Source organism: Papio anubis, chromosome 8 (genome assembly GCF_008728515.1).
Source record: "Papio anubis isolate 15944 chromosome 8, Panubis1.0, whole genome shotgun sequence".
Classification (NCBI taxonomy): domain Eukaryota; kingdom Metazoa; phylum Chordata; class Mammalia; order Primates; family Cercopithecidae; genus Papio; species Papio anubis.
The window spans coordinates 26511243-26629108 of NC_044983.1; the positions used below are offsets into that span (position 1 = coordinate 26511243).

Genomic DNA, 117866 nt, shown 5'->3' on the forward strand with positions numbered 1-117866 from the left:
CCTCTGCCCAGCAATCCCAAACCTTTCAGTTCACATGGAATGGAGCAGGTTCCAGGACCCGGCCAAGCAATTGCATGTGAACACATAGATGCCCTCATGCCTTCTCCTAGGGAGGTATGGGTCACTCGTATCCTTGTGGCATTGCATTGATAGCATTTGTTGGTTTTGCTTAAAGAGGTAGGAGGTTTTTAAAAATAAAGCATGATTTGGCAGAAAAGCACAAGACACTTGGGTTGTAGTTATTTGAGCATTTGTGGGCGAAGTGACCCTGTGTCCAGTGTGCCTGGTTCGTGCCTGTCACCCCAGGGTCATTATTAGTAGCGCTGCCTTTCACCCTCAAATGCCTCGAATACCTCACATGTGGTCACCCAGTGCAATAGCCATAGTACCTCAGAGCAAGTCTCTCTGGCTGTGTGTCTTCCTCTCCAGTCTTGGATATTTTGAGAGAGGGAGGAAGACGGTGTCCTGGGTGGTGAGTGGAAAGAATGCCCTTCCAGCACAGACTTGGGTTTGAATGACCTCTGGACCAGACACTGGCTCAGAGACTTTGGATGAGTTTCCCAGCCTCTTACTGCCTCATCTGAAAAGTGGAAGTAATTAAACACACCTAGCCTTTCATGCATGGTTGTTGAGAACACCGAGTCCAATACCGGATATGAAGTTTCTCTGGAAATTCTGAAGCCCTATTCAGATGTAAGTCTGGACGAAATGCCTAACAAAAAGTATTTGCTAAATGATTGAATGATTGACTCATTGAATGGGTGGAATGGGGGGAATGTTAGGTATAATTATTATCAATGTGTGACAATGATAAAATGACAACCAGGTTTGTTTGTTTTTTTTTCAAGTTGATGGGTCACCCCTCAAGAGGTGAAGTCTATTCCCCTAGTCTTGAATATAGGCTGGACTTAGGGACACATTTCTACAGAAGACAACAGAAAACAGCACAAGTGACACTGTGTGTGTTCCAAGGCTAGACTATGAAAGGTACTTTAGCCTGGCTCTCTCTTGGGACGCTGGCTCTTCAATCCTTGCTGCATGTTGTGAAGAAACCCAGGCAACAGTGGAGAGGCTGAGCATATGCGTTCTAGTCCTCAGTCCCAGTGGAGGTCCTAGCAAACAGACAGCATCAACAGACAGCCTTTGCGATGACTGCAGCTCCCATCAATGTCTTATTGCAACCTCACAAGAGATCCCCAGTGAGAACCACCTCCTGAGCCCAGTCAACAATAAACGATTGTTTTGTGTTTAAAAAAAAAAAAAAAAAAAAGTCAATGGGAATGTGTTCTGAAAGCAAGATGCATCCCTTGGAGCAAACTGCCTCCCAAGGATACAAGAAGGGCCACGCTAGGTATGACTCCCTGCCTCTGCAGCTGGAAATGTACAGCCCTGACAGCAGCCTCTGGGGTGCACCACCCAAAGCACTCCATTTTCTCTAATAGCCAATTATAACTCTCATCTCCGCAAGTATCTTAATCTTTGAAATTACTTTTGCAGGCACTACCACCTCTTGGGATAATGGTTCCATAAGCTTCTTCCCTATGAAACTCCTCCAGCATTTGAAAAATAAATACATGTACACTTTATCCACTGCTCTTACCATTTTAGAGATTATGATCACGTTCAGTCTTTATCTTCCCCTTCCCAGAATGAGTCGTCTGGTGTTTTCGTCACAACCCCTAATGGCATGCCAGTGTGGCACCTAAAACATTCAAGACCTGGGGAGTCAGTGTCAACTTCCAATGAAACAGAGTTGAACTAAATAGCTTATTTGTTAACAGGTGTATAGTTTTAATAGGCTTTGAAAACAGCATGTGGGTTTTAATTTGTGTTAATGAATGCAGTCCCTACTGAAGTACTTGAAAATAAATGCACAATGATCTGAATTCAATGTCAAGATTCTTGCCCTTTCTGCCCCCTAGCGCTGCTGGGCCTGCAGGTCTCTGTTGAGTCACGGATGTGGGTCTCTATTCCGCAGGATAGGGTTTGTTAAAGTTATTAAGAATAAGGCCTACTTTAAGAGGTAGCAAGTGAAATTTAGAAGATGCCGAGAGGGTAAAACTGATTACTATGCTCAGAAATGTTTGGTGATACAGGATAAAAATAAATATAACACACCCAAATACAGGATGATCGTTCATGTAACAAGCAGAGATATCATTTATCAGATTGCTTATGCCCGTATAGAGGGGGATATGATAATCTGTGTGGCATACGCACACGAGCTGCCAAATATGATGTGAAGGTTGGCCTAACAAATTACGCTGCAGTGTATTGTACTGGCCTGCTGCTGGCCCGCAGGCTTCTCAATAGGTTTGGCATGGACAAGATCTATGAAGGCCAAGTGGAGGTGACTGGTGATAAATGCAATGTGGAAAGCACTGATGGTCAGCCAAGTGCCTTTACCTGCTATTTGGATGCAGGCCTTGCCAGAACTATTACTGGCAATAAAGTTTTTGGCACCCTGAAGGGAGCTGTGGATGGAAACTTGTCTATCTCTCACCGTACCAAACGATTCCCTGGTTATGTTTCTGAAAGCAAGGAATTTAAACACCGGAAGCACATCCTGGGCCAAAATGTTGCAGATTACATGCGCTACTTAATGGAACAAGATGAAGATGCTTACAAGAAACAGTTCTCTCAACACATAAAGAACAGTGTAACTCCAGACATGATGGAAGAGATGTATAAGAAAGCTCACACTGCTATACGAGAGAATCCAGTCTATGAAAAGAAGCCCAAGAAAGAAGTTAAAAAGAAGAGGTGGAACCGTCCCAAAATGTCGCTTGCTCAGAAGAAAGATCAGGTAGCTCAAAAGAAGGTAAGCTTCCTCAGAGCTTAGGAGCAGGCTGCTGAGAGCTAAACCAAACAATTTTCTATGAGGATTTTTCAGATAAAGACAATAAACTTACGGACAGCAACTAAAAAAGATTCTTATGTATGGTTTTTATTACATGTTAAAAGCTATAATTTTTCCTTGGGAATAAAGCTCCACAATCCTAGTTAAAAAAAAAAAAAAAAAAAAGCCAAGAAAATGTTTGCATGCCTCATGCCACCCTGCTCAAAACCCTCCAGACTCACTGCTTCTTGCCGCAGAATAGCATCCACGCGGCTCAAATTGATGAGCAGCCATCATTGGTCCTCCAACCTGATGCCTCTCTCCCCAGCAAAGCATCAGCAATGGTGGATCTGATTTACTCACTGACTCCCACACCTGTATTGCCTCCCTCTGTTGTGCTTGTCTGCCAATCCTTCCTCCCATAGCGGGAGTGCCTATCTATCTTCACCCAACGTTCCCAATTCCCCGTTGTGTTTCTTTTTTTAAGCTCTAACGCTTTATAAAGATTGCTTTATGCCTTTTCTTCTTAGAGGTCTTGCAAAGAACGAAGAGGGAATTTACATATTTTTAATTAAATAAAACGTATTTTATTTTGCGATTACCATATGGGTCCACTGGGATCCTTTTTATCTAACGGCAATGTGTATAAGAGACATTACAGGATCTAGGTGACCTTATTTTTCTTATATCTTGAGATACTTTACTATTTTATTATCCTGGGAATTATTGTTATTCAATTATTATTATCCTGACAATTCCATCATTCTTCCATCTAAAAATTATTTTCACCATTTTTGCCATCGTTGGGAACAACTGATAAGTAACCCAACTGTTAAGTAACAATTGCTCCCAACCATGCCAAAAATGATGAAAATAATTTTTCTTTTTTTTTTTTTTTTTTTTTTTTTTTTTTTTTTTTTTTGAGACGGAGTCTTGCTCTGTTATCCAGGCTGGAGTGCATCGGCATGATTTCAGCTCACTGCAACCTCCGCCTCCCGGGTTCAAGGAATTTTTCCTGCCTGAGTTTCCCAGGTAGCTGGGACTACAGGCATGTGCCACCATGCCCTTCTAATTTTTTGTATTTTCTGTATTTTTTTTTTTTTTTTTTTTTTACTAGAGAAGGGGTTTCACCATATTAGCCAAGATGGTCTCGATCTCCCGACCTTGTGATCCACCCACCTTGGCCTCCCAAAGTGCTGGGATTACAGGCGTGAGCCACCACGCTCGGCCTGAAAAAAATTTTTAAATGGAAGAATGATGGAATTGCCTAGAAGGATGGTGTAATACTGAAGCAAATCATCATCCTTCCTTTTTTTAAAAAAAAATTAAATTGTTTTTTAAACTTTTTGTGAGTATCTACTAAGTGTATATATTTAGGCGGCACATGAGATGTTTTGATACAAGCATGCAATGCAAAATAAGCACGTCATGAAGAATGGGGCATCCAACCACTCAAGCATTTATCCTTTGAGTTACAAATAATCCAATGACATTCTTTATTTTAAAATATACAATGAAGTTATTATTGACTATAGTCACCCTACTATGCTATCAAATAATAGGCCTTATTCATTCTTTCTAACTTTTTTGTGCCGATGAACCATCCCCACCTCCCTCCCAATTACCCTTCCCAGCCTCTGGTAAACATCTTTCTGCTCTCTATGTCCATGAGTTCAATTGATTTGATTTTTAGGTCCTAGAGAGAAGTAAGAACATTCGATGTCTTTCTGTGCCTGGCTTATTTCACTTAACATAATGATCTCCAGTTCCATCCATGTTGTTGCAAATGACTGGCTCTCATGCTTTTGGTGGCTGAATAGTACTCCATTGTGCACGCATATCACATTTTCTTTATGCATTCATCAGTCGATGGACACAGGTTGCTTCCAAATCTTAGCTATCTTAAATGGTACTGCAACAGACATGGAGTGAGGACACGTCTTTGATATACTGAGTTCCTGTATTTTGGGTTTATACCCAGCAGTGGGATTGCTGGATCATCTGGTAACTCAATTTTTAGTTTTTTTGAGGAATCTCCCAACTGTTCCTTTCATTTTCTTATTACCCAAAGAATGACACACCGTCTCTCAGGAAGGTACAAAGGAAGACAGGAGACACCATCTTTGTAGGCTGCTTTTTGCCTTCATTGAACACACTTGACAAATCAGAATTTTTCATTTTCCACCCATAAAGGTAAAGAAAATAAGATGGACAGAAAAAGGCATTCCATATTATTAGATGAACCAGAAAATGAAGCGAAAAGAGACAGAGAGTGGCACTGTCGACATGAATAATGATGGTAAAATATATCCTTAAAGTGAAATCTCAGGCTCTCAGGCCTCAGATGACACCATCCTAAGTGAGTGTCCTCAAACGTAAGAATCAATGCGTGAACCACGTCTTAAGAATCAATGCGTGAACCACAAAAAGGAAATGTAACATTTTTGCCCTGCTAATCAACAGAAAGGACTTCATCATGCAATAATTTGTGACAAGAACCTGGAACATCTGCTTCTGTTAAAAGGACATGTGGCCCAGGCGCAGTGGCTCATGCCTATTATCCCAGCACTTTGAGAGGCCAAAGCGGGTGGATCACCTGATGGCAGGAGTTCAAGACCAGCCTGACCAACATGGTGAAACTATCTCTACTAAAAATTAAAAAAAAAAAAAATTAGCTGGACATTGTGGCACACATCTGTAATCCCAGCTACCTGGGAGGCTGAGGCAGGAGAATCACTTGAACCCAGGAGGCAGAGGCTGCAGTGAGCTGAGATTGCACCATTGCACTCCAGCCTGGGCAACAAGAGCGAAACTCCGTCTCAAAAAACAAAGGACACGTTACTGCAGTGTTTCATTTTTAATTATGTTTGGGCTCAAAATTTATTTGATGCAAAGAGGTCTGTTATGTTTGCATTCTCATTAAAATTTTTAGTAAAGTTGTTTTTTACTGTACATTTATTCTCACTTCTGTAAAGTATTCACAGGATGACTTACGATATGAAAGTAAATTAATAATCCATTGGACGTGGATGGTAAACCGTGATGACCATTTGTCCTGGCGTCCTGAGAACTGAGGTCCAGGCAGGGTCCTGTCTACCTTCTAAAACTTTCTCTTGCTGTTCCAGTCCACCCAGAACATGCTCTTCCCTGAATTATTATTCCAAGAACTTCCACCAAAACAGTTTGGATGTTAATAGAGGTTAGTACTTGCTTGGTTTCTTACCTAACCCGAATCATAAAGCTCTTTGAGGCAAAGACATTCATCCAACAAACATTCAAGTGCTGACAGGGACTGTGGCTGGCCATGGGAACACAATAGTAGGCAAATTAGACCTCATCCCTGCCCTCATGGCATTTACCCAGGACCTCGGCTGTGCCAGTGCCAGAACTAGATCAAAGGAGAGTGCAGTGGAAAGGCTCAGAGCTTTAGTGTAGACAGACCTGGGTTTGAATTCCGCCATCACCACTTCCCATCTGGGGGACCTTGGGAAAACGTCTTCACCTCTCTGAACTATGTTCTCTTTTATCTGAGAAGTCAAGATCCTATTTCCTTTCTTGAAAAGATGAGTATTAATTTGCTAGGATTGCCATCTCAGAATGCTACAGACTGGGTGTCTTAAACAACTGATATTTATTTTCTCACCATTCAGGAGGCAGGAGGTCCAACATCAAGGTGGCACCAGGTTTGGTTGTTCCCACGGTCTCTCTCTTGGACTTGCAGACAACCACCTTCTTGCTGTGTCCTCATGGCCTGCCCTCTGTGTGTGTGTCTCTTTCTCTTCATGTTTTATGCCACCAGTCATCATGGACTAGGGTGCACCTACATGACTGTTTGGTTTTTTTTTTACCTTAATTGCCTCTTCAAAGGCCCTAACTCCAAACACAGTCACACTAGGGGTTAGGGCTTCAGCATGTGAATTTAAGGTAGACACAATTCAGTCCATAACAGAGTGTTATCAAGATTAAAACATATACTTTGTTGTTGTTGTTTTTTTTTTAAGAGACAGTCTCACTCTGTTGCCTGGACTGGAGTACAATAGTGCAATCATATCTCACTGCAGCCTCAACCTCCTGGGCTCAAGCAATCCTCCCACCCCAGCCTCCCAAGTAGCTTAGAGACTACAGGCACACATCACCACACTTGACTACTTTTCTCATTTTTTGTAGAGACAGGGGTCTCACTTTGTTGCCCAGGCTGGTTTCAAACTCCTGGCCTCAAGTGATTCTCCCACCTCAACTTCCCAAAGTGCTGGGATTATAGGCATGAGCCACAGCATACTGCCAGAGCATATGCCTTATGTATATATCTGGTATTCCTCAGATGCGCAATATAAAAGTTATCTAATTGTCAGTTAAGGTATCTTGACACCCAAGTCAATATCCTTTTGGCAGAACTCTTTAAACAAGTTGATATGGTTTGGCTGTGTCCCCACCCAAATCTCATCTTGAATTGTAGCTCCCATAATTCCCACGTGTTGTGGGAGAGAACCAGTGGGAGGTAATTGAATCATAAGGGCGGGTCTTTCTCATGTTGTTCTCATGATAGTGAGTAACTCTGAGGGTTTTATAAAGGGGAGTTCCCCTGCACACACTCTCTTACCTGCGCCATGTAAGACGAGACTTTGCTCCTCATTCACCTTCAGCCGTGGTTGTGAGGCCTCCCTGGCCATGTGGAACTGTGAGTTCATTAAACCTCTTTCCGTTATAAATTAGTCAGTGGGTAATTTATAAATTACACAGTCAGTGCTTAATAAATGATGTATCCTTGGACATGCCTAGTACAGTGGTGAGCATGTAGTAAGTAATCAGGGCACATTCGGTGATTGACTCTATCAGGGAACTGGGTTGTTTTTACACACAGGCTGTAAGGAATAGGAGAGAAAGTACCACATCTGAGGTCTGAAGAACTGAATTCAAGTGTAGATTCTGCTCCTTCGCAGCACATGAGCTTGAGATGTTACTTCATCTAAAACCCATTTCCTCACTTGTCAGATGAGAATAATAGCACCTCTTCTGCACAGTTGCTTTGAAGCCTAAGTGAGATCATGTCTGTGAAATCATCTCTCCTGGCACATAGTAGGAGATCAGTACATATTAGCTGAGTTTATCAGGGTTTATCTGACTGTGCATCTCTTGGGAGGTAAATAACACTGTCATGCCCCCACCAGCATTTTCATACAGGTAAAACTGGGTTCAAATGAACACAGAGATAAGTGTGACATGGAAACATGCAACGGATATGTCCCAGGAAGATAGTATAGGAAAGGATTAGAATAGGCACGCTGGTCCCAATCTTGAAGTCCTGGGGTGTTCAGCCTTCCAGATTTTTCCACCACCCAAGGGACTCCCCTTCCACCTGCCCTCTGCCCCCACTCCCCCCTCCACACACAAAAACATCGGTAGGAATATCTGTTTTATGGGGCCCTTTCCTTACCCCACCCTCCTCTTTCGCCAGTGGGATAAAGGGTGAGGGGTAAGAGATTCTCCTCTGGCCATTCAGATTCTCTCTTTTGGGTTGATTTGAGATTTGGGGCAAAGAAAGTGCAAGGTAATTCCAGAACACACTGAGCCAGACAACAGTGTTCAAAAACTAATGGGGTCAGGCCGGAGCACAGAAGCCATGGGCCAAATTTGGGGCAATTTGAACATCAGAAAAGAATCACAGTAAGTGTTTGTGGTACCTTGATTATTTTTTTTTAAGATCTATACATCCACAGTGCTCCTAAAGAGAAAGAATGAGAGAAGCAAAATGGGGAAAAGCTCTTCTTTATAAGAAAACCATGAATAAATGAGGACGGAGCCATAGAAAATTATCATTGTACAATCCCCAACATAATCACTGATTCCAGCAAGAATCATCAAAAAATATATTGGATAAAGAGTTATAGAGAAACAGAATAATCACACAGTCTCAAGGTTATCACCTCACAGATTCCTTGTTGACTAGAAAGGCAAAATTATCATTACAATGGAAGACTGTTCAGTTACTATATCGACTAATTAATCAAATTTAGTTTCCTCCTAATGAATCTAATCATGAAGAAACACCAGACAAATCCAGAATGGGGACATTCCAAAAGACAACTGGCCAGAACACTCCAAAAAATCAATGTCAAGAAACAGAAGAAGTGCTACTGCGCTCCAGCCTGGGCACCACAGCAAGCGAGACTCTGCCTCTAAATTAAAAAAAATAAAAAGACCAAAAAATGTAATATATAAGCTTAACTGGATTCTTTTCCTTTTTCTTTTTTTTTTCCTTTCTTTCTTGAGACAGAGTCTCACTCTATCATCCAGGCTGGAATGCAGTGGCGCAATCTCAGCTCACTGCAACCTCCGCCTTCCGGGTTCAAGCCATTCTCCTGCCTCAGCCTCAGACTCCCTAGTAGCTGGGACTACAGAATCTCTTGAACCCAGGAGGCGGAGGTTGCAGTGAGTTGAGATTGTTTTCATTTTTATAGTTTTTTGTATAGTCTGAAATTGTTTTTACACTGAGCATGTATTGCTCGTATAATCAGAAAAATAAAAATAAAAACTCTCTTTTGTGGGGAAAATACCATTTCCTATTCTGTAAGTAAACTTTCCAGCTCAGGACATTATTGGGACAATTGTTTTTTGGTAGAATGTTTATTCATTCAGCAAATAGTTCAGTATAAAATATTGTATTGCTTGCAAAGACTCTAGATATGTAAGGTCCCGCATCTAACCTTAAAATTTTTCTCCCTACTTTACCATATATATAAGAACATAAAATAAAATCTTGACCAGGCACAGTGGCTCACACCTGTAATCCCAGCACTTTGGGAGGCCAAGGCAGGTGGATCACCTGAGGTCAGGAGTTTGAGACCAGCCTGACCAACATAGTGAAATCGCATCTCTACTAAATACAAAAAAGTAGTCAGGCATAGTGGAGCATGCCTGTAATCCCAGCTACTTGGGAGGCTGAGGCAGGAGAATCACTTGAACCCAGGAGGTGGAGGTTGCAGTGAGCTAAGATTATGCCATTGTACTCCAGCCTGGGCAACAAGAGTGAAACTCTGAGAAGAAAGAAAGAGAGAAAGAGAGAAAGAGGAAGGAAGGAAGGAAGGAAGGAAGGAAGGAAGGAAGGAAGGAAGGAAGGAAGGAAGGAAGGAAGGAAGGAAGGAAGGAAGGGAAGGAAGGAAGGAAAGGAGGGAGGAGGAGGGAGGGAGGGAGGGAGGGAGGGAGGAAGGGAGTGATGGAGTAGGATGAAAAGGAGGAAAAATCACTACATCAATGCTTGCTTTCTTGTCTCCCACCAATCCACGTCTGTATTTATTTTACGCAGTATGATCATCTGACCTTCATTTTACTACCCTCTTCTGAGTCTGTTGTTCATTAAGACCTTCCAGAACCTATTCACATTTGGGACATGCACTGCTTTGTATAGGTACCAAATGCAGTTTTTAAGCTTCGAGGGCTCCGGTGCGTTTCGGCTGGGATTCGGTCTCATTCTTGTTTGTGCCCAGCCCCTAGCATGGTGCCTGGCACTAACAGGCCCTCCATGCATGTGTGTCAAATGAATGAACACCAATATGTACAGTTAGCTTAGGGGGAGGGGTGGCTTGGTCTTGTTTAGAGTATGCACATGCACAGAGCTATGGAATGCAAATAAGAACATTTCCACCCAAACCCTGAGCCCTGACTCAGGGCCCTCTGATGCCTTTTGTCTCCAAGCAGCAGGGAATTCAAGCAGAAAATTCACCATTAATGGTTCAATAAAACATTCAGGTCCTGGATGTGGCCCCAGGGGAAGCCTGCAGCAGCATGGAATACAGATGTGTTTCCCCAGGAGGGTGCCCCATGCTCATTTAGCCTTATCTGTCAGGAGGATGGGAGCCTGGACTCCTGGAGCCAGGCCTGGGTACCTCTTCAACACTGGGGCACAAGCCACAGGGAAAAGCGCAGCAAAGTTTCAGCAGGTGCCCGTCAGTCACTCTGAAAAAGTTCCTCTCCTGGGGATTTGCAGCACTCAGTTTGTTACACAAGACACCAGAGGTTAATCACATACCTTATCCTCGGTGAAACAATTATATTATCTTAACTGACCATGTGGCTTCACGTTTTTTTAGGCGTTGTGTTTATGTGTTTCAGCGAGATACATTTCGCAAATAATTCTAACAGCGCCAGCTCACGTGGATGTTTGGTAAACGCTGTTTGATTGTAATGATGGCAGACAGAGCTGGAACTACCAGCTGTGTATACGTGTGTGCACGTGTGGGTGTGTGTGTTTCTGTGTCTTTATGTAGCCAGCAGAAGCCTAGGCAGGGTGGGGAAAGCCATAGGGGAGGGAGAAGGTTACAACAAGGTGTTCTGGCAATGTCTTTTAATTAATATCGAAAACCTGAACTTAGAAATCTTAGAGACCTATTATTCTATTTTGCAAAGGACTAAAACTATTTTCTTTCTCAAAAAAAAAAAAAAAAAATCTATCTCGTATCTTCCTTTTCCAGAACCACAAAATAGCTTTGGGAAGATAGTCATCTTGCGTGAACAAAAACACAATTTTGTGAAATGGCATTTCACCAGTTTTACACCAACACTCTTTGATGAGGAGCAGGGGAGAAGCAGAAAGAAGGGACTCTCTTCCATTTAAGCACGGGTTCGGACCATGGCAGGCTGTCACACCTCTGATGGTGGTAGTGAAGGAAAGATTTGAGATTTGAGATTTCCTTTTCTAGAAACAGGAAACATCTAGGGATTAGGAGATTTTCATGTGACACTATTTGCTGAAAAAATAAAAAGCTTTCAGTGTAGTTGTTGGACCATTTGTATGTCTATTTCTAGCTGGCTTTTGAGGCTGCAGTCATCCATACAGAACCAGCCACATAAAGACAGATGAACGCCTACAGAGGCCCTCCCACTCTCCCAATCAGTAAGTATTTAGTGTCGGCCCTTGATGACCACTCCTAAAATACTGCCATAACATCACTCCCCATGCACAGAAACATTCAATGTCTTCCCAGTGCCCTACTAATCCCCACTGGGTAAAGTGTAAGCTATTGAGGCCACTTTTCAAGGCCTTTTACAGTCTCACCCTACATACATTTCCAGCGTCTGCTGCTGCTCCCTTCTACAAAGCCTCCTCTAGGCCAGCTCACCTGGCCTGCTGGCTCTCATCCTTTCCCCATCTCTGCCTGTTCAATCTCGCCCGTCCTTCAAGACCCTACTCAAATCTCCCTGTTGGCCAAACCTTTTCCACCATCCCAGCTGGAGGAGATGCATTTCCCTTAAGTAGCCAGGTGTCTTTTGCTAACACTAGAAATGCCATCTGTACCTTTTTTAGTTCTTGCAGCTCACCCTCCAAGCCAGACTGTGAGCTCTTTGAGTGCAGAAATTTTTATTATATGGTATTGAATCCCCTGCCCATTAATACATGCCTTCTGCATATCAACAAGCATTGGGTGCCCAATGCATGCATGTGAAATTGATTGACTTCAATGTGCCTGGCACTGTGCTCAGTTGCATAGAAATAAGAAAGAATATAAGTTGCTTCCCTCCGGCAGTTTCCAGTTTTTCAAGAGAAGCAAAATATAGTACCAGCAGAGAACAGTACGAGGTGCATTCTGCAATGCAAACTGCAAATCTGGAAATAACAATTGTCCAGACATATCATCCAGAAAAATTATGTAAGCTTATAAAAGGAAAAGGCCACCATTTAATTAGGCATAAGAGTTGGTTGTACTTGAGATGGCCTTGAGCAATAATCATTATATTTTGTATTTGTCTGCTATTTTATAGTTTTGAAAACTCCTTCATTTACATTAACTGAATAAATTATCACACCACTATTGTTAGGTATTATTATGCCTATTATTTTTCTGTTTTCATAGAGCCAGGGTCTCACTATGTTGCCCAGGCTGGTTTCAAACTCCTGGCCTCAAGCGATCCTCCCACTTTGGCCTCCCAAAGTGCTGGGATTACAGGCGTGAGCCACTGCACCTGGTCCCTATGCCCATTTTAAAGAATAAGAATTCAAGGCTGTGGTTGTGCTGTGGCTCATGCCTGTAATCTCAACATTTTGGGAGGCCTAGGCAGAAGGATTGCTGAGGCCAGGAGTCTGAGACCAGCCTGGTCAACATAGTGAGACCCCATCTCTACAAAAAGGCCCTGGTAGCAGGAGTGGTTTGGCTCAAGTCATACAGCAATGTGGGGGCTAAGCCAGGACTCAACCACTGGCATTTGGAGTTCAGGTTCACTACCTTTTACTACTATCATTCTTTGCCTTTAAACCAGAATTCTGGAACAAGGTATTGAAACAAAATGAAAATACCATTTTAAAAATATTAAGCAGGCTGCTGTGTATAGGATAGATTGAAGAAAGAGAGTGGGGAGAGAGAATGCGCACCCTAGGAACTCTGACAAATGGCGATAGAGATGAATTGATTACATTTGGTAACACCTGAATACAAAGATGAGGGAAGGAGTGAGAAGAAAGATGGCTGAGGTTATAAAACAGAGTGGCTAGGGGACTGTCATCACTGACACTGAAAATGCGGATGGGGGTTTTAGCTAGCAAGGATATCACAACATCCTTGTGAGCATCAAGGTGACATCTGAGTGAGAACATCTCAAAGGTGCTGGAATTATGGTACCCAAATCTAAGGGGAGATCTGGGCTGCAGGGAGCCCCAAGAGGCTCCCACAAAGAGTGGAGTTGTGAGAGCAAATGAGCTAACCTACGAAACCTGTGACTAATTTAACAGGTGACAAGCTGAAGAGGGGGTTGGCTCTCCAACATGGAACATACACCTATTTCTGAAAAATTATTAAACAAAAGGGTATCAGACCCCCTCCACGGCACTCAAATCAACTGCACTATCCTACAAAGCTTTTCGGGGACTGTGATCAGGCTTCTGAAGTGCCTGGATGCCGGGACACCTGGACACCTGGACGCCTGGATGCCTTCTTATTCTGAGCATGGCATTTTTTAGGTTTCTATGATCTTAACATTCAAGTTTCAGGACAGAGCTTCTAGCCGTATTGATGGGGCTCTGAAGATGTAGCCATGGGACCTGCATGGGATGTTCCCAGGACATTGTGACATGGCAATGATGGGCACATTGTCAGCTTAGTGTCCAGGGATTCCAGCTCCTGGGTTCAGGGCTGAGGGTGGAAAGGATGCCCTGTGCACATTATTCACTCATGTCCTGCGGTGACCTTTAGTTCCCTTTCTGGGATTGTATCTCCATTATGTGATGAGCAGAGTTTCATTATCCCCCTGTTATGGGCTGAACTGTACACCCCTCCCCCAGATTCCTATGCTGAAATCTTCATCCCAGCCCCTTAGAGGGTGACTGCATTTGGAGGTAGGGCCTTTAAAGAGGTGATTTAGGGTAAAGGAAGCCATTAGGGTGGGCCCTAATCCAATAGGCCTGGTGTTCCTAAAAGAAGAGGAGATGAAGACACAGATACACACAGAGGGGCGGGCACGTGAGGACACAGGGAGAAGACGTCCATCTCCAAGCCAAGAAGCGAGGCCGCAGAAGAAATTAACCTTGCCGACACCTTGATTTCAGATTCCCAGCCTCCAGAAATGTGAGAAAATTCCCTTCTGTTGTTGAAGCCCCCCAATCTGTGGCACTGGGTTATGACAGCCCAAGCAGACTAATACACCCGCTAATCCTTCTACTTGCCTGTACTAAAGCCCAGTGGCCACTTCCCTGCCCACACAGAACGTGCAATTTGTCCTCAGTATCTTAACACATCATTCAAAAAATAAGATAAACATCACTTGAACATCACTCTCCTCTCTTGAACTTCTCTTTTACTTCCAGTCTGATCCACAATTAGCACCTTATCATGTACCCCCTAATTCTTGAATAGTCTGAGTCACTATAGCAAATGCTGTTGTGCTGGTCACCATTCATCGATCTAACTTGTCCCCTGGGCCGGCTTCTTGAGGGTGAAGATATCTTTCGTTCTCACATCACCTAGCCCAGCACAAGGCTGGATACTCTGGTAGTAAAACCTGTACTTGCAAAGGCAATCATTGGCTATTTGCATTGAAACTGTATTCACCCAACTCTTCCTTTAAACCTAGCTCTTACTGATTACTAAAATGCAACTTGCCCTCAGTAGTTCAAAAGTCCATCCGTATTTTGATGCAAAGTTGTGAAGAAATGTGTGTGTCCCTCTATTTTTAACATTCATTGTGTTCTGACTTAAAAGTGTTTTAAAATGTGAAGAGAGTTTGCCCTCATTGAGTAAGAAGCAGCTTTTCCAGTGGGACCCTGCTAACGTGGTTACTAAGGAGACCAATTGGAGGTAGGCGCCATAATTAATCAGTAAATTCCAAGCAGTCAAATACCTGGCCGGGAGAGGCTCTTTACTCTGAGAGGGGAAAATTGGCAGGTGGGTGGAGGTGTGTTGAGCTCAACATTGGGCCCAGCTGCGGCTGCCTCCTTCCCCTGTACTTCCTCTACTGAGATATTCTGATGAGAATTTTAAGAGTTTTCTCGGGAGGCCGAGACGGGCAGATCACGAGGTCAGGAGATCGAGACCATCCTGGCTAACACGGTGAAACCCCGTCTCTACTAAAAAATACAAAAAAAAAAAAAAAAAACTAGCCGGGTGAGGTGGTGGGTGCCTGTAGTCCCAGCTACTCGGGAGGCTGAGGCAGGAGAATGGCGTAAACCCGGGAAGCGGAGCTTGCAGTGAGCTGAAATCCGGCTACTGCACTCCAGCCCGAGCGAGACTCCGTCTCAAAAAAAAAAAAAAAAAAAAGGGTTTTCTCAATCTGCCTCAAAACTTACCTGTCAGTACAGAGTGGATTCTAATATTTGTAGCCTCCCTGGTTGGGCCTCTATTGCAAAGATGCCAAGCTGGTGTGGGCAGGAGTGAACTTCCACCACCTCATAAGCAGAAGAAATAAGAATTTTATTTTATTTTATTTTAATGAGACAGGGTCTTACTCTGTTACCCAGGCTGGAGTGCAGTGGCTCAATCATGCCTCACTGCAGCCTCAACTTCCCAGGCTCAAGTGATCCTCCCTTCTCAGCCTCCCAAGTAGCTGAAACTACAGGTGCTTACCACCACACCTGGCTAGTTTTTCATATTTTATAGAGACAGGGTCTTGCCGTGTTACCCAGACTGGTCTTGAACTCCATTCTCCCACCTTGCCCTCCTAAAGTGCTGGGATTACAGGCATGAACCACCATGCCCAGCCAAGAATTTTATTAATTCCAAGTTCTTGCACGCACACACACACACACATACACACAAAGCAGTAGAAATAAGAACATGTGACCTTTCCTTTCCAACTATTTTAATAAATGTATCCTGCCAATCAGAAAAGCAGGGGGCAGCTGGAGAAGCCCATGGCTCTCAAGGTGCCATGTCTCAGTGGCTCTGTGGCAAGGGGGAGGCCCTGAAGCCATCACAAATGCCACACAGTCTGAACCCTTTCTAGTCTACTTGTGCTTTTCTGAGGGGCAAGGTTCTTCTACTCCCCCACCCAACACTGGTTTTAAACTCCCTCCTGGGTTCATCCTGCCCTTCTCCATCGATCACAGGAGACAGCCTGCCACCACATGCAGCTTCATTCAATCCACCAAGAATATCCAGGTCATTGGGTTCAACTCTTCTATCTGGTAAATGAGGAAAGAAAAGTCCAGAGAAGCTAAGTGACTTTTCACTCTTGCTCTTTCTCTTCCTCAACTGCAAGGGAAGAAAAGCATTTAGCTGCCTGAACATCCTGGGAATGACAAGGTGCTCAAAGGCAGGTGTGTTGTTAAAGGTAATTTTCCACTGGATGTAATAGAAAACCCAACTAAATGGTTTAAATCTTAGGAAGTTAACGTTTCCAATGCCTCCAATGAATGGCTTCTGCATAGCCACCCTCTATTATCCTGGGACTTCGTAGTCTCCACCCAGCCTGGCTCTGGACAGCCTTGCAACTGGCCTTAGCCAACAAATGTAGCAAAAGCAATGGACTGCCAACTCCAAGCTTAGGTCTCAAGAGGTTCCATGTGCTTGTGATTGTTCCCTTGCTTGATTGTATTTGCTTGTGCTTTCACCTCAGGTTTGCCATGAGGCCATGCCAGGCTAATATGCTGAAGGGATGTGAGAGACCCATGAAGGATAAGACACGTGCAAGAGAACCAAGGTCCCCAGCTGACACCCAGCCAACCTTCTGAGTCCAACTGCAGGTGCAGAAGGGAGTCAGGCTGAGACCAGAAGAACTGCCCTGCTGAGCCTAGCTAAAATTCCCAATCTGTAGAATCATGAGTCAAATATGTGGTCTGTTGTTTTAAGCCTCTGGCCTTGATGTGGCTTGTTATGCAGCAACAGGTAACTGAATCCTGACTGACATTTGAAATAAAGGTTTGGGTTTTTAAAAAAAAAAAAAAAAAAAAAAAAAGGTTAAAGTTTGGAAGTCCAACATTGATATGGCCACTCCATTAGTCATGAGGGACCCAAAATCCTTCCATCTTTATGTTCCATCATATTTACTCATTGCTTCCATCCTCAAAGTTGTCTCATCTCGTAATCCAAGATAGCTGCTAGAGCTCCAGCCATCACATTTGTGTCCCAGGCAGGATGGAGGGAGGGCAAAGAAGAGAGAGAGGCCTTTAGCGAGTTGACCCCCTTTAAAAGAGCTTTCCTGGAAGCCCCACCCAAGGACCTGCAGCTTAATGCTCATTGGCAACCCTTGACCAATGGGAAATGTAGTCTTTTAGCTCAGTGCATTGATGCCTAGATTAAAATCAAGGGTACCGTTTAGTAAGGAAGAACAGGGGAATGGGGATTGAGTAGGCAGCCACCAGTATCTGCCGCATCATGTATGAAATCAGGATCCAGGTCTGAGACCCTGAAGTACATCAGGATGCAAAAGTGACCCCATGTCATTCAGTGAACATGCTAGTTTCCCAAAGGGTCCATAATGTTAGCTGTGACCTGCAGTGTAAGGTTTGGGCAACAGAGATCTAAGTGAAGAACTGTGAGTATGCTGGTCTCCTGAGCCCTTTTGCTGTGAACACAGATGGAAGGGACATTTTATTCTCAGAACCTGTTGCTCTTAACCTGAGCAGATGTTTGCTGTCTTTCTACCTATTTTCTTTTTATTGAGATGTAATTCCCAGAACATAAAATGCACCATTTTAAAGCATATAATTTGGTGGGTTTTAGTATTCTTGCTATGTTGTGCAACCATCACCACAATCTAATTCCAGAACATTACCATTACCCCAAAAAGAAACCCTATACCCTTCACAGTCAGGGCAGATGCTTCCCTCAATCCTTCTCCACCCAGTCGTGGGTAGACAAGAGAGCTGGACTCACCATATGAGAGTGCTTGAGCTCCTTGGACGACACAGGTTCAAATCCTGGGATTCTAGAATATTTTAGACCCTCTTCGGAAAACTAAGGACAGGGTCATGGTGCAATTCACCTAAGGTAAGGAAAGGTGGGGTCCCCAAGGATGCTAAACCCTTGAGCCTGTGCCTTCAGCCTGTGAGCTCCCTTCCTGCAGCCCACAACCTCCAGCGGCTGCAGAAGACAAGGAGGCTCTGCAGTAAGGGACAGGGAAGCTTCCAGAGCTTCTGAGCCTCCAGGGCACTCGGTAGTGGCACCCTAAGGTGCAGAAGCTTTAAAAGCTCTCTGTTGTGACACCAGACACTGATATGGGATTTCTAGATCCAGGTGGTACTAATTAGTGTGAAAAGGGGGCTGAGAGGAGAGGGAGGATGCAGCACATTCATTAAGGGCCTCGTGTGTTGCAGATTCAAACGGAATCTCCTTTTTCTACTCACAACCATCCTGGGCAGTGTTAGACTCGTTTTCCAGAAGGAGGACTTGAGGTTCACAAAGAGATGTGCCTTGCTCTGACTGTACAGCCGAATTTCAGACACTTCCATCTGAGCCTTGAGTCTCAGCACTCTCCATCGCACCATGCTGTGGGCACCTGTGGAAATGCCTCCTGACCTGGCCCAGGGCAGGTAGAGCCACCCCTTGAGTGGCCTAGTTAGGGGCAGTGACATTAGGTGGGGGCTTGGCTTAGCTCAGCCCTGGGCTCCTCCGTGCCGGTGGGAGCCTAGCGTGAGCTCCCCTGCCTTCTGCCTGCCTCCTATTCTTCACTCCTCAGGCAAAAAGGTTGCTCAAGGAGAGTCCAGGATTTGGGGTCTGCCTCGTCACTGTCACCAGGAGGCTTTTTTTCTGACTTGCCAGAGCTCCCCGTCAGTCCTCGCAGAGCCTCTGGAAGCACAGGGAAGGCAGCTGTGGGATCCTGGCTGAACAGAGTCCAGGTGAAGCAGGCTTGAGAATGGATTGATGGGGAGGTGGGGATGTCACAGGTCTGATGGCAGAGCCGGGGAAACGGAGCAGCCAGAAGGCTTGCAGGTTCTGCTCTTTGGTTGCTGAAGGGGGTCAGTGTGTGTATGTGTCATGGAGGTGGGCAGGGAAGGGGAGGGCTGTGCGTGGGGGAGAGGATATATATGCTGGTGTGGCTGAGACAGCGGAACCGAGCCTCACATCCATCGGAGGGAGCCGGGGACTGACAGCTCTCAGGTAGGCAACTGCACGGGGCCCCCAGCCCGACCGCGACTAACTGGACTAACTGCGTGGAGCTCCGGGAGGGCAGGGCCACCAGGGTCTGGCTCCTCGGCCTCTCTCCTTTGTCCAGTGTGGATGCTGCTGGCCTCTTGCGAGATGGTTTCTTCATTCATCTCCTTTGCAGCGCTTGGATGGTGGGGAACGGGGGAGGGCTAAGGCTCTTTCTTAACCGCAGACAGATGCAGAAACAGAAAGAGGGGAACTTGGAAATGAGGAAAAGTTTTGCTTCCCCAGCTGTGGCCCCTACGTGGTTGTTGCTCTGTGTCGAAAGGAGGCTGCTGGAGGAGTGAGGTCAGGGGAGGGGCAGGCACTTGGGAGGGGGTTTGCCTTCCAGGGGGCGGCCCCCAGGAAGCCCCTGGCCCCCTCATGAGGGTTTTCTCTCCGTGGCTTCCTTTCCTCTCCAATGCGGTGTGCAGGCTGCTTCTCCGCCTATCACTGAACTTCATGCCATCCAGATGGGAGTTTTTAATCCGCAGGGAGCCCTTCTCCCTTCTGCCCCCAACAGAAATTGCTACAAATAATGTGGAAGCGCCAGACCTGGGGAGTGTGCTTCACCTGTGTACACACACTGCTGAGCGCCACGGCGTGTGAATTCCAGAGGGCATTTCTACAGGCGTGACCTTGGTCTCCTAGAACCTGATTCATTTAGAGGGCTCTTCTCTTGCTTGGCATCTCTCTCCCCCTGCCCATCTCCCCCACCTAAAGGTCTTTGCCCAGGTCATGCAGAATACTCCGTTCATAGTCACCGCATCCCAACTCTCGAGGCTCTCTCGGCCACCTTCTTTCTTCCTCCTCTCTTTGTGCATCTCTCTCCCTCGGTCTTGCTTCCCCAGGCTTCACTACCCAGCCCCTCCTCCCCCAATCTCGCTCTGAACATGGGCAAGTTCTGGGGGAATTTCAAGTAAGGCAGGATGATTCGGGAAATGGACTATTTAAAGCAAACTGCTTTGGACTTGAATACCCTGATCCTGCGCTTAAACATCTGTGTTTAGCTTCCTCAAGCAGCCCATAATTGCCCCAATTATAACCAATAACATTGTTCGGCAGACTAACAAAAGATGAGCTTTGCACGGCATTCGCCAGCAAGCCCAAACCAGAGTTTTCAACATAGATGGGAAAAGTAACTGCCTGGCTTCTTATCAAAACCTCCCAAAGCAAATACTGCTCTTTTTCGCTGCTTGTGGGTGGCTACTGCCTGCACCCTCTTTTTTTCTCATTTGTAAAGTGTGGCAGAGAAATATTCTACAAGCTTCCACTGAGGCTCTGTTACCTTTAACAAAAAGGATTCGTGCTCCTTTGGGCTTGCTGAGTCTTCTGCAGAGGAGGGTCCCTGGAAAACCCATCCCCAACCATCCTCACCTCAGTAAAAGCAGCAGCTTTTATATCTCCATGTGCCACCCAGTGCTGCCTGTCAAGGGTGCTGTGGTGCAGCCTCGGGTTGTTGTGAGGGCGCGGTTTTGTTGCTCACAGGGCGGCAGCCCCTGCTTTATCAGCTGAAGGCTGAGAGTACTTAGGGATTTGTAAAATGCAGGCGAGTTTGCATTGTCAATGAAGGGAGTGATTGCAGGATTAGGCTCAAACCTGTGCTCCCTGGCGCCTATGACAGGAGCTGTCACAAAGCTGTTCTGTATTCACTCAATCAGGTAGTTATCGTCTACACTCCACCAGGCAGGGAGGCTTGCAGGGGCTCTACTAGATTCAGCGGAGGTGATAATAACAGCACTTTACATTTGTACAACGATTTAGGCGCTTTCACACCTATTATCCCAGCAACAGCCCTGTGAGGTGGTGCCATTATCTCGGTGTTGCAGTTGGGGAAACTGAACCTGAGAGATTAAATGATTTATTCAGTACGTGGCAGGGTCAGGACTGAGCCAAGCCACTCTGGCTCCAGTTCATCTCCCCATTATGGTCAGGGGTGCTTGTGAACTCATAGTGGGGTCGGGGGTAGAGGAGAGATATGACACAAATATGAGAAACAATTAGAGGACCATGCAAAGCTGGGTGTAATTCAGTCCTAAATCGCATAATCCAGAGAGCAAGTGCTAGAAGAATTTGGGAGAAGGAGCACTTCCGCCCGGGATTCCTGGGATTCTACCAAGTGGGAAGGCAGGTGGAATCTGGATGGGTCAAGGGCTTTGAAGAGGGAGGCAGCAGCCAGGTCAAACACACAAAAGGAGGGCAACGGAATTAACATTTCTTGAAACCCACTCTGCACCAGGCAGTGAGCTAAGCTTGTCTGCATGCTTATTTTGTGCTAATACGCACACGCACATATGCACACGGGTAGGAATGGGAAGTTTCAGGGGAGCGTTCTTTACTTGCACTGACACGGTTCAGCGATCCCTCATTTCCCCATCCAGCTCCACAGCTCCCAAAGCCCACGAAGGAAGCTTTGAAATCTCTTGCGTTCCGGGTCTGGGTGGAGCTACTCCTCAGATGTCTTAGGAAGGGATGGACCCTTCTCAGAAAACAGGAGCCGTCCTGACAATGAATGACTGGTAGTGGCTTGAATTGCTGGGCAGTCATGAAGCAAACTGAATTTTCTAAACACCTTTATTTAAATCCCACAATCGAACATAAAGCTTTCCATCTAATCACAAACTAGTCGTGAGATTTGGAGCACATCAATTTCAGGGACAAGCCAGTTTTCTGGGCATCTCCCTGGATAGGCTACAATTAGTTTCAGTCTCAATTTTCCATGATCCTGTGGGTATTTATTTATTTATTTATTTTCCAAAATACTGGCAGCTGCTTCAACATTGCAGAAGCACAAAATCATCAGCCTGCGGGCCCAGCCTCGCAGGTGGAGTAGATCGCATGCCTCACCGTGCACCCAGCTCTGCCATCCCACAATGGCTCAGATCCAACCTCCCCTCTTTCCACATTGGCCTGCAATCTTCCCCCCACCCTCCTTCTCCATTCATTCTTTCATTCATTTGGCCAAGGAACGTGTGTGGAGTTCCTGATAGGAGCCGCACAGAGCAAGTGCCAGGAGCACAGGGCGGCCAGAGCTCTGGCTTCCTCCAAACTCACAATGGGCTTCAGGAAATTGAGACTTTTGTTTTTATCTTACCTTTCTTAATTTGCATTTTAGTGGATTTTATAAAGTATGTAACTTATAAATAAATTAGGAATGTGTACTCAAAATCGACTGCTAGGGGTACAAATTTAAAGAAGTTTGACTGGGCGCGGAGGCTCACACCTGTAATCCCAGCACTTTGGGAGGCCAAGGCGGGCAGATCACCAGGTCAGGAGATCGAGACCATCCTGGCTAACATGGTGAAACCCCGTCTCTACTAAAAATACAAAAAAATTAGCCGGGCGTGGTGATGGGTGCCTGTAGTCCCAGCTACTCGGGAGGCCGAGGCAGGAGAATGACGTGAACCCAGGAGGCGGAGGTTGCAGTGAGCCGAGATTGCACCACTGCACTCCAGCCTGGGCAACAGAGTGAGACTCCATCTCAAAAAAAAAAAAGAAGTTTGAAGATTGTTGTCCTAGATTCATTGCTGTTTATCTGTGTTTTCCAATATTCCAATATTTTAGAAAAGAACATTGAATGATTTTATTACATAAAAGTAAATAAAAGCTTTTCTTTCTTTCTTTCTTTTTGAGTTGCAGGGCTTGCTGTGTTGCCCAGGCTGGTCTTTTGTTGTTGTTGTTGTTACTGTTGTTTACAGACAGGGTCTCACTCTGTCACCTAGGCTGGAGTACAGTGGCACAATCACAGCTCACTTCAGACTCAACCTCCTGGGCTCAAGCTATCCTCCTGCCTTAGCCTCCTGAATAGCTAAGACTACAGATTTGCACCACCACACGTAGCTAATTTTTTTCTTTTTTTTTTCTTTTTCTTTTTTTTGTAGAGATAGGGGTCTCACTATGTTCCCCAAGCTGGTCTCAAACTCCTGGACTCAAGCATTCTAAGTTGCTGGGATTGCAGATGTATCCTAATACACCCAGCTAAAAGTGAATAAAAGCTTTCCAAAATCTATTTAAATTATGTTGCCAGTATATGTGGGAGTGTGGCCCAGAACCAGGAGGATGGGAGTTGAGGGCTACCTTCCCACCTGCAGCAGCCCTGAACGTGTGTCTTTTGCCCCCTCCACACCCTTTCTATGGCTTTCCTCCCGTGCTGCCCGGAAGCTACTTCCCCATGAAGCCTTCATCTCCTTTTCCTCTTCCCTTCTTCCCTCCCTTCTCACTTCCTGGAAAGTACAAATATCTGGCCATTCATAAAATCAAAGAATATTAACCATCTCATCTAACTGCCTCTTCTTATAGAGGGAAAAGCTGAGGCCCAGAGAGAGAAAAGATCTTGCTTAAAATCCCACAGGTAACGACAGAGCCGGACTAGAAGCCAGGACTCTTGTTTCTGAGCACAGCTCTCGCTCATTCATTTCTCCCCAGCCTAGGGAATGCTTGACCTGTGCTGGGCTGGGCAATTGTTCTTTCCTCCACCTCCTCTATGTCGTCCCCCTCTTTCCAGGTGGAAATTTAGATCAGAGGAGAGACACTTGAAGTGTAATGGTATCAGCCAGAAGAGGAAAAGAAACCAAAGCAGCCTCTCTCCATAATAGCTGGTAAATAAGCACAAGCTCCGTTGTAGGAGTCTTGTCTGCAATGGGTCTAAGAAATGGGGCATGGGGAAGACCAACCTATCTTCCAATGGACATGCAGCTGGTGTGCAATGAAGGATCCCGCTGTGAACTGGGGAGAAGCAACAATAAAGAGGTTGTCATCAGCCCGGGCACAGTGGCTCATGCCTGTAATCCCAGCACCTTAGGAGGCTGAGGTGGGAGGATAATTTGAGGTCAGGAGTTCGAGACCAGTCCGACCAACATGGTGAAACCCTGTCTCTACTAAAAATACAAAAAAATTAGCCAGGCATGGTGGCGGGCACCTGTAATCCCAGCTACTCAGGAGGCTGAGGCAGGAGAATCGTTTGAACCCGGGAGGCAGAGGTTGCAGTGAGCCGAGATAGCACCACTAAACTCCAGCCTGGGCAACAGAGCAAGACTCTATCTCAAAAAAAAAAAAAAAAAGGGTTGTCATCAGAGAGGGAGTGCAGAGTTCAGAACAAGAGGAAGTGCCTGAATGAGTTCTCCTACACAAAGACAGCTGCAGGGATCACTGACGGGCAGGATCAGACATGAGTCCCAGCTCTGCCACTTCAAGTTATGTCGACTCCTTAAGCCTCAATCTGCTCAACTATAAAACGGGGATGATAACAATTAGCGCAGAGCCTGGCTCACAGTGCTCTAAAGTCATAGTAATATGATTGCTATGAAATGCAAATAGATTCCACCACAATGAGATTCCGTCAGAATTTGGCAACCTTCCAAAAGCAGAAACAGTGTGTAAAGTTTATGGTTTCCCAGAGCACACGATTTGGAGTCAACACACCTGAGTTTAAGTCCTGTCTGCTACTTATAAACTGGATGATCCTAGTCAAATTGCTTAACCTCTAAGAGTTTATGTTCATCTTAAAAAGGTGGGTTGATATTAACCCTAGATTATAGGGTTGTATAATATATGAATACAAAATTTTTTGGTAACCTGTCAAGAATGTTCTCTACATGTGGTTGATGAAAAGTGATGAAAAGGATGGAGGTGTATCTGCCTCTAGCAAGACCAGTCCCCTCTTCTCTTCTCTGCTGGCAGCATCAAAATTACAGGCCTTCACATAGGTCATAAGACAAAACTTAATTAGGGTTGAGCTTCGGCTAAAGCTGCATATGTGATTCTCCAAACAGATAAGCAACTAATTATATTGCCCTTGGAAGCAAGATTACAAGCAAATCGATTAAGGCCAAACCATAGCAGTATTTTATCTTTATAAACAGCAAGGCACAATTAAATTTATGAGGTGTCATTGCCAAAAGAAAAGGCAATTCAATATTTCTTTATTCAATATGAGATGCCCAGAATATAGTATTGCCACATAGAAGTATTAGCTGAGCTTGGCTCACCAAGTGAAATACAACCATATAAAATTCAACCTACACAGGTAACTTTTTATTTACTGATGTCTGCTATGGTTGTATAAAAATAGCAACAACCTGTCACTATTCCCATTTCACAGTTGAGAAGACTGAGGCTGACAGAAGTGAAATAATTTGCACACAGTCCCATTGTTACAAAGTATAAAACTGCAGCATCAATGTAACAACAAACCTGTTATTATCCCCACTTTGCAGCTGAAAAGACTGAGGATCTCAGGACTTGTCCGCAGTCACACAGGTCCACAGTGTAAGGTTTAAACACAAATACAACTCGTGATTTAACTAAGTACTCATCTCCATTTAAATACAGAGCATCATCCAGCATATAGATATAGTCAAGACTTCTTACAAATGAAAAACATCTGCTGAGTTTTCAAAGTCCAAAATCTGATTTAACCTAGAACACAGTTGTAGTAGGTGTTGGGAGGTGTATGAGAAAATACAGAATGCTGTCTCTTTTATAATGATATTTACATAATTTTGAGTTTTCACTGACATTCGTCTCATTTTAAAGCTTGCAAGCCACCTGCGGGGTGGAGGGAACTATGTGGTCATCTCCATTTTGCAGATTCTGTGAATTGCAGGGAGCAATGGATAGCGTTGAGTGTGGATGACTCCTCGAATAATCAGTGGAGTCAATTGTTAAAACTGAGGGGAGACAGAGAAGGGCCGGGAGGTTGGAGTCCAGAAGGTACATGTGCCTCTGACCCACAGGGAGGGCTTGGCTAGAGCCAAGGACACTCAACAACGTCTCCCCAAATGCCAAGGTGTAGGGCCCCACATTTCACCTGCAAATGGAGCATGCACTATGTGTGCCAGAAGCTCATCTACCTTTTACACCTCACCTCTAAATCCCATTTACCCAGAATTTGAGATGGCAAACATCAGTCAAACCAGCCAACATTTCCTGAATGTGCAAATTGCCCCGGTTAATGAAGTTCACAAAAAACCTCAGCCAGAGAGCATTTCGCTAACATCTGTCACAGCTTGTCAGCTCAGCCGATGCACACATTCTGTATTACAACCTCATATTAGGAAGGAAAGGAAACGGCTCCTTTTCTCCTCCCTTCCATTTCTTCTGCGACGTATAGCCACTGCCACCATGTGGTTGCAGAGGGCACAACCACGCTGTTTGGAACACTACAAAAATATCTAGAAAGACGGAAATTTCGTAGAATGAGAAACGTAAGGCTAGGCATGGTGGCGCATTTCTGTAATCCCAGCACTTTGGGAGGCTGAAGTGGGTGGATCACCTGAGGTCAGGAGTTCGAGACCAGCTTGGCCAACATGGTGAACCCCACCTCTACTAATGTTACACAAATTAGCTGGGCGTGGTGATGCACTCCTGTAGTCCCAGCTACTCAGGAGGCTGAGGCAAGACAATTGCTTGAACCTGGGAGGTGGAGGTTGCAGTGAGCCAAGGTTGTGCCACTGCACTCCAGCCTGGGCAACTGAGTGAAACACCGTCTCCAAAAAAAACAAAAAAAGAGTGTTAGAGTGAATGCTGCATGCCGGGTTCTTTCCTTCTCGTATATATGCTTATTGCCTGTCAGTGCTATTTTAGTTGCTTACAAACATTAACCCACTAATCATCCTCCGAGACAGGTACTAATTTCATCCCATTTGTGCAGATGAGGAAATGAGAGGTCAAATACAGCTAGCAAGCCGCAGAGCTGCGGTGGGAAGCAGGCAGTCTGTAGTCATCAGCAGATGAGAAGGCACACATCACCGCCACTCTGCAGCGTGCGTCTGTTGTGCCGGTGTTGACGGATGGAGCCCCTGAGGCTCGCTGGCCTCCCACTATGATGTGCTCTTCCAGATGCCAGGGCAGCAGAGGAGACTGATCTAACTCAGACCATGGGGTGGACATGGCTTCCCAGAAGGGATGAAGCTAGAGGTGTGTGTGAAGGATGAGTTGGAGAAGGATATTCTGGGCAGAGGGAAGAGCAAGTGCCAAGATAAAAAGACATTAAGAAGCCAGGCACGGTGGCTCATGTCTGCAACCCCAGCACTTTGGGAGGCCAAGGCAGGCAGATCACTTGAGGTGAGGAGTTCAAGACCAGACTGGCCAACATGGTGAAGCCCCGTCTCTACTAAAAACACAAAAATTAGCCGGATGTGGTGGTGGGCACCTGTAATCCTGCTACTCAGGAGACTGAGGCACAAGAATCACTTGAACTTAGGAGGCAGAGGTTGCAGTTAGCCGAGATAGCACCAGTGCACTCCAGCCTGGGTGACAGAGTAAGACTCTGTCTCAAAAAAAAAACATGAAGAGCCTGATACAGTTCGGAGCTATACATGATTGGCTGAGACTAGAGGCTATGTGAGGTTAGGTGCTAGGAGATGAGGCAAGAATCAGTCGGTGCTAAGTCCTTGGAGCTCCTCCTGACAGCAATGAGGTTATAAAATTAGTTTAAATAAATGGTGACATCATCAGATTGAAGATGGCTTGGGGGGAAGCCAGAACATTAGGTGGACTAATTAGGAGGCTATTACAATAACCCAGGCAATAAATCTCAACTAAAGCCCTGGTCCTTGGGATAAAGAAGAAAAATTCATCTCAAATGCATTTGCAATACAGTCATTTATATAGGCACTGTGTTCATTATTTGTTTCAAAACCCATCTCAAATGTGAATTAATTGGTCAGGTGCAGTGACTTATGCCTGTAATCCCAACACTTTGGGAGGCTAAGGTGGGAGGAACACTTGAGGCCAGGAGTTCAAGACTAGCCTGGACAACATGGCGAGACCTCATTTCTGCTAAAAATTTAAAAACTAACCAGGCATCCTGGGCTCAAACAATCCTCCCAACTACTTGGGAGGCTGAGGTGGGAGGATCACTTGAGTCCAGGAGTTCAAGGTTGCAGTGAGCCGTGATTGCACCACTGCACACCAGCCTGGACAACAGAGCGAGACCATCTCAAACAAACAAACATTCAACTCACTGATTTAACACTTATTGAGCATCCCATACTTACCATCATCCTCTGGGTATGAAATGCTTTGATGATGCACAAGAAGAAGAACTGGGGTGGGCTCAGTTGCAGGTCCCTCCTTTGTTCACATCCTTTTCATACCAGCACTTCCCAAACTTTGGCACAGATATAAGTCACCTGGGAATCTTGCTAAAAATGCAGATCCTTCCAAAAAATTAGTGGGACCTGGTAGTGCATGCCTGTAATCCTAGCACTTTGGGAGGCCGAGGCGGGCAGATCACGAGGTCAGGAGTTCGAGACCAGCCTGGCCAACATGGTGAAACCCCATCTCTACTAAAAATACAAAAATTAGTCAGGCATTGTGGCATGTGCCTGTAATCCCAGCTACTCAGGAGGCTGTGGCACGAGAACCTCTTGAACTGGGGAGGTGGTGGTTGCAGTGAACTGAGATTGTGTAGCCTGGGTGACAGAGCAAGACTGTCTCAAAACAAAAACAAAAAGACACGCAGATCCTGATTCAGTGGTTCTCGGGTGAGGCCCAAGAATCTGCATTTCTAACAAGATTCCAGCTGGTCTGCAGGGTGCATTGGAGTAGCAAGACCTTCTACAGTTCCTCAATATCAACTGAAGAAAGAGCAATAAAGGCAGTCATTTTTGGCTTTCTGCACTGAACTCTTCATTAAGGGAACTGCATACAGTGAAATGCACAGAATATAAATCTGCAACTCAATGGGTTTTGGCAAATGGATACACTCCTGCGACTTCAATCAAGAACATTTACATTTCTAGAAAGTTCTTTGTTCCCTTTCCATTTAATCCTACACCTAAAGATGATTCTACAGGGACCCAAAATGATACAGTCCAGGAAAGCATCTTTCAGATTCAGAAGGCTTGATCAAAAGATAAGTTTCAAGGAGAAACAGTGAAAACTGCACACCTTTCAGGCAATCCTACATAAGATTGCAAACCACTGATCCAATCGACCAATCCTTGGAGCTACTATCTTAGAATAGTTTCTTTGTTCAATTTTAAATAGCGAGTTCCACATGCCAGGACCTGTGCTTGGCCTGGAATGCCAAGGTGAATAACATGGCCCTGTGCTCAGAAAGCCAACTGTCTTAGTCTGTCCAGGTGACTGTAACAAAAGAGCGTAGATTAGGTGGCTTATAAACAACAGAAATTACTGTTTTTTGTTTTTTTTTTTTTTTGAGATGGAGTCTTGCTCTGTCACCCAGGCTGGAGTGCAGTGGCGTGATCTTGGCCCACTGCAACCTCCGCCTCCTGGGTTCAAGCAATTTCTGGCTAATTTTTGTATTTTTAGTAGAGATGGGGTTTCTCCATGTTGGCCAGACTGGTATCAAACTTCTGACCTCTAGTGATCCACCTGCCTCGGCCTCCCAGAGTGCTGGGATTACAGGCATGAGCCACTGTGCCCTGCCAATAACAGAAACTTCTTTTTCACAGTACTGGAGGCTGGGAAGTTTGAGATCAAGATGTCTGCAGATTCACTGTCTGGTGAGGGTCTATTTCCTGGTTCTTAGTTGTTGCCTTCTTGCTGTGTCCTCAAGTGGTGGACGGGACTAGCTAGCTCGCTGGGGCCTCTTTTACAAGGGCACTAATCCCATTCATATGGGCTCTAGTCTTATGATCTCATCACCTCCCAAAAGTTCCATCTCTCTCTCTCTCTCTCTCTTTTTTTTTTTTTTGAGACAGAGTCTCACTCTGTCAACCAGGTGGGCATGCAATGGCACGATCTCGGCTCACTGCAACCTCCACCTCCCGGGTTCAAGCAATCCTCTCAATCCTCTCACCTCAGCCTCCCAAGTAGCTAGGATTACAGGTGTGTACCACCACACCTGGATATGTATGTATATATGTTTATATTTTTAGTAAAGACAGGGTTTTGCCATGATGTTGGCCAGGCTGGCCTTGAACTTCTGACCTCTAGTGATCCACCTGCCCTGGCCTCCCAAAGTTCTGGGATTACAAGCGTGAGCCACTGTGGCTGGCCCAAAGATCCCATCTCTTAATACTATCACCTTGGAGGTTAGGATTTCAACATAGCAATTTTAGGGAGACAGAGATAGACCACAGCACTAGCTCACATCTAGCAGGGATAAGAGGCAAGTACCTGGAAGAGAGATTTCAGGGTATGGGGGTTGGGGGCATTCCTGGCTGCAGCAGGGAAGGTCAGGAGGATGAAAGGAAGCACTTGAGTCATTAATAAATCTCGTATTTTACTCATCTTACTTTTGCACAGCACTTTGCAAAACTCCCCTTACAGATCTCACTTCATCTTCACAATAGGCCTGTGATAAGGCAGGTGCCACTGTGCCCCTTTTATGGGCTATGAAAACTGAGGCTCGAAGAGGTTGATTTAATGTCACATGCTGGTAAGCTGCAAAGCGATGCCTTCAGCTTCCAAGAAAGCTATCTCTGCCACCACACAGCTGCTCCCAAAAGTGCCTGTGTGGTGTCAAGGCCAGGCAGGTGGCAGGAATCACAGGGGTATCCTGACACCCAGGACCAACTCAAGAACCCAGACACTAGCAAGCCTGTGCGTGAACACTGAGTCTAGGTGATCGGGCCGGGTTGCCTATGGCCTTGACAATTTACACCCCTGGAAAGTGAATCTCAGGCCCCTAGTGCCGTCCTGCCAGAGACAGCAGAGGAGTGTCTTTCCTGCATCCTCTGGGTTAGGGTCTCCTAAGCAGCCCCCCGAGAATGGCTGTACTCACTGCCATGCTTCCTGTATGTTCCAGCACCTGCTTCCTGCTCCTGCACCATGAAAGTCCTGGTTTGTGACCTGCTGCTGCTCAGCCTCTTCTCCAGTGTGTTCAGCAGTTGTCAGAGGGACTGTCTCACATGCCAGGAGAAGCTCCGCCCAGCCCTGGACAGCTTCAACCTGGAGGTAGGTCCCCAAGGCAAGGCAGAGAGGCTGTCCTCCTCCCTGACTACCTCCTCCCTCCCTACTCCGGAGCAGACTCTGAGTGAGAAGCCAAGGCCTCTCCCGCAGCTCACAGGACTTGCCCAGCATCACATGGCCCATAGGAAACAGATGCAGACAGGAGCTGCTCTTCCAACCCAGAACCTTGCGATCTTTCCACCATACCACCTGCAGGAAGAGCCCTGCCTGTGATGCCAGGTCGTTCCCAGGATTAAAATAACGTTACTTATTTCAGAGAGTGTGGCAAATTCAGAAAAGTATAAAAAAAGAGAAATTTAAATCACCCTTAATTACACCAGTCAGAGAAAGTCAGAGAAAGAGAAATTACACCTGTCTTTACTTTTTTCCACTTATTATATTATACCAGAATAAATTTCCCATGTTATTATTTCTTTCCATGAATATAGTCTACAGTTGGCCCTCGGTATCTACAGGTTTCACATTCAAGGATTCAACTAACCATGGATAGAAAATATTCAGAAAAAAAAATAACAATAATATATCAATAAAAATAATACAAATAAAGTAATACAGCATAACAACTATTTACACAGCATTTACATTATATTAAGTAATATAAGTAATCCAGAGATGATTTAAAGTATACAAGAGGATGTGCATAGCCATTTTATTTATTTTTTACTTTTATTTTGGTTTTTTGAGACAGAGTCTCACTCTGTCACCCAGGCTGGAGTGCAGTGGCACCATCTCAGCTCACTGCAAGCTCCACCTCCCAGGTTCAAGCAATTCTTCTGCCTCAGCCTCCTAAGTAGCTGGGATTATAGGCACCCACCACCATGCCCCACTATTTTTTGTATTTTAAGTAGAGATGGGTTTCACCATGTTGGCCAGGCTGGTCTTGAACTCCTGACCTCAAGTGATCCACCTACCTTGTCCTCCCAAAGTGCTGGGATTACAGGCATGAGCCACCGTGCCCGGCCGCATAGCTATTTTATATAAGGGACTTGAGTATCTATAGATTTAGTATCCTGAAACCAATCCCCTGTGGATACAGAAGGACCGTGTAATTTGTCTAACGATTGAACATATATGTGCCTTTTATTTTTGATATTGCAGATAATTCAACAGTGAACCCCTTAGTACCAAAATGCTCTCTTATATTTTAAATTTCCAACTTCAGGTGCAAATCCAGTATTAAATTTTTCTTCATTAAATAAACTGCTTTGTCAACTATCTACATTTCAGTCCACATAGTTACTCCTCTCCTATTAAATCCAGTATAGCTCAATTATTTTTTACTTTATAGTCAAATAACTTCTTTCAAAAGATGCCATCTTTTAAACCCCTTAACCTTTCAAAATAACCAGAAGCACCACAGTTCCTTAAGGCAAACGTACAAATGTAGAACCGAGTATTTGCAGGGGGGCTAACACAACCTGGTGTCTCCCACCTCCAGATAACAGAGGAGGAGATAAAAATCCAGCAGACCCAAAGCACTAAGCTCTTGGGCTCAGTGGTTTTCAAGCCCATTTTCCAACCAGTCATAACTACCCAGGGCATCTCCAGTTAACCAATTCACTTACTATATTATACCAAGATCAATTTCCCATGTTATTAATATTATTACTTTCCATGAATATAGTCTACAGTTGGCCCTCGGTTACGTGGTTACAGTAAATGTCTCCTCTTATTCATCCACCATGTTTCTCTCTGAGCTCCTATCCTGCTGACGATTCCCTCTTTCAGGAACCCCAGCCCTCTCTCCGTCCATGTGCCTCATTCTCTTCCCCACTCTGGCTACTGTGTTGGTTCCTTGTCCTCTCCCCATCCCCTACACATAAAGGATGACCAAGATTCTCTGCTTTCCACCTCCCTCTGAGAACTCACCCATACATCCCAGGCCTTCTGCTCCTCCTAGGCTGCAGAAAACTAGAGGCACGCTCCTGACCTCCTCTCTCCTGGGCTCCAGACCCGATCACTTTCCATAGTTCCCAGAAATCCTGCCTTCTCTTCCTGCCCTGCCATCGTGCCTGCGTCGGCCTCCTCCCCCATCCATAAATCCCACTCGCACTTCAAATCCCAGATTAAGTGTCCCCTGGTAAGAGAACACTGCACTGATTCTCCGCCCACCCCAGTGGAGTGGGCCCTCCTTCCTCGTGTTCTGATTGTTAGTCGTATCTGCAGGACTCTCTCTCCCCATATGGAGTGAGCTTTCTTTACTGATGGAGCTGGGTATCCCAGCATGCAGCACAGTGTGTGGCACAGAGCATAGCTCAATAAACACATCCCATCCCGCGGAAACTGGAAGATTCGAAGACCATTAGTCTTCTAATAGGCACATCTGCTGCAGTCTCTGTAAAGATTTTACGTTTGCATCTTTCAGAGAGTCAAAAATTTGGAGCATGTCTGCATCTCTCCATAGCATCTTAAATATCTGGGGTCTAGACAACATTCTCAGCTTTACTTCTTTGAAACAAGTCAGAAAATGGACCGTAAAAGCCTCACAATGGAGGACTAACACCTTCACAGTGCTTGCTAACCCCCCGGAGGATGCGGCTGCCTGCTTGTTTTTGTTTCTAGCTTGTATTCACTTTTAACCTACGTTTAAGTTTAACAAAATGCCTAGAAAGTAGACACTCAAATCCCATTTCCAAATCTGGCAGGCCTTGGCTATGTCCCTCCTGTGAATGACAGGGGGACTCATATTTCAGCAAGGGTCCCTTCCCCAGTCCCTCCACCAAGCTCTTCCCAGGGTCCTCTGGATCCTCGGCTTCATCAAGAAACTTTTTATTTCTGCTCCTAGTAGACTATTGAAGTATGGCTGCTTGTTGTTAAACTATAATTTTGGTTGCTAAATGACTCACACCCAAACCCACTGCAACGTCCTGGCCTTTAACCTAATTGTGAATGGTACTTACTTCATCAGCTCAAGGAGAAAAAACTGGATTCACTGAGTTGTTTTAGAGACAAAAACTAAGGCAACCAGTCCCCAAGAAAGAGTGTGGGGAAATTTATTTTAAACTCCCTAAAATGTGGCCTGGTGCAGTGGCTCACACCTGTAATCCCAGCATTTTGGGAGGCTGAGGCAGGTGGATCACTTGAGGCCAGGAGTTCGAGACCAGTCTGGCCAAAAAGGCGAAAAGCTGTCTCTACTAAAAATACAAAAATTGGCTGGGCATGGTGGTGCATGCCTGTAATACCAGCTACTCAGGAGGCTGAGGCAGAAGAATCACTTAAACCCGAGAGGCAGAGGTTGCAGTGAGCTGAGATCATGCTACTGCACTCCAGCCTGGGGGACAAAGTGAGATTCTGTCTCAATCAATCAATAAAATTCCCTAAAATCTATTTCTAAACAAACTACCTTTTGGTAGTTCTTTCTATCTTCATGAAATGAAAATTCTAATGAGGTGACTTGCAGTAGGAGTTCCTTATATGTTTGTCTTCTGTGCTGTTCATCTTCTGTATTTGTCCTCAGATATTCTAGCAGGACCTCAGAAAGCAAATAGCTCCCAAATGTCTCTTGGTCAGAAGTGGTGTGACTCTTTAGTGGCAGAAACTTGACCACCTTTGTGAGCTGCTCCTTTTATCCCCAATGGGTTCATGTGCCTGTTTCCCACTTTGTACCCTAATCTTTGAGCCCAGACACCCAAATGGCCATTTGCTCACTTTCCCCATAAGCCCAGCTTTATGGATCAATTTGGCAGCCATATGAGACTCCAGATGCCCATATGCATTCTGGCTTAATATAGTAATGCCATCAGCGTGGGCTGCCAACACGTGTCCAGCTCACTTAATAAGCCATTAACCCATCTCTGGAAAAAGGCTGGTGAGTTTCCCACACCAGAGGGTCGGGAATTAAGTTCCTATGCCCATCTGGTGCTACAAATGCTGTTGTGAATTTGCCTTCCTCCTATTTGCCCAAAACCCTCTCCTAAATCAAGAGTTGAGATGATTTTGTTAGCATCTAATTTATCTAATAGTGCATCAAGTCTGGGTTTGGACTGTGGCATCTGGTTTGATCACAGAATTTCATTTTCCCTGACTGACACAAAATCTAATTACCATCTGGGCTTAGAAACCCAGGGGCTCACAGAAGATCTAAGTACCTCCAGGTTTAACAACTCTTCCACCTGTTTCTGTAAACTGACAGAGCAGAACAATTCAACAAGCAGTTTGGGGCTCCTATTCTGCAAGGATTGGACCAAGCATGCTCAAAGGTCAGATCCAGCTCCCCCACTCTACCCTTCGATGGCTTTCCCAGTGCTAGCCACACTTCTCTGCATCCCTGTTGACTTTGCAGAGCAGAGTTTCTCAAACTTGCCACTATGGGCACTTTTGCTGGGGAATTATTTGTTGTGGGGGGTGTCCTGGGCACTTTAGGATGTTTACTGGCATCCCTGGCCTCTAGGTGCCAGTAACACACAGACACACACACACACACACACATACACCCCAGTTCTGACAACCAACAATGTCTCCAGAGATTGTCAAATGGCCCCTTGGCAGGCAAAATCACTCCCAGTTGAGATCCACTCCTGTAGAGTACTAACTCAACAGGATTCTGATCTGAAAGAATATACTACACATTGATTCTAGCTGCTTTTCTTCCAAGTATTTCAGGAGCAGGCTAAGTACAGACCCAAGTGACTCTTTCTCTGTAGGAGGCTTTTTTTTTTTTTTTTTTTTTTTTGAGACGGAGTCTCGCTCTGTCGCCCGGGCTAGAGTGCAGTGGCCGGATCTCAGCTCACTGCAAGCTCCGCCTCCTGGGTTTACGCCCTTCTCCTGCCTCAGCCTCCCGAGTAGCTGGGACTACAGGCGCCCGCCACCTTGCCTGGCTAGTTTTTTGTATTTTTTAGTAGAGACGGGGTTTCACGGTGTTCGCCAGGATGGTCTCGATCTCCTGACCTCGTGATCCGCCTGTCTCGGCCTCCCAAAGTGCTGGGATTACAGGCTTGAGCCACCCTCTGTAGGAGTCTTTAACCACCATGTTCTGTAATGGTTTCTTCCTCCTCAGAGCAAGTTTCAAAGCAGGATTTCTCCAGATATCATCCAGCCTCAGAATCACCTGGGCTGTTGCTAAAAATACAAGTTTATGGGCCCCAGCTCAGCCTCCCAAAGTGCTGGGATTATAGGTGTGAGCCACTGCACCAGGCCAAATTTTAGGGAGTTTAAAATAAATTTCCCCACACTCTCTCTTGGGGACTGGTTGCCTTATTTTTTGTCTCTAAATCTCTTAATGCAATTTAAGACAAGGTCACCCTTCTGACCTTGACTTAGTGGGTCAGAATATCCAATGCTGTATGTTAAAAATTTGCATTCTAACAAACTCCAGTAGCATTTTTTTTTCTTTGAGACAGAGTCCCGCTCTGTCACCAAGGCTGGAGTGCAGTAGAGCAATCTCAGCTCATTGTGGCCTTGACCTCCCAGGCCCAAGCAATCCTCCCACCTCGGCCTCCCAAGTAGCTGGAACTGCAGGCATGCACCACACCCCACTAACATTTTTATTTTTGTAGAGATGAGGTCTCCCTATGTTGCCCAGGCTGCTCTCAAACTCCTGGGCTCAAAGGAGCTTCCCTCCTTGGCCTCCTAAAGTACTGGGATTATAGGTGGGAGCCACCATGCCCAGCACAGTAACAATTCTTATAGAATACTCCAGAAGTTTGCAATTCCATTGTTCTTAAGGCAGCCCTCCCTATCTATGGAAGGGAGGGCTGCCTTAATTTTTTATAATCAGTTACATTGCAGGTGTGAAAAAGTAGTTCCCTGCATCTCCCTACTGAGGTCATTCTGTCAGCAACTAAGTTCCATGTGTTAAGTATCTCTGAGTAAAAGCTAAATGAAAAAGGCATGCTCAGAAAAACCATGGCTTGAGCATCACTAGGGGCCAATGTCACCTCCTGTGACTAATAGGTGGACTTGGACAGGTTGCTTCTTGGAAACCCTACCAGGGAAGGAAAGGAACACTCCCATCAGACCCATTCCCTGTCTGTCCCCTCCAGTCCATTGGAATACAGGCAATACTTCCATCCAAACCTCAGCTCTTGGCCTCATAAAATCCTTTTTCTTGCATTGATTGCCACAATTCATATTGCAAGCACACAGAGGTAGCTGAGTAGATGTCTCAGACTGGGCTGCAAGGCATCTTTGAGTTCTTGTTCAGGTTATACTGTTACCTAACCGTGTTGTTTTGGACACATTACTGAACCGCATCATAAAATGCAAAGATCGAATTATATTCATGATTTGCAAACCCAGGCAAATATTGGAATTACTTGACCTTTGTAAAATTAAGTTTTTAATTCCTTTGTAAAGATAAGTTTTAATCCCTGGTTCTGTTCTTCAGAGATTGAGTTGAGTCTTGAAGTTCTGTTTTTTTGTTTTCTCAGTCAGAGTTTCACTTTTATTGCCCAGGCTGGAGTGCAGTGGCACAATCTCGGCTCACCACAACTTCCGCCTCCCAGGTTGAAGCGATTCTCCTGCCTCAGCCTCCCGAGTAGCCGGGATTACAGGCATGCGCCACCATGCCTGGCTAATTTTTTGTATTTTTAGTACAGATGGGGTCTCTCCATGTTGGTCTGGCTGGTCTCAAACTCCCAACCTCAGATGATTCGCCCGCCTCAGCCTCCCAAAGTGCTGGGATTACAGGCATGAGCCATCACGCCCAGCCAAAATTCTGTTTTTAAAAGCTCTGCAGATGATTGGGACTCACATCCAGGTGTGGGACCCTTTAGACCAGGTGTGGGCTCTGTCTCCAAAAGAAAAAAAAAAAGAAAAAGAATAAAAGAATCCTGGAGTCCTGGACTAATGGGACAGATGAGGAATCAGATAAGCAAAGGATGGCAGCAGGGTGACAGGTGCTGCTGTACCAGTGTGCATGCTAAGCACTAGGGGCATTCCAGTCCTGGTTGCAACTAGCTGCGACCCCTGTTCTTCCAGGGACTCTTTCTCACCTCTTTTCATTCCCTTCTTTTATACTCTTACCTAAATATAAAGTGACTTCTTGATTAATTCAGCTCAGTTCAACAAACCTCTACTGAAACCCTAGTCTTTACTGAAAGGAGAAGATTCCTCCAAGGGATTCAAACATGAGTAAGATGTGGTCCCTAACTTGTCATATTCTGCCTTAGAAGGTATTGCAATTTAATGACATAAAGCGTTAAAATTTCCACAAGAGGAATACAAAGTTCTGTGGGAAGACAGAGGCAGGAGAGAGCGATTCTTGCCAGAGAACTAGAAGGTATCAGAGAGGGGCAGCACTGGAGCTTGTCTGGGTCCCAAAGAATGGATGGAAGGATTCAACGAGGTCATTGCATTCGAGGGACAGAGAGAAAGGCATGCGGCTGTGAGGAGCTTTGAGGTGTTTAAGGCACTAGGAACAGCCTTATAGGCCTCAAGGGGCATGTGATGAAGACTCGGAAATAAGACCCAGATGGTGGGCTGGACCAGGTGGTAGAGGGATTTGAATGCTCTGCTCAAGAGTTTGGAGCTGTTTTATGGACACAATAAACAATTAGACAGCTGTGGGCAAGGTAATGACATGATTAGTTACTCTTCAGGAAGGCTATCCTGCCAGAGGTACCACATTGATGACGGTGGCAAAGACCAGAGATGCGGAGATCAGTTAGGGACCCACTTCACCTAACAGGCACTTAGGCGGTGGTAGAGGGAGTGGGAGGAGGGGCAGAACTGTAGACTGGCAGGATGGGGGCGGTGAGAGGGGAGGAAAAGATATGCCCAGAGTTTGAAATCTGAGTCAGCTGGGAAGTGAGGTGCCACTCAGAGACAGGGACTGAGAGGCCAAGCAGAAGGACAACTGCATCAGATAAGAATGAAATTCACCCGCTAGTAACAAACACCTAAAGTGACAGTGGCTGAAATCAATAGATTCAGTTCCTCACCAGGAGTGAGGAGGGGACAGCCCAGGGCTGCAGTGGCAGCTCCAGTCTCCTCTCTTTTCTCTGCCAGTCGGCAGCTTCTAGCCCATGACTCCCATCCTCTGAGTCACTGCATGGTTTCTAGATGGCAAACACAATGTCAGCCCAAATGTCCACATTCCAAGCAGAAAGTTGGAGGAAGAGGAAAACGGGATGTTCTTCCCACTTAAGTCAGCCTCCTACTTTCTTGAAAACCCCACCTGATGCCTGATCACTTCCTTTTTTTTTTTTTTTTTCTTTTTCTTTTATTTCTTTATTTTATTTTATTTTTTGGCAGAGTCTCACGCTGTCACCCAGGCTGAAGTGCAGTGACGTGATAGCTCACCGCGACCTCCGCCTCCCAGGTTCAAGCAACTCTTTTGCTTCAGCCTCCCCAGTAGCTGGGATTATAGGCACCCACCACCACACCCATCTAATTTTTGTATTTTTTAGCAGAGATTGGTTTTTGCTATGCTGACCAGGCTGGTCTCAAACTCCTGGCCTCAAGTGATCCGCCCGCTTCAGCCTCCCAAAGTGCTGGGATTACACTTCCTTTTTTTTTTCTTTTTTTTTTTTTTTTTTTTTTTTGAGATGGAGTCTCGCTCTGTCACCCACAGTGGAGTGCAGTGGCACAATCTCCACTCACTGCAAGCTCCGCCTCCCGGGTTCACGCCACTCTCCTGCCTCAGCATCCCGAGTAGCTGGGACTACAGGTGCGTGCCACCACACCTGGCTAATTTTTTTGTTTGTTTGTTTTGTATTTTTAGTAGAGACAGGGTTTCACCATGTTAGCCAGGATGGTCTTGATCTCCTGACCTCGTGATCCACCCACCTCAGCCTCCCAAAATGCTGGGATTACAGGCGTGTGCCACTGCGCCCGGCCTACACTTCCATTTTTATGTCGTCAGCTACTTATCACTCCAAGGAAGCTTGGGAAACATATATGTTGCCTTTAGGAATAAAACAGTGTTCTGTGCATAAGGAGAAGGGGAGATGAATACAGGCCAGACAGTTGCAGCCTCTGCCCCAGAAGGTGCCCTGGAAGCCAGGCAGGAGCTCCATGCTATGATGAGAGGCTCTGCCTACTGACTCACAGCAGCAAGGTCAGGGGTTTCCAGTAGGCTAAGGCCAGAAACCTAGACTGAAATTAGGGGTGAAGCCAAAACAGTAAATAGGAAGAAAAGCCGGGGGCAGAGGCTTCCAGGAGACCCAATCAGAACCAAGAACGTGGGAGGCAGGGGGAGGGGGGGGGAGACGGGGGGCCCAAGGTCAGAACCAGCCAAGAGGGGACCAGTCCAGCTGGTGGCTAGAAGTCAGGGTTGGCAGGAGAGGCAGAGCAGAGTGTTCCCAGGGATGGGGCAGGTCTGCTGGGCTCACATCTGATGATGGCATCTCTCCTCCAACCTGGAACTGGATCACAGGTTCGGCCTCGCACGTACAGTCTGCCTACACTTCACAGGGTCTTGACCCCCATTTGCTATAAATGATACACAGATAGTGACGACTGCTGTACGAGGGATGAAAAATTAACAACATCCGGGTAGATCTTTACACAATGACCTTAAAATAAACCTGCAGATTTGACTACATACTTTCACATCCCCAATTTCTTTAACCCATCTGACCTTCCACAAGCCTGAGGACAGAACAAAATAAAAGTCTTTATGGGTGACAGTCATGAGTTGTGCTTGGCTCCAAAAACTCGACTAAAGATGTAACAGGGTGTGGTGTTGGGCGCATTCATCCTGTCGTAACTTCCTATGTTAACATGCTGTGACACCAGAGGTAAGTTACGCTCACCTCTCTGAGCCCTGATTTCTTTGTAAAATGATGGAGCTGGGTCAGATGATTCTCTGTTTGTTTCCAATTCTGAAATTCTACGAACCTAAAAACCTGTGTAAAACTGCTGCACGTTACTTGATAAACTAGATGCTTCAGAAGCACTTGCACTGGTGCAGTGGGCCGGATCTCCTCCCTCGCCCTGGATTAACAGAGGTTCTTGTTCCTTCTCCCCTCCTCCCACCCGTATATTTGCAGGTGTGCATCCTCGAGTGTGAAGAGAAGGTCTTCCCCAGCCCCCTCTGGACTCCATGCACCAAGGTCATGGCTAGGAGCTCTTGGCAGCTCAGCCCTGCCGCCCCAGAGCATGTGGCGGCTGCTCTCTACCAGCCGAGAGCTTCAGAGATGCAGCATCTGCGGCGAATGCCCCGAGTCCGGAGCCTGTTCCAGGAGCAGGAGGAGCCTGAGCCTGGCATGGAGGAGGCTGGTGAGATGGAGCAGAAGCAGCTGCAGAAGAGATTTGGGGGCTTCACTGGGGCCCGGAAGTCGGCCCGGAAGTTGGCCAATCAGAAGCGGTTCAGTGAGTTTATGAGGCAGTACTTGGTCCTGAGCATGCAGTCCAGCCAGCGCCGGCGCACCCTGCACCAGAATGGTAATGTGTAGCCTGGAAGGGGCGTTCTTCCCAGCTGTACCGGCCACTGCAACCCATGAGTGAGTTGGGCACCAATAAGCTGGGGGCAAGGAGAGACCTCACACACCAACTGTCTTAGCCTTGCTTCCAGGCCTAGAAGCACATTCATCCCCAAACACACACACACACACACACACACACACACACACACACCCCTCAAGGAGTCCAGCCCACCCTTTCTCTAGGCAGCAAATATTTTCCTATGATTGCACCTTGAAGCTGACCACTTCTGGCTAGAGACTGGTTACCATGGGGATAATAGTAGTATGTTAAGATAACTAATTCCTCTATCACTCCCCAGGAGCTTAGTTACTATGGGGACAGTTAAGTGGACCAATATGCCCATCCGGTTGCCATAGCAACCAGTCAGCTCACCTTTCCTCGAGATTGTGTCTCTAAACACTGAGAGCAGGACCTACTCTTAGCCATTAGCAGAGTCCGATTACCACAGCTATGATGGTGTTATTTCATCTTCAAAGACAGCTTACCTATCCCCTCTCCTTTCCCCAGGTCTCAGGGTGCCTGGCTCCGTGGAAACATTAAAGTTTCCCATTTTACCTGGCCAAAGAGGTCTTGTTAAGATCAGGAGTTGTGGTTTCTGCTCTTCCTCCTTCCACAAGCCATTTGTCCATCCTGCTACCTTGCCAGAGAGGGACTGATTCCTTGTGGTCAATGGTATCATTACTGAGCAAGACGTGGAGAATTTGGCCCAATGGACCTAGTAGCTACTAGAATATGGACTAAAGGGGTTCATCTTCTTTCCTCCATTTCGATTCTTTCCAGCGTGCCATTTTTGTTTTGTTTTGTTTTGTTTTTTTGCTTGCTTTTATTCCTCTCTTCTTTCTTCCTTGTTCTTTCTTCTGCTCTGTTCCTACCCCCACAGGCAACTTCTACGAATTCACATGTCTAATAATATACATCAAAGACTCTAACTGATTACCTGGTCATTCAAAACCCAACTTTCCTTAGGCCATCAACCAATACATCACTTTGAGTGGCATTGGCAACCTAGCACAGTAGAATTTGCTGAAAATTTAGGAAAATCCCAACCATCAAGGCTATGTGCCTTAATTAGTATATGGGAATATGATCATCTGCAGAGTCTCATACGTCTCCTTAAATAGCTAAGAAACTTGCCTGTATTCATCCATTTTGCATTGCTATGAAGGAATACCTGAGGCTGGGTACTTTATAAACAAAGTTTATTTGGCTCACATTCTGCAGTCTATACAAGAAGCACAGCACCCGCATCTGCTTCCGGTGAGGCCCTCGGGGAGCTTTTACTCATGGCAGAAGGCAAGGGGAGATGGCGTGCCACATGGCAAGAGGGGGCAAGAGAGAGAAAAGAGGGGGTCCCAGCCTCTTTAACAACCAGATCTCCCACGAACTCATTACCACGGGGTGGGCACCAAGGCATTCCTGAAGGATCCACCCCCATGACCCAAACACCGCCCACTAGGCCCACCTCCAACATTGGGGATCACATCTCAACATGAAATTGGAAGAGGACAAACTTCCAAACTTTATCATTGCCCTAACACAACCAGTCAGTTCCTCACAATCACCCCAAAACATTACCCAAGTGGGGCTTTTCCCTGAGTCCGAGCATAAGAGAAAAAATATCTGCATGTGCTGTTTTATGTTGCGTCCCATACCGTCAGAGGTAGCGGTGTCACTAATAACCTTCCTTGATGATATATTAGTGCATATGCTAATGTTTGGTGCCCACACTTTAGCATGGAGACGGCCCCTTTGCAGGTAGGCCGGCATGTTCACCACAGGCCTGCTACCAAATATGGACACATGTATTAAGTTGTGAAGAGAAAGCTGATGTGTTTATTTTAGCAGGATGACTCATCTCCAAAGGCCCCAAATTAACCTGCACTGCTTCTGAAGTCATACTCTCGGATCCTTCACAAGCCTCCTATTTCTTTCTAACACATATCTGCACAGCACCTAACAGCAAATCATTCAGAAGTAGCATGGGTTGAATTCTTTCAAATCTTAAAGGCATTCTTCTTTAAAGTGGCTCTTCAGGGACACTGAAGCTCATGTCTAATTCTGAACGATGGCAATGTTCTTTACCTAAACACAGTTGAAAATCAGGCCCATTAACAGGAATCCATTTATTTTTTAAAAAATGATTCGAGCCCGTATCCGGGCAATTGGTTTTTCTAATCTTCTGTTATGCTTCCAACTGAGAGGCACTGAAACAAAGCCGGTAAGGAACTTCAGTCTGTGGCTCTGCTCAGATGTCAAGTTCTGGATGGAAACCGGAAACATTAACCAGCACATTTGGGTATTATTGATGACTCTCCTTTCTCCTTCTGCAACCATCTCTCCGTTTCTTTTCCCCCAACATGCACAGTTGGTGAGTTCCAATATGGATATTTATGAGTCTATAACAGCTGACTTCAACCTTATTTTCATCCACATACACACACCCCAACCTGCCCTACACGATGGAGGTGTCTCCATCTTGGGGGACTCGTTACCAATGCTGTCCTTGACTTCTAAGATATCTAATACTAATCGACATGGAGAAGGCTGGGAAGAAGTGGGGCCACCTTACACTGGAATGGGATAAAGAACCCTATTCAGGGCCGGGCGTGGTAGCTCTTGCCTGTAATCCCAACACTTTAGGAGGCCGAGGCTGGTGGATCACCTGAGGTCAGAAGTTTGAGACCAGCCTGGCCAACATGCTGAAACCCCGTCTCTACTAAAAATACAAAACTTAGCCGGGCGTCATGGTGGACGCCTGTAGTCCCAGCTACTTGGGAGACTGAGGCAGGAGAATCGCTTGAACCCAGGAGGCGGAGGTTGCAGTGAGCCGAGATAGTGTACGTTACACTCCAGCCTGGACAAGAGCGAAACTCCATCTCAAAAAAACAAACAAACAACAACAACAAAAAACCCTATTCAGAAAGTGTAATGATGTCCTAGGAAGGAAAGCTATCGGGGTACAGGCCCACCTCTAGACAGAACTTGTCACAGCTGGTCTTGGGGGTCTGCCTGCCTTTCCTCTGACCCTATACTGCCTTCCTCTTTTCTGCTACCCTCAGGCTTTGACCCTTCTAGGCAATGGAAACTGAGCACATTCATTCATGGTCAGGTATCAGTGCCTTCCGGCTCAAAGAGCACTTGCAAACAAAAGAACTGTAAAACAAGGGCACTATTTCACATGGGCTCCAAATACCAGGGAGAACTGTTCCCCAGGAGGCGGCTTGCCGCTGTGCCTATCAAGTCACAGCCCACAGACCTCCCCTTTAGTCTATTAGTCCGGCCAGTAGACCCGGGTCTCAGGGAGCAGATATGTGGAGGAGCTGAGGACCCCTCGGGCTACGTTAGGAAGGATTTCTTTGGGTTGATAGCTTTTCCTTGCCTCCCTTTCACTGCTTCCGTCTCTAGGGGGAATAGAAAAGGGTGAGAAAAACCATCAGGTTTGCCATTTTTTAATCATTTCTGTCTCCCCAGGCGTCCAGGTGATCCCCCAAACAGCATGTGTCCAGCCCCAGACCTGCCGCCTGGGAATCAGGATTCCTTCTTCCCCAAGGCACTGAGCGTCTGTCTGCAGATCTTGCAGGCTTCGTGGCCTCCAGAACCTCCCCAATTGTTCCTCCCCAGCCCCCGGCATGTTTCACCACAACCCTGTTGCTACATCAGAGTGTATTTTTGTAATTCCTCTAGCTACCATTTCAATGGCCCCATCTCTCCTGCTCACCTGCCTCTTCCCCCTTCTAGGGGCAGGTGAAAGGAACAGGAAATTGAACCTGGGGTTTTGACTCCACTGCCATAACTTGTTTGTAAAAGAGCTGTTCTTTCCGACTGATTGTTTTAAACAACGATTTCTCCATTAAACTTCTACTGAGCAAATGGTTAATAAATTGGTTTGCCGTTTTTAAGTGAAGTGACAGAAGCAGACTCTGCACACAAACCAGCGCTGCGGCTCCCAGGAGGCAGAGGTAAAAAGTGCATGGCTCTGCTGTGTAGAAAGGAGGATGGGCAGGCTGGGCACAGTGGCTCACGCCTGTAATCCCAGCACTTTCGGAGGCTGAGGTGGGTGGATCATGAGGTCAGGAGTTCAAGACCAGCCTGGCCAACATGGCGAAATTAGCCAAGCATGGTGGCACTTGTCTGTAATCCCAGCTACTCAGGAGGCTGAGGCAGGAGAATCGCTTGAACCCGGGAGGCAGAGGTTGCAGCGAGCCAAGATCGCGTCATTGCACTCCAGCCTGGGAGACAGAGCGAGACTCCTGTCTCAAAAAAAAAAAAAAAAAAAAAGGGCAAGGTGCACCCCGATGGCACAGTGCCCAGATCCAAGTGCAGCCGGTGGGCGAATTAATGCACATGGCTGTGTGAATGGACGGGCCAGAGAGAGGGCAGGGCCCTCCAAACCCCTGTGGGCATCAGCACTGCAGAGGCAGGCTGCTGGCGCCACCCCGTTTCAGATGGTAGAAATCTGCCTTTTTACCAAGCTCCAGGTGGTACAGATCCTGCTAGTTTGGGTCCAGTGGACTGGGACACACAACAAGGAGGAGGGCAGAGAAAAACCTGCTGATGCCACTTTTATCTCCAGCTTCACACGTTAGGGTATGTCACTGTCAGAGTCCAGCCGAGAAACACAAGGCAACCCAAACCGAGTCTGTCAGGGAGAGTTAACCGTCTATATGAGTGGGCAGGTATAGAAGATCAGCAAGGGATGGAAAGGCACTCTGTTGGGAGCCGGAGAGCCCTGGTAGGGGTAAGGGAGTTCCTGGACCCACAAGGACTCTAGCTCTCCATTGCTTTCAGCAGAGAAATACAGCCATTTACTCATACACTGTGGGAGCCAGGATTCAATACCCCCACTTCTCTCTGCTCCTCGCTTTCAAACTCCAGCCTGGTGTCTGCCAGCCAAATCCAACCAGAAGCCGGAAAATTGGGGGGTCGACCCACTGATGCAGCTGCAAAGGTAGGGGTCGGGGGGCAAGCTACAGATGGAAAAGGCAGGTAGCTAACTTGGTGGGGGACTTGACAAAAGCAGTAGAACAGGTAATTCTATTCAAGGTGTTCTTAGAGGGATGAGCTGGAACAAGGACACAGAGAAAGGGAGAAGGAAGTCCCTGACTGCACTTCCAAGATATAAAAAACGGCAAAAAGGGGGTAAAAAGAAACTGCTTTGTGGGCTGCTGGGCGTGGCTGACTCAGGCCATCATGAAGTGCCGGAGTGGGATACCCCCACTGGCCATCAATGTGAAGGAAGGGTCCCTGCAACCCGCCCCAAGAGACACTTCACAATCCCCAAAGCTCCTCACTGCCTCTTTGCCTTCCCTATTCCCCAGAGCCTCTTCCTATAGCTCCTGCTTCTCCCCACCAGAAGGGTGACTCAGTGCAGAAAGGATCCTGCTGGGTCTCCCACCTGCCCCCCCACCACCTTGAACTCTTATTTTAAATATACCTTGAATGTTTAAACACATTTCCACAACTTCTTCAAGCAAGCCTGGTTTATTTGACTTGGTCTTGGAATCTATCATTGCTTTACCAAGTGGTTCTTAAAGTTCAGCAAACCTGAAATTGCGCAAACCAGCCCCTGGATGGAATGACACCTTCTGCTTCCAACAGCCTTCCCACCTAGGCCAGCTCTGCCAGCCACTTGGGCCATCGCAGCACCTGCAACTGATGTCCGTACAGAGCAGACCATGTTCAGAAGCCATTCGAGAGGTAGCGTGTGATGTATTTTCTCCCATGTCACTTGCTTGCTCCTCAAAAGACTCAGGAATGCAGTCAAGAAAAGCAGCAGAAAATACTGCCTGGAGTGCCATTATTTCCCAGTTTATAACCTTGGGCAAGTTCCTGAACCTCTGCCTCACTCTTCTCATCTGCAAAATGGGAACAGTAACAGCACTCTCTCATAGGGTTATTTATAATAGGGAACCCATGTACACACTTGGCCTAGTCACTGGGAAGTGTTACCGACTGTTAGTATAAGCGAATCAACGTCATGCTTTGCTACAGTGTGATATGCTACCATTTGTGTAACACCAAGGACAAGGACAGTGATAATCTTATTTGTTGCAGGGGAAGGGGCAATGGACAGGCACACATTAAATCAGACAAGGTACCATTTTATTCCTTATAAAATATATTTCATATTGTTGCTGTAAAAACATTACATTTCACATTTTTTTAAAAATTTTTTAACAGTAAAAATAATACTTGGAAGACAGCTGAGGGAAAAGGCGCCAATAAGACAAATTCACAGATGGGATTTATCTCCTTTTTTTTTTTTTTTTTTTTTTTTTGCCCCTGGTAAAAGTCAGAACCTGGGATGACCAGAAAGTAACAGGACAGATTTCTCCCAGCAAATCAGAGTTTCCACATCCAAATGAATATTGTTCTCCAAGGAGTCAAGCTATAGACTCACAACAACGTGGCCGCGGCTCAAAACACTCTCTGAAATCACACAATTGCTTTCTGAGCCAATTTAAAAGTCACACGATTGAATCCAAGCTATTTTACTTTAAATGGTCCTTTTGCTTTGTACCTGAGACCTCGCTTGGCCACAGATGCCATTCGCTGGCCTCCCTGGGCACTAAATGAGTGTCGAGCATCCTTAAGGTTGCTTAACACACAGCCCCAGACTCTGAAGGTGATTCCAAGAAATATTCTGAAAAAAGTCACATCGCTGGAATAAACAGTTTCCCAAGATAACTGCTTTGGAAATCAGTCCGTTTCTAAAAGCCCACCTGCGGCACCTTCCTTCCATCAGAGTCTGCAGCCCGGGTGGGCTGGGAAGGAGGGAGATAGAAAGATGCAGAAAGTAGGTGTGATCACTGGGTCAGTTCCCAAGCCACCCTCACCCTCCAAGAAGACATGAATGGAGCAACCGCGAGAACAGAGCACGTGTAAAGAACCAACACGACAGCCACAGGATGGCAGCGTGGGTGAAAGGGAGGCAAGGAGGCCGCCAGCGCCAAGGAGGAGAGGGGGCACGAGCACAGGCAGGGAAGCGGCACCAAAACCAAATAACAAGAACAAAGCAAAACCACCGTGGTTTCCAAACTGCTCCTCCCTTTATTCCTCCTTGCTTTCCTGCCCTGTATACCAATGGCATAAGAAGCCTGCCACACAAAGAGAAAAATCCGTATATCCAGTTATATCTACACGGTCCAAACTGGGGGCGGAGGGAATTCAAACAGCTTTCTCAAGACGAGACGGCAGTGAAAACTCTGACAGAGAGGGGAAGGGAAGGCCCTCCTGTGCCCACGCGTAAGAACACGCCCTCCCCTCCCCATGAGGATCTGAAGCTGGGGATCGTCATGGGAAGCAAGGGGGTCAGGAAACACCATCGGCAGCTGCCAGCTTTTAATTCTCAAGGAGGTCGAAGGGACAGGAAGGAGAGCCCTGCGCCAACTCAGGCTAGCCTGGCTTTGAGCTTTACCAAGAGACAGAATTCCATATACATTTTTTTTACGCAGTTATAAAAATATACCCCATCACCAAAGACACCTGTGCATAAGTGTCCGTCCCTTCTGTCACCAACCTAGGGCACTATACCCTTCCCAAAATCATGCCCCTACTGCCAGATCTACAGATTTTATAACACTCAAAGTGTCCTGCATTAAAAAGCACATGTCTATTTCCTGCGTGAAGGGGCCAAGGGAGCCCTGGTTGCCCAGGTATCTTCACCCAGGACTGGGAGGACAGCCTCGATGATGACCAAGGGGTGGGTGCTGACACTCCATCCCAGGACAGGTGGCTGGGTAGGATTCCCTGAGCCCCTGACGGCTGGGACATAGAGCCAGGACTTGTACCCAAGGCAGCTGGGCAGCGGGCGGTCACATTCCAGCAGGCCCTGAGGAATCCCCACGTAAGTCATGCTGGGACGAAAGCGAGACGCCGAAACAGAAACATGAGCTGCCGTCCGGGCGTGGCTCACTCTGTCATCGCGCACGGCTGGTTGGCATGGCGCTAAACTCCCTAGACCTCCCTCCTTCTCCACAAGAACAGCTCTGCTTATCGACCTGCACGCAGCCCAGGCTCTCCTAGATCCGCAGAGGCTCCAGAAACACCAAGGGCCGAAACACCAGCAGCCACTAACCCAAACCCACGTCTTCCTTCTGTCATTTCCTCATCCTGATGCTCACGGGTGCAAGGACTCTCCTTGGCCTTCCTCATCCTGCTTTCAGGCAGCAAACAGAAATGGGGAAATCCCTGGTGGCGCCAGGAGACAGAAAGGAACCTCCAAGAACCTCCCTGGGTCTCTCCCGGCCACCCAAATAAAAGGAAACTTCAATCAGCAAAGGCTTCTGAATACATCATAAAAGAAAACAAAACATTTCTGAGGCGTCCGTTCCATAACTGGCAGGAGGAGGCGTCAGGAGGGCGCTTTCTCAGGTCAGAGCCGAGCTTCCAGACGCTCAAACCCTCCAGGAGTTCCTCCAGGAAAGAGAATGGTCAAGGTAGTGTTTAACTGCCACATTCCAAAAAGTGAATTCTGATCAGCCTTTTGGCTCAGCTTTTTGGCAAGTCTTTTAAAAAACCTCTTTCTCTGGGCTTTAAGAAGCCATTTAATATTCGTTGGGGTGCAACCCAATGTCTGAGGGAACCCAGATTTACGTTGTTGTCACCAAGAAAGGGCTTTCCTTTGACTTCCATGCCGGGTGCTCAGACAGGGAACAGGAGGTACCCTCCGAGAAGGGCAAACCCCTCTTCCCCTAGCCGGGCAGTGCTGTGCTCTGAGTCACCCATCAGCCAGAAACTCTTTTTTTTTTTTTTTTTTTTTTTTTAAGAAAAGTAAATTCATCTTGCTTACAGTCCTTTCTGGAAGAGTTGAGAAAGCAAAGAAGTCACCGACTCAGCAGGAAGCAGAACGAGCTGTTCCTTCTTTTGATACACACAAGCTAATCCCCTAAAGAGCGGGGATGTGGGAAACGGAAGGTAATTAATTCTTTGGTCACTGGTTCACTGCTGAATACCCTTGGTCAGTTCTGGCCCTCTCCTATTTTAGGGGGAAAAATATTTTTGTTTCTTTTTTTAAAAAATAAAATGTTCCCACAATGGGAGAAAACTGCTTTAAGTGTTACACCTTAGCCAACAGAGCCCGAGCTCCATGTTTCCGCTCTTTCTCTTTCGGTTTCTGCTGAGAACTGGTGACACGTCGGCCTCTTTTCAGTGGCTGCTGGCAGGGCCAGGAGCAGAGTAGAACCTGCAGCAAGGCTCAGTCCAGGAAGCGCTGGCAGGCCTTCTTCCACCGGCAGGCTGTGCACCACTGGTCCCGGTGCTCGATGCCATACACCTTACGGCACTTCTTAGCCTCCCCTCGGGCTTTCCTGCAGAAAGAGAGGAATGCAAATCGAGTCCCACACAGGTGGTGGGCCCGGGAGAGCGGCCAAGTGGGACTAGGAGAACAAGCAGAGGCCGAAGGGGCAGCTCCCAGCAAAAGCCAGCAGGACCAGGGGCCATAGGCTCTGAGGACCAAACAGTCAACCCATCTGGTGTGTCCACCACCTGAGCTCCTCTCAGGGGACTAACCCTGGTGACTTCATCTGGGCGGGGTCGGCGTCCACACCACCGGAGACAGGGCACAGAAACCAGAAGGCAGGGGATGACAGCGGACATCTCACCTGGCACCACTCTGGGCCCGGGGTGGAGAAGTGACGATCAGGTGAGATTTCATCACAGGTGCTGGCTGCTGGGGCTCGCTGAAGCTTAGCGACCGGCTCCGGACCTGGGCGTGGGGAGAGGGGCCATGAGCAGAGGGACAGTCAGTAAAGGTGAGGGAGCCATCCTGAAAGACAGGCAGCCACCCATCCCCAGCTCCTTCTGGTGCAGGCGGCCTTGCGCCTTCTCAGGGAGAACACTCTAGCCAAGGGGAGCTCTTGGCAGGAGAGTGAGGAAGGAGCAGGCCTTCATGCCATACTCAGGACCCAGCCGAGGACAAGGACAGGGGGCCACTGGACCTGGCCCCCTCTGAGGCTCTCCCTGCAGGGGACTTGGACAGAGCCGCCATGCCTGGAAGCCTCGCGCTGCCTCAGTGGCATCACTGGCAATCTGATTTACAATGTGACACCGCCCTGCAGGAGATAACTCAAGACCAGCGCCTGCTAGGTAGAGTTCCAAATGACTTCCCGCTGACTTGAGTTTGGGGTCCACCTATGGCCCTTGTCGCCAGTGGCCTTGAGACTTCTGACCCAGCCCACACAGCCTCCACATTCTCCCCCTTCCTCTCCTCTCAGCATTAAAATCCTAAAAACACCCACGGGCACTAGGGGCTGATGGAGCACTGACCCCAGCCTCGCCTGGCGATTTTCTTGGCAAGAAACCTGCTTGCTCTGGACATCCTCTACAAGCGCCCCCTTCCACCTCCGCGAGGGGCTGTGGCCAGATGGGGAGTGCCAGGGAGGGGCGGCACAAGGAGACCTTCAACACGTTTAGGGGATGGAGGCAAGATGGCCACATCGACCTGTGGCCAGGTGCCCTGTGCCCAAGGGATGGCCTCCAGCCCTGGGATGTGTGGGAGAGCCCTCGGCCATAACAGGCCCCGGCCGTGCTACCAGCACACTCACCGGAGAGAGGGAGCAGGCAGTGGAGGGGGCGGCAGCCCAGCTGACACTGGTGTAGATGTGTGGTGAGACAGGGATCTGGAAGGACGGCAGAGCCTGCGGAAGATGAGGGTGTCAGCCTGGATTCTAGCTCAGGAAGTGTTCAGAGTCTGCCCACAATCCCCACAGCCTCAGGACGGCAGCAGAAGGTGCATCTCTGCATAAGTGCCATGACCAGCAAGAGCTGGGACACACCCGGCTTTCCCGAGGACAACACTGGAGTATCATCCAGTGGTTTGAAGTAGTCTCCTTATTGCGAGGCTCCGATCTCATCTTGGAACCCTACCCTCAGAGCTGGTCTACGTGCCAGCCTCATGACTTTATCACTGCAGAAGATTTAACTTCTCAACTGGATCACCTACCAAGAACATGCCACAGCAGGTGCCAAAAGAGGCCCCAAGCCTTCTGCGTCTTGGGGGCATGGCTGGGATAAGATATGGGATCCCCCAGCAACTGCTTGAGAGTGGCAGTGTGCTCACGGGTATCCAGGTTCAGGGCTATTTGTGAAAACACAAGTCACATGTCCGGGCCCCGTAGGTCAGCCAGCGCTGCAAGCGGGTCAAGCACGAAATCACTAAGCGGCCACTCATTCTAACAAAGAGGAGGGCTGGCTCGTTTTGTAAAGGCTTTCTCACTGAAAGCGATACCTTTTAATAACTAATTTGCAAATTGGCCCAGGGACTGGTAAAATCAGCACAAAAGAATTTTAAGAAATATCAGCACACAGCAAGCTGCGTGTTCCCTGAGTACCTACTACACACTGGGAAGACTGTCCTAAATGCCACCCTCTGTGGTAAGTTTCTCATCCACACGGGCATAATAGGTTGGTCCCTCTGGTACCTGCAACATCTTCTCATGCCTCTAGTAATCAGTACTTTCACTGGTTATTATAATTAACCATAGTTACATCTTCATTTCTCTCGATCTGAACCATGCCCTCCACAAGGGCAGGGACTAAGTCCTCTTCTACCCGAAAATCTTACTTAGCCCAATTCTTGGCCCATAGTTAAGTATTCGAAACATGCATGCGGGACTGTTTCTCCATGGAACACAATTCTAGGACCTAGACATCACTGTAGGAAGCCCAACGACACGACTCCATCCTCTCTTAGAAGCAGAGGTGTGACAATGTCCCCGCCCAAATCCATCGCCCAGTTACTTAGGGATTCAGCTAGATTTCTAGTAACCACTCATGACAGCTGCCGATGTAGATAACTCCAGGAATTCCCACATTTACTGAGCAGTGAATTCGGTTTCGTTTCTTTGTAGAAGATATTAGCAATTTGGCCAAAGGGCTTAGCCTTCCATCAGGGTGGTGGGTAGCCTGTGATCAAGCGGGCCCGCGATGAGTCAGCAAGAGCCTGAGCCTCCAGCGTGCCCCGCCCCATACCTGGTAGGCATGATCAGCCTGAATGTGCCAGAAGGACCCAGGAGCTGACTTGCTGAGAGCCCCTGAGGGCAGGGAGGACTCCTGGCCAGGATGTTCTGGGCCGGAGGACTGAGCTTTGTGCAGAGGTGGTGGAAGAGCGGACAGAGGCATGCCGGTCATGCTGGGGGTGGGAGTTGGCTCGGTGGTGGGAGTCCCAGGGACCAGGGTGCCCACAGCAGCAGCAGCAGCGGTGGCAGATTCCTCCTTCATCTGCATCTCTGTGTAGTAGAAATCCTCCTCCCGCTTGAACTGATCAGAGTCCACCGTGTCCCTGTGTGAGAGGGAGATGCGGCATAATCAGGGGTGCGCTGCCCCCTTCAAACCTAGCGGGGACCGCGGTGGGGAGGAAAGTGATTGCTTGAGGCCACCCAGCAAGTCAGGGACGGAGCCCAAGAGAACACCCAGGAGCCTCGCTCCTGACAGGTGTCACCAGGATTATGTGCTGCACATCGATGGGAATTACTTTTCCTGGCACCTAAGGCTCATCCTCTCTCGGAACATGTACCAGCCTCTCCTCTGACAGGAAGCATCCCACGCTGAGCACGACCGAGAGCCCTCTCTGGCCCCACCTGCCTGCAGTCACGCTTTCTCCCCAGGGCTGTGAGTCAGCTCCTACCACTAGCAGCCTGCAAAGTCGCTGTGCGCAGAACACGACCCAGGCACCAGGGTGGGGCTAGCAGAGGCCCACTCCCAAGGAGGAGTCGGTGGTGCAGTGCTCGGCCACTAAACATCTTGGAAACGGGGTCTCACCAGCAACTGAACCAAACGACCCCATTTCTACCCAGAACTAAAACATCTTGCTTCCTGCAGTGAGGCAAGAAGACACATCCCCAAGATGGACAGAACTCCCTTCCCGTCAACAGCAACAATGTTCACCAGGATGTCTTTCTCAGGCGGCCAGGAAGAGACGCCAGGGGGGTTTCCAGCAAGCCACGTTCCTGAAAGCACTGTGGGCTGCGGGTCACAGGGACCTGGCAGGGTGGAGGGACACCTGCATGCGACCCTAGGCTAGAGGCCCTGGGCTCGCACCTACCCCAGGTGGAGGGCTTTGATGTGTCGTTTGATGCCCACAATGGAGCGCAGCACTTTGCCACAGTTTGGCCACAGGCACTTGTACATCACCTTCACAGAGTTCTAGAGGAAAGGAAGATGGGGTGAGTGGATATGTCTTTCTCCTTATCCCTCGCTCATCCTTACCCAGTGGGGACTCAAAGTGGCTGCTGTCCCCGGCCTGACCCAACAAAAACCTCCAGGAAAGGGGTTCTCTGGGACCAGAGAAACTTACAACCAGGGGCTAGAAAGCCCCAACCTAAGAGATGGTCCTAGTGGCCAAGAGCGGTGCTCGGTGCTATGGCTAAGACCCCACTGGAGGCCTCTCCCACGCAGACCTCTGCAGGAGCACAGGAAAGAAGGCAGGGATTGGGGTGGAGACTAAAAGGGAAGAGGCTTTAAATAGGAGGAGTAGAATCCTGGGAATATCACCAGGTAACAGAAGCAGCAATAGAAAACCGAAATGGGAGTGAACCCAAGACTATGTAAGGCCTGCAGGGTCCCCTCCCTCCATGGCTGGCTGTCCCCACAGAGACATCATCCACTCAAGCCTGGGCTCCCACTCACACCATAATCACATACCTTTCTTTTTCGTGGAGCTGGTTCATCCAACAGGAAAGGGTCAGGATCGGTCTCAAAGCCATGATCAGTTTGGGGAGAACCAAAAGCATCCCCCAAATACTTGGGGCTGGCCTGGGGGTGGGGGGGCGAGGGGGTGGAGACACCACTGCTCCCACTCCAGTGACCGCTGGTAGTGCTGCTGCCGCTGTCCGAGACGTCACCGCTCTCCTTCCACGGGTCACAGGCCGCACGGGAAGCTGGCCAGACGAAGAGAAGATGAGAGGACGCTCACAGGCTTGTCCCTGGGCGAACTCTCCCTTCTGAGCTTCGGTAAACACGGAGAGGGGTTCATTCACGGCAGCAATTTCTCTTGGTAGAACTGCTCTGCCCTCGCAGACATTTCCTACCATAGCCACCTGGTCACCACTGACCAACAGATACACACTGCAAGTTCACTTTGTATAGGATTCATACATAGAGAACCTAATTGAAATTTATTTCTCTTTTTAAACAAAAAATTTTTTATATATGGGGTCTTGCTATGTTGCCCAGGCCAGTCTCAAACTCCTGTCCTCAAGCGATCCTCTGGCCTCAGCCTCCCAAAGTGCTGCCTGTTTCTCACTTTATACATTAAATAAAGGGGGGATGGGGATGGAGAGGGGCAAAGCCTCTGCAGCCTCCAGGCCTGGTTGAGAACAGGCACACCCAGTGTTGGGTACCACCCGGAGCATCTTCCTACAGCTGAGGCCAGCTTAAAGGTCTTCTTGATCAGCTTTCCTGAAAAATGCTTTTCAATCATCTAAACCCAGACCAGTCCATAGAAACCTAGGCGTGGAACAAACCACTCAGCCTCTGCAAGTCTCGGGAGGGTGCGCAACATCTCCCAGTGGCAGCTTCAGCCCAGGTGGAACCTGCTTTAATCAGGAAGTAACATGTCTGGAGGAGGAAAGACAAGCTCTGCGAGCAATTCTGATCATTGCAAGGTGGCAGGGGGCTTTTGTGCCTGACATGGCCCTGAAGCAGCTGCCGGGCTCCTGAATGCCTCTGAGCAGGAGGATGAGCATCAGCAGACATGGGGAATCTTCCGTCTTTAAACAGCACATCTGCAGGCTGCGGAGGCCCAACCCGCACTCTCTCACTTCTTGGCCAAAAATCCAGGTCAATTTATAATATAGGAGAATCTGAAATTCTGGTATGTGGAAATACCAAGAGAGAGGGAAAAAAGCTACCTGTCCTCAAAAGCCCCAACTCTCAACAGGGGCGTTCCACAGAGCCCCCTAACTCTGCATTCCAAGGTCTACTAGCACATCCCTTGCAGCCAGGATAAAATCCTGCTGTCTTTCTCTCCTCCTGCTCATAGTCCAGACTCCTTCAATGCTAATCAGGGATCTACCTGGCACAGGCTCCCATCTTCCCTTGTTTCCAGTCCAGACTCTCCTTACATCTCACATCCTAGAAGCAGCCTACCCAAAAAGAACGAGATGGAGGAAGAACTCTTCCCTCCCCAGATACGGCTGTCATGTCTCACAGCTATCACTGTCCCTTCCATGAACCAAGAGATTACTACATCTACATGTGTGCTTTAAAAAGGGTACATATTCAGGGCAGTACACAAGAATCATTAAACAGGCCAACAGGTGAAAGACCCACACATGTCCACTGATAGGAAAACAATCAGGGAGAGAAGGGCAGAGAGCAGAACACTACATGGCTACGTCTAGGATGCTCAGTACTCGGGGACAAAGGGCAGGTCAAGCGGCAGGCACACCCTACAAATGCGGCAGTCCTTCCCTCCAGGAACCACTCACAATGGCTCAAACGCATGAAATCTGTATGGCAGATTTTGACTGGCACACAAAGGAAGCAAAACATAAAGCAAAAAGTTATCTGTAAGTTATAAGTTAATGTATAAGTTATAAGTGACTCCATCTTTGATCATAAGTTTTTCTAGGACACAGGCAATAAATACTCATTTTATAGCATGAAAATAAAGTACTGCTCTACAAATGCATGGCACTGAGACCTTACCAGTGAACTTTTAAGAAATATTTATAATCCTGTTTTCTACACACAGACATACAAACACACATGCCATCCTAACCACACAGAAACCAAAGGGACTAGGTGGCGTTTGTGCAAATAGTATCCATGACTCTCTTAGTCAAGGTTTTGATTGTCATTGCATAGACCACACTTTGCAGAACACTTCAAGATAATTAGGCCAAGGAAGCCTTATATTTCCACTGACTTCAGCTATAAGATAAAAAATATACTGTCATCAAAAAAATCTTTAATAGACAATAAATTTGTGTTTTTTGTTTTTTGTTTTTTACAAAGGGACTTAAAATTATCAAGATGATGGCCTATCAGTGAGATGCTTCTACGCTGATGTGCACTTGTGTATGCATGTATTATACATACCCTCCTGATGGGAACTGGAGTCAATAATTTTCTTTTCTTTCCCTTTAGGACACTTTCCTGATCTTTCCACTGTTGACCCAACCATCCAGATCTCCTAAACTCTCCTGAGAACTTAGAAATTAACTCCTTTCCTCTTCCCTATTTGGCTGTGCTAATAGAGCAGGCATGCAATACTAGGCTTCACAGCTAGGTGTCCTCATAGTACAGTGACTTCCTTTGGCAGCCAACTTTGAGTCACAAAAGTAAGTTTTCTCTCTCCCTTATGTTTAATTTCTATTTAGGGAGATTCCTTATGAGGGATACTTATGAAGGCCACTTTCCTCCTGCTATGTACTCAGAGCTAACTCCATATTTTCCTGTAAGCTTATAAGTAGCTTGCAATTCAGTTAGGCGTCCACCAATGAACAAGTTCTTCCCTGGGAGTAAGGGAGGCCAGCCCTGCCATGAATTTCCCAAAAAACTTCAGGTTCACTACCAGTCTTGCCAAACTACTGACAAATACCCAGCAACCCTTTTTTCCCTCATATTATTGATAAAGTATTTTGGGGTTGCAACTACATAAATTTTGTTTTAATAAATTTGCCTTGAAGTCGAACCTCTGGTTTTTATTAAGCAATTAGACTTACTTTAGAATTTAGCTCATTTATTCCGGGTCCTTGTCCTGTAGGCTCACACTAATTTATGAGGCTGAATTAGGCATGTGGAACGAGGGCATGAATTTTCTCAGGCCACTAGGAGACCATTTAGCATATTTCTTACTTTGCGAACTAAATATTCCTCTATTGGCCTCATTCAGGCCCCACCGAAGTGCTGGGCTCAGCCACTCCCATGGAAGAATTTACTCCGCGGGCCACTGCGGCTCAGTCCCATGTTCAACCATCTTCACAATGCACCAGGAAACTCCTCCCCAGGTGAGGAAACTGAGGGAAAATAACGGATGCGTCTAACTCCACGGCATGCAGCCGGTCGGAGGTGCCACTGGGAGGAGTCCCTGGAAATTCTGTTGCCAGGCCGGTGACATAGGCAACTAGCTGCTCTACACAGAGGATGTCTGTCGTGGGCCTCTGTCATGCCCAGAACTCAGCTGGGCCCCGCTTGCTCACCAGAGAAGTTGGCCTCGGTCCCGGGAGGACTCTGCACAACAGGGCTGCAGGACAGGGACGTCAGCACCATGGCCGCCATCATCTCATCCATTTCCACTGCGTCCGACTTCCTGGATTCACATGCATGAGTGGAAAAGGTTACTTCCCAGCACGGCAGGCCCATGGTCCTTGCAAAACGAGACACTGCTTCTGGCTGGTTTCACATGATCGTCTTACACTTCTGGACTGACCCCTCCAAGTCCCCCCAACTCCAATCAGCCAGTGTGTGCTCAGATCATATAAACTAAGTGAAACAGGAAGGTCTCCCCTTCTCCCTGGGAAGTACCCATTCTGAGTGATGCTTATAATATTAGGCAGCCCCGGTGTGAGCCACTGGGTCTTATCCCACTGTGACGCCCTGAGACAGCCCTATTCTCCCGTGACTTTGCTGCCAAACTCTGCAGCTTAAAAAGGAGAATTGTATTTAGGGGAAAGAGGATAGACTCAAAATGAAATGAACACGGGGACAAAAGACACCCACTGGAATTCAAAAGCACAACAATTACCTCCTTTCCTTGTCCCACATTTAAATTGAACAGGGAACAATTATATACTAACCACCTTCTCCCACCCCTCCCCCAAGAAAAATGGTAAGGCATTCTGACAGCTTCTGAATGTCAACAGAACCTACTACCCAAGCCAACGTGCAAATAAACCAGAAGCACTAAAATAAATCTTCCAACACAAATGTCCATGCTTTCTACAGCCGAGTTCTATAAAATGTTACACATAATTTTTTAAAAATCCATGTATCACTACACTATTTGGAAGTAAAATTCGAGCTGTCTAGGAGTTAATGCTAAAGTATTAGGAAAAGTTAGTCTGAAATAAACTTCTAAGTGGTCTGTTTCAAAGGGCTGTCTTAATTTATTCCTTACAATTCAGGTCCACTAAAATATGACTTGGGTTTGAAGCAGCAAAACCAAGACTATTCATACATCAAACATTAAAGACTATCAATACATTAAACAAATTAGCATCTCTGTTTTTGTATGATCTTTGAATTTTCATTTCCATATAACAGAAAAATAAATTCTTTGCCTGCATTTCGCTGAATACACCATCGCAAATATCGCTGCTCTGATCTGGTTTCAAAATACTGGGTCTACTGTGTTTTGTAGCATTCATAGACAAACACAGAGAGGTGAGATAGGGTGTGACTGCTTGCACATCTTATATGTAAGACAATTTCAGTTGGCAGATTTTCTTTTTAAATCTTAAAAGATCAATGTACATAGAGCATATAACATAGAAACTAGGATATATATTCTTAGAAAAAAGTCATATCACAAAATTCTAAAGCAAAATACATTCTTCATTCAACACCAATGGTTCTGAATATCTAAGCTAGGGGTAAGCATGCTGTGCGTTGTGGACCAAACGTAGTCTGCTGCTTGTTTCTGTAGGGTTTCGAGCCAAGAATGGTTTTACATTTTTAAATGGTTTGGTTTTGTGAGTTTTTTTTTTTTCTTTTTTCTTTTTTTTGAGATGGAGTCTTACTCTGTCACCCAGGTTGGCTTCAAGCAATTCTCGTACCTCGGCCTCTGAAGTAGCTGGGATTACAGGCATGCGCCACCATGCCCAGCTAATTTTTGTCTTTTCAGTAGAGACGGGGTTTCATCATGTTGGCCAGGCTGGTCTCAAACTCCTGACCTCACGTGATCCACCCACCTTGGGGGCTGGGATTACAGGCGTGAGCCACCACATCCAGCCTGTTTGTTTTTTGTTTTGGTTTGGTTTGGTTTTTGTTTTTAGAGCAGAGTCTTGCTCTGTCTCCCAGGCTGGAGTGCAGTGGTGCCATCATTGCTCACTGTAGCCTCAACCACCTGGGCTCTAGCAATCCTCCTGCCTCAGCCCTCTAAGGAGCTGGGACTACAGGCAAAAGCCACCAGGCCTGACTAATTTTTTAATTTTTTTTGTAGAGTCAAAGTCTTGCTATTTTGCCCAGGCTGGTCTCAAACTCCCAGCCTCAAGCAATCTTACCAAAATGGTGGAGTTACAGGTGTGAACCACTGTGCCTGGCCTAAATAGTTTTAAAAATCAAAAGGAGGATACAATTTATGGACATGTGACACAAGAAAAGTATATAAAACTGAAATCTGAGGGTCCACGAATGAGGTTTTATTGGAGGACAGCCATACCCGTTTGTTTCTGCATCACCCCTGGCTGTTTGGACACCACAGCAGAGCTGAGCAGTGGGGACAGAGACTGTTTAGTCCAAGAAGCCTAAATTATTTACTATCTGGCCCATTCAAAACAAGTTTGTTGACTCCCGATTTAAGCCAGTTCTTCCCCGTCTCTCATCATAAACTATGACCTGATGTAGTTTAAGCACGAGAGGGGAAAAAATAGCCCTTTGCCCAGCCAAAGGTACACTGCCCATATAGAGCTATGGAAAAGAAAAGATGCCATTCTGGGCCAGGCAAGGTGGCTCACACCTGTAATCCCAGTATGTTGGGAGGCCGAGGCAGGTGGATCACTAGAGGTCAGGAGTTCGAGACTAGCCTCATCAATATGGTGAAACCTTGTCTCTACCAAAAAATACAAAAATTAGCCAGGTGTGGTGGTGCACACCTATAATCCCAGTTACTCGGGAGGCTGAAGTGGGAGAATCGCTTGAACCCAGGAGATAGAGGTTGCAGTGAGCCGAGATCATGCCACTGAACTCCAGCCTAGGTGACAGAGTGAGGCTGTCTCAAAAAAAAAAAAAAAAAGAAAAAGAAAAAAGAAAAGATGCCAAAGATTCCCCTTTTCTGTGTCCCATGTGTCCCAATATCTTGGCACCCAGACGCCAATGACACCACATTTCTTCCACACCGCAAGGCAGCCCACACCCTCACACCACACTACCCATGTGACTCTTAAAACCCAATTTCTTCTCCTACACAAACCTCTTTGGGACATCAATGTTCCTGGAGACAGGCCTGTAGGCCAGGGCCTGGGCTCCGGGCTCCAGGGGTAGTGCCTGGGGACAGGGGCCCTGCAGCTCCGCCAGCCACACTTCCTCCACCCTGCAGGAGACCTGCAGCTTCTGCTCCAGCAGCCAGACGGTCACCTGACCCTCCATCCAGCTGTGCTGCTCCACCAGTCCTGTGCACTCTTGACCCCGATACCACACATAAACCTGTGGGAAGAGGGACAGCAGCCAGTGGTCAGCCCTGGATGGGTCTCACCCTGAAGTTCTCAAGCACCCCACATCCCAGGAGCCAGGGTCTGCCTGCCACGAACCATGTTCTCTGCCTCACTCATCTTTTATTCAAGCAGATGTTCCCAGGTACTCGCTTCCCACCTGAGTACTCACACAGGCCTGATTCCTCCCAAGGCAGATCCTTATCAGCTCTCTAGACTGGCAGACAGCAAACATGTCAGTTTCTGTGACTTTCTCTGAATCTAGAATCTGTACTCATGTTCCTGCCTTCCTTGCCCCAGATGCACTGCCTGTCTGCTGGTGCCCAACTGGCACTCCGAACTGCTCATTATCCTGCACTCAGAGGATGCTGAGTCCACCTGGGGACAACGTGGCAGGGGTACAGAGGCAGGTCAACCTCTCACCAGGGGGACCTGGAAGTTGGCAGGCCACCTTCCCTCACAGGCAGGGAGGCCTGGTGCGCACAAGCCTTGGCAAGGAGACAGAGGTAGAGTCCTTATTTAGGAGGCCTTGGGAAGGCAACAAAAGAGAACTCCAGGCACCTGGACCTCATGATAACATCAGACCCAGGGCCCTGGCACAGGGGCAGAGACGCTGGAAAAGGAAATCCACACCAAATCCAACTATACAAACATCTCTGACTCCTCAAAGTGTCTAAAGGGAATTCAAAGACGCAATGTTCTTTGACTCTCATAAGCCTGAGATGCTTTCCTTTGGTAAAGTTGTAAACTGAGGCAGATTAAGAGAAATGTGGCTATGGCCATCCTTCAAACTGAGGTTTTGAACAAGCCAAAGCCCACAGCATCAGATGCTAGATCTTGCCACCTTCTACAGACAACACTCTGGTAGAGAAGCCCTGGGTCTACTAACAATATCATATTCTTTTGGGCGATCTGCTGCCCAGACACCCTGTGGCTGGAGGGCAAAGGTCTGCACTCAAAACGGTGCCCAGAGAGTTTCCGGCCCGTCACTAGGGCACCCCAGCCCACCACCCCAAGACTCGCAAGATGGGACACCTGTCCATGTTGGGATCAACCTACCTTCTGCCCAGGCTGAAAGGCCACTTGCTGAAGGCCCGAGGTGCTGGGAGCCTTAAGGACTTCCTTCAGCTGCTCCTGGCAGGGGGTGTCATCGGAGGCGATGAAAGGCTGGGGAGCGGCCCCTTCCAGCAGTGGCTCCGAGGGTGGGGCGGCCGAGGGCCCCTCCGAGGCACTGGGTCCCAACACCCGGGCTCCCAGGAGGGACCGCTTTCCAAGGCGCCGGGACAGGACGCTCGCCATGCTGCTGCCTCTCCTCTCCTGCGGAGGCGAAGGGGACACTGAGGCCTCTGCCCATCACCTGGGGGAATCAGGAAGCTTTCAGGAGGGAGCCCCACACAGCAGGAGCCAGGAAGGGTCTGCTAAAGTAAGTGAACCCTTTAAAGTCAACTTTTACCATCCCTCCTTTTCACAAAAGTGATATCCATTCCTAGTAGGACAATCAGAAAATACTCTGTGTACACAGAAAAACAAACCACTCAGGAACCTGTCTCCCTGGGAGGCCCACTCTTCCTATACAGCAGGCCAGGCTTCCTTCTGTGCGTGTATTTACACTTTTATTTCTGTAAAAATGGGACTGCTGTTTGGTAAACTGTATTTTTAGTTAACTGTGTAAGTTTTGCAATATCATTCAATATTACTTTATAAAAACATGTTTAGAAGCCACTCAGCATTTTCCTAGGTGAACACATCATTCCTATTCTAATCTATTATTATTTCTTGTACCCAAAGGCTGCACCCAATGGTCTGCCGTCTAAACTTCTCTGCCTGCAGGGAGCATCCTCTGAGCTAAACCTCAGCACACACACATCAACCACGGCTTCCGTAGGGCAACTTCCAGGATACGATATTGCTGGGTCAAAGCCTGAGGACATCTGATGCACACAGATTCTCAAGCTCAGCTAGCTCAAAGCTGCAAAGAGCCATAGAAACTTAATGAGCTTGGCCAGGTGCGGTGGCTCACGCCCGTAATCCCAGCACTTTGGGAGGCTGAGGTAGGTGGATCACTTCAGGTCAGGAGTTCAAGACCAGCCTGGCCAACATCATGAAACCCTGTCTCTACTAAAAATACAAAATTAGCCAGACATGGTGGCGCATGCCTGTAATCCCAGCTACTCAGGATGCTGAGGCAGGAGAATCACTTGAACCCAGGAGGCAGGAAGCTGCAGTGAGCCGAAATCATACCACTGCACTCCAGCCTGGACAACAGAACGAGACTCAGACTCCAAAAAAAAAAAAAAAAAAGAAAAGAAATGACCCAGGCTCCTCTCATCTTACACTTGAAGAAACTAATGTTGAGCACGTGACTTTTTCAGGTGGCAAAGGTAGTTGGTGCAAGAATCTGAACAGGCCTCTCGAAGTGGGTCCCTACCAGGGGACCGGCTGACCCACAGCGCTCCCAGGCCTGACACCGCTGGCAGAAGGGGACGAGTTAGAACCAGTGCTTTGTAAATTCAGGTTGCCCTCCTCCTACAGAGCACACGCAGCTCCTCAGTTCCTAATCTCTGCTGTTCCAGTCCTCTGTTCCCTCCTATTCGCTTATTATGTGCAAAGGATATCCCAGGTGCTGTGGGGTCACAGCAGGTATAAAACACCAGGGTTTCCAGAGACCTCAGCATCAATGCTGACTGCCCCCCACCCCCCTACCACCACCACCACCCCCCCGCCCCCCCCCCCCCCCCCGCCTATGGGGCTAATTCCACTCAGGTGTGCCTCTCCCATCCCACCCACATCAAGAGGACACCTGTGGCACAGCTCTTAGCTCAAGCTATCTTTGAACAGTTCCATAAGCCTTCTTTCCTTTTCACCCTTGTCCAGAAGCCCCCCAGGCTCTTTCTGTAGGTACCACACCATCTCCACACCTCCCAAATCCTGGCCTCTTTCCAAACCATTCCAGCAAGGTATGTTCATGAACATCTCCACAGTAACAAAACAGAAACGGCAAAAGAATTCTAAAGGATAATAATAAATTAGCAAATACTGAGTAAAAGGGCAAAATGCTGGTTTTCATGAGCATTTTACACAGAAACTCAAGGGCTAGAATCTGCTGGCATAGTATCTCCACCATGAATTTTCCAGAACGCAAAGAAAATATTAATATGAGGAAAAGGCTGGAGTCACAGCACGCAGACAGAAATTCCTAGTTAGGTGTCTGGTAACTACATGCAATGACTCTCTCTCTGAAAGCTTCATTGTAACAATAAAAAGGGAGACAAATGCAAAGAGTAGATTCTTTGCCACTACAAAAAAAAAAAAAAAAAATGTATACCTAAGCTAAATTGGTTGGGTTTGGGTATTTTTTTTTTTTTTTTTTTGAGATGGAGTCTCATTTTGTTGCCCAGGCTGGAGTGCAGTGGCATGATCTCAGCTCACTGCAACCTCTGCCTCCTGGGTTCAAGTGATTCTCCTGCCTCAGCCTCCCAAGTAGCTGGAACCACAGGTGTGCACCACTACGCCTGGCTAATATTCTGTATTTTAGTAGAGACAGGTTTTCATCATGTTGCCCAAGGTAGTCTCAAACTCCTGAGCTCAGGCCATCTGCCTGCCTTGGCCTCCCAAAGTGCTGGAATTACAGGCATGAGGCATCGTGCCTGGCCTAAACTGGTTTTTAAAACACTGTCACCTACATACCTTCGTCTTTGGAGCCTCAGGCTAAAATGGAGCACCTCTAATTCTCAGTTCAGTTTCACTGGGCTGACAGGATCCAGAGGCGAAGCCGCAACGCCACGCAGAGACATGAGATGGCAGCATCAACCCGGAGAAAGAAACTACACCACTTTCTTAGCCAAAAAAAAAAAAAAAAAAAAACAACCTAATGGCCTCCCCACTTTCTAGAGCAGGAAGTTTGGGGTTTCTACCACTGAAAATGAAGAAAGGGTAGTATTTCCCAAATTCCTGGGCTCCCAGTCTTCAGACGGCGCCTGAAATGTTTGGCCAACAAATTCGGTCGATGTTTTTTCTAAGCCTTTTTCTTTTTTTAATTTAAAGACTGCTTTCTACTGCCTGTTTTGTTTGTGCCTGCAACCTTCCACGCCTGCCGGATCCGCAGGGAGTTGGTGAACCTGCTGCTTCTGACTGGATCCCTCCTGCCCCTTTCTCCTTTAACTGGCCAGAATTTCACACCAAAATACATTTTCTCATTGGCTTTATTTTAGTACTGCCAAATCTTAAGTTTTAAAAGCAGAAGAGAAAGAAGGAAGGGAAACTGTCTTTATTAAGTGCCTAAGAGGTACTAGCTTTCATAAATTGTATCTAATTTAATCCTCAAAAGGATCTGAGATGAACCAATGGTCTACCATTTCTGATGAGGTGACAACCTCAGAGGGTCACGGTGCCAAAGCTGCACACTTAGGAACTGCAGCCTTGGGTATGAACTCATGTCCATCTGGTGTCAGAGGTCACAATCCTGCCATGATTCTAGTAGGTGTGGAATCTCTCAAAATAAACCACTCAATTAAGTTGATTTTCATCAACTTGGTGTTTTTTTCCCTATGTTAGTGAACCTGATGGGAAAAACAGCTCCTGGCCAGGTGCAACGGCTCATGCCTATAATCCCAAACACTTTGGGAGGCCGAGGCAGGCAGATCACTCGAGGTTAGGAGTTCAAGATCGGCCTGGCTAACATGGTGAAATCCCATCTCTACTAAAAATACAAAAAATTAGCCAGGTGTGGTAGCGTGCACTTGTAATCCCAGCTACTTGGGAGGCTGAAGCACAAGAATCGCTTGAACCCGGGAGGCAGAGGTTGCAGTGAGCTGAGATCGCACCACTGCACTCCAGCCTGGGGGACAGAGTGAGACTCCGTCTCAAAAAAAACAAAAAAGAGGCCGGGCGCAGTGGCTCAAGCCTGTAATCCCAGCACTTTGGGAGGCCGAGACGGGCGGATCAAAAGGTCAGGAGATCGAGACCATCCTGGCTAACCCGGTGAAACCCCGTCTCTACTAAAAAATACAAAAAAAACTAGCCGGGCGAGATGGCGGGTGCCTGTAGTCCCAGCTACTCGGGAGGCTGAGGCAGGAGAATGGCGTGAACCCAAAAGGCGGAGCTTGCAGTGAGCTGAGATCCGGCCACTGCACTCCAGCCTGGGCGGCAGAGCGAGACTCCATCTCAAAAAAAGAAAAAGAAAAAATAGCTCCTGATCTAAAACTCTACACATCCATTTTCTCACATACTTTCATTCCTTGAAAAAATCTCTTCTCCACTTGCATCTTGGCCTCTTACCTACAGAATAAAGGTCAACGCTTTAGTCTGACCCTGCTAAGCAGACCAAGCCACTGTTAATCATTTAGCAGTTCGAGTTTCGGAAGACCTTTATACACATATTGCCCTCTGGCAGGGCATGCAAAGGGATAATGGGATCAACCCAAAAAGTCAAGGAAAACCTTAGCCAAGTTTATACTGGGGATTAATAGCATGGAAGGGGGAGAAATACAAATCTAGACTAATCCAGGCTGGGCAGCATCACCAGGCGTCACTTGATGCCTCGCCTGTGTTAATCAGCACACTCATGACATTTACAGACGTGGCTCGAGAGACAGCACAAGTAACCAAGAGTCTTCGGGGACTCAGAGCGAATGACAGCATCGGCGAAGGTCTGCCAACAGGTGGGTCGAGGAGCAAGGTTAACTCTGGGCCGCCTGTGACTTTTCAGGACCTCCTGCTATCTCACAAGCACTCCTGGGGTCCTGCCCACCTGGTGCACTTCCACCATTCCAGCGGTGGCCTCCTTCCAACCTCTCTCCTCCAGGATCTCCACTTCATTCGCTCCTCTGGTGAGTTCTTTCTTGGGAGCTATCAATGGTCCCTATAAACCAGCCATCCCCTAGTTTGCCATATGGTTCTGGAGCAGCCAAGAGAAATCAAGAAACACCTATTTCAGGGTAACAGTAACAGTAGTTCAACACACAGCCAAATCCCACTTTAGGATTTTACATTCTCCTCTTACGGAATTCCCTGACTGAAACATAAACTTGTGCTGAAGGCTTCTCGGGAAAGTTTTAACGGGATACCAAGCCCTCTTGTGTTCCTCACTCCCTACTGCCATCACCAACAGGAGGGATTGGCTACCCTAGATAACATCTTTCAGTCCATATCCAAAAGGAGTTAGCTCTTTTCAGGGCTCAGCAAACACATTCTGATGTGCTAATAGCCCTTAATGAGGACATCTGCCATCAGTTAAGGAACTGGAACAGGCAGAACAGTAAAACAAACTCTCTCTGTGGTTCAGGGTTGCAAACTGCTATTTGTCATGTAACTGTTGCTGGACAACCACATGTCTCAGCACACGTAGGCACGCCCCCACACTTGTGTGCGTGCACACACTCACGCGGTGACTGCGCTCTCCTACCACCCAGGGACACTGCAGCGAGCCATGATATCACCTAGCGGCACTTCCAGAACACAGGTCATAAGTCAAAGTGATTCACTGCACAACTCCTGGGGTTTCTTTTAACTTAAGAAGGGTGAAGTTTGGAGTAAGACTCCTATTTGCAAAAGCTTGGGTGCTTGCTACTTCTCTAATGAATAATTTCTAGGTCAACTGAGGGATATAAACCCTCCTGCCAAGAGCTTCAGATTCTCTGCTAAACTCTGCTCTCTGTATATTTTATTATCTCCACTGGGTATCACTGCAGGAACAACAGTTTCAGTTTTTAGATGTTTGGTTAATATTTAGCATATCATTCTTTATCTTTTATCAGAAAAGTGCCCATTTTTCCTTTAAATCTGTAACATTTTTATTTAAATTTTTCAGTGTGATGTTCTACACTTTGCAGGGCATAGGGGTACATGCCTATAGTCCCACTACTCAGGAGGCTAAGGCAGGAGGATGGTCTGAGCTCTAAATAAATAAATAAATAAACAAAGGCCAAAATGTTTGCAGTGAATGTTTGCATCTCTTATTTTACAACAGAACTCCATGGAGAATAAGATTCCCAAACAACTCATTTTCAGCAATTCTTAGCCAACATCTTTGCTGACAAATGCCATGAGTACTTGCAAGCATATTTATAAGTATATGCAAATATGTTTATGGTCCTCCTGGTTTGCAGGTCACCATTTGAACCTTGGCAGAAGCAAACTGTCCCATTCTATACCCAACTGCTACCTGGTGGCTGGTTCTCAAGCCTTTTTTTTCTGGTATGTCTTCCCCAAAGAAAGCAAAAAAAAAAAAAGACCCTTCGCTAAGCATACATGGACCTTTTCTTTGAAGAGACAGGAGAAAACTCCTCCTGGCTTTCAACAGAAAGCCAGGGCCTCAGCAAGAGCACCCAAAGCCCTGATCTAAAACTTCTGGCTCTCTGAAATTATCAGGTCCTGTGATCCTATTTTTAAGAGGGGTGTGGTGTGTACTTAGGATTTTCACAGTACAAGCTTCAGACACATGGCACTGAGCATATTGGTGATTGATTCAAGTTCTAAATCAGCTGGTCAGAGTGTGACAATTTGGATTCTCAGGGCATTCTAATTATTGTCTTTTTCTGAAGGTTTTAAAAAACTGGACTACATTGCATCAGTGTAGAATAGTTTAGACTACCAGTAAAATTAAAATGATGGAGTATCAAGATTGATAGGGACCAGAATAACTGTCCAACTCCCATTCAGGGCTGGAATGTTCTCGATGGCATACCCTATAACTGAGCATCCAGCCTTCCTATTACTCTAAGTAATAGATGTAATACAGTAATGGAAAGGAAAAAGAAGGAACCCCCAAATAACACTGCTATTTTCATATTCCAGCAGATGGGCCATAGAATCAGGTCATCTGATCTGCTTACAGCGAATTCTCTCCAGCAAATAATAAACAATCCTGATCAACAAATATTTCTGCTGGTCTGACTGCACAACAGTCATTCAGTCAAGTAAAAGAGACGGTTTCTGTTTGCGCTGCTGGCAGGAAAGCGTTTTCACAGCTCTACCCAGGAAAAAATACACTTCCCCTTCCTTCACACCTACCTCCCCATTTGCTCTCAGAAATGCAGTGCCTTTGTTCACGACTCTCTGGAGTTCACACTACCCTATTACACAAGACAGCTCTTAGGACACTCCTTGGCACACAGTGAGGGCTCAGGAATCCACAACCTTCTCTATTGGCACTGATGGGACTGCAGCCTCCTTAGACTGATCTTAAACAGCTGATCTTCCCAGGGGTAAGAAGAGGCCCAGATTCAAGAAAAATGTGTTGTAAGAAGGAATACCTGCTGCTGGCCCTAAAATGAAGGCAAAGGTGTCAAGAGCATTCGAACTTGCTTCCGAGACAGGGTTTCCTTAAAAACAGGTAGACAGAAGGAAGCAGGTATTAGCAGGACTATGCTGACAGATGTCTGGGTGAGGGGACACAGTTGTCCCGCAGCGTTTTTGTAAATGCGTGGGGCGCTGGGGCGTGCATGTATGTGGCGGGGGAGGGGCGCCGTGCAGTGTGGTTAAACCTGATTTAAACTGTTCTCAAACCACATGACACTTCCAGAAGGAGGTGGGGAGATGGATGATTGCTGACTTGGCATTTTACCCAGAGCCAGGACTGGAGGGAGGGAACCAGGAGCCGAGTATCCCCAGGGAGAACAAGCCTCACAGAACTAGCAGTTGTCTCTAGCAGCCTTCAGGGTAAACTTCTAAGAGACCTGCACACGACCTCGAAACCACTCACAAATGCTTGAATGGCACTTAGGTTTATACTCTCTTGAATGCACACATTGGGGACTTCTTTTCTTTCCTGACTTCTCAGCAACTCAATAAAATATGGAGGAACAAGATCACCCTTGTTTTAGAGCTGAGAACACAGGTTCAAGAAGGTCACCTATTTGTCCAAAATCCCAAAGCTAGCAAGCAGTGGCATTGGCAGTTTCCTGTGCCGTGCTGGTCCAGTTCTCTCTTCCCCGGAAGTGGAGACCCAGCAGCAAGACGTGGCTCAGGCCTGGGGAGGGTGAGCTGGGATCCAGAGGAAGAGAGTGAGTTTCATGGAGAAGGGATTTACTGGAAGCACTTGCAGTAACAACAGGCAAAAGCTGGCAATTAAAAAAAAAAAAAAAAAAAAAAAAAAGCTGCCATTCCAAAAATATAAAACACAGACGTGAGAGTTTTAAAAGCCTAATAGTCAAGGAAGGTCTTAGCACTGAGGCTCTGAGTGGGCACTCGCTGGAAAGGGAAGCTTGAGAGGTAACGATGCCCCAGGTACCAATTCCAAGATGACAAAAAGGGTTCCTGTGTTCTCGCTCCCTGAAGAAAGCAGATGGACACGGGAACACGGACTCTACTTTTTTTTTTTTTTTTTTGAGACAGAGTCTCGCTTTGTCAACCAGGTTGGGGTGCAATGGCGCCATGTTGGCTTACTGCAGCCTCCTCCTCCCAGGTCCAAGCAATTCTCCTGCCTCAGCCTCCCAAGTAGCTAGGATTATAGGTGCACACCACCAGGCTAGAATAATTTTTGCATTTTTGGTAGAGATGGGGTTTCACCATGTTGGCCAGGCTGGTCTCGAACTCCTGGCTTCAAGTGATCAGCCCACCTCAGCCTCCCAAAGTGCTGGGATTACAGGTGTGAGCCACTGTGCCTGGTCATTTTTTTTTTTTTTTTTTCTATTTAGAAAGTTAAAGTAGAAACACATTTGGAACTCAAAAGTCATCTGAATGGATCATCACAGTTCCTGACAATGCCAAACAAAGGAGAATCACTCCTGAGGGTGAAATGGTTAAAGGAGAGAACTGGTTTGGAACTCAAATGTCACCTCGATGAATGATCACATTCTCTGACAATGCCAAACCGACAGGCAGGGGAGCCTGGCAGGAGGATGAGAGCTACCTGGTGACTCACCTGGCTGGAATCAACATGTCATAAAAAGGCAACCGCTCTCTCCTTGTGGTGGGTAATCGAGGCACCCATATTTAGAGGCTTGCCGGTCAAAATGAACCAACTCCAGCGTTCCATGGTTGGAGCTCAACACCAAGTCAGACGGCTGTGGCCCTGGAGCCCAAAGCCAGTGACCAGCCCCTGCCCATCGCCCATGTGACTAGGTGCCTGCCCCACTCACTCTCGGTACCGGTACCGGGTCTCATTCCTGCTCTGTTCCCCCAAGCCTGAATCTCAGCCCTGGGGCCCGGCCCCCAAGCCTCCCCCAGGTGGGGCCTGGCCAGCCTCTGGGAGCTAATCCCGCCCACAAGGGTGGGGCAGACCCAGCTGGGGAGGGACTCACCAGAATCCCTGGGAAAGGGCCCTGGAGCAGAAAAAGCCCAGCATCTTTAAACGTATCAGCCCTGCTGATATGCAACATGTGGGCCCAGCTCTTGACCATGCACCAAGCCAAATATTAAGAAGCCTAAGAGTCAGACCCTGCCCTTAATGAATTTGGGGCCTAAATGAGCTACCACCTGGTCCGCACAGCCAGCACTTGTGTTTAAAAGCACTTAATACGCTCCGAAGCTACATTTATGTACTTGTGTTGTATAATGAGATGAATGAATGAACATTTGCTTCTCTCAGGAAAATGAAAAAAACATTCAGCAATCTGACACTGAAGCCTGATTTTTAAAAAGGGGGTTTTTAGAATGGAGCCCATGAGTTAGATGAATATCCATGTGAAAATTTTCCGTTTTTGACATCAGTTAGATAAGTCAAAATAAAATATGTTATGAATCTAAAAAAAAAAAAATCCGCTGAGTGACTGGAGGTTGAAGGAGACACAAGTTTCACCCCAAAAACAGAAAGTCAGCCTTAGTGAAAAGAAGACAGGCACCATCGGGGAAGATTTAAATACACAGTGGAAAATAAACGGAGCGGAGGAGGGGCTCGCCCAGGGCTCAAACCACTAAGGAAGTGCCTTAAACGTATTTTTCTCTGGAGGAAGCCATTTAAGGAATCTTTATGCCCCAATAACTGTGGGCATGAGAATGAGTTTCGAGATGAAAGAGAGTTGGAGAAACAGGCTGAATAAGAGTTCACCCCCACCCCAGCTTAGGATGTTGGGGTGCCACTCTCTGATGCTTTTCCTGAAATGGATGGGGTGGCAGCATTAATCAGAAGGTGCTCACTAGTGAGGACGTTCTGAGCCCAAGTGACAAAATAAATGTGCATCAATCGCAGACAGCAGCTGGCCCACACTCTCCAAATTTTCAGAAAAGGAAGGGATAAAATCAGCACCGGGTGCTCGTGAGCTCTGCCTGCCCCAGGAACACAACCAAGGGGGTTGACACACATGGCCCCGCCACCTCAGGCCGGCAGGTAGACTGGACTTAGTTCAAGGCCAGCAGAAGAGGAGAATCTTTTGAAGAAAAGGCAGTAGGATGTTTCCAAGAAATAAAATCACATATAAGTGGCAAGAGAATAACAGGAACCCTTATATGTAATCCGTGGCCTTTCAAAAGTTGATATTCATTCAGGAATGTTCTAACAGCTATCACTTATCAAAGACTCAAGTGCCAGTCAACTTGCTGAGCATTTCGCTGACCGTGTCTCATTTAATCCCCCACAAATAACCTATGAGATTATAAATACCATCATCATTCCCATTTTACAGATGAGCAAACTGAGTCTCAGAGAAGTTTGAGTAAATTTTCCCAAGGCCACGAAGCTAGAAAATGACAGAAGTCAGAATGTGAGCCCAAATGTGTCTGATTCCAAAAGCTATGTTTGTTTTGAGACAGGGTCTCCCTCTGTCGCCCAGGCTTGAGTGCAGTGGCACAATTACAGCTCACTGCAGCCTTGACCTCCCAGGTTCAAGCGATCCTGCCACCTCAGCCTCCCAAATAGCTGTGACTAGAGGTGCATGTCACCACACCTGGCTCATTTTTGTATTTTTTGTAGAGATGGGATTTCACCATGTTGCCAAGGCTTTTCTCAAATTCCTCGGCTCAATTGATCCTCCTGCGTCAGCCTTCTAAAGTGCTGGGATTACAGGTGTGAGCCACCAGACCCAGACAAGCTATGTTCTTTCTACTATGTTGTACAGCCAGGAAAAGTATGCATCAAGTGACAGATTAAACTAGATGACCTTGTAGGCTTCCTTGTTTTTAAAAACTTGAGTCACCAAGAGGTTAACGTGGTGTTAGTGGTTGTGGCATGGAACGGGAGATGTGCATTATGACAGCAAAGTATCAAGCATGGGATCACCAGGATCAGGGCTACAATTCTTCTTATTTCACCTTTTACAAATATCCCAAAGAGAATGCACAGTGAAACATTCAGGGCTGCCTTAAGCTCAGACTTCCAGCTGGGCGCAGTGGCTCACGCCTGTAATCCCAGCACTTTGAGAGGCCAAGGCAGAGGATGGCTTGAGCTCAGGCGTTCAAGACCAGCCTGGCCAACATGGCAAAACCTCATCTCTACTAAAAATACAAAAATTAGCCAGGTATGGTGGTGGGCACCTGTAATCCCAGCTACTGGGGAGGCTGAGGCATGAGAATCGCTTGAACCTGGGAGGTTGCAGTGAGTCAAAATCGTGCCACTGCACTCTAGCCTGGATGACAGAGTGAGACCCTATCTCGAAAAAAAAAAGAAAAAAAAGGCTCAAACTTCCCCATTGTGACCTTGGCCAAACAAACTCACCTCTCTGACCCTCAGTTTCCTCACGTGCAAAATGAGAAAAAGTACAGATCATATCCTAGAGGATAATTTGGACCTTTAATGAGGGAATGCATTTTTTTCCAGAAGTGCCTTGATTTTTTTAAGAGTCGCCAAGCTCCTCTTTCCTAGAGATTCTGATTCCCCAGGTCTGAGAGAGGAAACAGTAAGAAAATGCATGTTGGATACTAAGCACTGTGCCTAGCAAAAGTGCACAATAAATGCTGACCTGAAAAAAAAGTAGACACCAAACCCCGGGCAGTGAAGAGCCAAATCTATAGGAAAATTATAGGGAAGAGTTTATGCAAATGTGGGGGGAATACAGTAAATTTTAACATCAACAAGGGCAGTGTAAGAGATGTAAGAAAAAAATCAAAACCATGCAAGAGCTCTATGGAAACAGTCACACCCGGTAAAGAGAACTGATGTCACTGTGGAACGCACTATCACCTACAGCGGCCATGAAGGCCAAAAAGGAAAAAGACATTTTGTCCAGTGCCACTGCAAAAGCACTAAAACAAAAAGAAGCACACTGCCCACCCCCATCCTATAAAACCAACCGCATTGGGAACACTGGTTATTGCCCATCAAGAAAGATGAGACCAGGTATGGAGGCTCACACCTGTAACCCCAGCACTTTGGGAGGCTGAGGCAGAGGATGGCTTGAGCTCAGGAGTTCAAGACTAGCCTGGGCAACACAGGCAGACCCCATCTCTACAAAAAATACAAACATTAGCCAGGCGTGGTAGCATGTGCCTGTAGTTCCAGTTACTCAGGAGGCTAAGGTGGGAGGATCACTTGAGACTGGGAGGTAGAGGCTGCAGTGAGTTGTGATCGCGCCATGCATTCCAGCCTGGACAATAGAGTAAGACCCTGTCTTACTCGGGGTGGGAGGCGGGAAAAAAAAGATGACTGATAAGGCCAGAGGACCGCTAACCTAAATGTGCTGTGTGACAGGGAGGGCAAGCTAAGAAGGCAGTGCTCTTCAGGACAAAGGATCAAGGACAGGAGGGCCCCAAGAGTAGGAGAGAGGAGTAGAATGCCAATTTGGTCACCAAATACTGAAATGACAGAAAAGGGAGGCCCCGCTAACATCAGCTGGAAACCAGAGAGGGAATGCTAGAATACCCCAATGAAGGCAAATAAAGTGCATACTGTGTTTGGACAGTGAATGAATGCACGAGTGGGGTTGCCCTAGGGTCCAACTAGCACTGCTTCATAACAGACTGCATGGAGATCTGAGGTTGAATGCATGTAAAACCGTGAAGGCTGCAAAGGGGCCTCTGCCTCTCCTCACCCAAGTGGCAGGGACACCGGCCCACAACTGGCCACAAAGCTGTCTTCAGGAGGGCCACAGCCACTCCCTCCCTTGCCACACTGGCTCCTAAATGCATGGGTTTGATCTGATAGGATTAACTCTCGTGTTTTCCACGAGTTCTGTAGAGAGCTAGAAATGAAGGCCAGAAATGTAAATAACAGAGGCACATGCCATTCTTCTGTAATTAACATAAACTGCTAATAACGGCCACGTGGCAGCATTCTAGATGCCTTTAAAGAACATGCTTCCAAATGCCTCACACTTTGCTTGAGTGTTTAGGCCACACTGGATTACAAAGGCAGCCTGGAGAAGAACCGCAGGTGCGGTGAAGGTCTCCAGGCCAAATGAACTGAGTTTAGAATTTCCCATCCAGAGTCCACAATGGGCTGCCTGTTCAGCCTGTGATTCTTTTCCACACAACCACTATCAACATACGGGTCAAAGTCCTCAGGGGTTGGGGGGCGGGGACCAGGCAGAATTAACTAGGAGGCCCAGAAGAGCCTTTCCCAACACCAACCCTTCCCACAGACCAGCAACAGTATGTGCGACCTGTGAGGCCAGTGAGCACTCACCTAACACACTCTAAATTCTGCCCCCTCGTCTTCGAATAACTGCTTAATGCCTGAGCACAGGGCAGGCATTCCCCAGTCTACAGTAACTCTAAGCGAGGAACCGACCCCACGATGCATCTTTGTTAGAATGTACAATTCAAGAACCCTATGGCCCAGCAGTTCCACTTTCTCGGTACCTACCCTACAGAAAACTCACAGGTGCTATAGAGGTCTGTGCAGCAGTGTTTTTTGGTAACAGCGTTTTTAACAGTAAAGGATCTGGAAATGACTGAAGTGCCCATGAATTAGGGAAAGGTGAAGTAATTGTGTAGCCTTCTAATTGTAAGGGAGACCGGGCAGGAGTTAAACAAAATCAAGACCTTTGTGTAGCGGCCGAGAACTATCGCCAACCACCCTGTTGAGGGAGGGAGAGGCAATTCGGTAAAGAGACCTTATGTAATCCGCAGCCAATGCACTTAACTTTCTGTAAGTCCTAGAGGTATAGATGTACGTGAGGCATCTGAAGAACAGCAAGTCCATGAAAGTGCTCGACCTCTGGGGAAGGGACTGGGATTAGAAACAGTCATCAAGAAAGACTTTGTGCTTGCTCGAGAAGTTTTGCATTCTTCCCCTACGGAGAATGTGTTCATGTACTAACTTGCGCAACGAAAATTTCATTTAAATTTTTTTTTAAAAAAAGAAAAGAAACAGGCCCTGTTCAATGCATTTCAATAATATGTTAGGGGGCAATTTCACCCTGAATCTGGCCCACGCTTCCCAGGGGCTGTGAGCTCGGCAGTGCACATCTGCGTTTCCAGTCAGCAGTGGGCTTTGCAGCACAGATCCTGTTTCAATATTATAAGCCCAACTCTGCAACTCTGTGGATTGTTAAATTTATATGCTAGTTCAAGGAAAAGGCAGGGAAAAAAGAGAAAGTATGTCAATGGGACTTCTGGTCATTAAAAGGGATGTCCTAGGAGTAATTCCAGTTCTTCTAACCCAGCACTGCAGCACTCCAACACAACACACACGTTTCCTAATAAGCCAGCCCTTGCCCAATCACACTTCCTCCACACCAGGCCTAGCTGCCTGTGGTTTTGACTCTTTCAGCTGGGAATCAGGATTCCTAACATAAATCCAAATCCCCTGAGCTAATGAGAAAAAAGAATCTGAACATCCCATTGCACAAAGTCTAATAAAACATTATTATTCACTCACTGGGGACTCCTAACTATATAGGATACTGCTTTTTAAACACAGACACGCACCCCCTCCCCCTCCTCAAAGCACCACCTATACAGTAATTAGAAACACAAAATTGGCTGTGCACAGGTAGCTCATGCCTGTAATCCCAGCACTTTGGGAGCCCAAGGTAGGAGAATCACTTAAGGCCAGGAGTTCGAGACCAGACTGAGCAACATAGTGAGACTCTGTCTCTACAAAAAATTTAAAAATTAGCCGGGTGTGGTGGTGCCTACCTGTGGTCCCAGCTGCTTGGGAGGCTGAGGTGGGAGAATGGCTTGAGCCTGGGGAGGTCAAGGCTGCAGTGAGCCGTGATTGTGCCACTGCACTCCAGCCTAGGAAACAGAGCAAGACTGTCTTAAAAAAAGAGAGACAGAGAGAGAGAGACAAATTATAATATTTAGAACCTACCGAGCAAAACTAACTTATGGCAATAGAAATCAGATTTGTGGTACTTCTGGTTGGGGGTGGGGCTTATCTGGAAATGGTCATGAGGAACTCATCTGGGGTGATGGAAATGTTCTGTCTCCGTATGTATGTGTCGAAACTGATTAAACAGCACACTTAAGATCTGTGCTGTATGTAAATTACACCTCAATTAAAAAAATAACTCCTCACACACAGTTTCTCTCCGGCTGCAGCAGAACTCTGAGCTGTCCTATCAGACGTCGGAAATCTCTGTTGTGCTATGCAAGGAGCATGAGTACCATGGCGACAGTCACCATAAAAATAGATAACAAGATTAAAATGGACGCAGGACACATGAATTTAAGAACAGCACACCAAGAGCAATTCATTTTCAGCAGAAGAAAAATAGAGGAGAGGGAGTCTGCAATTCCTCCGGCACTCTGACAAGCAGCCACTGACTGAATGTGGTTGTTTTTACTAAGAGAGTTGTATATATGGCTTCCTGATACTCAAAGGACAAAAAAGCTGACAACTGGGTTTTTTTGTTTTGTTTTTCGTTTTCCTTTTCTTTTTGTTGCCCAGGCTGGAGTGAAGTAGCACCAGCACAGCTCACTGTAGCCTTAACCTCCCCAGGTTCAGGTGATCCTCCTCCCTCAGCCTCCCAAGTAGCTACAACTGCAGGTGCACGCCACCACGCCCAGCTCATTTTTGCATTTTTTATAGAGATGGGGTTTCACCATGTTGCCCAGGCTGGTCTCAAACTGCTGGGCTCAATTAATCCTCCTACCTCAGCCTCTCAAAGCAGCTGGGACCACAGGTAGTCTCAAAGTGCTTGGATTACAAGAGTGCACCACCATGCCCAGCTGAGAACTATTATTTCTTATCATATTTTGCTTTGTCTAAAAAAAAAAAGGCCGGGCTCACACATGTAATCCCAGCACTTTGGGAGGCTGAGGTGGGAGGATCACCTGAGGTCAGGAGTTCAAGACCAGCCTGGCCATCATGGTGAAACCCTGTCTCTACTAAAAAATACAAAAATTAGCTGGGCATGGTGGCGGGAGCCTATAATCCCAGCTACTCGGGAGGCTGAGGCAGGGAGAATTGCTTGAACCCAGGAGGCAAAGGTTGCAGTGAGCTGAGATCACACCACTGCACTCCAGCCTGGGCAACAGAGCAAGACTCTGTCTCAAAAAAAAAAAAAGGACTTCTTAGCCTAACTTTCCCCCAAACCCATTATGTAGCCCAGGGAACCAAATCACAACAATTCAACAAGCACAGTTGATGTGACAGACACCATGTGAGGCACAAATGATACAGAGACAAAGGAGACTCAGGCCTGTCATTAAGTGTACAAAAATTTTCAACTCTAGTTCTAAATAATTAGGTCCTGCCTATGCTTTTCACATACATCTAAAACTGCCATTTGTTAAGTCAGGGCACCCCAAAATTGGTTCATCCCATATAAAGAGAGCACTTTCTTGCCAAATACTGATTTCTCAAATCCCAAAATGCAAGCATAAATCACGTGGAGACAAAAATCATCTTACGATATTCTCCAAAGATGAGATAAACCTCTATTCTCTTTGCAGAGCTAAGAAACTTTTGCTAAGTGATTTAGCCCTAGCAGTAACCTGCACAACAACAAAAATAATCCAAAAATATCAGGAAGAGGAATCTAAAAGTTTTAAATAATCAGGGCAGATTCTAAATAAAGCATATATTTCAGTGAAAGTTAAGCAGAATTAAACTAAAAAAAAAAAATTCATACGTAAGCTATAAGTAATACATACGCAAAATTTTTTTTTAAATTTAAGCCAGGAGCAGTGGCTCATGCCTGTAATCCCAACACTTTAGGAGGCTAAGGTGGGAGGATCCCTTGAGCCCGGTGGGTCGAGGCTGCAATGAACCATGATTGTGCCACTGCATTCCAGCCTGGCAACAGAGTAAGATCCTGTCTCATAAAAAAATGTTTTTAATTCAAATTACAAATGTATTGTCTGATATAAACTAAACATATGCTTTCCTGGAAAATCCCACTTTAAAACATCTTTAACTTGATCTGCCCTGTATTCTCTTTATCACTAAACTGCAGAGCAATCAGAGGGCTCCGTCTCATCACTGGTGTCAGGATGGTGTTGAGCAAGGTGCTCCTGGGGATACAAATCCACAGTGCGGGACATGAAGTGGGAAGAGACATTCAAGGTCACTCCATGTCCTCCACGGCCAAGCAGAGGACCCAGCACCCACTAACAGCCCCCTCTTGATTTAGTCATCATCCCAAATAGAAGTGGCGTGATGATGATCCCACTATTCTTTTTTTTTTTTTTTTTTTTTTTTGAGAGCTGGAGTCTCATTCTGTTGCCCAGGCTGGGGTGCAGTGGCGTGATCTCGGCTCACTGTAACCTTTGCCTCCTGGGTTCAAGCCATTCTCCTGCCTCAGCCTCCTGAGTAGCTGGGATTACAGGCAAGCAACACTACGCCCAGCTACTTTTTGTATTTTTAGTAGAGATGGGGTTTCACCATGTTGGCCAGGCTGGTCTTGAACTCCTGGCCTCCAGTGATCCACCCGCCTCTGCCTCCCAAAGTGCTAGGATTACAGGCGTGTGCCACCATGCCCAGCATGATCTCACTAACCTTCTACATGTCAATCTGTGTTGTTCATTATTATTGGCCATTTCCCCTCCTCCACCTTCTCATTTTTCCTAAGGACAAAATTTAATTTGCAGCAGCCCTAGGGTCACAAACTGAGTTCTGACCTGACTTAAAATAGTTCTCATCCTTTCTTTGTTTCCTTTTTTTGAGTCAAGGTCTTGCTCTGTCACCCAGGCTGGAGTGCAGTGGTGCCACGATCATGGCTCACTGCTCCTGGCTCACTGCAGCCTCAAACTCCTAGGCCCAAGTGAGCCTCCGACCTCAGCCTCCTAAGTAGCTGGGATCACGGGCAGGTGTGCCATTATGCTTGACTAGTTTTTCTATTTTTTCACAGACAAGTTCTCTCTCTGTTGCCCAAGCCAGTCTTGAATTCCTGGGCTCAAGCAATCCACCCACCTCAGTCTCTCAAAGTGCTGAGGTTACAGGCGTGAGTCAATGCACTTCGCCTGTTTTTTGTTTTGTTTTTTCCATCCTTTCTAAAATGATACCAGAAGGGTCTCTCAAAAATGCTGGGACCTATTTATAAACATTTTTTAAAGAACACACTTGATGATATTGACTCAAATAGTTGCCACTGGAGGGTAAAGCCCCTATTCTATCTGTCTTTCAGCTTTGACAAGTCACATACTAAATAACTGACCCTAGAAATTGGAAGAGACTTTGGAGGTCAGCCTAATTCCTGTCCTCCTCTTCTACCGCATTCCTAATCAACAGCATTCGGCCCCACTTGAATACCGCCAACAGCGGCAAGCTCACTACTTCCTGGGCAGACATTTCCTCTGTTGGACAGATCTGCCAGTTAGAAAATCTTTTTTCATATTGAACTGAAATCTGCTGTCCTGGTCTTTCGGATTAAAGGAGACCTCAAAGTCTATGAACTTCAGCATGATCGCTGATCATTCTACAGACAAGGAATCACGTAATCATGCCATAAATGAGAAATCTGCAGCTACAGAGAATAAAGTGACTGTTCCATCTACTGGTTGTATTCCAACACCAGGAGCAAAAATGAACGTCTCCTCCTTCCTATGTCTGATAACCAGGAAAATATGTGAAGGTGCTACTGTGTACCCAAAGCATAAATGTAGTTCAGTTATTCCCTATCCTACAGCATCCCAGACTCCTTTCCAGGATCAAGTCTTGCTTGCTCATGTCCCTATTAACTCTTGGCTCTCCGGTGTCCAAATGTCACCTGACCAGCCAACGTCATTAAGACTAGATCTTATGATTAGATCGCTGAATTTCTGATCCCATTATAAACTGCATTCAATTTTTTTAAAGCTGTATCTTAGAGCTAAGCTCAGTGGCCCATGTTGGTAGACCCAGCCACTTGGGAGGCTAAGGCAGGAAGATCGCTTCAGCCTAGGAGTTCGAATCCAGCCAGGACAACATGGCAAGACTCATGACTCTCTGAAAAAAATAAAAATAAAAACAAATAAAAATATAAACCAATAAAAATAAAAGCCTCACCCACTCAAGGCTCACAGTGAACTGACGAACAACAGAAAAATCCCGATGCTTTTTCTTCTCCATGCCCTGCCCCTCCTCAGTGGACCTGCGCCAACCAGCGGTCAAGGACTCTGTCTTCAACTGTGACTCCAGTTCCTAACCTTGAGCTTGACACACAGCGAGCAGGCACTCGAGATTAATCACTGAATGAATCATCTTCTTTACCCTATCTTGTCCTTGAATCATAAAAAGTTTTAAAAATTGCAGATGTCCCCACTGTGGAATATATACACAACTACAGAAAAGACAAATAATACAAACATTTAAAAAAAAAAAGAAAAAGAGTTGCATGCCTCAATCCATCCAGAAGCAACCGGTATTTGTATTTTGATATTACTATTATTGATGTATTTCCTTCCAATTATTTTCTAAACACATTGCTTTCTTAACATTTGAAAATGTAGATGTAGATGTCCCTTAACTTCTGGCGAAAACACTTTTCCCTGTTATTTGAAAGCTATTCCTAAACATTATTTTTCATAACTTCATAACATTCTATTTTAAAGACATCAGAATTCACTTATGTATTACCTCTAGCCCACATCATTGGATATTTAGGTTATTCCCAAGTTTTTACTATAGTTTTTTTAAAAATCTCTGAATAATCTCTGTGCATAATTCATCATCAACATTGTGGATATGGTCTCAGGTACATCCCCAGAAGTGGTATTATCTTATCAGGATATACGAACATCTCAGAACGCCACAATTCAAATTTGTAAACCTAAATAAGACTTTAAATTCATCCCTCACTGAGTTTTTTCCTGTTTTCTTTTTAATGCGTACCCCTAATTCTAGACGACTCTGAATCTTGATTTGTCTGCAAAACCAGCAATCCCTCCCACTTCTGCGCCACTAACAAATCTGATGAACGTGCCTTCTGTGTCTTCACTGCCAACACTGGGAAAATGTTGAACAGATCAAGGCCAAGAATAGAACCCTACTGTACTCATTTTCAGATCTCCTTCCAGGCTGCCTCAGTGCCAATAATTAACAGTTTCACATAGGATTGTTAAATTAAATTAATAACACCATCCAGCCCACACCGTACCACTTATGATTTAATATGGACCATCATACCTCAAGAAACTGTTAAATACTTTACTGAAGCCAAAATGTACCATAGTCGCTGCACTATTCTCTGGCCTAGTAAGCAAACCACCATATAAGACAGGAAATAGATTTAATTCTATATGATTCAGCTGGCTTCTGGTTATCCTTGCATCCTATAGCCACACATTGTTAAACAAAATGCACTTCAGTTTCATTTTGTTAATGTTTCAAAAGCAGTATACTTTTTCTTTGAGACAGGGTCTCACTCTGTTGCCCAGGCTGGAGTGCAATGACATGATCTCAGCTCAATGCAGCCTCCAGTTTCTGCAGGGCTCAAGCAAGCCTCCTGCCCCAGCCTCCTGAGCAGCTGGGAGTACAGGCATGCACCACCACACTCTGCTAGTTTGTTTTTTTGTTTTTGATTGAGTCTCGCTCTGTCGCCCAGAGTGGAGTGCAGTGGTGCGATCTTGGCTCACTGCAACCTCAGCCTTCTGGGTTCACGCAATTCTCCTGCCTCAGCCTCCCGAGTAGCTTGGACTACAGGCGCCCACCACCATGCCTGGCTAATTTTTTGTATTTTTAGTAGAGACGGGGTTTCAATCTGTTAGCCAGGATGGTCTCGATCTCCTGACCTCGTGATCTGCCCGCCTCAGCCTCCCAAAGTGCTGGGATAACAGGCGTGAGCCACTGCGCCCGGCCCCAGCTAGATTTTTTTCTTTTGTAGAGACAGGATCTCAACTATGTTGCCCGGGCTGGCCTCAAACTCCAGGGCCCAAGCAATCCTCCTGCCTCAGCCTCCCAAACTGCTGGGATTACAGGCATGAGAGGCATGAGCCACTACAGCTGGATCAGTATTTTTAAATAATTGAATTTAGTCCCACCTGTAAACAGCAGGGTGACTATTGGTCAGTCTCTCTCACCAGTGGCTCATCTGGGGCAAGCGCTCAGTCTTGGGTGGTAAATCAGACTATTCTAGGTCACAGAGTCCTGAACTTACTCACTTCAGCTGGACCCCAAATCAGCCTCGTTTGCTGGGAGCCATTTGGATCGATACCAGGCTCCTGAGAATTGTACATCATATGGCACTTGATGGCTGTGACTCACAAGTCACCGAGGTAGGACCTCAACATCACTCTCAGAGATCCCTGCCAGTCAGAAGTGGAAAATGGGAAGGCTGCAGAAATCTTGGGGTCACTTGAAACTTGCCTTCCTATGAAGAACACAGGTCAAAGCCCTTTATAATTCCATTCCCATCATCATAAAAATATTTCAAAGTCCCAGCCAGCAGCTCCTCAAAAAGTGCTGTTGACTTGCCTAAAACAAATCTGGTGCACAGAAGTATCTCGGATTCCATAATGCCACACTCCTACCCAGAATCCTCAATGGCCACCCAGAGCCCATGACAGCAATCCTGAATTTCCTGGCCCGGCATTCGAGTCTCTTGAAAACTGAGGTCGCAGAGCAAAACGCCTACAGGACTAAGTGGAGAATGGAAAGTGACTGGACTGTGGCAAAAAAGAAGCCCGGGGAACATGAGCCTGTCTCCTGTCCATAGGGGACAGCCTTCTCAGCTTGAGATGAACACCAGATCTGACTCTTTAAAAGAGCTGCAAATCCAGAGATTTTTCTGGATTTTTTCCCAATTTTTAAACAACTTTATGTAGTCCAAACTAGAACACATCCGTATGCTTAAAACACTCCCTGGCCACCGGTTTACAACCTTTGCCCTATATATGACCCCAGCCCACTTTAACAACTTGATTTCTCCCTCATCTCTAACAAGAACCCTCTGTTCTTCTCTCTTACACAATCTTAGACTTTACACATTCCTAACTCCAAGGCTTTGCCCACTCTATACCTCCCCACATCTGTAGCACCCTGAGACACCAAAAACAGTTCAGCCTAGACTTCCTTCCTTGTCCCCAGGCGTTTTTCCAAGCCACACCAGCACAGAACACGCCCCCCTCCTCTGAACCCCACAGGTAGTTATTCTTCACGTTGGCATTTAATCATCTTGGCTTGCTCCTTAATCAAGGTGTCTCTCATCTTTCCAAAGAGACTGTAAATCTTCCACCCTTCCTCATGCTTTCTTCCACCTTCAGTACTACAGTAGCTCTTCAAAAGGCTTAATAAATACTCACTGAATGCGAAAACTCTCTGTATTTTTCAAACTGTGGGTTATCATCCATTAGAGAACAATTAGATCAACTTACTGGGAGACAATAGGTTTTTAAATGAAAAATAATAGACTAGAAAATAGAAACGTCAGAGGAGATGACACCAAGCAAAGGGAGGTAGGTATTTTAGGAACCTACATCAGATTTTTATATACATGATTGTATGTACCAAGTCACATGTAAATTTCATTTCTTAATGTAAGTCACAGTCAAAACAGTAGACACTGCTTTACAATGAGTAAATTAGCTTGACCACTGCTTCATGCAATTACTCTTTGGACAGTCAGATACACTCTATAAAGAAAAATATCTGATTCCCAAGTCCTCTTCTACTAGTTCACTGATCCTGCATCTCAGAGAAACAAGGAGGCTAAGTAACAGTAATTACATTCTCAGCTCATTCCACAACTTTCTGCAATCATCATTCAAATTCAGATGTTGCAAGTCGAGGCTTGGGGAATTTGTTCAGCAAATCACCCTGTGTCACCCTTGCAACATGAACAGAGCTCAAGAAAAAAGGCACCAGCTCCCCTCTACCTGCAAGGTGCCAGGCTCTGGTTGGAACAGCCCTGGGAATCACAATATCCTTGGGGCTAATGTCCTCCTCCCCCACTCTCTCACTCCTACCCCCCACCCTCCACCCTCCACCCCAGAGAAGTTCAAAATGTTTCAAAGCCCAGCAATTTACTGTCTTTAGCAAATCCCATTCTACTCCCTTCTAACCTCCAATCCACACTCACCATTAGAAAAATCAACAGCCCCATCCTGCTCAGGGCCCAAGTGCCCACAGTTGCTTTTCCAACTTCAGGTTCAGAATCGAGCAATGTCATGGGAATGGCAGTGCAGCAGAGGGAAACAGAAGCCCCTGGGTTCAGGCCTTGAGTACCACTCAGGGGCATCCTCCGCTGCCCCCGTATTACCAGCAGCCTCCCAACTTCTCCTCTGAGCCCCTTCCCTCTACCGGCTTCTGCAGCCTCTGCAACACCGTCCCCCTTGGGCTCCTCCCATCTCAGAGCCATAGCTGCTTGCAGGACACTAACATCTGGATATCTTAGCAGCCACAAGAAACTTCTCCATAGCCTGAGTAGTCAATTCCTTCTCTCCAAAATACACATTTCCGATTTCTCAAGTTACCAACTATAGCAGCTCCAAGGCCCTACGCATCAGTTTCCACCAAGAATTAATTTCCATTCCTCTCATCCCTTCACCCTGCCCTGTAAACAGATTATTTCAACAGTAATGTTTCTCAAACCCACCTTTTTTACTTCCAATGATCCAGTGCAAACTCTGGCCACCCTACAACTGCAACAGCCTGCTCACTGATGTGTTCCCCTAACATGACTTTCCAAAACCCTTCCATTACAGTTGTTCATTACACCATTCCCTCACTCGAAAACCTCGAATGTCTCCTTAGGACACACACGGTGGCATGCAATCCCCAAAAGGGCTTTCTAAGTCTTTCACAATCTCAACCATTGTTCCTCTCCATCTCTATCTCCTACTGTTCGGGATACATTCCCTGGTCTGGCCAAGGACATCTCCTTGTCTCTCAGGAAAGCCATGTTCATTCCCACCTCACAGCCTATCTCAAGAGCATCAGCCTCCAGTCCTGGTGACTGATCCCTGCCCACAACTCCCTTCTCTGACTCCAACAGAACTATTTCTGCACCTCGCACTTTGACAGTCACCCTTCCCTCTCTGGGCGTCTGATTTCACATGCTCACATCCTTCTGTCCCCTCTATGAGGGTAGAAGCCCGGGAGGGAGGGAATCATCTCTTACACCTTCTGTCTCCTCCCTCCCGGAGACAGGTATGAGCCTCTGCTCCTCTGCCCCGCTTTGCAAATTATCCCACCTGTTACTTACTTCTCTTCTTGTCTTTGGGCCCTACGGGTGAGTTACTCTCCACAGGCATAATTTATTTCAAAACTTAGTACTCCAAGTCCCCTCCCCAATCTCCTCTTTCCTTTATCTGATATGCTCCCTCTCCAGCATCTCCACTAACTCAGGCAGCCACTGCACATTAACTTGAACGTAGACTCAGAAATCACTTCCACCTAGTCCTAGGCTTCCTGAAGCCTGGGGTCTCTTCGGTGCCTCCCCCACCTCCCAGACGGCCTGGCACCGTGCTGAGAGCACAGCAGCTCCCCAAAAGGACCTGTGGAGTTGAACTTAATGGCTATGTTCCCTTGTGTTTCGAGGTATTTGCGACCAGGCGCTTCTGTTTACACAACGCCTAAGGAGGGTATCAAGAAAGCCTTAGATACCTGTGGATCACTCACTTTGAAGCAAAACCCCCAGGTGTACCTTTCTAGAAAGGGGGTTCTAAGGAAAGCAGCGCCGGCCTGCAGGAATCCCCCGCGCCTGGCAGCCTGGCATCATGGGAACGCCTGCCCGGTGGAAGTCCTCCAAGGCCACCGGGAACTGGCCAGGGCTGCGCAAAACCGGGAGGCGGCGGCTACCCCTTCCCGCTGGCCAGGTGGGCTTCTTTAGGTCTCTGAGTCAGTTCCAAAGTGAAGGCGCTGAGCCCTGCACTCCCAGGCAGGGAAGAAAACGCTGCCTTGGAAATTGTTTGCACAAGACAAACTCCCTGTGCAGGCCCCCCCACCCCGGGCACCCGCGTGAGCCCATGGTGCCACCGCCGGGGAGGGCCAGGGGCGCGGGGGGAGGCGAGACCGGGCGAGAGCGCGCGGGCAGAGGGGGCGGTGGCCGCCAGGGCGGGAGGGGCGCGGGTCGCCCGCGGGCGGAGGGTGTGTCCCCCTGTCCCGCCCGTCCCGCAGCCTGGCCTCGCGCGCCGGCCGGAGTGGGCAGCAACCGGCAGGAACGCGCGGGGCGCGGGAGGGCCGGGCGGGCGGCCCCGCCGGAAAAGGCCGGGGAGGGGCAAGTGGGCCGGTCCGTGTCCCTCCGAGGGGCAAGTCCCGACCGCCCGAAGTCGGGAGGGGGCTCCGAGGGGGGGCGCCGGCGGCGGGCGAGGTAAACAAGGCGACGCGCGGGAGCGGCAGCCACCCCCACCCGCCACCCCGGCCCTGCTGCAGCGCCCCGCGCCCCGCCCGCCGCGGCCCCGGCCTCCCAGACCCCCCGAACCCCCCAGGCCGCTGGCCCGACAGCCGCGGGCGCGCGGGGCGTGGGAAGTTCGCGGCCGTCTCCGTCCCCGGCTGCCTCGCTGCTAGGTCCCCGCGTAGCTCACCTCAGCCCGCCACGAGCGGCAGCGCGCGCCCTGCTTCCCCGGCTCGGACGGCTCGGCTCGGACGGCTAGCTCAGCTCCGGGCTGCAGCGGCCGCGGCCCTGCCCGCCCTCCCGGCGCGGCCCGCGGCCCGGCTCCGCTCCGGCCGCCCGCCGAGGCTCGGTTGGCGCCCACCTGGCCGGCCTGCCCTCCTCCCCGGGACACTGCGCTCACGTACGCGGCCGCGGCCACAACCCGGCCCGGATTCCCGCCCGGGAAGGGAGCGGAGCAGCACGCCCGCCTGCCAGCCGGCGCCTAGCAGCTACACTTGGGACACACCCCCGCCCGCCCCCCGCGCCTCGGCGCCCCCGCGCCCCCGCACCCGCCCAGCACACCCCCCGCGCGCCTGGGCTACACACCCCCGGCCGCTCGTAGACAGTCGGCGCTCAATAAGTGCCCGAGCGACTCCTCCTGCACATGCGCACTTGAACCTGACCGAGTGGTGACCCCCCCCAACACACACACACCCCGCCCCGCCCCCCGATCGGAACCGGCAGCTGCAGCCCCGAGCCAAACTTGAGGCTTGGCTTTTCGCACCGAGCCAAAGTTTCTCTCGCTGTTGTTTTTCCAGGCCTGACTCTGGGACAGGCTTCTCCGAGAGGGGCCGGACTCGACCCAGGGCGGGAAGGGAGCCAGAGAGCTGGGGCGCCGCGGATAGGAGCTCAACTGGGGCCGGGGGGACCCAGGCGGCGCAGCCCCGGCCACCCCAAGCGCCCATGCCCGCGCCAGGGGGAGGAAGCTGGAAAGCGCCTTCCCATTTTCCTTTGGACTCAATGTTTTCTTCCCTATTTCATGACATCTCACTCCTCTGTGTAAAGTGAGGCGTTATTTACTGTTGCTGGAATTAAATGGGAGAAAGTTAACTATTAGCCTTCAAGCCTTACGTAAACAAGACCGGTTGCTTTTGGCACCGTTAGGCTCTGGCTTTTGGATAATTTGTAACAAGGAGAATTGAAGTTGTTTCATTGTGTTGTTCTGTGTTTTTCAGAGATAAGACCAGCGCCACAACGGTGGTGAGGGGGCCCCGTGTCTATATTATGTGTGGGCATGGATATTTATATTCAAGCAAATTTAATGAATCCAAAGGCATAATTTTTGAAATTGCAGTTCACCTTGGGTTTGAGGTGTCCTGTTTTTCTGGCAAAGAGGCAGTGGGAGTGTCCGGGAAAAGGGCTAAAGTCTTTGTAGTCAGACAAACCGGCTTGCAGTCCTGACTGAACTAAATTCGCTTTATGATCTCCAGCAGGTTCTTCCACTCTCTGTACCCCAGCTTCTTCATCTGCAAGATGGAATGACATAGATAAGAGTGTCTAGCTCATAGCAAATAAGTATGCTTTCCCTTCCTCCATCTCCCACCATTTGTGAAATAAGAAAATTATCTAACTAGAACCAAAATTCCTATAGGACACTGGTTCTCAGTTGGGGGTGATGAGACAGCAATGTCTGGAGACGTTTTTGATTGTCACAATTAGGAGAGGGGTGCTACTGGCATCTAGGCCAAGGAGGCTGCTAAACATCCTACTGTGCACAAGACAGCAAGACAGCCCCCACAACAAAGAATTGTATAGTTCCAAAAAAATGCTGGTATTGTCATTAAGTCCCGCTATAGAATAATCCTGCTACCCTGTAATTCAGCAAAGACTGGTTCTACCCTTTAACTCTCACCCTCAAGGAAACATTTCTGGTTTGCACTAAGAAGAAGAATAAAACATTGAGGGGATCACCGCAATTACATTAATATGAAAATGCAGATTGAAATTTTGTATTTAATTATTCAAGGAATATTTAGGCCATGCAAGGTGGCTCATGCCTGTAATCCTATCACTTTGGGAGGCCGATGTGGGAGGTTCACTGGAGGCCAGGAGTTCGAGACCAGCCTGGGCAACAGCAAGACCTCTTTTCTCCAAAAAAAAAAAAAAAAAAGGAATAGTTTCGTTAGTTAACAATGTATCCTCTCTCATTTTTAAGGTATTTTTGTATGTCACATGTTACTACAGTTCATGAATAGTTTTATATTGTTTCCATTTTTCTTCAAACAGTGGGTGTTTACTTACTTCTATATATTTACCTCTCTGCTAAATTCCTCACCTATCCTGAGGTTTATAATATAGTCCCTGCCCCCAAGGACTATACAGCCTCCGAGGAAGTGGATTAACGCACATACAACAATTAGGGAACAATACAAGATAACATATAATTAAGCTCTAATTGCAACACCCAGAGTAAAGTGGTTCAGAGGAAAGGGAAATGAGTTCGGCAGCAACAACCCAGGGCTTGCCTTTGGGACTAAGGTGTTCAGGAAATGTTTATTGAGTGAAATGAAATAGTTAATGTTTCTTACACCAGGTCGGACTGGTATGTAAACTCCATAACAGGATTTAAAGTGCTAGGATTCACCAATGGATGTTGGTGCCTGGTTGTGAATTTATTCTTTAGTTTTTGTTTCTTTGTTTTTGAGACAGGGCCTCACTCTGTCACTGAGGCGGAGTTCGGTGGTGGATTACAGATCACTACAGCCTTAATGTCCCGGGCTCAAACGATCCTCCCACCTCAGCCTCCTAAGTAGGTGGGACCATAAGCATGGACCACCATGCCCAGCTAACTTTTTTTATTTTTTGAGAGACAGAGTCTGACTATGTTGCCCAGGCTGGTTTCTAACTCCTAGGTTCAAGCAATCCTCTGGCCTCAGCCTCCCAAAGTGCTGGGATTATAGACATAAGCCACTGTGCCCAGCCAATTTATTCTTCCTAAAACATCTAGTTTAAGCTTTTAACCAAACCTATATATTTCTTTAAATGATTGCACTTTAATAAAACCAAAACACTCATTCGTTTGACAAATACATGAGTGTGTGTTACATGCAAAGTGAGCCAAAATAGTCTCTACATTTCAACAGAATTGTTCTGTTTGAGGACTTGTTATGTTTAAGACTGTGTCTTGCAAACACAGGCCTTCAAAGGACATATGCTCTCTCTCTCTCTGCATAAATTGGATGCATATCTCTTTACTGCAGGTAGGTACTTGCACAGTATGCATTCCAGAGTTTTGCACATTAACACAGATGCAGAGAAATCATCCCAATACAAACATCCATTCCCAACACACACACACCCAGCTCTCAGCACCTTCACACAGAATCCGGGCCCTCACCTAAATACACACTGCACGAACTAACATCACACAAAGCAAGACGTACTTACAAAGACAATCACTTTTTGGTTTCCAGTCTCATCCCCTCTTCTTCTCCCTTCCCCTATAAATGACTAAAGCTTGCTCTTCCTGGGGGGCTGTCCTATCTCAGAACTGCCCTTCACCCTGCTTTCTCCCACACCCTGGCCCCCCTATTAAAATGTAGGCAGGCTGGGTATATTGGCTCATGCCCATAATCCCAGCACTGTAGGAGGTTGAGGCAGTAGGATCACTTGAGGCCAGGAGTTTAAGACCAGCCTGCGAAACACAGGGAGACCCTGTCTCTACAAAAAAAAAAAAATTTACAAATTAGCTAGGCATGGTGGCACATGCCTCTAGTCGCAGCTACTTGGAGGCTGAGGTGGAAGGATCACTTGAGCCCAGGAGTTGAAGGCTGCAGTGGGCTATGACTGAAACCACTGTACTCCAGCCTGGGTGACAGAATGAGACCCTGTCTCTCTTTCTCTCTCTCTTTTTTTTTTTCTTTTTTTAGATGGATTCTTGTTCTTGTTACCCAGGCTGGAGTGCAATGATGCAATCTCGGCTCAGTGCAACCTCTGCCTCCCGGATTCAAGCCATTCTCCTGCCTCAGCCTCCTGAGTAGCTGGGATTACAGGCACGTGCCACCATGCCTGGTTTATTTTTGTATTTTTAGTAGAGACAGGGTTTCACCATGTTGGCCAGGCTGGTCTCGAACTCCTGACTTCAGGTGATCCACCCACCCCAGCCTCTCAAAGTGCTGGGATTACAGGCACGAGCCACCACGTCTGGCTGACCCTGTCTCTTAAAAAAAAAAAAAAAAGAATGTAGTTATCTTCTGCCTAGTTCCATTAAGTAATTAGCTCTTTGGAGAGTATCTTCCATTAACTGAGATTAAGCACAGCAGACCCAGGCCCGACCTCCCTTCCCTGCTTCATATGCTAAGGACTCATTTATAGGTGCTATTTTAGAGCAGTGAGAGTCTGAGATTGCCACCCTCCCAACTCCGGGATGTAACTGCTTCCAGGCTTGCCTCCCTCCAATCCACTCTATTTCCTCAACCTCTTGCCTCTGCTTAAAACTCCTCAAAATCTTTCAGTGGCTTTGATAATAAAGTCCCAACATTGCGCATTAAGGTCCTTCATGGTGTGCCTTCCAGTGACACCTCCAGGCTCCGCCTGCCCCTCTGCCCCTACGCCTCACATGGCACTCCAGACGCCCAACTGATCTTCTGTTCTTTGCCTGAACAGACTTTTTCTGCTTGTTACATGCTGTTTGCTCTGCCTAGAACACTCTCTACCCTACCCTCTGACCTCCTTACTTGGCTATCTCTGCTCATCCTTCAGGGGTCAACCTAGATAGCATTTTCTCTGAAATGCTTTCATGGGCCTCCAAGACTGAAACTAGGTGCCCCTCCCATGTGTCCAAAGCACTGTGACTCATTGCACTGAAATCTCCATTTTCTTGTCCTAATGCCTCAAAAGACTAAATATTTTGTGAGTACAGGGAGTATGTCCTGTTTTCCATTGTATACCCAACACCTAGTACAGTGGCTGGCATGTAGTAGGCACTTTTCTTTGAGTGTGAAACAGGGTTTCACTCTGTCACCAGGCCTGGAGTGCAGTGGGCACCGTCATAGCTCACTGCAGCCTCCAAATTCTGGGCTCAACCAATCCTCCCGCCTCAGCCTCTCGGTAGCGGGGACTACAGGTACATGCCAGCACACCCAGCTAATGTTTTAGAAAAATTTTTGTAGAGACGGTATCACTATGTTGCCCAGGTCTTGAACTGCTGGGCTCAAGTGTTCCTCCCACCTTGGCCTCCCAAAGTGTTGGGATTACAGTCATGAGCCACCACACCTGGCCTGTAGTAGGTACTGAATAAGCATTTGTTAAAAATGAATCACCGGTTGCATATGCAGGACAGATTAGAGTTATTCCATGGTGCAGGTGATCCCTGGTTCAAAGCATGCCTCAGATGCTCAGTAGATTCCTGGGATACTGAAGACCTCTTGCCCATATATTTAGAGCAGATGAGGCCAGCAGAATGAACTGAGGCTTCAGGCTCCACCAGAGGCTTGATTTATACCTAACTTGGTTTCCTGAGCTCCAGACTCTTAACACCAGTTACCTAATTGGCATCTCCACTTGGATGTCTAATCAGATCTCAAATGCACCATGTCCAAAACCAGACTTCTGATTTCCCTTTAAAATCTGCTCCTTCCCATATCAGTAGATTGCCGTTCCCTTCTTCTAGTTGCTCAGGAAACAAACAAAAACTTGGAATCATCCTTAACTCCTTTTTTTAATTATTTTTTTATTTTCTTATACTCCATATCTAATCCATCAGAAAATCCTATTGGTTCTAGTGAAATACATCCAGAATTAATGAATGTTCCAGCATTTCCAGCACAACTTCCCTGGTCCAGCCACCATCTCTCTAGCCTGGCCTTCCACAATGGGCTCCCCCTGGTCTCCCTGCTTTCTCTATTGCCTTCCTACAGTCTATTCAACATCCCAGCAGCCACAAAGATTCTTTTGAAACTTGAGTCAGGCTGGGCACAGTGGCTCACGCCAGTAATCCTAGTATTTTGGGAGGCCAAGGCGGGCGAATCACTTGAGGCCAGGAGTTTGAGACCAGCCTGGCCAACAAGGTGAAACCCCACTTCTACTAAAAATACAAAAATTAGCTGGGCGTGGTGGTGCACGCCTGTAATCCCAGCTACTCAGGAGGCTGAGGCAGGAGAATTGCTTGAAACCGGGAGGCAGAAGTTGCAGTGAGCCAAGATCATGCACTGCACTCCAGCCTGGGTGACAGTGAGACTCTGTCTTTAAAAAAAAAAAAAAAATTAAAAATTAAAAATTAAAAAAAAACCCTAAATCAGATTATATCACTCTTCTGCTCAAAACTCCAACAGCTTCCCATCTCACTCACTGCAAGACCCTACGTGATCTTTGTCCCAGTCAGTCCTCCAGTCCTACCACCCCACTGCTCTTCCCTGGCTCCTGAAGCTCCAGCCACACTGGCCCCCTTACTCTTCCTCAGCTCCACTCCTAACTCAGCCTTTCCAAGGCTGTTCCTTGGGCTGGAATGATCTTCCTCCAGATACCCATGGAACTTGTTCCATCATTTGATTCAAGTCCCTGCTCCAATGCACTCATTGTAAGATACATAACTATAACACCACCACTGAGCTGCCCCTTTGCCTGGCCTTTTTTCTCTTCTTTGTACTCATCACGGCCTGATAGTCTGTCTCATTCAGTCAACTACAAATTCAATAAGAGTAGAGACTTTGCTTTTACTTACTGCTATATCTGCAGCTTCTAGAATAGTGTCTGGCATATACTAGACACTCAGTAAATAATCATGAATCAAGGGTCTGGTTAGACTTCCAAAAAGTTGCCCATCAGGATGCCAGATACTAAATTCTTCGCCGCTATGCTTCTCATTCACTTAGACTAGGGATCACATTACCTCTGTGATCCACAGTTCTTTTATGAAACAGTCTCGCTCTGTCTAAACTGCAGAGTCTTACTGCAGACTGGAGTGCAGTGACATGATCTCAGCTCACTGCAGCCTCTACTCCCTGGTTCAAGCAATTCTCCTGCCTCAGCCTCCCAAGTAGCTGGGATTACAGGCATGCACCCCAAGTGCCTGGCTAATTTTTGTATTTTTTAGTAGAGATGGGTTTTCGCCTTGTTGGCCAGGCTGGTCTCGAACTCCTGGCCTCAAGTGATCCACCTGCCTCTGCCCCTGGAAAGTACTGAGATTACAGTCTGAGCCACCACACCTGGCTTGTGATCCACAGTTTTAAACAAAGCTTTCATACCACAATCTCAAACCAGGCTGTGAGTTTCAAGTGAAAAGAATAATACTGTTAATGTCGTATCTGTGGCATACTTTGTGCTTTTCTTTTGATTGAGGAAATTACAATGTATCTTAGTGGACAAAAACAGGTCTAGCACCCACTGCAAGTATTTTCACCATAAGAAGCACAAGAGCCAGGAATTTTAAGAGAAAGTGGTGGGGTGAGTGTGCCCTGGGGTCAATGGCATCTTCTCTCTGATCTGCTCAATCTGTAAGGCTTTTCTGGAAGAAGTGGGCTTTGCATTCCATTGAAGAGAAAGGATGGATAGGTAGCAAATAGGTGTTCAAAGGTTAAGGGTATCCCTGAGGTTTCTTGCTTTGATCTGCACAATGACATTTTCACACTAAGCCCCCATATGTGTAAAGATGGCCACGGGTACACCCCAACACATAAACACCCAGATCTGTGTCTCCTTCCTCCTAGCTCTGAAACTCAGTGAATTTGAGCAAATGTCCACATTCAAAAAGGGGGAAAATGAGCTGGCTTTGGGAACAGGGAACATAAGGCCCTACGACTCTTGGTATGAAGGAATGTGTAAGCCTGGGCAGGCTCAGTGTACACATCTGGTTTTTCCCTTTTATGCTTCTGTGGTTTCCATGACACAGGAAATCCATTCTGGAACAACCCTGTCTGCTTTCTAGTGAGTGCATTAAAAGTGGGGATTAAAATTATGTTTATCTCACTGCTCAGGCCATGATGATAAAATCCAGAACAGAACCATTTTGAGGGTGAATCAGCTGAGGCTTCATCCTACCCTGTGCCCCCAGGGAGGAGCTCGTAACTAAGACAGGAGGAGTGGGAACCCAAAGAAAAGATTTATGCACAGGTTAAAGAATATCTAGACATGGCCAGCCATGGTGGCTCATGCCCATAATCCCAGCACTTTGGGAGGTTGAGGCGGGCAGATCACTTGAGGTCAGGAGTTTGAGACCATCCTGGTCAACCTGACAAAACCTCGTGTCTACCAAAAATATAAAAATTAGCCAGGCATGATGGTGCATGCCTTGTAGTCCCATCTACTCAGGAGGCTGAGGCAGGAGAATGGCTTGAACCCAGGAGGCAGAGGCTGCAGTGAGCTGAGATCGTGGCACTGTACTCTAGCCTGGGCAATAGAGAGAGATTCTATCTCAAAAAAAAAAAAAGAAGAAAAGAAGAGAAAAAAGAAAAAACAAAAAATCTAGACATGGCTGTCCCTCTGAAGCAGACCAGGTCCAGGAACATACCACGTGGTGAAAACACAAATTCATCTCAACAGATAGAATTTGAGTAGTCCCCAATCTCACTGGGAGACCCTCTCGCTTAGGGTGCCACACTACAGCCTCTGCAGGAATACTCTTCTCATAGAAGGTTCTTAACAGAGGCTAAATTCAGTGGCCAGTTTTTCCCACTTATAAGGGAGATAACAGAGCTGGGAAAGAAATAAATAACATTAAATGGCTGGGCATGGTGGTTCACACCTGTAATCCCAGCACTTTGGGAGGCTGAGGTGGGTGGATCACCTGAGATCAGGAATTTGAGACCTGCCTGGCCAACATGGTGAAACCCCGTCTCTACTAAAAATACAAAAACTTAACTGGGCGTGGTAGCAGACACCTGTAATCCCAGCTACGCGGGAGGCTGAGGCAGGAGAATCGCTTGAACCTGGAAGGTGAAGGTTATAGTGAGCCAAGATAGCACCACTGCACTCCAGCCTGGGCAACAAGAGTAAAATTTCATCTCAAAAAAAAAATAATAGTGATAATAACAACAACAATAATAATATTAAACAATATGGCAGAGCACTGAGAACTTTAGACTTACAAGATGACCCCGAGGAGAAGCCTGAAGTTATCTGGCCCCTTGGATAACAAATGGTACCAGAGAAGCTGACTAGGGGCTCCCAAAAGAGGAGGAGGAGAGATAGAGCAGAAGTAAAATAGCCAATAAGAAGCAAAGAATTGGGCCGGGCGTGGTGGCTCACACCTGTAATCCCAGCACTTTGGGAGGCCAGGCGGGCAGATCGCTTGAGATGAGGAGTTGGAGACCAGCTTGACCAACATGGTGAAACTCTGTCTCTACTAAAAACACAAAACTTATCTGGGCATGGTGGCACACGTCTGTAATCCCAGCTACTTGGGAGGCTGAGGCAGGAGAATCACTTGAATCCATGAGGCAGAGGTTGCAGTGAGCCAAGATTGTACCACTGCACTCCAGCCTGGGCAACAGAGTGAGATTGTCTCAAAAAAAAAAAAAGGAAAAAAAAAAAAAAAAAAAAAAAAAAAGAAAAGAAAGAAAAGAAGAAGAAAAAAAAGAAGAGAAGAATTGGCAGGAAAGTGCACATTGGGAATACTCACCCCTGACACTCCTCTTTGGTCCCAATCAACATGTAATAGTTATTTTACTGGGTCGGGTGCAGTGGCTCATGTCTGTAATCCCAGCACTTTGGGAGGCCAAGGTGGGAGGATCACTTGAGCCCAGGAGTTTGGGATCAGCCTGGGTAACATAAGGGGACCGTGTCTCTACAAAATAAAAAATAAGGCCTAGCTGGGTGTGGTGGCACAGGCCTGTGGTCCCAGCTACTCGGGAGGCTGAGGTAGGAGGATTGCTCGGGCCTGGGAGGTTGATGCTGCAGTGAGCCATGATTGCACCATCACACTCCAGCCTGGGAAACAGAGTGAGACCCTGTCTCAAAAAGAAAAAAGAAAAATTAGCTGGACGTGGTCATGTATGCCTGTGGTCCCAGCTACTTGGGAGGCTGAGGTGGGAAACTGAGGTGGGAGGATCACTTGAGCCCAGGAGGTCGAAGCTGCAGTGAACCATGATCATGCCACTGCACTCCAGCCTAGATGACAGAGTGAGACCCTGTCATAGACACACACACAGGTTATTTTTCTGCAGTGTGTTTACTGTCATGACTTTGCTCTTAAGGACCACTTTTGTCCCTTGGCAGTATCACCCCTAGCCCTCCACAGAACGGGGCTGGTGGCCTTTTCTTTAGTGAACTTACTAGAGTTTCATTTTGGTTCAGCTGTTAAACGTCATCATCTCTCAAATGTATTCCATTCTGGTCGCCAGCCCCACATGAGCATTCCAGCCTTCTTCCTTATCCTTCTGTAGCAGCAAACTGCTGCGCAAGGCAGATGTGCCTTCTGCAACCCAGCCTGCCCAGATGGTCAAAAATGGCCCAGATCTTGAGACAATGATCACGCAGAAATATCACAGATCTTGACAAAGCGCACAGGGTGATCTTGCATACTGTGGAATGGCAAAGCCCATGAAGCACTGGGAAACAATTATTGTTATTATTATTATATAATATTATATATAATTATTATATTATTTCCACAGGACCACAACAGCAATGTGCTAACTAACAATTGCCCAGGATGTGGGGTTGATCAACTGAACAACATCTTGACAAGCAAAATGAAAAGATTAAAAAACAAAAGTCCATAACCCCATTTGCCAATCAGATAAAACCCCAAATATAAAAGGCTGTTTCTAAAAGCATTTTAAATGGTGTCAATCATTTTATGACAACTTCTGGCCCTTCAGAATTGAATAGCAGATGCTGTTTGTACCAGATATCTTATTGTATTCACAGTCAGCACAGTTTCTTACATCCATCAGAGATCAGCCTCCATCACTCCCCAGTGGGATAACCAACTTCACAAGACTGGTCTGTAAGACACTGAGAGCACAAGTGGGTTGACACACAGCATGAAATTCCCTCTTGAGCCAGACAAGGTGGCTCACGCCTATAATCCTAGCACTTTGGGAGGCCAAGGTGGGCAGATCACTTGAGGTCAGGAATTCGAGACCAGCCTGGCCAACATGGTGAAACCCTGTCTCTATCAAAAAATACAAAAATTAGCCAGGTGTGGTGACAGAGACATATAACCCCAGTTACTTGGGTGGCTGAGGCAGGAGAATCGCTTGAACCTGGGAGGTTGAGGTTTCAGTGAGCCGAGATCATGTCACCGCACTGAGCAACAGGGCAAGACTCCATCTCAAAAAGAAAAAAAAAAAAAGAAAGAAATTCCCTCTTGAATTTCAGTATAGATAGCAAGGTCTGACACCTAGATTCTCCTTCAAGTTTAATTTTTCTAAGTGCTATGTTTTGAATGTGTCCCCCAAAGTTCACTTGATCACCAGTGCAGCAGTGTAGGGAGGTGGGGGCTAAAGGAAGATGTTTGGGTCATAGTGTACCATCCTCCTGAATGGATTAATGCCCTTATTATGACAGTGGGTTCCTTATAAAAAGATGAGTTTGACCTCTCTTTCTCTCTTGCCCTCTCTTTGCCCTTCCACCATATTGTGACATAGCAAGAAGGTCCTTGCAAGATGCCTATACCTTGATTTTGGACTTCCCAACCTCCAGAACTGTGAGGAAATAAATTTCTGTTCATTATAAATCACCCAGTCTGTGGTATTCCTTTACAACAACATAAAACAGACTAAGACATGAAGTTTAAATCATTTATTTACTAGCAAAAAATGTCTCCTCGTTTCATAGGCCTACCTAAATTCATTTAGGTGAGGAAGAATGACACTTTTTTTTTTTTTTTTTTTTTGAGATGAAATCTCTCTGTCTCCCATGCTGGATGCAATGGCGCAATCTCGGCTAACTGCAACCACTGCTTTCCAGGTTCGAGCGATTCTCCTGTCTTAGCCTCCTGAGTAGCTGGGATTACAGGCATATGCCTCCATGCCCAGCTAATTTTTTTTTTGTATTTTTAGTACAGACAGGGTTTCACCATGTTGGCCAGGCTGGTCTCAAACTCCTGACCTCAAGTGATCCACCTGCCTTGGCCTCCCAAAGTGCTGGGATTACAGGCATAAGCCACCTCTCCCAGCCAAGAATGAGACTTATCTTTAGTTTTTTTGGAGAGAATCAATACAATATTTGCCCATAAAACCCAGAGTCTTACCTTGATAAGATATATAGTTAATGATTCTTCTAACCTGCAATTCATCTGATGTTAGGCCACATCTTGCCCTAGTAATCCTTATAACACATTGGAGCAGAAGTCTTGTGAATTATTAAAATCCTGTTCAATTACCCTTTTATATTATCCACCTGGGAGCACTCTGATTTTCCAATGCTTGTCTTAGAGATGGCCCATCTCACAATCTTCTCACTTATAAGCTGTTGATTTACAAATCCCAGCCTTCTCCCTCTTATACTGCAATTGATTGCTTTTCAAATCACCGCTGACAAACTGTCAGTGATTCCTGAAGGCACAAGAAATGACTAGCATCTGGGTGTTTGGTAATTCAGCACCCAAGGTAGGAGTGAAGATCTGTCCTATGTAGAAACAAGATCTCAATCCACTTATAGACCATTCTAGGTTGTTGTTCCTCTGATATTTCCCTTCTTTCTTTGTGGCTTATCTCTTGATCCAAACTAATCACCTCAAAAGAGACACTTTGAAATTCACTAGTCAATGAGTTGCCAGGCTCCTTCGAATGAATAATAACAGCCAAATGACCGGAAAATTATTCCTATCATGTATTTTAGCATCCACCCACTCCATTCCCAATGTGCTAACCCACCATTTGATAAACAGAAGTATTCATTGTCCTGTATATATTGGGGAAAGGCACAGGAGATAAGATGCTATAGCACCTTTGGTTAGCTGGAAAGGTTGTGAAATACTGAGGACAGATTTGTGACGTCTGGATGACACAGCCAGGAGAAAAAACAAATCCAATAGAAAAAAGCCTTTAAAGCCGGGCGCGGTGGCTCACGCCTGTAATCCCAGCTCTCAGGGAGGCAGAGGCGGGAGGATAGCTTGAGCCCAGGAGTTCGAGACCTGCCTGGGTGATATAGCGAGACCCCGTTCTCCACAAAAAGGGGAAAAAAAAAAAAAAAGACAAGAAAAAAGCCTTTAAAATAATATGTCTTTGTTGACATTCTTATAGGAGGAAGCCAAAGAGGAATTTAATTGCACAACACACAAGAAGCTTTCAAAAATCCTCTTTCTAAATTTCTCCCCCCAAAATCCTACTGCCCATAGCTGCTGTTTCTCTCTCCTCCTCCTTCTCTCTTCTCCTGTCCTCAACCTTGTTCTCATTTCCTAACTACTCCTTTCCTTTCCTTTCTTCATCAAGTAGAGAAATACAGCCTGCTCCTGACTTCCCAACTCTCCACTTTGTCAAAGGCCTAGCAGCTGACAGAGCCAGCAAGGAATCTGTCCCCTGTCTGTTGTGGGAAAATATCTAATTTTTTTCTTTTCATGGTGACAATATCAGACTAGTCTCAGTTTACCTGATGTGTTCCCAAGAATATGTATAGGGCCTCTATAATTTTATCCCCAGACCCCTAGAATGGCCATGACTGGCAAAGGATATGAAAAGACCATCTCTCCCTGCTCTCCATGGACCACTGACCACCTTTTGCTTGGTGACCTACCCAGCTGTCCATCACTGGAATTGTTCAGGAGGAAGGAGAATGATTTGTCAGGGACTCTGTCTCTAAGATTCTGTGACTCCCAAATGCCCCCGCTCCTTGCAATTCATGTTCTGTCCTCTAATTGCTTCTTTAAAACTGACCCTCTCACCTTTTCCATCCTTCAGCTTTAACCAACTGATAGGTGATTATTATTATTATTATTATTTGAGAGGGAGTCTTGCTATATTGCCCAGGCTGGAGTGCTGTGGCATGATCTCGGCTCACTGCAACCTTGGCCTCCCGGGTCCAAGCCATTCTCCTGCCTCAGCCTCCCAAGTAGCTGGGACTATAGGCACCCACCACCACGCATGCTAATTTTTGTATTTCTAGTACAGATGGGGTTTCACCATGTTTGCCAGGCTGGTCTCAAACTCCTGACCTCAAGTGATCTGCCCTTCTCCGCCTCCCAAAGTGCCGGATTACAGGTGTGAGCCACCACGCCTGGCGAGAATAGTTATGATTCTATCAGTCTTTCTTTCTTCCTTTCCTTCCTTCCTTCCTTCCCTCCCCCTTTATTCTTTTATTTTCTTTCTCTCTCTCCTTCTTTGTCTTTCCCCATGTTGCTAAAAACCTTCTAGTAATCTCACCTCAACAATCTCATTCTTAGCCTCTGCACGATCCAGACCATCATCATATCCCAAGGTGAAGTGTTACCTGTCCAATCTCTAACTCGGACCTGTTGAATTGTTTTCTGTGTAGAAAAGCAATAATACTGAGGAAGAATTAGATTTTCACGGGACTCGCACTTGCTATGACTCATTCTGGGAAGTGGAACACTTAAGAAGTGATAGCTGTGGCCAGCACCCAATTTCCATTATTCTTTGAGGGATAAATAAATACCACTGTGCCAAACTTATTAGTCAGGCCTCTTTTTGGAGACAAGTGACAGGAACTCAATTCATGCTAGCTTAAGCAAAAAAAATGAACTTGTTAGCTTCCTTAACTGGGAAACTCAGGAGTATAACTAGCCCCAGGCATAGCGAGACCCTGGGTTTAAACAAAGTTGGTAGGGTCTGTTCTCTAAATATCTCATTTCTGGTTTGCTCCTTCATATTAGTCCCGTTATTTCCTACTTCAAAAGAGCCCCCAGCCCTCAAAAATGAGCTTCCCCCGCGCACTTGGGAACATGGCTGCTGGCAGCTCCCAGTTATGACATCCTAATTTAGCAACACCAGCAGAAAACAAATTTTTCTCTCCCACATTCATATATTAGTTCCAGGGAAAGACTGTAATTGATTCTGTTCAGAGAAAATGCTCACCCTTTAGACCGCTGTTGCCAGAGAGATGGAATCCTAAGGTGGTCAGCCCAAATAAAACCACAGGGAATAGAGGAGTGAGGTCCCATAGGAAGGGACGCAGTACGGAGAAAATCACATATGTCCATTATACGAGGGGTAAGGGACACCTTTGAGAGTCAAAGCACATGTGCACTTTCACTAGCTGTGCGACCTCGGACAAACCGCTTTGCCTTTGTCAGCCTCCGTTCCTCAGGTGCAAAACAGTTAGTTACCTGGGTAGTAGTTAGGACATTACCAAATTACGTGTCACAGCGCCTCTCTACTCTGGATTTCTCAGACAGTGGAAAACTGACTTCGTGGAAGAAGGCACTTCAACAGAGCCTGCTGTCCTCAGTGTTCATGCAGATACCCTCGTGGAGCGCTCCACGGTTTACGGAAAACTCTTGCATTGATTGCATAAATTAGAAAATAAAGCATAGGAGGCCGGACTGCCTAGAGTACAGACTCAGATCAGCTCAGTGCGTGACTGGAGTCTCGTGCAGGCACACAAACCATAGGGCGATGCTGCCACCGAGTCATTTCCTGGATTAGGAGAAGTGGCAGAGACGCCCTCCGGGACCACACGTGTCAGATCTCCACCTCCCAAGCGGCGATGCCCGGACGCGCTGCTCGGGGCCCAGAGCGCTGCGTGCACGCAGCCTCCAGCAATCACTTACCGCGTGTGCGCGCGTGTGTGTGCGCACGCGTGTATATGAGTGGGTGCACTCAGTTATGTGCGCGAGTGTGTACGTGTGTGACGCGTGTGTACATGTGCACGCGTGTAGGCGCACGTGAGTGCACTCGAGTGTGTGTGCTTGTGTGTGCGCGCGCGCGCATCCGTGTGCGCGTCTATTTGTGCATGTGTGAGTGCGCCTGTGTGTGCACGCGTGTGTGTACGTATGTGTCGTGTGTGCGTGCGTGTATATGTGCGTGTGTGCGCACTCGGAAGTGTATGTGAGAGTGCGCGCGCACGCACGCGTGTCTGTGTGTGTGGCGAGGGGGGCGGCAAGGAAAGCAGGCTAGACATCTTTTAAATAAAATAAGAAAAATAAAAGCCCAGCAGTCCAGGGTGTCTTCAGCCAGCCCCTCCCTCCCGCCCCACCTCCGGCTCCCGCCCCACCTCCGGCTCCCGGGCCGCGGCTCCGGCGCCGCGTTTTCCTGGCCGCCCCGCGCCCGCGGGTTAAAGCTCCCCCGCCAGGAGTAAACAGCGCCCCAGCCGGCAGTCGGCAGCCCCGCCCCTCGGCCCGTTTCCTGCGCCAGCCCTGGCAACAGGCCCCGCCCTTCGCGACAGGCCCCGCCCCGTGCCGTCCGTCTAGCCCTTCCCGGCGTCCGCCTACTCGCGGCGAGGTCCCGGCACGGGCCCGTGCCGAGTGCCCAGCCAGCCCCGACCCTCCTCCCGCGGGACTCCGCGGCCAGAGCCCGAGCCGAGGGAGGGTGCGTGCCGCGCACGTGACTCGTGTTGTGGGCGGGGCCTTCGCGGCGGCGGCGAAGAGGGGAGGAGGAGGTGGGAAGGAGGAGGGAGGGAGGGAGGAGGAGGAGGAGGGGCGGGGAAGGAGGGAAAGGGAGTGGGGAGGAGAAGGGAGAAGGAGGAGAGAAGGAGGGCAGGGGAAAGGAGGAGGGGAGAGGAAAGCAGCGGAGGGGGGAGGGGAAAGCAGGGGAAGGGGCGGGGCGAGGCGAGGGTCCGGCTTAGCCTCCTCCAGCTGCCTGGAGCTTGCCTGGGGCCCAGTTCTCCCGCCCCCGCCCCTGCCCCTCCTCGGGTCCAGCTGGGAACTGGCTCTGGCCTCTCCGCCCGGCGAGGGCCTCAATGGGCTCCCCGACGACTTTGCCGCGGTTGCTGCTTCTGCAAGCACAGCCTCCGGGCGCTGTCCGGCTGCAGGGCTCCCACCTCTTCCCCAGGTTCGTGCTCAGCAGAGCCTCTTAAGTTTCCTGCCTATGTCCACAGAACCCAACATTTCAAGCCCCCTGAACGCACAGGCTCCTGCTGCATAAACACCCCGCCCTCTTGCCTCCTGCACACACAGGCCTACATTGTAGGGCCTCCCACGCCTCTCCGTTCCTGGAATGGAGCTCACCTAACCCTGTGCTCGTCCTGCTGTCTTCTCTAAGGGTGGGGAAACTTGAGGTTCAGAAAGCTGGAAGGATTTCAGTGTGCACCATACGTCGACCACACAACAGTCCCACTCCTAGGTATTATCCAAGAGAAATTAAAACAGATGCCCACACTAAGACTTCTGCTTGCGTCACTGCCAACCAGAAAGTAATCACAATATCCATGAACAGGAGAGTGAATAAACAAATTGCAATATATCCATGAAATGGGACGCGACTCAATAAAAAGAAATAAACTTTTTTATTTCTTTGTTAGTGCAGACACTACCTGGGAGGAACCTCAGAAGTATTCGCTCTGGTGGACCCGGCACAGTGGCCCACCATTGTAATCCCAGCACTTGGGAGGCCAAGGTAGAAGATCACTTGAGGCCAGGAGTTTGAGACCAGCCTGGGCAACATAGTGAGACCCGTCCCCCCCAACCCGCATCTCTTCACAAATAAAAAACATTAGCCAGGCATGGTGGTGCAGTCCTGTAGTTCCATCTGGAGAGGCTGAGGGAGGATCACTTGAACACAGAAGTTCAAAGCTGCAGTGAACTGTGATCTCACCACTGCACTTCAACCTCGGTGACAGAGTGAGACCCTGTCTCTCACATAAATTTAAAATAAAAATACATAAACTATTAGCTATGTGAAAAAAGCCAGACATACTGTAATGATTCCATTTCTGTGAAATTCTGGAAATGACAAAACTAACGGTGGTGAGCAGATCAGAGATTACCAGGGGACAGGGTCCAAAGGAGGGGATTGACTAGAAAGGGGCAAGAGGAAATTCGGGGGATGATAGAACTGTTTTATATTTTGATTGTTGTGGTGGTCACAGGGCTAGATACAGTTGTCAACAATCATTGAAATGTGCACTTGAAGTTGGTAAATTGTGTTTTATCTAAATTATTCCTGAATAAAACTGATATTTTAAGAAAGGAAAGGTGGAAAAATTTCCCAGATCTGAACTAAGACTGGAACTCAGAACTACTGTTGCCAAGGGCTTCTTTCTACCCTGATCTCTGTGTGTAATTCAGGGGCAAATGGAGGTAGAAAGCAGGACTCAGCTCCAGAGGCTGGGTTTGGAGACTGAACCAAACTGAGCACTAACTAAAACAGGGACAGAGAAGAAGCAGCTTTCCCACCAGTGAAGTGGGAAAGACACGCCCACCATGTCAATGTATCATTGCCATGGCAACACCCCAGAATGACTGCCCCTTTCCATGGCAATGACCCAACGACCCAAAAGTTACCACCCTTCTCCTAGACATTTCTGCATAAACCACCCCTTAATCTGTTACATGTAATTGAGAGTAGGTGTAAATCTGCAGCCTGAGCTGCTGCTACTCTGCACACTGCCTACGGGGTAGCCCTGCTCTGCAGGAGCAGTTGAGGGGCTGTAACGCTGTTGGAGTTGTAACACTGCCACCTCAGTAAAGCTGTTATCTTCTACTCTACTACCAGCTCACTGTTGAGTTCTTTCCTGAGCAAAGCCAAGAACCCTCACGGGCTAAGCCCCTCTTTGGGGTTCACCTGCCTTGCATCAAGATGACTACCCAGAAACTGGCAGTATCCAGCTATTGTCATCCAGTTAACACCCTCCAGATCTTCCCTCCCAGGGAAAATGCCCATTACCTTCTATCTGTCTCAAGGTAGCCCCAGGAAATAGATCAGAGCTGGTGGAAAAGGAAACTGGAGAACCTTCACTAAACCTTCACTGCAAGAGAAGCAGTCATTTCAGGGAGGCATTGAGAGAGAGTGAACTATGGAGCCAGACTACCTGGATTCCGAACCAGCTCCTCCACCTACTTGCTCTCTTGGACAAGTCGTTTGACTTATCTCTGCCTCCGGTTCCTCATTCGTAAACCTGGGATGGTGATAGTAACTACGGCTTAGATATGTTGTTCGGATTGAATGAGCAAATGTAGGTAAAGTGTGCAGGCAGCATTTGGCCTCTAATAAAGCCATCAAAGCAATCATTCTGTGCTATGTTCTTAGTGTCCCTACCACTCTTCCTGATCCCTCCCTCACCTCAGCTTTAGGACTGACTTGAAGATTAGCAGCAGAGTGAATGGAGGGTTGGAGGGCAGGGTAGCTCTATTGACACAGGTGTGCATGATGTGGTGCTGGAATGGGGAAATATGGGGTTCAGAGAAGGAAGTCATGGGTCCAGGCAGTGGAATGAGGAGACAAAGTAACTCCCAGATACAATGTGGACGGGTACTCTGCCATCTCCTGGTCTCTGAGCTCCTGATCCACAAGTGAGTACGTATGTCTAGTCTTCCCTTGCACTATGTGTTTCCTGAGAGCAGACACCATGTTGTGTTTACCATTATTCATCCTTTAGCACCTAGCTCAGTGCTTGGGATGTAAGTGATCAACAAATGTTTGAATATTTGTTCAATGAGATTTTATTTTATTGATTTATTGGTTTTTGAGACAGGTTCTTGCTCTGCCAACCAGGCTGGAGTGCAGTGGTGCAATTATAGCTCACTGCAGCCTCAACCTCCTGGGCTCAAGTGATCCTCCCACCTCAGCCTCCTGAGTAGCTAGGACTATAGGCATGAGCCACTACATCCGGCTAATTTAAATTTTTTTTTTTTTGTAGAGACAGGGTCTCTCTGTGTTGCGCAGGCTGAGCTTTTATATGTATCACCACACTGAGCCCTGTGAAGAGGTTCCTAATTTTAATGAATTTTAGAGTTCCCTTATCCAACTCTTTCACTTCAGAGTTAAAGGAATCAAGGACAGATATTTGCCTGGGGTTATACGACAAGTTAGAAACAGAGGCCATGTCTCTGCTTTCAACCTGATGTTATTTCCTTGACACCGCTCTGTACTTACAATGCAATTGGAAGGAAAAACAAACTCCCTAAAACTTACAGAACTAAATGCGGCAGTGTGTGGTTAAGATTCGAATGCATGGTATATATGGTAGGTGTGGCTCAAGTTGAGAGCACTGGATTCCCCAGGGGCTGGGATTGGGCAGAAAATGCTCACTGCAAAAGAGAACTTGAACTTACCCTGAAGGATGGGTAGAATTTGGGATTCAGGAAACAGAAGTCCAGGGAATGGAGGTAGCTTTCTGCTGAGGCCATGGTGAATGGGTAAGGGTCAATCGGAAAACAAGAGGGGTTTGCACTGGACCATAGTAAGACAAAATGTTGGAGGATTAAGTTGAGGCCAGATTATGGGAAATTTCAAATGCCAGGATAAGGAGTTTCTACCTTCGTCTATGGGCAGTGAGGAACCCCTGTATATAGACACGGCTAGGCACTGAACCAAGACAAGACACCAGGCAAAGGTCTGCCAATGTGATCTGATTTGCATCTTTTGCAGACAGTTGCTTGCCATATATATGCATTTACCGAATTTACCCCCACACAAAGGAAACTCTACCAGCTAGCTTGTCTATATTTATTTTGCCTCCATATACACATGATACTTGTTGGGAGCAGAGGAAGGGGAGGGAAATTAACATGGTTGGTGTGTCTGTAGACACTTTCACCTGCAGTAGTCTCTCATTTAATCCTGACAATCTTGTGGGGAGTGGGTGGTATTGCCTCAGTAACCCCCAGAAAGGGTTGGTAACTTTCCCAGCACACACAGCTAGGAAGTGGTGGAGCCAGAATTCAAGCAAACTCAGCTTTGACACCAAAGCCCTCTCCAATCGCTTCTCAAAACCTTCCCATGAGAAGACACAGGAATTGGGGTCTCAATGCCAGGTTCCTTGAAGTCAGACAAAGCTGGGTTTGAATTTCTATTTCCACTACTTACTAGCTGGTAGCAGAGGCTCATGACTCTGATGGACCTGAAGCTTCAAGGCCCCCTCACTTTACACAGGCCCCTTGCAAGTCTGCTGCCCAATTTTCAATTTCCAAATTTTGCATTATTGTCCTGAAAAAGGGCTCCAACGATTGCATAAGCGTTGGGCCTCATGAAACATGAATCTGCTGAAGGTAGATGACCTCTATCAAGTTACTTGCTGAGACTTAGTTTCTGTATCTGGATAAAATCATCCTGGACTCTGGTCTACCAGCTTAACATCCAGTTGACACATAATACTAGAGATGCTGCAGTAACTTGAACCTGATCTCGCTTAGCCTTACTCCAAAGGCAAAGGTTCACAGAGCCCCTAGGTTAAAAGAAATACCTAACAGATTGTTAAGTACGTAGGTCCAAACAACTTAATAGGTATTCATGTCTTAACAATTTAGTAATTATTTGCAAAGACAATACATAGAAATTGAAGGAAATTAATGTTTTTATTATTTTTTATTTTTTAAATTGTTTTGAGATGGAGTCTCACTCTGCCACCCAGGCTGGAGGTGCAGTGGTGAGATCTCAGCCAACAGCAAGCTCCACCTCCCAGGTTCACGCCATTCTCCTGCCTCAGCCTCCCCAAGAGCTGGGATTACAGGCGTGAGCCACCACGCCCGGCCTGATGTGTTTATTTTATTTATTTATTTATTTATTTATTTATTTATTTTGAGATGCAGTGTCACTCTTTTTGTCCAGGCTGCAGTGCAATGGCAAGATCTCGGCTCACTGCAACCTCCACCTCCCGGGTTCAAGTGATTCTCCTGTCTCAGCCTCCTAAGTAGCTGGGATTACAGGCACATGCCTTCCCGCCCTGCTAATTTTGTATTTTTAGTAGAGATGAGATTTCACCATGTTGGGCAGGCTAGTCTCGAACTGCTGACCTCAGGTGATCCACCCCCCTCGGCCTCCTAAAGTCCTGGGATGACAGGCGTGAGCCACTGCACCTGGCCTTTATTTTATTCTTTTTTTTTTTTTCGAGACAAAGTTTTGCTCTTGTTCTCCAGGCTGGAGTGCAATGGCACAATCTTGGCTCACTGCAACCTCTGCCTTCTGGGTTCAAGTGATTCTCCTGCCTCAGCCTCCTAAGTAGCTGGTATTACAGGAGTGTGCCACCACGCCCAGCTAATTTTTGTATTTTTAGTAGAGATGGGGTTTCACCATGTTGGCCAGACTGGTCTCAAACCCCTGACCTCAGGTGATCCACCCACCTCGGCCTCCCAAAGTGCTGGGATTACAGGCGTGAGCCACTGTGCGCAGCCTATTTTATTCTTAAATGACTGCAATTTCTTTCTAACAGGATGAGTACACCTGTTGAGCACTGCACAATTTCCCAAACCTTAGAATCAGATGCACACAATCACTCTCATTTCCTATTTCCCATCCATTTTCATATGCAGTGCTTGCCTTTTTTTTTTTTTTTTTTTTTGAGACAGAGTCTCCCTGTGTCTCCCAGACTGGAGTGCAGTGGCGCGATCTCGGCTCACTGCAAGCTCCACCTCCCGGGTTCACACCATTCTCCTGCCTCAGCCTCCCGAGTAGCTGGGACTACAGGCGCCCACTACCACGCCCGGCTAATTTTTTGTATTTTTAGTAGAGACGGGGTTTCACCTTGTTAGCCAGGATGGTCTCGATCTCGTGATCTGCCCGCCTTGGCCTCCCAAAGTGCTGGGATTACAGGCGTGAGCCACCACGCCCGGCCCAGTGCTTGCTTTTTAACACAGTATCTGACAAAACCCAATTCTGTCAAGCCACCGAAAGGAATGTAATGCGATGTAATGTTGTAACTGTGCATTGCCTTTGACTAACAGTTCATGCAATGTGTGACAGATGGCAGGTATCACTGTGTCCCGCTGCAGCATTTAAAATATCCTGATGAGGCCAGGCACAGTGGCTCCCGCCTGTAATCCCAGCACTTTGGGAGGCTGAGGTGGGCGGATCACTTGAGGCCAGGAGTTCAAGACCAACCTGGCCAATATGGTGAAACCCCATTGCCACTAAAAATACAAACATTAGCCTGGCATGGTGGTACACTCCTGTAGTTCCAGCTACTTAGGGAGGCTGAAGCAGGAGAATCGCTTGAACCCAGGAGGTGGAGGTTGCAGTGAGCTGAGATCACGCCACTGAATGCCAGCCTGGGCGACAGAGCGAGACTCTGTCTCAAAAAAATAAATTAAAATATCTTAACGTGCCCCCTGTGAATTTGCGGCAGCACCCTAGGGCACCTCGACACACAATTTGGGATACTGGACTTAAGGAAACTGTTAGAGGCTATATCAGGAAGCAACCAAAAGGCAGCATGGGCTGGGGGCGGTGGTTCACGCCTGTAATCCCAGCATTTAGGGAGGTTGAGGTGGGCGGATTGCCTGAGCTCAGGAGTTTGTGACCAGCCTGGACAACACGGTGAAACCCTGTCTCTACTAAAATACAAAAAATTAGCAGGGCATGGCAGCGTGCACCTGTATCCCAGTTACTTGGGAGGCTGAGGTAGGAGAATTGCTTGAACCTGGGAGGCGGAGGTTGCAGTGAGCTGAGATCGCGCCACTGCACTCCAGCCTGGGCAACAGACTCTGTCTCAAAACAAACAAACAAACAAAAAAGCAGCACGGTTCTTTCCAGGAGAATGGAAGCAGGGAACAACCTGTATGTATCCTTGTTCACAGTTGGCCACCCTGTCATTGTTCCATGGTCTGCAGGAAATCTTCCTGAAGTCTCTCTTCCTAGTACCTCCTTCCACCCTGGGTTATGGCTATTTACATAACATTAGCAAAGGAGAGAATAATGGTTGGTTGTTAGAAGGCCTGGATTCAAGTCCCAGATCTGCCACTCAGGAGGTACGACACCTTAGTCATAACCTCTTCTTTTTAGAGTCCCTTCCAGCTTTAAATATCTATGAATCTATGCATCTTCCCTCAAGCTTTCTCCTAAGAGGTCAAAATTTTGCACTTAATTTTAACTTAGCCTCATCAGAGTAGGAAGGAAAGAAGGAAATGTTTCTTCCGTTGTACACATTCTGCATGCTAGAAGCCTGGGGACTTTAAATCAAACAAAAATCAATTTTCACATCAGGTAAATTTCTGAAAAGAGAGAAGAAAGCAAGAACATAAAGCTCTCTACAAGGTGCCCTTGTGTATGGGGTGCTGGAAATGTTTCTTGATCTGAATGCAAATAACTAGGTGTCTTCAGTTTGAAAAAATTCATCAAACTGTACATTGTGATTTGTGTATATTCTACTTTAATTTCAAGGGCAGGTAAGCAAATTGGAGAATTGAAACAATATAGAAATTACATAAAAATACAACACAAACAATACCATTTTCTTTAAAAACTTGACGATGACTTGTAAAAGTGTGAATATGCTATACGGTTGTGGTAGTTTTTAAAATAAATTTTAAGTCATTGAAAAACACAATAGGCCAGGCATGGTGGCCCACATCTGTAATTTCTGCACTTTGGGAGGCCGAGGCAAGAGGATTGTTTGAGCTCAGGAGTTCGAGACCAGCCTGGGCAACATAGCGAAACCTTATCTCTACAAAAAATACAAAAAATTAGCCCAGCATGATGACACATGACTGTAGTCCCAGCGACTCAAGAGAGTGAGGTGGGAGGGTCACCTGAGCCCAGGAGGTCAAGGCTGCAATGAGCCGTGCTTGTGCCACTGTAGTTCAGCCTGGGTAACAGAATGAGACCCTGTCTCAAAAAACAAGAAAAGAAAAAGAAAACAATAAAATAAGGCTTTTGCCAGCTTAATAAGGAAAGTTTGAGACACAGACCAGCAAAGGGAGGCTCATGTCCTCTGCATGGTAGTCTGGCTTCTTCGAAGGCAGCCTTTTACTGCTCTGTCCCTGTCACACTACAAAGGGTCAGATGTTCAGCCTATGCAAATCCATCAGAAGGACAGTTTATCAGGCTGGGTGCAGTGGCTCATGCCTGTATTCCCAACACTTTGGGAGACTGAGGCAGGAGAATGGCTTGAGTCTTGGAGTTTGAGACCAGCCTGGGCCACATAGTGAGACTCCATCTCTACCATTTTTTTTTTTAATTAGTGTGGTGTGGTGGTGCCTGTGGTCCCAGCTACTTGGGAGGCTGAGGCTGAAGGATCTCTTGAGCCCAGGAGTGCAGTGAGCTGTGATTGTGCCATTGCATTCCAACCTGAGTGACGGAGCAAGACCCTGTCTCAAAACAAAACAAAACAAAAAGGAGCAACCATTCTGAGAAGCCAAGGGGCAGAAGCCTGGGCTTGGCCTGCAGGCGCTGGTAGGTAATCTGCTCCCATCAGCGACAGGAGCTGTCTCTGAAGCTAGAATGGAAGAAACAGCCAGTGACCAGAGGCTGCCTGTTCTACAAGAAAGAGCACTGTCCTAGCTTTGGGGACACAACTAGCAGAGTGACCAGAGCAAATCATCCATAACATTATGACCAGGCCAGGCGCAGTGGCTCACGCCTGTAATCCCAGGCTGAGGCAGGTGGATCACTGGAGGTCAGGAGTTTGGGACCAGCCTGGCCAACATGGTGAAACCCCCTCTCTACTAAAAATACAAAAATTAGCCAGGCATAGTGGCACACGCCTGTAGTCCCAGCTACTTGGGAGGCTGAGACAGGAGAATCACTTGAACTCCAGGGAGGGGGCAGAGATCGGGCCACTACACTCTATCCTGGGTGACAGAGCGAGACTCCGTCTCTCTCTCTCTCTCTCTCTATATATATATAAACTAGATGGTGGATAGGAAACCCTATCTTAAAAAAAAAAAACAAAAAAACTTTAAAAGTATTTGTATCATTTGATCCTTCAAAAAAATGAAAATGATTGCATTTTGGTACAGTTGTACAATGTTAACATCGAACCATCAAACATATTTATGATGTGTTTAAGGAAGTGGGAAATGTTGCTAAGATATTAAGTACAAAAAGCAAGACACTAATGACTTGCACAGAACGATCAAGTCTGTAAAGAGAAATAGGGCAAAACGTGAAGAAATAGCCCACTACGTAAAGTATTTGCTTCGGGGTGGTGGAATTATGGGTGCTTTTCTGCAGGGTTTTTTTTTTGGGGGGGGGTCTAATTATTTACAGTTTTCTGTATTTGCCATAGTGTATACACTAAGCACATACTACTTTGATTATAATGCGGCGGGAGGTTGAAAACGATCTCCAATCTCCTCGGTTTCCTTCTCAATCCTTTGCATAAGGTTGATTTCCTCCAGGCCCCTTCCTGAAAATTCTGCAGGTGACGCAGGGCGCTCCAGGAGCGCAGCCCCAGCGCGGGCCGCCGCCGGGAAGATTCGAGAGGCCGCCGGCCAGGGAGCGGAGGCGTCGGGTTTCCGTGCTGCTACCCCCGCGGCGAGTGCCGCCGACGCTGTCGGGCCGCGTCTGTCCTCGGGCTCGCTGGGGCCCGGCCGCCCCTCTGCAGCGCGGGGCGAGTTCTTGGAAAGGCTGCGTTGGCGCTCCCTGGCCCTGCCCGCGAGGCGGGTACAACCCGCGGCCGCAGCCTCGCGTCCCCCTCCTGCTCGGTCCTCAACCCCGGCTGCGGGCGGCGGAAGCGCCCGGGCCTGGGAGGGAGGGGGAGGCGTCTCCCCGCCGGCTCAACCCCCTGGGCGCGGGGCCGGGAGGGCGCGGCTGGGACGTGCCCGGGCCCACGAAGGCCTCCGCCCCACCCCTGCGCGCCGCCTGCAGGGGAGACGGGGCAGGGCGCCCCCAGCCGCCCAGGCCGCTGGCTGCCGGCCGCCAGCCATGCACAGGGATCAGGCGAGGGGGTGGGTCGTGATCCGGGAGCCCGGCAGGCTGTGCCTGCGGCCCCAACGCTCGGGTCTCGCTCCCGGCTGCTGGACCGGCCCCTTTGTCCCGTAGTCCTGCTCCGCCGGGGATCGTGGGGAGCCAAGCCGAGCGCGCGCGCTGGCGTCGGTGTGGACAGCGGGGGAGGCTGCCCGGCCTGATCCCTTGGCGTGCGCCCTGGCACGGCGTCCCCACGGCCTCTCCGGGGCCGATCCCTGGGCCGGCCTGAGCGCTGAGCACTGCACCCGGTTTTCTTTGGGCGCGTGGCTCGTCCTCGGCCTGCTGCGGCCTCTTCCTTGCCCTGGCTGTGTTTTCCTTTTTATTTCTTTCGGTTTTTTTCTTTTTCTTTCTTTCTTTCTTTTTTTTTTTTTTTTTTTTGAGACAGGGTGTCGCCCAGGCTGGGGGGCGGTGGCGTGATTACGGCTCACTGCAGCCTTAAGCTCCCAGGTTCAAGCAATCCAGCTGCCCCAGCCTCCTGAGTAGCTGGGACTACACATGCGCGCCACCACACCCAACTAATGTTTTTAAAAACTTTTTGTAGAGACAGGTTCCTGCTATGGGGCTTGCCCAAGGTGGTCTTGAACTCCTGGGCTGAAGTGATCCTCCCGCCTCAGCCTCCTAAAGGGCTGGGATTACAGGCATGAGCCACCGCGCCCGGCCAGCACCACTGTTTCTCTACCTCAGCTTCTTTGTCTAAGTCTGATACACCAAAGGCCTTCTTCGGCCCATCTTTCACCTCTATCTGTAAACCCATTCCTGCCGGCCCTGCACTCTGCCCTGCAGACACACATGCCTGAGGCGAAATCCAAGTTTACTTCCACTTTGACCGTAGGACAAGATCCTGCCCTCTCACTGTCACCACGAAATATCCCCAAAGGCTAGAAGAGTTGACTCTTGCTCTATTACCCTGGGCCCACTGCTGCGTAATTTGCAGGGCTCAGTGAAAAATGAAATTGAGCAGAGATGGAACCACTGCATTCCAGCCTGGATAGCAGAGGCAGACGCTGTCTCAAATAAATTAATAGAAACAGGGTCTCACTCTGTCGCCCAGGCTGGAGTGTGGTAGCATGATCGTGATTCACTGCAGCGTCGACCTCCCACGCTCAAGAGATTCTCCTCCCTCAGCCTCCTGAGTAGCTGGGATGACAGATGCGTGCCACCACCACCCCTCACCCCGGCTTTTTTTTTTTTTTTTTTTTTTTTTTTTTTTTTTGTAGAAATTGGGCCCTCCTATGTTGTCCAGGCTGGTCTCGAACTCCTGGACTCAAGTGATCCACTTTGGCTCCCCAAAGTGCTGGATGACAAGCATGAGCTACCGTGCCTGACGTTTCCTTCCTTCCCTCCCTTCCTCCCCCGTCCCTCCCTCCCTTCCTTCTTTCCTCCTTCCTTCCTTCCTCCTTCCCTCTCCTTTCCTTCCCTCCTTTCTCCTTCCCTCCCTTCATTCTTCCCTTTTTATCAATCTTCTTTCTTTCCTCCCTTCCCTGCCGCCTTCCTTCCTGAGCAAAAAGTAAACCGACCCTGGGACCCTTCTAAGTCAGGATGCTTTGCAGCTCTGCAGGTGGAACACTCCCGAAGCCAGGCTTGCCAGCAGCCTTTCAAAGCATCTCCTCACAAAATATTTCAGTAATTAGCCCTTAGAAGTAATTTTACCATGGTGAGACCAGGCACACATCATCCTAATCAAATCATGAACGTGAACCCACAGATAACGAGATAAGTTGACATTGCGTGCCACCTGGTGAAACCCAATGAGGAGTGGCAGCGTGACTTCTGCCATGCTCCTGTCAAAGATGCAGGACCCAGGTCTTATAAGGAAACGCTGGACAAACCCAATTTGAGGGACAGCCTACAAAACGGCCTGTAATATTCAAAAAAGTCAAGACCTTGAGAGCCAAGGAAACTTGAGGAGCTCCCTAGGTAGAAGTAGACTCAGCAGAGCAACTGTGTCCAACGTGTGATTGTTGTGCTGTAAAGAATGTCATTGAAGTCTGGGCGCAGTGGCTCATGTCTGTAATCCCTGCACTTTGGGAGGCCGAGGCGGGCAGATCACTTGAGGTCAGGAGTTCGAGACCAGTCTGGCCAACATGGTGAAACCTCATCTCTACTAAAAATCCAAAAATTAGCCGGATGTGGTGGTGGGTGCCTGTTGTCCCAGCTACTTGGGAGACTGAGGCAGGAGAGTCACTTGAATGTGGGAGGTGGAGATTGCAGTGAGCCGAGATCGCGCCACTGCACTCCAGCCTGGATGACAGTGCGAGACTCCATCTCAGGAAAAAAAAAAAAAAAAAAAAAGAATGTCATAGAGGCCACAGATGAAAGGCGATGAGTCTCTGGGCAGAGAATAGGGGAGTTATTTTGTTCGACTCTTTCAGCTAATTTCCTGTCAATTTGAAATTATTTCAGAATGAAAAGAAAGAATAAAATTCACCATCACAATCCCCCCCTCCACACCAGCTTTCCCTCTAGACTTCGGTCAATAGCAGCGACGTTCTCCCAGTCACCAGAGCTTAAACACTTTGGTATCATATTTGATTCCTCCCCTGCCCACTTCCCCACCACCCTAACACAAAGTCCTGCTAATTCTTTTTAAAATGCCTCTCACATAGCTACTTTTTAAATTAAACCTCCAAATTAAAAAAAAAAAAATGACTCTACCTACCTCGTGTAATCATTTTAAGTAGTGTCTGTGAAAATAATTTGTATACCTAGAGTATTGTGTAAACTCAAGATCTTCTTGCACCAACTCAAGC

At 47.3% G+C, this 117866-nt stretch overlaps 2 protein-coding genes and 1 pseudogene across 12 annotated transcripts; 2 read left to right on the forward strand and 1 right to left on the reverse strand.

The window, feature by feature from the left end:
• Nucleotides 1-1797: 1797 nt before the first annotated feature.
• LOC110743923 lies at nucleotides 1798-2863 on the forward strand (annotated as a pseudogene).
• Nucleotides 2864-18902: 16039 nt separating this feature from the next.
• Nucleotides 18903-45514, forward strand: PNOC (prepronociceptin). 4 transcript variants are annotated; one of them, XM_009212757.4, is made up of 4 exons: nucleotides 18903-19097; nucleotides 31106-31254; nucleotides 41202-41595; nucleotides 45109-45514. In XM_009212757.4, exons 2-4 carry the CDS (start codon nucleotides 31129-31131, stop codon nucleotides 45192-45194), a joined length of 606 nt encoding a protein of 201 aa, XP_009211021.1. In that variant the 5' UTR covers nucleotides 18903-19097; nucleotides 31106-31128; the 3' UTR covers nucleotides 45195-45514. The 4 variants fall into 4 exon arrangements, with proteins under 4 accessions (XP_009211021.1, XP_003902643.1, XP_009211020.1 ...); XM_003902594.5 differs by having other exon boundaries at nucleotides 19089-19359; nucleotides 41202-41654; XM_009212756.3 differs by having other exon boundaries at nucleotides 19089-19359.
• Nucleotides 45515-47806: 2292 nt separating this feature from the next.
• ZNF395 (zinc finger protein 395) lies at nucleotides 47807-89382 on the reverse strand. Of its 8 annotated transcripts, none has more exons than XM_017961889.3 (10): nucleotides 89045-89114; nucleotides 63009-63306; nucleotides 61712-61944; nucleotides 58782-58891; nucleotides 55279-55514; nucleotides 54680-54780; nucleotides 53608-53917; nucleotides 52182-52274; nucleotides 51240-51343; nucleotides 47807-50945 (listed from the first exon to the last, which is right to left on the reverse strand). In XM_017961889.3, the coding sequence occupies exons 2-10, from the start codon at nucleotides 63246-63248 to the stop codon at nucleotides 50834-50836; spliced, it is 1539 nt and encodes a 512-aa protein (XP_017817378.1). In that variant the 5' UTR covers nucleotides 63249-63306; nucleotides 89045-89114; the 3' UTR covers nucleotides 47807-50833. The 8 variants fall into 8 exon arrangements, 7 of the variants coding, with proteins under 7 accessions (XP_017817378.1, XP_009211024.1, XP_009211025.1 ...); XM_009212760.4 differs by lacking the exon at nucleotides 89045-89114 and adding an exon at nucleotides 89223-89382 and having other exon boundaries at nucleotides 50645-50945; nucleotides 63009-63266; XM_009212761.4 differs by having other exon boundaries at nucleotides 50645-50945; nucleotides 63009-63266; nucleotides 89045-89118.
• Nucleotides 89383-117866: the final 28484 nt, after the last annotated feature.

Bases quoted from the DNA above. Each gene is read 5' to 3' on its own strand.
- PNOC (XM_009212757.4), top strand. From the start codon at position 31,129: ATGAAAGTCCTGGTTTGTGACCTGCTGCTGCTCAGCCTCTTCTCCAGT. The intron at 31,255-41,201 runs GTAGGTCCCCAA...GTATATTTGCAG, and splicing joins TGGACAGCTTCAACCTGGAG to GTGTGCATCCTCGAGTGTGA. The intron at 41,596-45,108 runs GTAATGTGTAGC...CTGTCTCCCCAG, and splicing joins GCGCACCCTGCACCAGAATG to GCGTCCAGGTGATCCCCCAA.
- ZNF395 (XM_017961889.3), bottom strand. From the start codon at position 63,248: ATGGCGAGCGTCCTGTCCCGGCGCCTTGGAAAGCGGTCCCTCCTGGGA. The intron at 61,945-63,008 runs GTAGGTTGATCC...CTCTTCCCACAG, and splicing joins CCTTTCAGCCTGGGCAGAAG to GTTTATGTGTGGTATCGGGG. The intron at 58,892-61,711 runs GTTTGTGTAGGA...ATGTGAATCCAG, and splicing joins AACATTGATGTCCCAAAGAG to GAAGTCGGACGCAGTGGAAA.